This window comes from Mirounga angustirostris, unplaced genomic scaffold (genome assembly GCF_029215605.1).
Source record: "Mirounga angustirostris isolate CCGP_5_RB_7025 unplaced genomic scaffold, mMirAng1.0.hap1 SCAF_2, whole genome shotgun sequence".
Classification (NCBI taxonomy): Eukaryota; Metazoa; Chordata; class Mammalia; order Carnivora; family Phocidae; genus Mirounga; species Mirounga angustirostris.
In genome coordinates this window covers 165,430,330-165,574,508 of record NW_026991710.1, presented here as the reverse complement: position 1 = coordinate 165,574,508, position 144,179 = coordinate 165,430,330, and the positions used below count along the sequence as shown (strand labels likewise).

Here is a 144,179-nt window from a genome sequence, read left to right as displayed (position 1 = left end):
AAAAGGGTAACGTGACATGGAAGTTTATTAAGTGAAGGTGAGAAGAGAAAAGAAAGAAAAAAAGCTCTCTAGAGTGAGAGGGGTCCTGAATGGGTTGCCACTGAGGGCTTTTATGGTTTCCATAGGAAACTGACCAAGGAACTTGGTAAATATCTGTCTATAACATTTAAGACAAACAAGGTGGACTTATAAATATAATGAAAATATCAAAACACAAACAAGGTGGATTTTTTGTTTTCTTCTCTCTGGTTGATATCTTGTCTATAACATTTCTGCACACCTGGGAGCCTGGTTAAGTAGCCCCCTACCTGTCTCTCGCTACCTACCCTCGTCTGTCCCTTACTCAATATGAGATAATATATGCGAAATCACTTTGTAAATTGCAATACAGTGTGAAGTTTTTGTTTTTAAAACAAAAATGTCCAGGGATAATTTAATTAGAGTGTAAGGTACAAAGTTCCAGTTTCTGGCTTCTCTACACTTCATATTTAGAAGATTGCCACGGAGGTGAGTTGGCACATAAAGACAGCATCAAAGCACAATGCTGGTGCTCACTTCCTTTCACCTACTCATGTAATAATTCAGCGTATATTCATTGGATACATTCTATGTTCCAGTCACTCTACCTGTTTATCTTTAGTGCTTTAATAAATTTAATAGTTAGTCACAATTTTTTATCTAAAAAGGTGAACCTAGGGTCCTGGTCATGCGAACAGGAGAGGTAAGTAACACAGCAAAAGGTTAGGAAAACCTTCCAGGAAGAGATTTTAGAGATTAAAAAAAACAAAAAAAAAAATGGAAATGAATGCAGTTTTCGCCACTTACCTTGAGCAGGTTGTTCAGCCCAGTTCCTTCTTTGTGGTCAAAAAGAAGTCAATAATATCTGCCCTCAGTATTGTTATGAAGAGTCATGTAGATATTAATGGAGAATAACGAGGTATACAAGTCACTTAGTGTTTGTTTTCTTCTTTCCCCTTGTTTTCGCAAATCTCTTCATCAGACACAAAACTAACCAAGCACATGTGTTACTGTCAAACAGAAACTCAGTCTCCTTGCATGATGAAAGCACATGGCAAAACTGGTACCCAGAAGAAACTACAGGAGCTCAGACACTGCTTCTTTCAAATAGCTTTCATTATCTTCTGTCTTTGTTACAGAAAACAAACATTCTGTAAGAAGTTTATATGATATGGTCCTGTCCACATGCAATTTGGGAATCCTTGTCAGTAATTTTTTTAGATCCTGTTGTCCACATCATTCACTGGAAATATTTATACAAAGAAGGGAATGAGCAGGGTGACAGCAGTAAAAGGCTTTCCAGTCACATATGGATTTACCTTTGGCAAAGAGCATCAGCAAATAACAACCTTAAGGCTTGTGTCACATTTCTGGGAAACAGAAACTGACATTGTTTCCCTGTGGATGGTCTTGTCCTCTAAGCAATTTTGAAACACCTTAATCTCTCAAATGCATCTGAATGCTTTTAGGCAACACTCAAGAAGAACTGCTCAATGTCACGTAGAACCATTCAGGGTTTTTGATGCCAGAGTTTGTGGTTGATTTGAGAGTAATAGAGTTGAGAGTTTAAAATCATGGGCTTTCCTCTGGAAAGAGGAAAAATGTGTGTCAAATAGCCCTGGGTTCAAGTTGTCTCATCATAGCTGAAGGATTTGCAAAATAAATTAGTTTCCTATTGCCACTGTAACAAATTGCCAAGATTTAGGAGCTTTAAACAACACAAATTTTTTATCTTAAAGTTCAAGAGGTCAGAAGTCTAAAATGGGCATGCAGTGATATATTCCTTCTGAAGGATGCAGAGAACAATCTGTTTCTTCGCCTGTTCCAGCTTCTAGAGGCTGTCTACCTTCCTTGGCTCATGGCCCCTTCCTCCAACTTCTTCTAAACTAGCAGCACAGCATCTTTCTCTTTCTTATAAAGACCCTTATGATTACATGAGCCAACGTGGATAATCTCTACATCTCAAGATCTTTGAGATTTACATCTCAAGATCTCAACCAAAATAATCTCTACATTTAAAGATCTTTAACTTATTTACACCTGCAAAATTCTTTTCACCATAGAAGTCCTTTTTGCAATACAAGGTTTCTTTTTGTCTATATTCTTAGGTCCAGGGATTAGAACATGAACATTTTAAGGGGCCGTTATTCACCTACAACTGGTAGTAAGTTGTCAATGCTTCAGTTCTCTTATTTCTAACATGAGGATTGCAATAGTTCCTATTATGAAGCATTGTTATGGAATTAAACAGGATTACATGCATGTTATTTAATATTACTATGAAAAAACAATTAAGTGATCCAGGAGCTAATTTAGACACAGCAATGAGGGAGATTAATCTGATCGCTGCTCTTGGTGGAGCTAGACTTTAAATGAATACTTGGAAAAATAAACATATGCTTACAAACTGTAGTAAGTGCTACTAAGGAATAGTGAAGGTTATGTTGGCAAAGAGAACTGATCTGAGTCTAAAAGAACCAGAGAACAGAGAAGACCACTCTGAGCAAGTAGCTTTTAGTTGAGATTTTATGAACAAATAGGAATTACCTAGCTGAAGTAAAATGTAGAAAAGAACATTCTGGAAAGAAAAATGTGTGCAAAGCCCCATGGCAGGAATGAGTATGGTGCATTCAAGGAACTGGAAGGCATAAAAGCATAGGGGAGAGTGACAGATCATGATGCTGCAGAAGTCGTCAGGAACCAGAGCAGGTCGTGCTCAAAAAGGCTATGTTGATTTGGGGCTTCAGTAACAGCAAGAGTGGTCTGACCAGATTGCTTATTAGAAACTGTTGCTCTGGGTGCTTTGTAGCGAATGAAGGGCAAGAGGGGAAGCAGCAATGCTAGGAAGGAGGTCTGGCTTTGGTCCAGGTGAGAGAAGACAGGGTGTCATAGACTGGGCTTCCAAGGAAGCATACCCCAAGAGGGAGATCAGCAGGCAGGTGACTTATTATGGAGTGTTCTTGAGATCAATGCCTTCAGATGGGGGAAAAAAAAACAGGTTTGGCCAAGGGGAGGTCTCAGCTGACCCTAAAGGATTCTCCAAAGTGTGCATGACCCCTTAGAGTTGGGGCAAGGACAGTGGGCCTTTACACCCTCATGCTGATCAGTCACTAGATGCAGTTGCACCAAGAGGAGAGTGACCTTCTTCAGTTGTGGCAGTCCCCGAAAGTGGCTGACAGCTGAGTCTCTGGGGAAATCCTAAAGGGAGTTAAAGGTTGTGCATTGGGGCATCCACCACATGGAAGCTTGTCTAAACAGTAACCGTTCAAATGGAGAGAAAGTGGATTGATTTGAGAAATATTTTGTAGATAAAATTTATATATATATATACATACATATATGTATATATGTGTATATATATACATATATGTATGTATATATATATGTGTATAGAGAGAGAGAGGGTGAGGGAGACAGAGAAAGATCTAGGTAGGAGAAAAAAGAGAGGGAGAAATCAAAGATTATTTGAGATTAATCAAATAATCCAAGATTATTAAATCAAAGATTAATTGAACATTTGTACCATATTTACATATATCATATGTATCTGTACCATATTTACATATATTTGTATTGATCGGTTAGTTAAGTAAATGAGGAATTAAAATTTGGGATTAATCAGTGAGTAGGGGATAGAAAGCATGAGCCTATAAGAATCACCTCAAGAAAGAGCATAGGATGAGAAGGTTGGTGAAGCCTTGAGTAATGATAATGACAACATGAAGGTGGATTGTGTAATGTTGGGGCTCTGTGTTTGGCACTTAATAAAAATTCAGTAAAAATCTTTGCTGACTTAATAATAACAGTTTTTAACAGTGAGGAAAATGCGTATATTTTTAATAGCCACAAATGTGTGCCAGTAAGCCCATAGTCATTGGCAGCAGATCACAGGGTCCTTCCATGGAGAAGCTGGAGCCAGCAGCCACGGCCACAGCTGGGGAGTTGAACATCAGCTCACCTAGAAATGCCTTTCAAAGAAACATCCTTCAGGAAGAGATCATGCTGGGCTCCTGTCGGTCTTCCATTCCTCACATCGGAGCCTTCAGCGATCCTTTTGACTTGGCCTTCACAATAGGCCTGCAATCTGATCAGCTCTCACCACCTGCATTGATGATCTGCCTAGTGGGGACCTTCATCATCTGTTACCTGGATTACTTTTTTCTCCTCACGCAACTGCTTGTCTCCTTAAAATGTATTCCCTACTAAGAAATAGTTTGAATTGTAAGTACAATCCTGTCATTTTTCTGCTCCAAATTCTCCAAGGCCACCCATGTCCTATAGAGTAAAAGCTCAATCCATGAAAAAGCCTCAGAGTTGTATTCAGTCTGTCCCCGTCCTATTCCCACTGCCGTCTCCTACTGACCTCACCTCCTTCCCCTCTTCTCTGGCCACTCTGCTCCAGCCACACTGATCACCTGGCTGTTCTCCTTATGCTCCACACACATTATTATCTTCCAGCCTCTGAACTTGCTGTCCCCTTTGCCTACAACACCTTTCCTCTAGATACCTCCGCAGCTAACTCCTTCACCTCCTCCAAGTCGTTGTACAGTGTCACATTTACAGAAGCCGCCCCTGAATATCCCAGGCAAATTTCAACCCTCCCCGCCCTCTCCTGTACAACTTGGCTTTATTTTTATCCATAATAGGTATTACTTTCTGACATCATCCTGATTATAAATGTACATTTTTTATTATCTATCTCCCGGTAAAATGTAAACTCCGTTAAGGTAATGTAGGGATTCTTTTTTTGTCTGGTTTGGTTTGTTTGGTTTAGTTTCATTTACTCTTGTATTTCCAGTGCCTAAAAATGTTCTAGCTAATAGTAGACCTTTAATAAATATTGATTGAATTAATGAGTGAGTGAGTGAATGAATGAATGAATACATAAGAAGAGTCCCTAACTTAATTTTCTAGCAAGGTATCTTCACTCTCTCCCCTTTTGCACGTTCTAGACCTGATTTGACTGATTAGAGGAAATTTTGAAGACCAGCCCTGCTTCTCTAAGAGAAGTCTCCGGGGCCCTCTGAAGTGCACATCTATCATTTGGTTGAATGTAAGTGCTCCACACCAATGGGGCACTGCTGGCTGAATGCTATGGAAGGTGAGAAGAACAAAGTTAAATTCTTCCAAAGAAGGTACTGCTCTGACTATGTCTGGGTGGTGCCAAAATAAATATTAAAAATTAAAAGAAAATGTCAACTCACTCTTTTGAGTACTATGTCCAAAAAGCGCCTGATTGACTTCCTCCCCCCTTTTTTTAATTGGTATTGTTGGTATATACACAAGCCTAAGGAGATGTTGTCTATTGCTATTATTGTTTTTATTAAATTACAATTTGGGTGGCACCTGGCTGGTTCAGTCGGTGGAACGTGCGACTCTTGATCTCGGGGTTGTGAGTTCAAGCCCCACATTGGGTGTAGAGATGACTTAAAAATAAAATCTTTAAAAAATTAAAATTAAAAAAAGTCTTTGAATAAATAAATAATAAATTACAATTTTATTCAGTGATTACAGATTGGCTCTTGGACACCGTCTCTGGGCGTTCACAGCTTCAGGCTGTGTCCTGTCAGAGTTTTGTTGGTCAAGTCCAGATAGACGTCCTTGATTCTTTGGCTTTCTTTCAGGAGCTGTGCAGTGGCCCTGGATGGGGATGTCCAAAGGACCCGGGTGTGGGCTGCCAAATGTTTGGAATACACTTTAATGACTTCTCCGAGAATTAAAACTTCCCTGTTGTTAGCAGAAGCCTTTGTTTCGGGAGTTGTTTGGAAAGATTTTGAGAGTCTAAGCCACTTTGTTTGTGTCTTACCTTTGCCCTTTCCTGGTTTCAGCTATTTTTAAAAGATGGGCCCAAGCCTGTATAATCCTATTGCCACAGATGTGGTAAAAAGAAATCCCCACATCCCGGCTCCATCACTGAGCGCAGCTCTTAACATTTTGCACAAGAACAGGATATTGGCAACTCAACTGTTAAACCTGTCTGTGATTATTCTTCCTTGAGATCACTCTGATGTCACCAGTGTAATTTGAGCCTGGAGCTTTTGTTCACACTTTAAATAGCAGTCCCGGAATGATTTTGCTACAGACTCTCTGGAGAGCCCAGGAGCAGAATTCCCAAAGATCCCCACATCGATGAAATCAAAGCCAACCCACCAAGCCATCATCATGTCCACCTCTCTGCGCGTTAGCCCGTCCATCCACGGCTATCACTTCGACACAGCTTCGCGTAAGAAAGCCGTGGCCAACATCTTTGAAAACATAGACCAAGAATCTCTACAGAGACTTTTCAAAAACTCTGGGGACAAGAAAGCAGAGGAGCGAGCTAAGATCATTTCTGCCATTGATCAAGATTTGGAGGAGAAAACACGAGCCCTGATGGCCCTGAAGAAGAGGACGAAAGACAAGCTTTTCCAATTTCTGAAACTGAGGAAATACTCCATCAAAGTTCACTGAGGACAAGAGGATGGATAAGGACATTATCCAAGAATGGACATTTAAAGACCAAGGGAGTTTGTGAGACCAACACATGCAGCAGTTTGCGGCTGCCTCATAAGCTTCTCTTCCATCAGAACGGAGCAGGCTGGAAAGGAACAGAACAAACTGGTTACAAAGACTCCAACCAATTTCACGCCTGTGCTGTTACAGAGGAGAATAAAATGCTTTCAGCAAGGATTTGCAAACTCTCCCTGAGGGGAAAGGACTGCTGCAGTGTCAGAGAAGAGTCTGAATGGATGTAACGCGGTCCGGATGTAATGCAGAGACCCAAGATAACAGAGAGCTGGGGAAGAATTGCGGCCAGAGTCTTTCTCAGGCCCTAGGACTTAAATTCAACCTGAACTTTGTTTCCTTAGCCGAACTGGGTAGGGAGAGGGAGGAGGGAGAGGGGGAAACAGGGAGAGAGAATACTATACTCCCGATGTTTACTGAATTTTTTTATTTGAATGTTTCAAAATGTTGTCAAGCTTCAATGTGGTCTCTTGGTATAGATTCTTACAGATCAGTAATTGATTATTTATTTGCATTTTTTACAGTGCCTGAAAAAGTGCACCACGAGAGTGTTAGTTAAAAATTATGCAATACCTTCAGCAGCTCAGTAAAACCCTTCTAGTTTGTAAAAGGTTTTTATACATTTCAAACTGGTTGCACAAAAGCTAAAATAATGGGATCCTTCATAAATCCAAAGTATTGTGAAAAAAATTTATGATTTTTTTAATCTTCTAACTAATGCTAAAATATAATCTAATTAGATTCCTTACAGTTATTACAGTAAGCATTAGGAAGTGAGTATGATATACTAAATAGTTTATGAAGATGCTATGGTTTTTATAATTTATTATACATGACAAATGATATGCAACCTTAATAAATTATTATGAACTTAGCTGCTCTTGGTCTGTGATGATTGGTCTCAAAGGAAAAAGTAAGGTGGTAAATATTTATTATTATAAACTTTTATAAACTATTATAAACATTTCTAAGGATTTTACTCTAAGAGTAAAATGTGCCTTTAGAGTAGCTTTACATTAATTGCCAAACTTCTTCAAAACAAATTCTTACATCAAATATCTAGCAAGTTTCTCTGTCTCAACTTTATAAGATACAGGCATAGAAATTCATTGATTGATTTATCGACAGTAGTGTTTATGTGTCCACAGAGGGTGAGCTTTAAAAAGCTTTTTTTTCTCCATATTTTTGAAATTTTTCCTCTGTGGCTACAGGAGCTATGTACAATTGTACATGTATTTCTCCCAAAACAATATATCTTGGGGTTAGAGTCCAAATTATGATCAAGATTCTGTGGGTTAGCAATATTTATTCCGTATAAACCAATAAGGGAATAACATTACAGTCACTTTGCTTATTTTCTCATAAAATTATAATAAAATCTTTCTAAGAAGGCATATATAAATGGCTGCCGCCCTTCTCTAGCAGACAGAAATAAAATTTCCCAGAAGTTAGGCATTTTGGAACATGTACAGAGGTTTTTGAAACTTGCTGATCATAGTAAAACAAAACAAGGGAATGATCCAATATCTACTGGGAGAGTTACAAGTCAGGATTTTAAATAATACATTTTTAAAAAGGAAGTCTCCAAACCTACATTTCAAATGTTTATTGATAAGTTTACTGAAGATAGTATAAAATCACTCCATTAAGAAGGAAGTTTTTTACATGAGAACATCCACAAAAGCCACAAATTAATATGCAGAAGTGTGTGCCTGTGTGTGTACATTTTTCTGGGAGAAGTGTTTAGAATTTCTATCAGATTTGCAAAGACATCCATGACACCAATATAAATTAAGAACTAAAGAGGAAGTTGTTTTTTTTTTAAAGATTTTATTTATTTATTTGAGAGAGAGAATGGGAGAGAGAGAGCACGAGAGGGGGGGATCAGAGGGAGAAGCAGACTCCCTGCCGACCAGGGAGCCTGATGCGGGACTTGATCCTGGGACTCCAGGATCATGACCTGAGCTGAAGGCAGTCGCTTAACCAACTGAGCTACCCAGGCGCCCCTAAAGAGGAAGTTTTCGACAGGTGGAAGGCTCGTTATGGTATCTGGGGATTACCAAAGCAGAGGTTGTGAAGGGGTCTTCAGCTCCATGACCTCATTTCCCCAAGCTTGCCAACTAATCTTGCCTAATGATCTCACCTAAAGTCTCCTTTGCCCATGTTAAGAATAAGCTTCCTACCTATGATCTGGCCTATTAGTGACACATTTTCTCTATCTAGAATCGCCCAAAGACATTGACAAACTGCTTGGAAAGGAAACTTGGGAACTTATTCTTCCAGGATAGCTATCATATTCCTATGAAAATGTTTAACTTATTTTCTTTTTAAAGACTTTAAACGTATCTTGGATGCTGAACATAGTCAAAAGGTTGAATTTATTACACTGATGCATAACTATATGCTCTCCCCTGTTGTTTTCAATAGAGTACAATGTTTGTCTTTGACACTTTGCAAATTAGCATGTATTGACTTAGTTTTCTTGCAGTATATTATCATGATTTTCTGATTGCAAGACTATAACATGGGAAACGAATTAGAAGGCAATTGGGATATGGTCCACAACAGTGGGGAGAAGAATTCCAGTAGATTTTGCAGAAACATGCTATCTTTCCCCTTCAGGGACAACAAAAGTTGGAATCAATGTGATTTACACAAAAGGGTGATTTTTAGTTCCATAATGCTTTCATCATTTAATGTGGGGTGAAAATAAACATCATTAGAACAAGTACGACTAGTTCAGTTCAGAAATTCTTCTATGGCACAGGGATGGCCAAATATATCTCAAGGCGTCTCATTGTAATAGAAGATATAAAACCAAAAACACAAAGGTGAAATGGGTCGTTAACATTTGTATTATTAGGATCATAATAATAACAACTGCATTTCATTGAGACAGTTTTCTAAGTGTTTTTTTTTTTTTTTTTTTAAGATTTTATTTATTTGCGAGAGAGAGAATGAGAGACAGAGAGCATGAGAGGGAGGAGGGTCAGAGGGAGAAGCAGACTCCCTGCTGAGCAGGGAGCCTGATGTGGGACTCGATCCCGTGGGATCATGACCTGAGCCGAGGGCAGTCGCTTAACCAACTGAGCCACCCAGGCGCCCTTCTAAGTGTTTTTTATGCATTAAATCACTTAGTACTGTGACATGAGAGCATGTGTAAATAGTGTAATGACACAGAAGCCCAGAGGGATGAAGTAACATGCTCAAGAACACATAGCTAATGAGGCCAGGAATCTAATCTGGGGATTCTGGCTCCAAAGCCTCATTCCTTGCCACTAGGTTAGACTGCTTCTCTAGGACAAACTTAGCTTCTCTTTTTCCCTATAAGATGATAATTACTTATATGCTAGTAAGTCAGAAAGACAGGAAGATGCGGCCTCTGAGAAATCACCTTTATCTGCTCTGTGCCTCTTTGTCTGTTTATTTGGCACTTTCTCTATATGGAAAAGCTTCATAGTTTAGTCATTTTAATTGTGTCAGAGGGTTCTTAGATGTAGCCTTTTAAGTCTGCACTTAAAATAACACATGGGTTAACACTTGGAACAAAAGATCACACCTAATGTCTCTTCCCGTTGTCAGTCAACATTTTGGGTCTCTATTTGCTTGTTGGGGGAAGTCAGAAACTATGGATTCATGAGTTTCTTCACTCAGATTAGAGCTCCTCTGTTCATCACTGTGGCCCACGGCAAAGGCTGTTTGCTTTTGGACACTCGAACAGATGGGGTTTACTGAGAAAGGGGGTGCCTGCTATCCCCCCCCCATTGTTAGAGTGTAGTCAGAGGATGCAGTTGATGTTCCCTCAGAAAGCTTCAACTAAAAAACGAATAATGAAGCCATGGTCTAGGTATTACGTGGTCTTTCAGGGTACCTCAACTACCCTTCTAAATTCCACATAGCGGTTTCCCAAGATGGCATATTGCTTGGATAACTCCCTTTCTTACACATAAAGAGTTGTAAAGTAAAATCAGAATTTGTATCTTATATACTCATTCAACAAAAATGTAGTAAGCACCCACGTGTGGGCCCTCATGGTCAGAATGGATCCTTGTTCTCCTTATCAGAGGAGCTGGAAAATGTTTTAAAATAAATATAATAGAGTGGGATGTATGATAGGAGTTTAAACAGGATGCTATGAGGCACATGTGTGTGTGTGGGGGGGTGGCGTCTGTCTGTGTGTATCTGTATGAGTTTTTGTGTGTTTGGGGAGTAGCAGAAGGAGAGGAAATCTAACCCAACCTGGGGAGATCCTGGAAGAGTCCATGGAGAATTTTCAAAGTAGGATTTAGTCAGGAGAGTGGACAGAGAAAATTTTATTTCATCATCTGGGTATAATGTTTGCAAAGGCAAGAAGGCAGGAAAGAGTGTGAATTGTCTAAGAATCTCTAAGCAGTTCCATATGGCTAGGGGCCTAAGCATTTGGGGGCAATAATTAGGAAGGCAACTAGGTTTTAAATGACAAGCTTGCGTATAAATTTTATTCTGAAGGTAATAGAGAATCAGTTAGGACTTTAAATAGAGGAGTGACACTTACCACCTAACTACAATGTATCACACCCTAGGAATAGATATGATTAATATTTTGAAAAATAATGCATTCCTTTCCATCTGGCTGCACCCATCAGCTCAAAGGTAAGCAAAGATGGGTGCTTACAAGTACATCCAGGAGCCATGGAGGAAAAAGCAATCTGATGTCATGTCATATATCAGACTCGTGTGTCATGTGGTAGCCGCAAATGCCCAGTTCCTGAGGGTGTGACCTATGGCAAGCCTGCCCATCATGGTGTTTACCACCTAGAATTTTCCTCAAGCCTTCAGTCTGTTGCAGAGGAGCGAGCTGGATGCCACTGTAGGGCTCTGAGAGTCCTGAATTCTTACTGCGTTGATCAAGATTCCAGGTACAAATTCATTGAGGTTAACCTCATTGATCGATTCCATAAAGCTATCAGAAGAAATTCTGACACCCAGTGGATCACCACACCAGTCCACCAGCACAGGGAGACTCGAGGGTTAACACCTTCAGGTGGCAAGAGCCATGGCCCTGGAAAGGATCACAAGGTCCACCACACTATTGGTGCTTCTCACTGTGGGGCATGGAGAAGACACATCACTCCCTGGTTCCATCATTACCGCTAATATAAGTAATGTTTGCAAAATCCTTACCTAATAAACAATTTAGGATAAAAGAAAAAAAAGAAAAAGAATGCACTCACTGTCTAGCAGCTGAACACATGGTTAGACTCTACAGTGATTCTTCCAGAACTCTGTTGCCTCACCGTTGGTCTACTGAGGTGAAAAGCCACATAGGACATTTGCAGATCAGTAATCAATGCTTAGCCGTGTGGAAACCAAGGATGAAATGGAAGGGGTAATGAGGAAAAGGGTTGTGAGGCCAGACTGGGGGAGACCCCAACTAGTATATCCCCTATTACATTTTTTAGAAATTATAACCATGTTTGACCTTATAATGAGTCTTATTATTTAACAAATATTATAAAGAAATGGCTATTAAGCTCTCTTTTCACTTAAATAACTTTTCTACAAAGTTTCCAGATATTTTAAGTGATTGTTACAAACACACAGATGTGTTCTATTTTAATGTATGAACCCAAGATTAGCGAAACTGTCTTACAGAATTTTGGAAATAAACATCCTATTCCAATATGGGTTAGCAGTGATTCAAAGAAAGTCAGGAATACTTTTGTTGAGTAGTCAGAAGAGTTTTGTTGTAGGCACCTTTTTCCTCCCTCCCCTTACACACGCTGGCTCCCTGTGTGCACGCGTGCACACACACAAACACACATGCACGCACATACACACACATGCACACTGACATATACACATACACATTTACACATCACACACATACACACATGTACACACACGCACGCACACACATGCATGCGCATGCACATACACACACACATACATACCCCATTTACAGCCCTAAGAGAGCATAGCAGTTTGTGCTCTTGAGCTTCTATGTCCTCATCTGTGGGCAGCAGCGGCCTGGCGTTGAGCAAATAGCACCAGCTTGAGGCAGGAGTTCTGGGGTTGTTCCCAACTGTGCCTTGAGCAAATTTCTTTCCTATCTCCAGATTTCATCTGTAAGAGGAAAAAAACTTAGATCCGGCTGGCCCACGTCTGTGACCTCTTCTAGATCTCACACTCGACATAAATGGGAGCTAATAGCTCTACCACCATACACAGTAGGACTTCATACTGGACCAGTCAGTATTCCACAAGGGGCAGGAATTTCTCTTAAATAAAACAAAACAAAAGTGTAATTAAAGAGTTTTGATCATTAATCATGGATGCTGAAGGCAGAATGTGAGGAAGACAACTTTCTGCAGATCCATCTATGCTTTTGAACAGCCTACCTCTCTCCCGGTTGGGGGGTGCCATGCTGGGGCCAGCTGGTAAGAGTTTGACACTCCAACATCCGTGTGTTTGTGTGTGTGCACAGCCACTGAGACAATCTCTACTGTATGTAAGAACCATAAGCTACAATTTCAAGTTCAAGACAGCATTTTAAAAATATAGATTCTTGGTCCCCACCTCTCTGGGCCTGGTAATAGATGTTCTTATGAAGTTCCACAGTTAATTGTGAAGAACATCAGATGTGCGGGGATCCCCGCTTCTTATGTTACAGTCAGGTCTTCTGTTGATGGCACTTTTTTTTTTTAAGATTTTATTTATTTGACAGAGAGAGAGAGAGAACACAAGCAGGGATGTGGCAGGCAGAGAGAGAGGGAGAAGCAGGCTCCCTGCTGAGCAGGGAGCCTGATGCGGGGCTCTATCCCAGGACCCTGGGATCATGACCTGAGCCGAAGGTAGCCTCTTAACCGACTGAGCCACCCAGGTGCCAATGGTACTTTTTAATAGAAGACTTAAAAAGGATTTGATTTTTGGCATTAGTTAGAGTTTTTCTTACTATATTAATTCTGTCCTTAATTGAAAAATCATGACCAAGTAAGGACATATGTTGAGGATAGTATAATTTCTCTTGAATTTTAATAATTGCATTGTATATAGATAACTTTTCTGTGATTTCTTTCCTTAGATTTCAGTCTGATATTTGTCCACTTTGATACTTCTAGGTTTTACCAGGAGAAAATCTTCTGCTTCCTATCACTACCTTCTTTTCTTATTCTCCTGTAATTTGTCCATGTTTATTATTTATGCCCAGGTTTTATCATCTGAAAGATTTTGGAGAATCCTACTGATCCCAGAGAGCCATGGGAGCCACAGTAAATAGAAGTGCTGTTTAAGAGCACCTTTCCCGACTGATAAATGTGGAATACCTCCACAGTGCAGTTGTTGGCAAACCTACTGTTCTCAGAATCTCCTGGGGAACATTTTAAAATCCAGGCCCCTGGATTTAATGATTTAGAATTTCTGGTGCTGGTCACCTGCTATTTCTGTTCTTAAAACACTCCCCAGGTGATTTTGCTGCAAAGTCAGATTGAGAACCACTGATCTAGATTAAAGTCACCAACTGTGTTCAGTATGAGCACGTGGCTCATTTTAAATCATCCGTGTCTCCCCAGGCACATCGCAAGCTTCAGTACATTTTTGACTAAACAAACTGTTGACCCAAGATGTGACTAGCACCTTATCCTGTAATTTGTTATTTCTATTACCTCTCATCTAATCAAATACCATTATTTTCCCTATGCTCATAAATTCTAAGAAATCCCCTGATCACCGTTAGCTCAAATTCCATAAGGCACATAATCTTAGCAAGAAAAATACATTCTTCAAATGAATAGAAGGCCTTTCTCCCCCTAACTATATTTACCACTTGCCTGCTACTCTGGAGAATTCATTTCTCAGTCTAGACAAGTTATTCTTTTAAAGTTAGTCTTAAAAAATATTTAGCACTCATCACTAACAATCACTTATAACTTAGCATACTAGCACTTAATAAAAGACCTTCTTCCTAACAGCAAGGATCCTCTGCTGAGATAATGTGGTTTTAATTTTAAGGGATGGGTAGGCAGAAGAACAGGAAGATTGAAACCCAGGATAAGGGAACATCTGAAATTAGTAAAGGAGAAAACGACCAGAGGTGGTGGTGCACTAAGAGAAACAGCTGCTCCCAACTTTTCTTGGTTTTGGCTGTCAGAGGGCTAGATTGTTCGATGTGCAGGGCAATAGACAATAGAAAGATAAACAGAGCCACACGCGGGGGAAACCAAGAGCTGGATTAGAAAATCCTGCCTCTGTCATTTACTAGTTAGGTATAAATTTTGAGTAAATTATCTACTCTTTCTCAGCCTTACTTTATCATCTGTAAAACAAGGATAATACCTCCTTCCTGTATCAGTTCGCTTGGGCTGCCTTACAAAGTACCACAGACTGGGTAGCTTAAACAACAGAAATTTTCTTCCCCTCACATTTCTCCAGGCTGCAAGTTCAAGTTCAAGGCAGCAGCAGGGTGGGTTTCTTCTGAGATTTCTCTCCTTGCCTCGTAGATGGCAGATTTTCTCTGTGTCTTCACATGATCTTCCCTCTCTGTGACCTATTCTTCTCTTTTTATAAGAGGAGAAGTCATAATGGATCCGGGCCCACCCTAAAGGGCTTTCTTTCCTTCACTTAACCACCTCTTTGAAGGCCAAGTCTCCAAACACAGTCACATTCTAAGGTACTGGGTGTTAGAATTTTAACATATGAATATAGAGGGGACACAATTCAACTCATAACACCTCCATACTTATTTCTCTTGATTGCTGTAAACACAAAATAAGAGAATGTATGTTAAAATGGTCAGAAGTACCTACAATGGTAACCTTGGGGACAGGGATGGTGCTTTGCTCATGGCTGAATATTACAAAGCATCTACCACAGAGCCTAACATGAGGTAGATACTTAAAAAATGCTTGTTGAATCAACGGACACACTTCACATAAACACAAAATGTTTGTTTGATGTATCAACTTATTAGCCTATGAAATGAACATGCAATCATCTTAATCTTTTTTGTCCCCTTAGCATCTCCAAGGAGAACCGTCAACAGAGGCCCGTTCGTGTTAATTAACTGAACCATGGCATGAGCCATAGTTCATGTTAAGGGTGATGCCAGGAAGGCGTTCTGCCCTGGTGCATTTCTGCCACTAGCACGTTGTTTGCTTTTCACTATACATGAATGGCTTCAAAATGTTCAGTGGAAGTGAACAAGCTCTCTGAACATCTGCGAACTGAGTTTGCTGATCACGTCTGGCTCTGTTGTTCCTGACATAATTTTTGTCTCTCTAGCTATGGGTCTAAGACTAAAAAGTTCATTCTCCTTCTAGCTTCAGAGTCCTGGTATAACCAGTCACTGCCATAACTTTGGGTTAGTGTGAATTAGGGAGGGGATGATACTAGGAAGGTTAAAAAGCCCCACGTGATAAAAAGGCTGAACACAGACTATGCTGGGCACAAAAGTAATTCTATATACCTTACCCTACATAGCAAGGATTTCAGAATGAATAGAACAGATTTAGAGAGTTCCATAATCTGTGCATGAGTAGTGTGGGAACCTTTGTGGAATAAAGCCTGCAACATATTTTTAGGAACCAAATGCCATGACTATTGTCTAATTTCAACTGGAAATTGAATAAATATATATAATGAATTATATTGAATAATTTGAATTGAAATTAAATAAATACATATAATAAAGTATATATATAAAATACCAATAAGTAATTGGTAATAATAACTATTACCAATTATAAATAATATGTATTATACCAATAACATATATATTATAATTATAATACCAATAATTAAGATCATATTAATGTGACAATGAATAATCATTTAACAAATAAATTGACTAAAGTAAGTCAGCCAAGTAAATTGGGATAATATGTAGCAAAATAACAACCAGGGTATCTGGTTTTTAACTTTAAATTGATCATAGTCATATCGAGTAGGCTTGAACTAGTATTATCTTTTTATTCTACACACATTTGGGTGTTGAAGATATTGGAACCTTCACCTTCCTTATGGGATCAAAAAGGAATGTGATTCTTCCACGAGTACTTAGCCTGGCAAATGGATTCCTCATCATCCTTGAAAGATGTCAAGACTGGGATCTCGTTTCTCACTGATTAGCTTTCACACCTATTTCAGTGAACTTTTATTCTTTTATAGCTTTTTCTTATTTTAAAACTGATGTAAGAAACCAAATCTTTTTTTCTCCTTGTATTTAAAAGTTCAATGTTGCTGATATATGGGCTTGTAAAAATTCTAGACAAATGTGTCCTTGGGCAAGGCAGGGACATGCTGGATGCATCACTGCTCAGAACTCTGCTCCTCAGCCAGGAAAGATTAGAGACTTGATATCGTGGCAACCAAGGGTGAGAGACTTACAAAGACTCTCTCACCCTAATTAAATTCGCAATCCACAATATAGGCGAGGACCACCAATTCATCCGTTCGTAAGAGAAATTTAACTGCCAAGCAGGAGGATAAATTATTCATGAAAGCAAAAGGAGAAACAGTGGCCTGAAGACAATTTCACTCTGGCTTTGGTAAGGTTTGAAGAACTAGCCTCACAGCGAGATGTCTTACCTCCTGATCCCGGCAACGTTGAGCTTCTGCTGCCTAACGAACCCTCCCAATAATTAGTAACTTAAAATGACAAGCGCTCTCTGGGGCAGCCTGGGGGTCCTTCTGGCCTGTCCTCAGCTGTCCTCTGTTGGGTTCTCTCATCCATCTGTGGCAGCTGGCAGGCCACCCATTGGCTGGATGTTGTAGGATGGCCTCCCTCACGTCTGGTGACTGGCAGGATGTTGACCAGAGCATCTTGATTATCCTCCACTAGTTTTTGCAATCTCTCATATCAGCACTTAGGTGATCTCACCATGGAAAGAGCTAGATATGCATTTGCCAAATTCTCCCTCGCCATCTCCCTTATTTGTACACACAGAGCTCACTGTTCACCTTCTTCATAGCACTCTCCTTTCCAGAAGAGGGGTGCAGTATAAGAAACTACACTTGACTTTATTCATAAGAGTCACACACCAGGCCTGCTTCCCTGAGATTAAAGCCCAGATTACTTCACAAAACTCAGTCACTTATTCAAAAATATTTTTTTACTTACTCCCATGGTTGGTTAATTTGGTTCACAAAACTTAGTCATTCATTTAGAAATATTTTCTCACTGACTCCCAGGGCTAGCTAATCTCTTCCATAGGTGTGAATTTTACCAATGTCATACTCAAGAGAATATTCATTGTTTTCTGTAACCCCTTGGAGGGTCAGGAAGGGCCACGACTTCACCATTATCTCCATGTACCCATCCCAATGCCAAAGCAGTTGACAGGTGTGAGCCAAATTCTGAAAAATCCTCACTGCCCTAAGCACACTCTTTCATTCCCTATGAAATACGTAAGTACACATCACTGAACATCTGAGCTGGTCCTCCTCATTAAGGACCACACTGTTTGGAACGGGTGTAAAATTAACTGCTAAAAATGCCTGTTCTGTTCTCTGGGATAGTGGACATTGAGAGACATTAGCCTGAGGGAGACAGACTGACTGGGGAGAAGAATTAATGGAAGCACATGGCTCCTGCAGGCAGGAAATGCTTTGATAGGCCTTTTCCTCTTTTTGTTACCAGGAGAGCCTTGACAATAGACCCCACCTTAGAGCGGCTGCTTTCTCCCCTTGTGATGATCACAGCACATTTTCATCGTCAGACTTGTAGTCTGCGCCAGGGAGTCTCAGGAAGGGACATGCACAATGTTGGGGATCTGCCCTTGAGCCTCTGAGCTGTGTGATGGGTGGGGACGTCACCCCTAAGACACATCACGAATTCCTTTGGCACACGCCTCAGGAAGGCCATCTGCTTCTGTTGTTCCTCTGACCTTTTGTTAGAACCCACCTGAAATTGGAAAGAAATTACCAGAATAAAACTAAACCTAAGACAGTTTTAGACCCTGTTGCTTGCTAAGGCAAGATCTGCAAGGGTAGACCCCATCACACAGCTCAGAGGCTCAAGGGCAGATCCCCCCTCCTCCCTCTGTGTGCGCTCTCTCTCAAATAAATATTTTTTAAAAATGCAGTATATACTATACTCTTATTAAGATGGCTACTATTAAAAAACAAGCAAACAAATGGAAAATAATAAGTTGTTGATGAAGATATAGAGAAACTGGAAGCCTTGTGCATTTCTGGTGGGAATGGTGCAGCCACTGTGGAAACCAGTATGGCAGTTCCTCAGAAAATTAAGCGTAGAATTACCATGTGATCCAGCAATTCCACTTGTGGGTTTAAACCCCAAAAGAACTGAAAGCAAGGATTTTAACAAGTATTTGTAGGTCCCTGTTCAGAATAGTATTATCCACAATAGCCCAAAGGTAGAAACCACCCAAATGCCTGTCAGTGGAAGAATGGATAAACAAAATGTGGTCTACACATACGGTGAAAGATTGTGGAGCTTTAAAAAGTAAGGGAGGGGCGCCTGGGTGGCTCAGTCAGTTAAGCGACTGCCTTCGGCTCAGGTCATGATCCTGGAGTCCTGGGATCGAGTCCCACATCGGGCTCCCTGCTCAGCGGGGAGTCTGCTTCTCCCCCTGACCCTCCTCCCTCTCATGCTCTCTGTCTCTCATTCTCTCTGCCTCAAATAAATAAATAAAATCTTAAAAAAAAAAAAAAAAGTAAGGGAATTCTGACCCATGCTACAACAGGAATGGATACTGAAGACATTATACTAAGTGAAATAAGCCAGTCACAAAAGCACAAGTACTGTCTGATTCCACACACATGAGATACTTAGAGCACTCAAGTTCAAGTTCAGGGACTGAGCCTCGGGTGAGGGAGTAAGAGGCAGTTATTCTTTAATGGGTACAGAGTTTCAGTTCGGGAAGATGAAACAGTTTTGAAGATCGATGGTGGTGATGGTTGCCCAAAAATGTGACTGTACTTTATGCTACTGAATTGTACACTTAAACTGGTTAAAATCATAAATTTTATATTATGTATATTTTACTATAATTAAAAAAAAAAAGAAGTTAAAAAATGTGGGATGGATTTTCGTAACCAAACATAAGAGTATTCCTCTTTCTTGAAATGTTAGCATTATTTAATCTCCTAATTATTTGGGGGGGACTTTCAAAATACTGCTGAGTGTACAGGCTTTGACTGTGACTAGAAGCCTCACTTGCAATATAAAGCTCAGTGTACAGGATGAGTACCCGTTATTCTGACAAATGCCGAAGAAGAGAGAATTTCAAAGAATGGAACAAGTTTATGACAAGACTCTGTGTTTGGAGAAGCATAGCTTGTCCAAGAAAATGAGAACAGGTTGGTGGTGTTGGAGCCCAGAGAGCAGGGGAAAGAATGGCATGTGCTGGAACTGGAGACAGAAACAGGGATGAGTCATTTGGGGGCTAGGTTACAGACTTTGCATTGTGTTAAAATGTAAATAGAGCCACTGAATAATTTCAAGCTGGAGAATGGCAATATTCACAAACCATGTGGGTTTGTATGTATGTATGTATGTATGTATGTATGTATGTATGTATTTATTTATTTATTTATTTGAAAGAGAGAGAGGGAGTGTGGGGTGGGAGGAGCAGAGGGGGAGGGAGAGAGACAATCTCCAGCAGACTTCACAGTGGGCACAGAGCCCAACTCAGGGCTCGGATCTCACGACCCCAAGATCATGACCTGAGCCGAAACCAAGAGTCGGATGCTTAATTGACTGAGCCACCCAGGTCAGTCTGGCAGTATTTTGTGGAAGGGTCCAGTGGGTAGCAGCGGCATGAGAGTGTCACCTTTTTAGGAGGCTACGGTAGCTGTCCAGATTAGTGTACATGAGAGCGGAGATGGAGAAAAGTAGTTGGATTTTGGAGGTATTCTGGGAGGAACTATTAACAGGACTTGGAGATGCATTGGCTTAATCCTCTGTTTTCTTTCTCTAATAAGTAATTTCCCTCAGTGCCACAGTCACCCCGCCTGGATCTTTTTCACAATCCACTAGAGCACTGCTGCTGTTGAGGGAGGTCAGTACCTTCAGCTCTTGCCCCTCAGTGTGACCTTTACACTATAGCTACATTTAGCGTTCTAAATTGCCACTCCAAACACATAACTCTTTCCTGCTCAAAACTTTCAAAGTCTATTAACTGCTTACAGCATCAAGTCCAGCTCCGTCAGCCTGGCATGCAAACCACTTTATGATTCGGTCTCTCTTAATGTATCTACCTCATCCCCTTCATATGGACGCAATCAAAAATTATGTATGTATTTATTCAGCACCCGTGACTGTCCAGATGAATTACCACCAGCAACTTGGTATAGAGGGTTCCTCTCACAATACTTAAACTCATTGTCTTCATGGACTGTCCTCGCCCTAGCCCTACTTCTGTAAATGCCACTCTCCCTTGTCCTGGATTATAACTCATGTCTTAGGAAGCTTTTTGTGAACCTTTAACTCATACTAAGCATGGCTAGCCATTCTCCTCACCACCCTTGGGCACTGGCATGTTCTGCCAGTAATTGCTAGTAACGTTTTTTTTTCTTTTTTTTTTTTTAAGATTTTATTTATTTGCAAGAGAGAGAATGAGAGACAGAGAGCATGAGAGGGAGGAGGGTCGGGGGAGAAGCAGACTCCCCGCCGAGCAGGGAGCCCGATGCGGGACTCGATCCCGGGACTCCAGGATCATGACCTGAGCCGAAGGCAGTCGCTTAACCAACTGAGCCACCCAGGCGCCCATGTTAGTAACGTTTTTAATATGTCAGTAGAAGTGAAAATCTTACTTTCTCTTGAGAAGGTGCTCAGTAAACAGAGTATGTTGTTGATGCTGTAATCAATAATCACGTGCTTTGTCTGGGACAGTAAGATGGATCTAGGGACAGGGATGCTGAGAAGCAGTAGAAAGGAAAAATTCTTAGGCACAAAGAAGGGAAGGTAGAAAATGCCTCGCATTCAGTAAATAAGTATTGAATCATTAAGTAAGTATGTAAACAAACAAATAAGCAAGCAAATAATAAATAAATAAATGTATGTTTGACAGCTCTAACTACAATATTGAGCTATACGTAATTTGGGAATAAGCTAAGACCTCACTCTTAAAAGCTAGAATTTACTAGGTCAGTTCAGTCATTTCTGAAAACGTGGTTCAGGGGACGCAAAGATGAGCAGGTTCTGCTTTAAAATATTAGCCTGGGTAGCTCAGTCAGTTAAGCATCTGACTCTTGATTTTGGGTCAGGTTGTGATATTGGGGTGGGTGGTAGGATTGAGCCCCACCGCGGGCTCCACGCTTAGCGTGGAGTCTGCTTGAGATTCTCTCTCTCCCTCTGCCTCTTCCCGCCCCCCAACCCCCGGCTCATGTGCTCTCTCTCTCTCAAAATCAATGAATAAAATATTTAAAATATTAGCCATGGGTTGGGGGAGGGCAGAAGGAAGACAGGCACATAAACAAATAATGATAACATAGGGCAGTAAGCACAACAAAAGAAAAATACGCACAGTAGCAATTATAACTCAGAAGAGGAAGTGGGTGCTTCTGCCTAGGGAAGTATTAATTAGCTGGAATTTGCTCATGCCCCAGGCTGACTGGAGATTTCTACTCTGACTCCCCTACAACCTTTTCTCACAATGTCCAGCCTGGCTGCTGCTCACACCTGCTCTGTGCTCTAGCCTTGCTGGCCTAAGGCACTATCTTCAGACAGGTCCACATTCGTCCTCCTCTGTGTTCTAACTTCAGCGTGCACTCAATTCACCCGGGCAATCTTGTTAAAGCGCAGGAGATTGAGGTGGGCGGGAAGCCTGGGATTCTGCATTGCGGAGAACTCCCAGGGCCGCCGCTCCGCAAACCCAGCCCGGACCAGCAGGACTGTGGCGGCCCTAAAACACATTTTCCCCCCTGATTCAAATCCGCTCCGTCCTTTGTGGGCTGAGTCAAACGTCTGCCCCACGGAGGGAGTGCCTATACTTAAGCCTGGTACATCAGTGTTTGTTTCCTTTGAAGTGCCTGGTGGTATCTCTCTCCAAACCTTTTCCCTGTTTTCCCTTATTGTTAACTCCTTGAGTAAAAGACTCAGTCTAACTCATCCAGACTTGACCTAATTCATCCAAACTCCAGGATGGTGTCTGTCACAGAATTGAGCATAGCTGAATTTGAATTGAACTCAAAATATGATTGCATAGGGGATAAATGCGTGTGTGTGTTTGTGTGTATACCCTACTCCATTTAAGTAGAGCAGGTCAGAATAGAGAAACCAGATCAATTTACTATTGTGTCACCAGGAATTACAATAAAACGGATTATAGTTATCAGGGTGGGAGAATCCAGCTAGAATATAAGCTTAATGAAGGCAAGACACTTTTTTTTCTTGTAAGTCACTGGGTCCTCAGAGCCCAGGCCTGTGTCTCCCGCATAGTAAATCAACAATAAATATTTGCTGAATGCTAAATGAAGAGAGAAAGTACTGAATTTCAATTCTGTAAAAACAATAGTATTAACCCCTAAAAAATGAAGTGATTAAAGCTATGTTAAGATCTTCTTCTTCTTTTTTTTTTTTTTTGGTAATAAAGTAAAAACAAGCAAATGAACAATATCCTGGGCATTTCCACTTAAGAAAAGAAGGGACAAAAATAATCAGAAAACCTTCCCCTATAATGAATGTATACATGTTAAATGTTTTTTTCACTAAGTGTATCTTCATACATAGCAGCAAAACAAAATCTAAGGCATTTTTCCGCGCGAATTGTCTTTTTCCCTAAAACACCAGATTATTTTAGATCAACAGAAGGCTTTGTTTTTTTACTATTAAATATCAAAGGAGACCCATTTAATTGCAAACATAAAAGCTTTTTCCTTGCCTCTCCCTTCAATTTTGCTGATGAGGAAGATTTTGCAGCCTTACTTGGTACCAAAATAGCTCTGTTTTGCTGACCATTATCATCTTCACAGGGCGGAGCAATGATAATGAACTCGGAACACAGGAAGTTTACCATTTCACAGTATTAAAATAGAATTTCTTATTGCAAAGGTACCTCTCCCACAAAGGAAAAGCAACTGGAATTTTTGTTTTCTGGAATTTGTTGACCCTACTAGGCTCTACTAGTATATTAAGGTATTCGTACAATTCATACTTGGGAAATATTGCCTCCCTCTATAGTTTTATTTGAATGATCGCTTAAAAAACAATTCGACACATTCCATTGCCTTTTAAGCATTTTAATCACTGTGGCCTAGCGGAAGCCAGTGTCACAAACGATAAACTTTTTAGGACTCCAAGTTTTTCTCTGAAGTATTAAGTAGTAGCAATTATTTTTAAGTGGTGATTTCAGGGTAGGGGCCTGAGTCAGGAATAACACTGCCGAGGACCCACTGTAAGGTTGGCTCAGTAGAAATGGAATCTCTGGATCCACTGAGCGATCCTGGCAGGTATCTCCTGTCAGTCTCACTTTACAAATAAGAGAACCCAGCAGGAAAGCAGATAAGTAACTTGCCCCAGGTCTCCTGTAGTGAGCACAGGAGGTGAAAGTCTGACTCGTCTTCCTGACTCCAGAGCCCACATACTTTCCTCCACACCAGATGCCTTTAGAAAGTTACCATCAATTTTATTAAAATATTATGTCTCTGTGTAAAAAGTATAACATGCAAGGATGTCAGTATCTCAGAGGGTAAAACTTAGCTTTGTTCATTCCTTCAGTAAACATTTACTGGGTTTCCACATTGTAATTGGCCATGTGCTAAGTGCTAAAAATAGAGATAAACTACAGCAACGTCAGCAGAGACAGACAATTCAAAGACTAATGCGATTTGAAATTGCCAACATATGACTGCCTTTGAGTTACAAAAATTGTCAGTTTCATATGATTTATGCTAAAACCTGTTACCCAATAAAGAGAATAGCACACTTCATTTCAATTATTCTAACTTAATATTTTAGAAAGGAAAACATTTCCACGTTATTTCTCAACATTTCGATTATACTGGGTATGTAAACGAATGGTTTCTTTGGGTTAAATGCAGGACAGGATTCCCCTGAGAGCACTGCACTCAGAGCAGAACTGGACCAGGAATGAGCCTGCGCTCTGCATTTCTATCCTGGGGCTGTCACTCCCCCCTTCTGTGACACAGGGCAAGTCGTTTAACCGCTCAGCGGCATTTTCCTTATTTGATAATGGAGAGAATTTCACCTATTTCAGAGGCTCGTTCTTGAACAAATGAGCTGAGGAGAACTTGTTCAATCATTTCCAGTCTTGCTCTAATCCCTTTATCCTGATTTCCATCTGAAGACATTGGAATGGAAACAATCAGCATTTCAGTTTCCAAAGACTTCCATTTTCATCCTCTGTTATAATTAAAAATCCTTCTGAATGAATTTGTTCTGTAATCTTACCATTGCTCCAGAAAAAAAATAAAGGCAGATGGTCACCATACAAAATGTTTTTCAGGGACCATCTCTTTGGCCGACTGTTCCAGTCAGTCTCGAACTGACTCACCAGTTTCAAATCCCAGGGCTTCCCTGAGAAATGGACTTGCATTAGGGAGGTTCTCTCCGCAGCGCCAAACTGACATGACAGAGGCAAACCGACCTGCTGAAGACTGACATCCTTCGCAAGTAAGTCCGGTACTGCACGCAAGGCGTCTCCAGAACGAGCAGGAAATGATTCAAAACCAGGCTTTGCCAGAACAAGTGTGGCCGTTTCCTCTGTGCATAAGATAATGGAGAGCTTGCATCACAAACCTTCTCTGAATAGCCTTTTCCGTGATTCAGCAGGTTCCAAATATAGTGAGATAAGGGATATGGTTTGCCTGCCCTGCTTTTGTCATCTTACCTGAGGACAAGCAGTACCTAGGAGTGTTTTTGTTTTGTTTTCTTTTGTTTGTTTTAAAGATTTTTATTTATTTATTTGGGAGAGAGAGACAGAGAGCACGAGAAGGGGGGAGGATCAGAGAGAGAAGCAGACTCCTTGCTGAGGGGGGAGCCTGTTTGGGGACTCGATCCCGGGACTCCAGGATCATGACCTGAGCTGAAGGCAGTCGCTTAACTGACTGAGCCACCCAGGCATCCCACCTAGGAGTATTAATACTCCACCATCCTACACCTCCCCCACTGTGTTTAAGTGAGAGGGATCAAATTCAATGTCAGTGCCGTGTATGTAGTTCCTACATACTAATATGTATGTAGCCAGATACTGTGCTAGGCATGGGTATGAAGTTAGGTTTTCGGGAACAAATAGGAGTCACAAATATAAATGAATGCATCATTTCAGAATATGGGAATGGGTCTGAAGTACATACAGACTGCTATGAGGGACAGTATCAGGGAAAACCTCATTTACATTGGGCCTTACCGAGAAAGGGACTTCTAAGTGAGAGCTAAAGGATGTCTCAGGCAGGTGAAGGATGGAAGGAAGAGACAGAGGGCCCTGGGTGTGCTAAAGGTCTAGATATCGATGTAGGAAAAGACGTTAGGGTTCAAAGCCGATGGCTAAGAAAGAATTCTTGAGACGTCTTTGGTGCACAAAGGTGGTTTTATGAAACCCCGGGGACAGGACCCCGAGCGGCATCAAGGTCACGAGGAGTGGCCCGTTATATACTTCCAAGTTGGGAGGGCTTAGGGATAGCATAAGTCTCCAAGGAATTTTGGAAGCAAGGTTTCCAGGACCTTGAGGGGGCTAGCTGTTGTTGGGAAAAGGTCATTTATTACTGTCTAATAAAATCTGAGTCATGAGACCCTTGGGATGTATATCGGTGGGTCATATGCTTGGGGGATGATTGCCAACATGTGTCTTGAGGGGGTAGAGATAAAGGAAGTTTCCAAAGGAATTTTTATATGCTGAAGTAGACTTACAGGATCCTGCGGGTTGGGCTAATGCTCTTAGCAAAGTGTCAACACCGAGGCAGTTGAGTCCCTAGAGGAATGTCAGTCTGCCTGTTTCAAGGACTTGTCAATGGGCTGTAGGCAGTAAGGAAATTTAATAATTTTCCTTCTGCCTTTGTTTCCCACATCAGGTATACAAAGGCCCTGATACAAGAGAGCTGGTTTGGCAGCTTGGTGGAGAAGACAAGCCTGGTGTCTGGGGTAGAGCTCATGCAGTTTGGACTTTACTCTGAGAGCAGTGCGAAGCCAGTGAAGTATTTCACAGAGGATGACAAAATGGGCTCATGTATTTCCCTGTTGTTGCCATGTGCAAAGTGGATAGGCTAAGGGGCAAGGGGGGAAGTGGAGAAGGTAAGGGAATCATAGTGGCAAGGAGCATTAAGGGAAGCCTTAAGCAATGATTCAGAAAAGATAAAAATGATGGAAGAAGTGGCTAGAAGTGCGGAACAGGAAAAGAATCTGTCAAAGAGAGGAGCTGTGCACAAAGTCCTTGGGATAGAGCAGAAGAGGTCAGCAGGGCATGAAGATAAATAGGCAGCCTTGGTAATGACTTACAGCAGTAGTAGGAGAGGGGTAGTGGGGAGGTGACTTGCAGACTGTTTGTACCCCTCAGACTTTCTTTTAAGACCTAGAAGAGCCCCCTCATTCTCTTCCTTACACCCACTGCTATCCTGATCCAGTAGACGTGAAGCTGGCTCATGCACCCTAAACACTACCGTCCAGTTCTCTCTGGCCCTGACCCCAACTGGTCCCCATGGACACTCTGATGTTCTCTGTCACCCACAAGTGCATCGTCTTTGACAGTGGCACCATTGGAGGGAGTAGCCAAGTGTGAAGAGTAGGGACTCCCCATTGTTCCCCACAGATGAATGACCATGCCTCCTCAGCCTCTCGTGGAGAGAGCTGCTGTTACTGAGGAACACTTGGCCCTTTGAGTGTGATTAGTGGGACAGAGATGACTGTATTCTGTAAAGGTCTTCCAATGACCAAATTTGGCCTCTGAGCACTGGACAGAAACATTTCATATGAGTCATGCCGGTTTGCCTCATTTTCTGTCATTAGTTGTTATAGAAACCACACAGCACAAACCCAAGAGTTTCAGAATTCCTGCAGTTAGCCTCCAACTTCCCCATAGGTTTATACCGCAAACAAGCTTGCTTACTTTGTTAATCTTTAGCTACTTCCTGCCCTGTTCAAATTAGAAGTTAAAGAATCTGGCACCGCCTAGAGCCCCTGCTGCTCTTTTCACATGAATCGAAATAATAGACTTGCCCTTACATTCTGCCCTGAGGATGGTATAGATATGTAGAAGAATTCCAAATTACTTCCTGGGTTATCTCTTTGTTAGATCAAAGCTGCTTCCTTGCTAACATGGAAACGATACACATGTGAAAGGAATTTAAGAATTCTTCACACTGTCTTTTTTGGGTTCATCCCAATCTCTTGGCAAAATCTCTGGTCAAATCTTAATAGCCACTGGGTTTACTTTGGGAAATATGCCCTTTAGAGAGATGCTTGAGAGATTTTTGCTACTTGAACTTCTTTGATGATATCTACAAATCTCTGAAAACTCAGACACAAGAAAGTTGTGTGTTCATGGTGCCTCCTGATTATTCAAAGATCAGTGGTATGCTTTGTGGCTTCTTCAGCAAGGAATTTTAATCAGATAGAGCTAGATTCATAAAATATTGATAGTAACTTCTAAATTTTTTTTTTTTTTTTTTTTTTTTTTTAGGATTTTATTTATTTGCGAGAGAGACAATGAGAGACAGAGAGCATGAGAGGGAGGAGGGTCAGAGGGCGAAGCAGACTCCCTGCCAAGCAGGGAGCCCGATGCGGGACTCGATCCCGGGACTCCAGGATCATGACCTGAGCCGAAGGCAGTCGCTTAACCAACTGAGCCACCCAGGCGCCCCATGATAGTAACTTCTATACAAGTTGTTATAAAGATCAAGCAAGTTAAATGGGCAAATTACTTAGAACAGTTCCTAATACAGAGTAGAAACCTAACATTGTGAATTACCTTCCCTTTTGCTTTAGGCTAGCTGCCTTATGGTCATTTTGTTGCTTAATAGCACTCCCAGCTGCCTATGGGGAAGATGTGTAGTGAATTAGTAGGTAGAGAAAAGGAATAATTTAAAAAAAAAAGGTTTATAATTGGGACAACTTGAATACCATTCAGGTGTTCCATCTAACTTGAGCTATACAATTTAACTTGGGCAAGTGACTTAACTTCTATGAGCTGTGACCATAAAATGGAAAAGTCGGAGTAAATAATCCTGATGCTAGGCATTTTGACCAATAAAAAGAAAGAAACATGTATGACTATTAGCCCTGATGAATTTATATTTAGCTGTAAAAAATTGCACAAAAGAAAGAACAATACAAGGTGGAGAAGAAATAAACATGGAGTAGGGTGACAGATACATTTGGTAGAGTGGATAGAATTCAAATTATAATTCAATTTCCCCTTGTCACCCATGCATGCTAATGAGTCACATTAACAATAATAAATTCATCTTGACTGACTTGTGCCCTCTCACATTGGAGGGACTCGGTTCCCTGCAAAATCTCATCCAAATATTTCTGTGAATCAACAGAGAATGTTTCACCTGTACTCCCTGAAGTTTCTCAGGTCCACAGTTTCGTACTTTTTAAAAAAGGTTTGTTTATTTATTTCAGGGATTGAGAGAGCACAATCAGGAGGGGCAGAGATAGAGGGAGAGAGAATCTCAAGCAGACTCTGCACTGAGCATGGAGTCCAATGCCAGGCTCGATCCCACAACCAGGAGATCACGACCTGAGCCAAAACCAAAAGTCAGATGATTAATTGACTGTGCCACCCAGGCACCCCCATAGTTTCCTACTTCTTGGTGTTGATTCCCTGTGAGGTCACTTAGGGGAAGTCACTCATCACTTTTAGTGGGGCATTGTTGCACTTCCCACAGCCGTGCCAAACACAGCATGGACATGGACCCAAGAAGGCCTGCTGGCACTGAGCGACACTTTCACCTAGAGAGGTGGACATTTTGAAGGATCAGGAGATTCCTTTTCCCCCCAAGGATATGAACATGCCTCTACCTTATGCCATTTAACAATGTACCATTTGAGCATTGAAGTAAACTCTTTGGGCTCTTGTGTGCTGTGGTTCCTCAAGAAAAGAGCTTTTACTGCTTCTGCCTGTATCCCTTGCTTCATAGAGCTCAGTATCCGTCTATGGGGCTAGAAGGGGGCAAATATTGTCTCAGACCCATGTCCTATCTCTTCCTTTCTTCCAGCCCCAACTATTTATGAAAATTCACCTCTGAAGGCCCTGTCCATCATTAGCAAATATGTTCAGACAGGTCAGAATATATACTTAACTTCAAGCTACCACCTTCCACTAAGGAAAGATAGAACTTACCTAAGTGTAAAGGAAATTCTAGCTGATGGACAGTAAGAAAATACGATGATAGGTTTAAAAATTTATGACTGAAGTCCCGGGAGAGAATAAGAAATAGGGTCAAATTAGCAAAGACATCAAGTGCTAGGCTGGGAAGTTTATACTGAATGTGACAGGTTATATAGAGAGTCATTGCAGAGACGAAGACAGAAATAGTTAAAACTCCGTGATACATCACATTAATAAAAGAAAGGACAGGGCGCCTGGGTGGCTCAGTTGGTTAAGCGACTGCCTTCAGCTCAGGTCATGATCCTGGAGTCCCTGGATTGAGTCCCGCATCGGGCTCCCTGCTCGGCAGGGAGTCTCCTTCTCCCTCTGACCCTCCCCCCTCTCATGTGTTCTCTCTCATTCTCTCTCTCTCAAATAAATAAATAAAATCTTTAAAAAAAAAAAAAAGAAAGGACAAGAACTATATGATCCTCTCAATTGATGCAGAAAAAGCACTTCACAAAATACAGCATTCTTTCTTGATTAAAACTCTCCACAGCGTAGGGATAGAGGGAAGATACCTCAATATCATAAAAGCCATCCAGAAAAGCCCACAGAAATCTCATTCTCAATGGGGAAAACCTGAGAGCTTTTCCCCTAAGGTCAAGAACATGAAGGGATGCCCACTCACACCACTGTTGTACTGTTGTTCAACATAGTACTAGAAGTCCTAGCCTCAGCAATCAGACAACAAAAAGAAATAAAAGGATTTCAAATTGGCAAGGAAAAAGCCAAACTCTCACTCTTCACAAATGACATGATACTTTATATAGAAAACCCAAAAAACTCCACCCCCAAATTGCTAGAACTCATACAGCAATTCAGCAATGTGGCAGGATAGAAAATCAATGCACAGAAATCAGTTGCATTTCTATACACTAACAAAGAGAGAGAAGAAAGAGAAATTAAGGAACCGATCCCATTTACAATTGCACCAAAAACCATTAGATACCTAGGAATAAACCTAACCAAAGAGGTAAAGGATCTGTACTCTACAAACTACAGAACACTTATGAAAGAAATTGAGGAAGACACAAAGAAATGGAAAAACATCCCATGCTCATGGATTAGAAGAATAAATATTGTTAAAATATGTATGCTACCCAGAACAATCTACACATTCAATGCAATCCCTATCAAAATACTATAAACATTTTCCACAGAGCTGGAACAAATAATCCTAACATTTGTATGGAACCAGAGAAGGCCCCGAATAGCCAGAGGAATGTTGAAAAAGAAACCAAAGCTGGTGGCATCACAATGCCAGACTTCAAGCTCTATTACAAAGCTGTCATCATCAAGACAGTATGGTACCAGCATAAAAACAGACACATAGATCAATGGAACAGAATAGAGAGCCCAGAAATGGACCCTCAACTCTATGGTCAACTGATCTTTGACAAAGCAGGAAAGAATTTCCAATGGAAAAAAGACAGTCTCTTCAACAAATGGTGTTGGGAAAATTGGACAGCCACATGCAGAAGAATGAAACGACCATTTCCTTACAGCACACACAAAAATAGACTCCAAATGGTTGAAAGACCTCAGTGTGAGACAGGAGTCCATCAAAATCCTAAAGGAGAACACAGGCAGCAACCTCTTCGACCTTGGCTGCAACAACTTCTTGCTAGACACATCTCCAAAGGCAAGGGAAACAAAAGTAAAAATGAACTATTGGGACTTCATTGAGATAAAAAAACTTCTGCACAGCAAAGGAAACAGTCAACAAAACCAAAAGACAACCGACAGAATGGGAGAAGATATTTGCAAATGACATATCAGATAAAGGGCTAGTATCCAAAATCTATAAAGAACTCATCAAACTCAACACCCAAAGAACAAATAATCCAACCAAGAAATGGGCAGAAGACATAAACAGACATGTTTCCAAAGAAGACATCCAAATGGCCAACAGACACAAGAAAAAGTGCTCAACAGCACTCAGCATCAGGGAAATCCAAATCAAAACCTCAATGAGATACCACCACACACCAGTCAGAATGGCTAAAATTAATAAGTCAGGAAATGACAGATGGTGACAAGGATGCAGAGAAAGGGGAACCCTCCTATACTGTTGGTGGGAATGCAAGCTGGTGCAGCCAGCCACTCTGGAAAACAGTATGGAGGTTCCTCAACAAGTTTAAAATAGAGCTACCCTATGACCCAGCAATTGCACTACTAGGTGTTTACCCCAAAGATACAAATGTACTGATCCAAAGGGGCACCTGCGCCCCAATGTTTATAGCAGCAATATCCACAATAGCCAAACTGTGGAAAGAGCCGAGATGTCCATCAACAGATGAATGGATAAAGAGGGGCTTGTGCTATTACAATGGATGCAATAACAGATAAGAGCCATTCTTGGTAGAAGTCATCAGAGAGGGAGAAAAACCGTGAGAGACTCTTAACTCTAGGAAACAAACTGAGGGTTGCTGGAGGGGAGGTAGGTAGGGGGATGGGGTAATTGGGTGTTGGGCATTAAGGAGGGCATGTGATGGGATGAGCACTGGGTGTTATACACAACTGATGAATTATTGACCTCTACATCTGAAACGAATAAGGTACTGTATGTTGGCTAATTGAATATAAATTAAAAAAAAAGAAATAGTTGAAACTCAAGGCAATTTCTGTATTCTGGTTTTTTTAAAGTTTAATGACTTAGAATTAAACCCAAATCTACTGAGCGCTATTGTGCACCTTTGTGCAAATAATGTAGCTTTCGAAGCATAAGGTTATTCTTCTGTGATATTGGGTTAATTCTACCTTTGTTTAAGGTGGCTGTGAGGAGTAAATCAGATGATATATGTAAACTCAACTGGTATAGAGCCTAGTGTATATTAGGAGCCCAATACGTATGTTCTTTTTCTTTCTCTTTAGTAGAAGATTAAGGTGAAATTATTTTCACCTTAAAAAAGCCCTAAGAGACATTTTAAAAAACTAAATTTAAGAACACTTATATATTTTAACTATTCACCCAATCAATGAGAACAATTTTACTCTCAGAACTCAAGAGTTAAAGGGGGAAAATGGTAAAAGTAGTCTTCTGAGCTAAAGTTTTTGGTTTTTTTTTCCTTTCATCCTCTGATAAATTATACCTAATTCCAGATTACATGTATTACTAAAATGCAGCAAATTAAAATATTAACAATTATCTTCTCTTTTAACGCATATGAAATTATTAGAAAATAAGTTTATCACATTTGCTTCCTCTGAGCTATTACTAAATTATTTAATTCAATGTGTTTTCTGATGTTTTCCTCTAATTTATACATAGAAACCATAGATTAAAAAATAACAAACACTATTGACATATAATTCACATATCATAAAATTTTCACTGATTTGTAAATTTACTGTATATTCCCAGAGTTGCAAAACCAATACCACAGTGAATTTCAGGACACTCTTGTTACTTCTCAAAAAAACTCTTATACCCTTTCCCAGTTACCCCCTTCCCACCTCATTGCCCTCCCCTAGCCCTTAGCAACCTCTTTCTGTGTCTGTAGATTGCCCTCTCCTGGACTGTCATAGGGACGGGAATATATAATTTGTGGTCTTTTGCGTCTGGCTTGTTTCAGTTAGCATAATGTTTTCGAAGTTCATACAGGCACACCTTGTTTTACTGTGCTCTGCTTTATTGTACTTCTCAGATATTTCATTTTTTTTTGTTTTGTTTTGTTTACAAATAAAAGGTTGTGGCAGTCCTGCATCCAGCAAATCTATCGATGCCGTTTTTCCAACAGCATTTTTCCAGTTCGTGTCTGTGTCACATTTTGGTAATTCTTGCCATATTTCAAATTTTTTCATTATTATTATACTTGATGTGGTGATCTGTGACCAGTGATTATGACTCACTGAAGCTCAGATGATGGTTGGTAACATTTCTTGGCAATAAGGTATTTTTTTTTCTTTTTTTTAAGATTTTATTTATTTATTTGAGAGAGAATGAGAGAGAGCACATGAGAGGGGAGGGTCAGAGGGAGAAACAGACTCCCTGCCGAGCAGGGAGCCTGATGCGGGACTCGATCCAGGGACTCCAGGATCATGACCTGAGCCGAAGGCAGTCGCTTAACCAACTGAGCCACCCAGGCGCCCAATAAGGTATTTTTTAATTGAGGTACATACATTATTTTATTAGACATAATGCTTTGCACACCTAATAGTCTGCAGTAAAATGTAAATATAACTTGTATATGCACTGGAAACCAAAATCTTCATTAGATTTGCTTTATTGTGGTACTTGCCTTCTTGTGGTGGTCTAGAACCGAACCTGCGATATCTCTGAGGATATGCTTCTACTTTATTCACTTTTATTGCCAACAATATTCCACACACCACATTTTATTTATCCATTCATCATGTAATGGACGTTTGGGTCATTTCCAATTTTTGGTTATTATGCTGCTGTAGGATTGTAGAATTTTAAACCTAAAAAAGGATTATATGGCTTATCTAGCCCATTCCTTCGCAAATTACAGATATGCTAACGAAGCACCAGAAAAAGTAGGTGTTTAGGCCATGTCTCACGGATGCTTTTCAGGATCAAAACTTCAACTGGAACTCAGGTCTTCTAATTATTTTATGACTGCCATTCCTACTCCATCAATAGTTTGCAAAGTTTTAGAAAGAGAGCCTCGTGCTGTTACAATGGATACAATAACAGATAAGAGCCATTCTTGGTACCCTCAGCACTATACAATTTAGTGAAATGGTGATTGTATCTGATTTTCTTCATCTCTGAAACACTTATCTTAGCACAGCGCACATAATGAGTATATAATAGGAAATTATGTAATTGGTGCATCGAAAGAGCTAAACGCAAGGGGTATAAACATACCAGCAAATTTGTATTTGACTTTTTTATTTTCCCTTTAAGCCTGTTCACACTGGTAGTTTTTTTCCATACTCCTAGAGGAAAGCTTGGATAGGCCCCAAGAAATTAAAAGTCCTGGAGTTGCTTTATGTCACAAAACAGACTCAATTCAGTACTTAGAATGCCAACGCTCTGCAAGAGTGGAAGGTTCCATCTCTATCGGGAGTAGTTTTCTCTCCCACCTGCAACAGGCCAGCAGCCTGCAGGCACTGGAGAGAGAGGGTATGAGGCAGCTGGGGAGCTCTTGCAGGGCTGTAATGAGATGGCCCTCTGCTCTCTGTGGCTGGCAAGGGTTTACCTCCATTTTTCTTGTACAGTTGCCTTTGTAGGTTCTTTAGAGACTCTCACTCCTGCATCCCTGGGTGATTACACTTCTCTTGACATGGATGATTCACACTTTTCTGGCTTGTCACTCTCTCCTTCCTTAGTCTCTAGGAAGACAGCAACACTTCAGCCTCTCTATGCTGAAGCAGGATCGCCCCTCCTGGTGGCCCTACTGGAAAATTCCAGATATTCTTTTTTTATGGATAGTCCACATCCGGCTCACCAGAAATACTCCTGTACCCTTTGCCCTAACGGTCAAACCCAATATAGCTTTTCTTCAGCTCATCTATCAGCAGCAGGCAGCCGGTTCCTATTTCACCTTTTATATTTCTCAGACCATTCAATTCTCTCTCTCTCTCTCCACTGTTATATCCTGCTGGTCACATATATTTAGTGTTCTGCCTAGTTTCCTTGAAATTGCTCTCTTGACTGAAGGTGGTAGGAGAATTTTTCTCCCACCTGGGGTGTTTCTGTGTCTGAGGGGAGAACTCGAGTCACAGCTCTCTCTAAGAAAATGCTCCTGAATATTATTCCTTCCTCAAGCTTTTTACTGTAATTGCAGGCAAGTGGTTCAAGAGTCATGAATCTGCTTTAAAAACAATAGTAACAACAACAACAGCAACAAAATCCATAAAATCTCAGAGATTTTTCATCTAGGTCTGTTACCTCACCTTGGAATATCATATCTGTTATTTCTTGGGGCCTTAAATGTAATTTCCAATTTAACATCTGGTTACACATTTAAATTGTCCAGAAGCTAGGGTAATGTAATAAAAGGAACACTGGTCCAGGGTGATATTAGCTACCATGTATGGAACTCTACTTTACACCAGACACCATGTTAAATAATTTGAAAACATTATCTCATCAACTTCTTGTAGCAAGTCATTGATAATAGCAATTATGATCTTCATTTAATAAAGCAGGGAATTAGATCTTCAGAGTTTATCATTTAGAATGGTATGCTGAATATATCATATAGCTGGATGTTTTTAACGGGAAGAAACAGAACTTCTCACCACCACCACCACCAAATGGCTTAAACCACAGAAACAAGGACTATCTTATATTGTAGTTAATTCAGAGGTAGGGCAACTTCAGTGTTGGTTAACTTAATGGCTCAAAGATGTGCCAAGAATCTGGGTTCTTTCCATATTTCTGTTCTGGAGCCTCAGTATTTAATCCTATCTTGGGCTCATTCCTTTCATGATCATAGGATGGTTGCTCCATTTTAGATATCACATCCAGACAAGACCAAGCTTAGCAGAAAAAGAGCTGTTTCTCCCCTTTAGAAAAAACTTTTCCTAAATACCCAACCAGGAAACTAAGCAAAATGGCATTCTGCAGTGAGGAAGAAAGAAGATGTACTATAGATGTGAGGTGGGCAAACTTAGACGCAAGAACTTAAGTAACTTGCCTTAGATCAGGGGGTGGGATTTGAACCCAGGTTTGTTTTGCTCCAAAGTGTATGCTCTCATGCTGTGTTATACAGTATGGTGTGCAGCCAGAGGGACAATGACTTGGGTTATAGCCCTTGTAGTTATGTAACTTTAAGAGATTGTTAACTTCTCAGATCCTCAGTTCTCTTACCTATAAAATCAGAGAGTTGTGTTCCAGTGATGGTCTATTTGCTTTTTAATTACAGTGGGACTGGCAGTACTTTCTGCCGTAAAAAAAGAAAAAAAAAAAAAAAGAGTACATAACTTTAGTTCTTTAACAAGACTTGTCATTATCCTGCCAGTAAAAACATCCATGTTTCAATTGTTAATATTTTATTTGTACTCTCTGTAATGAATTACTACACGATGTTGCCAAATAGCTGCTTGAAACTTTCAAATATTTATCTGTAGAGACAGCGGATTTGTGGTGGATGTGATGGATCTCCAAAGTGGAAATATTTATCAATCAGTCAATATAAACATATATAGCGAAAAGAGAAAGTGGGTCCATGCAGGCTAACACTGCACTATTATCACCCAGGCCAGTTGCCAAACTTGAGCTGTGATTCTTGAAAAATATTCCAAGGAGGGCCCTGTGTGTAGCCAGTGACCTGCAGATAATCTGGGTCTACTACCTTTTAGTCGAATTGCTGCTAATGCCCTGTTTATGCTTACTGGTTTGGCTTGAAATTTTAGTGCATAGAGATGTTTGCCCAATGATGGGTGAGGACATAATTGAAACAGCTTCTTATTTCCAAGCTTTCACCCAAGCTCCTGACTTGTATATTAATTTGAAGAGTTCAGAGAGTAACTCTTAAATCCATAAATCAGGTAAAGAACCCTCAACTATTCAAACAAAAGCTCCTAAATGTAACTAGAAGTATATAACACTGACTTACCACTCATATCTCCTACATTTTCTTTTTTTTTAAATTTTATTCTTATGTTAATCCCCATACATTACATCATTAGTTTTAGATGAAGTGTTCCATGATTCATTGTTTGTGCACAACACCCAGTGCTCCATGCAGAATGTGCCCTCCTCAACACCCACCACCAGGCTAACCCATCCTCCCACCCCCCTCCCCTCTAGAACCCTCAGTTTGTTTTTCAGAGTCTATCGTCTCTCATGGTTCGTCTGCCCCTCCGATTTCCCCCGCTTCATTCTTCCCCTCCCGCTACCTTCTTCTTCTTCTTCTTTTTTTTTTTCTTAACATATATTGCATTATTTGTTTCAGAGGTACAGATCTGAGATTCAACAGTCTTGCACAATTCACAGCGCTTACCGGAGCACATACCCTCCCCAGTGTCTATCACCCAGTCACCCCATCCCTCCCACCCCACCCCCACTCCAACAACACTCAGTTTGTTTCCTGTGATTAAGAATTCCTCATATCAGTGAGATCATATGATACATGTCTTTCTCTGTTTGACTTATTTCACTCAACATAATACCCTCCAGTTCCATCCACGTCGTTGCAAATGGCAAGATCTCATTCCTTTTGATGGCTGCATAATATTCCATTGTATATATATACCACCTCTTCTTTATCCATTCATCTGTCGATGGACATCTTGGCTCTTTCCACAGTTTGGCTATTGTGGATATTGCTGCTATAAACATCGGGGTGCATGTACCCCTTCGGATCCCTACTTTTGTATCTTTGGGGTAAATACCCAGTAGTGCAATTGCTGGATCATAGGGTAGCTCTATTTTCAACTTTTTGCGGAACCTCCATACAGTTTTCCAGAGTGGCTGCACCAGCTTGCATTCCCACCAACAGTGTAGGAGGGTTCCCTTTCTCTGCATCCCTGCCAACATCTGTCGTTTCCTGACTTGTTAATTTTAGCCATTCTGACTGGTGTGAGGTGGTATTTCATTGAGGTTTTGATTTGGATTTCCCTGATGCTGAGCGATATTGAGCACTTTTTCATGTGTCTGTTGGCCATTTGGATGTCTTCTTTGGAAAAATGTCTGTTCATGTCTTCTGCCCATTTCTTGATTGGATTCTTTGTTCTTTGGGTGTTGAATTTGATGAGTTCTTTATAGATTTTGGATACTAGCCCTTTATCTGATATGTCATTTGCAAATATCTTCTCCCATTCTGTCGGTTGTCTTTTGGTTTTGTTGACTGTTTCGTTTGCTTTGCAAAAGCTTTTTATCTTGATGAAGTCCCAATAGTTCATTTTTGCCCTTGCTTCCCTTGCCTTTGGCGATGTTTCTAGGAAGAAGTTGCTGCGGCTGAGGTCAAAGAGGTTGCTGCCTGTGTTCTCCTTTAGGATTTTGATGGACTCCTGTCTCACATTGAGGTCTTTCAACCATTTGGAGTCTATTTTTGTGTGTGGTGTAAGGAAATGGTCCAGTTTCATTCTTCTGCATGTGGCTATCCAATTTTCCCAACACCATTTGTTGAAGAGACTGTCTTTGTTCCATTGGACATTCTTTCCTGCTTTGTCGAAGATTACTTGACCATAGAGTTGAGGGTCCATTTCTGGGCTCTCTATTCTGTTCCATTGATCTATGTGTCTGTTTTTGTGCCAGTACCATACTGTCTTGATGATGACAGCTTTGTAATAGAGCTGGAAGTCCAGAATTGTGATGCCGCTGGCTTTGCTTTTCTTTTTCAACATTCCTTTGGCTATTCGGGGTCTTTTCTGGTTCCATACAAATTTTAGGATTATTTGTTCCATTTCTTTGAAAAAAGTGGATGATATTTTGATGGGGATTGCATTGAATGTGTAGATTGCTCTAGGTAGCATTGACATCTTCACAATATTTGTTCTTCCAATCCATGAACATGGAAAGTTTTCCATTTCTTTGTGCCTTCCTCAATTTCTTTCATAAGTATTTTATAGTTTTCTGAGTACAGATCCTTTGTCTCTTTGGTTAGATTTATTCCTAGGTATCTTATGGTTTTGGGGGCAATTGTAAATGGGATCGACTGCTTAATTTCTCTTTCTTCTGTCTTGTTGTTGGTGTGTAGGAATGCCACTGACTTCTGTGCATTGATTTTATATCCTGCCACTTGACTGAATTCCTGTATGAGTTCTAGCAGTTTTGGGGTGGAGTCTTTTGGGTTTTCCACATAAAGTATCATATCATCTGCAAAGAGTGAGAGTTTGACTTCTTCTTTGCCAATTTGGATGCCTTTGATTTCTTTTTGTTGTCTGATTGCTGTGGCTAGGACTTCCAATACTATGTTGAATAGCAGTGGTGATAGTGGACATCCCTGCCGCGTTCCTGACCTTAGGGGGAAAGCTCTCAGTTTTTCCCCATTGAGAATGATATTCGCTGTAGGTTTTTCATAGATGGCTTTTATGATATTGAGGTATGTACCCTCTATGCCTATACTCTGAAGAGTTTTGATCAAGAAAGGATGCTGTACTTTGTCAAAAGCTTTTTCTGCATCTATTGAGAGGATCACATGATTCTTGTTCTTTCTTTTGTTAATGTACTGTATCACATTGATTGATTTGCGGATGTTGAACCAACCTTGCAGCCCAGGGATAAATCCCACTTGGTCATGGTGAATAATCTTTTTAATGTACTGTTGGATCCTATTGGCTAGTATTTTGGTGAGAATTTTTGCATCCATGTTCATCAGGGATATTGGTCTGTAATTCTCCTTTTTGATGGGGTCTTTGTCTGGTTTTGGGATCAAGGTAATGCTGGCCTCATAAAATGAGTTTGGAAGTTTTCCTTCCGTTTCTATTTTTTGGAACAGTTTCAGAAGAATAGGTATTAATTCTTCTTGAAATGTTTGGTAGAATTCCCCTGGGAAGCCATCTGGCCCTGGGCTTTTGTTTTTTGGGAGATTTTTGATGACTGCTTCAATTTCCTTAGTGGTTATAGGTCTGTTCAGGTTTTCTATTTCATCCTGGTTCAGTTTTGGTAGTTGATACATCTCTAGGAATGCATCCATCTCTTCCAGGTTATCTAATTTGTTGGCATAGAGTTGCTCATAATATGTTCTTATAATTGTTTGTATTTCTTTGGTGTTGGTTGTGATCTCTCCTCTTTCATTCATGATTTTGTTGATTTGGGTCATTTCTCTTCTCTTTTTGATAAGTCTGGCCAGGGGTTTATCAATCTTGTTAATTCTTTCAAAGAACCAGCTCCTAGTTTCGTTGATCTGTTCTACTGTTCTTTTAGTTTCTATTTCATTGATTTCTGCTCTGATCTTTATGATTTCTCTTCTCCTGCTGGGTTTAGGCTTTATTTGCTGTTCTTTCTCCAGCTCCTTTAGGTGTAGGGTGAGGTTGTGTACTTGAGACCTTTCTTGTTTCTTGAGAAAGGCTTGTATTGCTATATACTTTCCTCTTAGGACTGCCTTTGCTGCATCCCAAAGGTTTTGAACAGTTGTGTTTTCATTTTCATTGGTTTCCATGAATTTTTTTAATTCTTCTTTAATTTCCTGGTTGACCCATTCATTCTTCAGTAGGATGCTCTTAGCCTCCATGTATTTGAGTTCTTTCCGACTTTCCTCTTGTGATTGAGTTCTAGTTTCAAAGCATTGTGGTCTGAAAATAGGCAGGGAATGATCCCAATCTTTTGGTACCAGTTGAGACCTGATTTATGACCTAGGATGTGATCTATTCTGGAGAATGTTCCATGGGCACTAGAGAAGAATGTGTATTCCGTTGCTTTGGGGTGGAATGTTCTGCATATGTCTGTGAAGTCCATTTGGTCCAGTGTGTCATTTAAAGTCTTTATTTCCTTGTTGATCTTTTGCTTAGACGATCTGTCCATTTCAGTGAGGGGGATGTTAAAGTCCCCCACTATTATTGTATTGTTGTCGATGTGTTTCTTTGATTTTGTTATTAATTGCCTTATATAATTGGCTGCTCCCATGTTAGGGGCATAGATACTTACAATTGTTAGATCTTCTTGTTGGATAGATCCTTTAAGTAAGATATAGTGTCCTTCCTCATCTCTTATTACAGTCTTTGGTTTAAAATCTAATTTGTCTGATATAAGGATTGCCACCCCAGCTTTCTTTTGGTGTCCATTAGCATGGTAAATCGTTTTCCACCCCCTCACTTTCAATCTGGGGGTGTCTTTGGGTCTAAAATGAGTCTCTTGCAGACAGCATATCGATGGGTCTTTTTTTTTAATCCAGTCTGTTAGACTGTGTCTTTTGATTGGGGCATTGAGCCCATTTACATTCAGGGTAACTGTTGAAAGATAGGAATTTAGTGCCATTGTATTGCCTGTAAGGTGACTGTTACCGTATATTGTCTGTGTTCCTTTCTGGTCTATGTTGGTTTTAGGTTCTCTCTTTGCTTAGAAGACCCCTTTCAAGATTTCCTGTAGGGCTGGTTTTGTGTTTGCAAATTTCTGTAGTTTTTGTTTGTCCTGGAAGCTTTTTATCTCTCCTTCAATTTTGAATGACAGCCTAGCTGGATAGAGTATTCTTGGCTGCATATTTTTCTCATTTAGTGCTCTGAATATATCCTGCCAGTCCTTTCTGGCCTGCCAGGTCTCTGTGGATAGGTCTGTTGCCAATCTAATGTTTCTACCCTTGTAGGTTACATATCTCTTCTCCCGAGCTGCTTTCAGGATTTTCTCTTTGTCTATGAGACTCGTAAGTTTTACTTTTAGATGTCGGGGTGTTGACCTATTTTTATTGATTTTGAGAGGGGTTCTCTGTGCTTCCTGGATTTTCATGCCTGTTTCTTTCCCCAAATTAGGGAAGTTCTCTGCTATAATTTGCTCCATTATACCTTCTGCCCCTCTCTCTCTTTCTTCTTCTTCTGGGAGCCCAATTATTCTAAGGTTGTTTCGTCTTATGGTATCGCTTTTCTCTCGAATTCTGCCCTCGTGATCCAGTAGTTGTTTATCTCTTTTTCTCAGCTTCTTTATTTTCCATCATTTCATCTTCTATATTACTGATTCTCTCTTCTGCCTCGTTTATTCTAGCACTTAGCACCCCCATTTTTGATTGCACCTCATTAATAGCCTTTTTGATTTCTACTTGGTTGGATTTTAGCTCTTTTACTTCTCCAGAAAGGGTTTCTCTAATAACTTCCATATTTTTTTCAAGCCCAGCTAGTATCTTTAAAGTGATGATTCTGAACTCTAGATCTGACATCGTACTAATGTCCGTATTGAGTAGGTCCCTGGCAGTCGGTACTACCTCTTGTTCTTTTTGTTGAGGTGATTTTTTCCGTCTTGTCATTTTGTGCAGAGGAGAATAGATTAATGAGAGAACAAAATGCTAGCAGAGTAACCACGTCCCCAGAAAATATACTCTAAACAAATCAGAAAAGACCTGAAGCAGTGGGATAAGGAGGGAAAGAGAGGAAAAAGAAAAAGAAAAAAAAAGAAAAAGAAAAAGATAAAGATAAAAACAAAAACAAACAAAACAAAACAACAACAACAACAACAAAAACCAGAATGTGATCAAATATGATCAGGCTGGTATATAGATCAGTGCCACACACTAGATTTGGGGTGTATTTTGGTCTTTTAGAAGAAAGTGCCTCCCAAAATTTTAAAGAAAGAAAAACTTATATATGTACAAAAATAAGGGTTGATATGATGAAGGGATGGAATATGACTATAAAAAAGGAAATTATAAAAAAATTTATAAAAGGAATTGATAAGAAGTTGTTTGAAAAAAGAAAGAAGAGGATTTAAAAAAAGAAAAAAGAAAAAGAGAAAAAAAAAGGGAGAGGATGTGATCAGGCAGGGGAATAGAAAACACCATATACTAGAGATTTAGGGTATATTTTAATCTGTTAGAAGTAACTATCTCAAAATTTTAAAGAGAGAACAACTTATACATATAAGCCAAAAATATGGGTAAATACTATGAAGGGATAGAATATGACTCTAAAAATGAAAAATAATTTTTTTTTAAAAGGGATTGATAAGATGTTGGTTGAAAAAGGGAAAAAGAAAAATTCAAAAAGAAATAAAAAGACAAAAAGACAGTTAAAAAAAATTAACTTTAAAAGACTAAAGAATCATGGTAAAAAAGCCTTGAATTCTATGTGCAGTAGTCCCCTAGCGCTGGAGTTCTGCCGTTCTCATTGATCGGTAAACTTGGTCTTGGCTGGCTGTTCTCGCTGATCTTCTGGGGAGGGGCCTGTTGCCGTGGTTTCCAAATGTCTCTGCCGGAGGCGGAATTGCCCCACCCTCGCCCCCTCCCGGCTAAGTAATCTGCTCGGGTTTGCTCTCCGGGGCTTTTGTTCCCTGCGAGCTTTCCGTACAGCTTTGGAGGCGGAGAGTGAAAATGGCGGCCTCCCAATCTCCGCCCCGGAGGAGCCGAGAACTCGGGGCCCCGCTCCTCAGTGAGCCCCCAGAGAAAAGCCGTCAGTCACTCCCGTCTCCCCGGTCTCCGGCCGCACTCCGTGCTCACCCGGCCTGTCACCCAGCATTTCTATCTCTGGCACCTGACCCCGGGTGGAGTCTCCAAACCCAGCAGATCCCTGCGGTGTGCTCCCATGCGGCTCCTCCCGGGGGAGGAAGGTGAGTCTCCCCGGATCTGCCGCTTGTTGGGTCCCTGCTGGAGGAGCAGGGGCCCGACTGGGCCGCGGATCACGGTTTATGGCCACCCCGAGCTGAGAGCCCGCGCCTGGGCTCCGCCTCTGCAGCCGGCTTCCCTGCTCCGTTACCTGGGAGCTCTGCCACACTCAGGCACCCCCGGTCTTTCTGTGACCCCGAGGGTCCTGAGACCACACTGTCCCGGAGGGTTCCACCCCCCGCTTAGCCACCCGAGTGACGTCCCTCAGCGGAGCAGACTTTTAAAAGTTCCGATTTTGTGCTCCGCGGCTCTATCACTTGCCAGAAGTGGCCGATGGAGGCCCCTCCCCCGCCGTCTATTCTCCCGAATATCGCCTCGGATTCCCTTCTCCGCACGTCCTACCTTCCAGAAAGTGGTCGCTTTTCTGATGAGAGAGTTGTTGCTCTTCTTTTCTTCGATCTCCTGTTGAGTTTGTAGGTGTTCAGATTGGTTTGATCCCTATCCAGCTGAATTCCTGAGAGGAGACGAAATCCAGGTCTCCTACTCCTCCGCCATCTTGCTCCGCCCCCCCTCTGGACTGTTCTTAAATACAAGATAAAGCTCCTTGTTTTGGTAATATTCCAAATGCAGTTTTATATAAAGTGTCTTCTTTTGACTTCCCGGAATAATGGAATAGAGTCATGGTATCTGTAATTTACAGTTGTGAATATTTTTGAAAAACTAATCCAAGTGGAGGGTAGATTTATTGACTATTTGGAGCCTAATTGTATTTATATAATCATCGTGCACTGGAGAAAGAAATAAATCAGAAAAACGAGAAAAATAGTGTTCTGGTTGGCCCAAATGCTCGGAATCCTCCCTCATTACCAGTAAAGAAAGTGTTGGAAGGCAGCCTCTCTTCTCATCCCAGTCTGAAGAAACTTGCTCTATTTATTATGCACATATTTCTTTTTTTAAGAGAGGTGATTATTTGTTTAAAATGACACCCTACTAGGATGAATTCTGCTTGGACTGACTGAGGGAGTACAGAGTAAATCCATACAATGTTATCAAGGACTTAAAGCAAGATTTATGAAAAGTAATTTACCCACAGATAACCAAGAGTTGACTGCATTGGAAACATTATATTGAGAGACCTCCAAATTTCTACAAAAATGACTGAATGACATTGGCAGATGGGCATGGGTATCATTCCACTGGATGAAATCTCAACTTCTTTTAGAAAGGAAAATGTGGAGAATTTAAGGATCCATCAAAACTATATTGATTCTCAGGAAAATGGAAGCAAGCACAAATTTTAATATGACCTAAACCATGATCCTCAATATGAATCCTATACTTCTTTAATACACAAACACTCTTTGCCCATAAATACATTCTTAAAGCTATCTGTTCAATGAAGTATTTACTGAACTCTATTATGCACCAAAACACTGTGTGAAAACTGGGGATAGATACAATTGTTGGTTAAGACAAAGTCCATCCTCTCTTGTGGACCACTTACCTTTCGGGAGAGACCAACAAAAAACAAATAAATAGACCAAAAATAATGAAGCAACTATAAATTAGGATCTATGAAGCTAATAAACAAGGTACTAATGCTAAGAGTGAGTGTCTTTCTGAAGATTTGGCCTTTCTGAGAGCTAAATGATTGGAGGAAGCTGAGATCCAGAGGAATTGTTTAGGTAAGTAAAAGGATAGTTTTAGAGATAAATCCTAAGCTTACTTCATGCAATTCTAAAAACTCTTGTAAGAAATACTAGTGTACAGGGACATCTGGGTGGCTCAGTCAGTTAAGCTTCTGCCTTCGGCTCAGGTCATGATCCCAGGGTCCTGGGATGGAGCCCCACGTTGGGCTCCCTGCTCGGTGGGAAGCCTGCTTCTCCCTCTCCTTCTGCTACTCCCCCTGCTTGTGCACTCTCTCTCTCTCGATCTAACAAATAAATAAAATTTTAAAAAAAGAAGTACTACTGTACACTACCAGGGTAGTAATACTTAAACTTTAGCATGTGTCTGAATCACCTCCTACAAGGCTTGTTAAAATGCAGATTCCTGGGCTCTATGTTCAGGGGTTCTGATTTAGTAGGTCTTAAATAAAGTCTGTAAATGTGCATTTTTAACAAGTTCCCAGATACTGCTGTTGCTTATTGACTTTTGGAGCATGCTCTGATTAGCGCTGCTATAGGCCTAATCCTTTTTGTGAATGCATTGCGTAGAGGTAGAGGTTAACAAAATTAAGGTATTTTACACTTGTATTACTATAGCTTACAAGTCTTTTGCATATACATTATTTGATCAGTATAATTACCATATTAAGCAGAAAAGGCAGGGGTTTTATCTCTGTGTTATTCATTTAGTCATTCATTCACTCAACACGTGTGTTCTGAGAGTCTGCTAGGTGGTGAGCACTGTACAAAGTGTGCTGGCATTATGGTGGTGGGCTAAATGGACATGGAGCTCAGAGTTCAGAAGCAGACATGAAGCCAATTATCTCATAATGTATATTTCTAACAATCATGTTATATAGATGACAAGTAACAGGAAGAAAATGTACTAAGAGAGAGTAAACTCTTTTCAGAAGGAAATTTTTATATGACGAGGTCCAGAATTGGCTCTGTGAAACCTCCCAGGTTATGCAGTTAGGAGTGAGAATGACATGGCGATCTCCACATCCCAGCACTATTTCCTTTCTACAGAGGCTGCCTCTCAAGATGCACAAGGTCAGGAAGTCACAAAGTCAGGAAAAGGATAAGCACTCAGATCAGGAAGTGCCACTGTCTGGGACTGAATCTAAGGAAGATCCACACCCCCTGGATGGGACTTACTATGTCCAAGTAGGTTTACGGTCTCCTACCTCATCAGGAAGCAGTCATTCAAAATGCTATCAAAAGAGGGAAGACACCAGACATTTTTTTGAGACTCTACCACATAATAGGCATATTTTGTAACATATTGGTGCTTATTGTTCCCTTCATACATTTCTCAGGTTCCCAGAGGTTAAATAATTTAGTCAAGATCATACATCTCAACAGGAATGGAGTGAAAATCCATCTCTATCTGACGATAAAGTCAGTGTGATTGGTAGCTTGGAGTTAAGTAGGTCCAGAGCTCTAAAGAAAAAAAAAAAAAAACCACAAAAAACCCCCACAAAAAGCAATGACTCCCAAGGGACCTGGCTTTGAGGTAAAGTCTTGTATCTGACACACACATTCGGTGGAGATCAGTCTGAGCATTCATTTCAGGGATTTTCAGGTATATGTAAATGGAATCACAGGGAGGTGCTTGAAACAGATACTGGTATCAGTAACTAAAGAATGTGATCAAGTCTGGGGTTTGGCCTTGAGATATATATATATATATATATATATATATATATATATATATATATATATTTTTTTTTTTTTTTTTTTTTTAAACTAGTTTGCCAGGTCATTCTAAAGCCCACTATTCTGTTCCACCAATGTAGCTGTTTTCAAGCATGACGGCAGAGCAGGAAAGTAGGTCAATATGGCTAGGAAAAGTACAGAAATAGGAAATTAGGACATATTTTAATATTTTCATGAGTAAATAAAATTATTATTATCTCATGCCACCCAACTCATTTGTTCAAACATTCCATGCTTATCAAACTTAATATTTCTAAGAATCCTGATACTGAGAAAGACTGCCCTAGCTAACATATCTCAATTCTCTTGTCATCCTGACAGATCTGCCTCTATAAATTGATTTTTTAATGTATTTTATTCCTGGAACTTTATCTCTTACTGCCTTATTGCCCTTGAATGTACAGGCACACCTCAGAGATATTGCAGGTTTGGTTCCGGACCACCACAATAAAGCAAATATTGCAATAAGGCTAATCAAATTAATTTTTTATTCCCCTGTGCATATAAAAGTTACATTTACACCGCACTGTAGTCTGTTGACTAAGAAAAAATGTACATACTACAAATGCTAACCATCATCTGAGCTTTCAGGGAGTCATAATCACTGGTCACAGATCACCATAACAAATATAATACCAATGAAAGAGTTTGAAACATTGCAAGAGTTACCAAAATGTGACGCAGAGGCCCAAAGTGAGCAAATTCTGTTGGGAAAAATGGTGGCCAGTTTGACATGCTTGATGCAGGGTTGCCACAAACCTCTCATTTGGAAAAATAAATGCAACACCTGTGAAGCACAATACAGCAAAGTGCAATAAAATGAGGTATGCCTGTATATGGTTGAGGATTGGATACAGGACTGTCATCACCATGATATGAAGCATAGTGAATATATAGGTTTGATTAAAATGTCAGTGAACCTGGGGCACCTGGGTGGCTCAGTCCTTAGGCGTCTGCCTTCGGCTCAGGTCATGATTCCAGGTCCATCGGGCTCCCTGCTTGGCGGGAAGCCTGCTTCTCCTTCTCCCACTCCCCCTGCTTGTATTCCCTCTCTTGCTGTGCCTCTCTCTGTCAAATAAATAAATAAAATCTTTTAAAAATAAATAAATAAAATGTCAGTGAACCCCTACTTGTATACTCCTAGTGCTATGCAATAAGAACAGGATGCTAAGTATAAAGCAAATTATCGGATAATAGTTAAGAGTTTTTGAAAAATAGAATACCTGATTGTAAAAATGAGAGAATCTCATGGTAGAATTAAAACATAAAGTCTAGGAAATTTTCTCAGAAATTAGAATAAAAGATGCAGTAAAAAACATGACAGGAAAAAATAGAAAATCAATCCAGGATTGCCATTATCTGACTAAAAAAGTTCTCATGAAGGGGATGGAGAAAACAGATGGGAGGAAATTTATGAAAGGGATAATTCAAGAACATTTTCTAGAACTGAAGAACATGACTTTCTAAATTTAAATGATTCCAGGCGCCTGGGTGGCTCAGTTGGTTAAGTGTCCGACTCTTGGTTTCGGCTCAGGTCATGATCCCAGGGTTGTAGGATCTAGCCCTGCATTGGGCTCTGCGCTGGGCATGGAGCCTGCTTAAGATTCTTGCTCCCTCTCCCTCTACCCCACTCTCTGCTCTCTCTCTCCTTCTCTAAAAAATAAATAAATAAATGCATAAATAAATTTAAATGATTCACCAAGTGTCAAACACAGTGTATTAAAACAGCAAACAAAAAGTTTTCACATTATTATGAGAAGTTACTGAGGATAGATATCTTACAAGATTTCAGAACAATAAAAATAGATTAAAAACAAATACCATCAATCAGAAGAATAGTGAACTACTCAGAAGCTAGGAAACAGCAACAGCAACCTAAACATTTAGGAGATAATGTTCAACCCAGAATTCGACACCTCGTCCAAGCCGTCAATCGAGTGCTGATGCTAGAAAGGCAGTTCCATCCAGGAAAGGTGTCAAAGTATACACAATTGTCCCATGAACACACAGGTTTGAACTGTGTGGGATTTTTTACAGTACAGTACAGTAAACATATTTCTATTTCTTATGATTTTCTTAATTTTCTTAATAACATTTTCATTTCTCTAGTTTATGCAAGAATCCAATATATAACACATGTAATATACAAAATATGTGTTAATGAACTGTGTATGTTATCAGTAAGGTTATCAGTCAACAGTAGGCTACTAGTAGTTAAGTTTTGGGGAGTCAAAAGTAATAACAAAGATTTTCAACTGCAAGGGGGTTTGGTACCCCTTACTCCTGTGTTGTTCAAGAGTCAACTACATGTGTTTAGATTACTTTGATTAAAAGTGAAAATTAATTATTTTTTATTCAAGTACAATTAACCTACAGTGTTTCATTAGTTTTAGGTGTGCAATATAATGATTCAGTAATTTTGTACATTACTCAGTGATCATCATGATAATTGTACTCTTAATCCCCTTTATTTCACCCATCCCCCTACCTACCTCCCCTCTGGCAACCACCTGTTTGTTCTCTGTACTTAAGAGATTTCTATTTTTTTGTTTGTCTCTTTTTTTCTTTGTCTTGTTAAAATCCACAAATGAGTGAAATCATATGTTATTTGTCTTTTTCTGACTGGCTTATTTCACTCAGCACCATATCCTCTAGGTGTTGTTGTTGCAAATGGCAAGACCTCATTCTTTTTTAAGGCTGAGTAATATTCCACTATATATATATCCATTATCCATTCATCTATGGATATGTACTTGGATTGCTTCCATATCAACATTATAAATAATGTTTCAATAAATAGGGGTGCATATATCTTTTCAAATTAGTGTTTTCATTTTCTTTGGGTAAATACCCAGGAATGGAATGACTGGGTCATATAGTATTTATATTTTTAATTTTTTGTGGAACTGTTTTCCACAGTGCCTGCACCAATTTACATTACTACCAACAGTGCACAAGTGTTCCTTTTTCTTCATATCTTCACCAACACTTCTTATTTCTTGTGTTTTTGATTTTGAAAATAAACTATTTTTTTTAAAGATTTTTATTTATTTATTTGACAGAGAGAGAGAGAGAGACAGCTAGAGAGGGAACACAAGCAGGGGGAGTGGGAGAGGGAGAAGAAGGCTCCTGGCTGAGCAGGGAGCCCGATGCGTGGCTCAATCCAAGGACCCTGGGATCATGACCTAAGACGAAGGAAGACGCTTAACAACTGAGCCACCAGGCGCCCCGAAAATAAATTATTTTTTAAACAAGAGTTTTCAACTTGAATTTCAGAATCTTGTTTCTAAGATTTAGTTCCATTTATAATCAGCTGTTACTAAAATTATCTGCACTTTAGTTTACCCACATAAACAACTATTTCTAAGGTACTTTCCAGTCATACTTATCATGATTATGCTAAAACCTCATGATATAAGGTGGGAAGAGGTGACAAGAATGATAAGTTCATCTTGTTTAATGAAATCTAAAATCTAGACACATCATGAACATGGCAGTTGATGGTAATGATGGTTATTATCCCTGTCCCCACCTTTTCCTACCTTCCCATCCACCATCAATTCCATATCTTCCCCCAGTCCCAAGTTCCTTGGTGCCATGTCAGAGGTAGTACAAGGCAGGATGAATCCTTGGTGAGCTCAAAGTGGCAATTCTTTAGTTCTTGAGCTGAACACAGAAACTAAAATTACATCCTGATTTAAAGTGCACCTAGTGAACTATTTTGGGTGAAGAAATCCAGTTGAGAAGACTATTCATGTTTGAAACGTGAACAATAGAGTTAATAATTTGCTGATAATTTGTAAAATATAGGCAAGATTTATAGCCACTAGAATGTTCAAAAAAATCTTCAGAAAGAAAAGGTATTTCTCTTGGCTTCTTACAGCTGAATTACTTGTACCTTCTATATGGAGTCCTTCAAAAATATTTCTAAGCATGAAAAATAAGCAACAAAGTAGAAAACACATTTCGATGAAGCAGGCTGGGTTGAACAAATTGTAAGAGAGGAACCCTAAGGAATAGTAATGATTCATAGACAGACAATTCAGAACTATTTAAATGTCTAGGACTGGAATAGAGCTGGAACTGAATAAGAATATTGGTCTTAAGACACCAATTTTCTTTTAACTAGGGAGAAAGTGGCAGCATAACAGATAATAAAAACTTTCTAAGACAAATCCAAGAGCATCCAAATTTTTAAAATCAAAGAAAATTGAGCAATAGCTTACAGAGACTAGTCACTTAAAGGGACAATTTACATTATAAGCACTTAAGGAAATGAGACCCAGAGGGATGAATTCACTTGCCCAAGGTCACACTTAAGTTGCCCAAGGTCACATAGTTAATGAACGGCAAAGCCAGAATTAAAGCCCAGCTCTTCTGATGCTCATTGATCTTGATTATTGAACAAAAACATCGTGCTGGGGACATTTGTACAGGGCTGAAGATACCAGAGAAGCTAATAGGGGCTGGGAGCCCCTGGGTGGCCCTAGCCCCTGCGGGGGAGCAGTAGATGGATGAGATATAGATGTTTTGGGAGAGAAATAATACAATCAGGAAGCTTTTTTTATGCAAGCAAATCTGGAAAATTGATTAAATATGTATTAAAAGAAAAGGACTTGAATTTGTAAGTCTACAATAATTTGTTGAGATTTATTTTCTTCTTGTTAATAAATACATAATTTATGCTAATTTTTTAAAAAAGAGGTCGTCTAAATTTTATAGAGTTCAGGTCCTGCAGAACTTCGATCTAATCCTGCATCTGGGCCCTCAATGAATGTTATTATTGTTTTTGTGATCACATAATTATTACCTAAATCTACCTGAAAAAAATTAAAATTAAAATGATTAATATTGCAAAATGTTGTTTTGCTCTTTTGCAACGGGATGAATAATAAATACTTTAGGTTTTGTAGGTCACACAATCTTTGCCACAACTACTCAACTGCATCACTGTGCTATGAAAGCAGCCATAGACAATAATAAATGAATTAGTATGGCTGTGTTCTAATTCTAAAAACCTTTTTAAAAAAACAGGTAGAGGGCCAGCATAAGCCCATAGGCTGTAGCGTGCCAACCTTTCATCTAAAGTTACTTTAAATTGACCTTCCCAACCTCAGAACCATGGACATTCTGGCTAGATAATTCTTTGTTGTGGAAGTTTGTCCCGAGCATCTGTTTAGCTGCATTCCTGACCTCTATCCACTAAATGACAGTGGAGCTCCCACCCTTTCCCCATGGCTGGACAATCAAAAATGTCTCAGACATTGTCAAATGCTCCCCGGGAGACAAAATCACCCCTGACTGAGAACCACTGCTTTAAATTAATGGTGGCCAAAATGTGTGTGTTTGGGGTTAGTGGGGTGGGGTGGAGGTGTTCATATCTGAATCACAGGTGTGGCTTCCCTCAGCACATCCTCTTATCCATCCCCTCCCCTTGAAGATTCTGGAACACCTGGGAGTGATAGTGGGCAGCAACAAGAAAGTCCTGCTGGTGATTCAGAAACACAACCGTGCCACCTTCATCCATATATAACTTCAGTTTTATTTTACAAACGTGAGACGCATAGCAACTATTGAATGCTTATATCGCGTAAACTGAGACTCCCCTGTTTATGACTGAGCATTTGACTGCTCGCTTGTGTATTTACATAATCTGTCACTTCTACAAATCTAAGCAATATCCGAGGTAAATTTCCTATTGATAAATATTTTATATGGTCTCACATTTTAATTCAAGATGTTAGAATAATAAAATTTGCAGAGGAGGACACATGGAATGCTTCAGATTCTATAATTATTGATCTTTTGCAAAATTCAATTCGATGTTCTCTATAATTTGGCACCTTTAAAGAAACGCAAGGAAACAAAGAGAACTGTCAGCATTGTCCACTAGATTGGAAGACTGTAAACCATGGACAGGGAGAAAGTACTCGCTGGGATCACTTCTAGGCTCTGTGAATATGGGAAGAGTAAAAGGGCAAACAAATGCTATGGTGGTCTGACCAACTTCATTTTGTTTCTACTTATGAGGGCAAGAGGTATGTCTGCATTTCATCTCCGACAGGTGGCAGGAGAGCGTTGGGCAGTACGTGTTGCGGATGATTTTGCCGCAGTGCGCACGGCGCCTGGCACCAAGAGGCCAATCTACCCCTACTCGCCAAATTAGGTTTAGCTTCCAAAAACCCTGCTGTTCAGGGGCGTTTTTCCACGGAGAAACTAAAAGCTTTGTTCCTCGCGCTCTAAAAAATGCCCTTTCATAATAAATCTTTATACATTTGATTGCAGAACTCAGGGCTCTCAATTCCCTAAGTAAGTCAATTAGAGATAATTCAATATTTGATTATAAGATTTACAGTTCTGCTCTTTACAGTTTCCCAGGTGAGTGCCCTAGAACTGAGCCCAAGTGAACTGCGCCATTAATTTTGATCCTGGTGTAAAACTGGTCCTAACAGCATGGGGTGCTAAAGTACACACCAGAGAACAAGAGCCAGGGAAAGAACCACCTCTCCCTTAAATCTGTGTCCTTGTGCTTCGCAGCTGTGCTTCACCTACTTGTTTTCATTACTAGAGGAACCATGCCTTCCACAATTTTAAAGGCTGCACAGCATTTGTCTCTAAGCTGGGTCTACCTCCATCAGATAAATAAACTATTTTTGAGCTGACTGCAATTATAATGAAGAGAGGATGCGAGATCTGTCTCCTCAGCATGCCTCCAGAAGAATCCTTGCTTCTCTCTGCAACACTCCTGAGATAATTCCAATATACATTATCTAGGGCTCAACAGCCTAGCCAAACAGAAGGGTAAAGACATCTGTGCCAGTTCCTGCGTGGTACTGTTGAGACATCTGGGAAACTCTTAAGGGGCTTATTTGTTTTTCCGGAGAACTTTATTCCTTGACATGTATGGTTACAGCTTTTGCTAACACTCAGCACCAGAATCCTTATGACTCATTGCCCTTCAAGGGGCATGACTTCAGATAAGTAAAAAGTGAACTCGTTGGATGAGTGCTACATGAAGAAAATCTCCTTGTTTTGTGCCTGAAGACCTGGTAAGAGAGATTAAGTTATTTTTAGCTGTGAAAATTATCCCCGGTTCCACAACCTGCCTCTTTATAGCCATCAACAAGAGAGAAAAAACCCTCATAATTGGAGCCAGTTGCTAACACAAGCAAAGGCATTTCTTACTGGGCAGACATTTTAAGGAAAAAAAAAATGCTAAAAAGGAGCCTCATAGAGAAATCTAGTCTTTAAATAAAGAAATTTATTCTCTCTGGGTAATAGGATTGCTGGTTAGACTCCTTGTAAGCCAACCACAGAGAAACACATGGTTGGCATTACAGGCCTTGTTCAATGATTCTCATTTGCAAGGTACCTACGAAAAGCCTCTAAGAGACCAAGTGCCTCTGAACTTATTTTACAGTTTTTTCCTAACCCATGTACATAGCAAATCAAGAACAAATTTGACCATCTATACCTAAGTTCATCTGTATAAGAAACACACAACCTATACGCAACTTGGCATATATGTATTTGGATTTATACATTTGTGTATACATATATATTTGTGTATTGGCAACTGAATGTGTAATGAATGTGTAACGGCAGCATTGTGTTTGGCCACTGAAATTTTCATCCAGTAAAATATATTACATTAATTATTGCTTGGTTTAGTAACTATATTGACTGCATTTGGGGCACAGCTCCATTGCTACATAATGCCCTTCTTTAACAATTTCGGAAAGAGGCTTCCTGTAATTAAAGAACTGAAGAAGAGAGAGCGAGAAAGAAAAAAAAGGAAGGAAAAAAGGAAGGAAGGAAAAGAGAAAGAGGGAAGGGAAGGGAAAGGAAGGGAAGGACATAGGACACAGGAGTACAAGCTCTAAACCCAACCTCACTATGGACTCTAATAGTTTCCCCATATGTAAAACGAGGCTAATGATGCCATTTTGCCATATCTATCAGAGCAGAGGATGAGATGAGGTGAGAGGAAGGGCTTTTAAAACCGTGAAACACTCTCAAACTCCAAGTGTGAGCATAGGGCACTGTGAAGAGTAGTGTACTTGTGTAAAACCAAGTCAGAAAAGGTAGGTAGGATGAAGCTTGCTCTGATATAAACCTTATTCTCAACCAATCCTCATCAATTCTTGCCTAGCTTCTTATACCACTTAAATCAATCTTTCACAACATCTACAGTGATCTCTCTAAAATAGTCACCTAACTGTCCTTATCCTCACCTACAGTGCATCACTTTTAACATCAACCAGCAGGCATTTTTAACACGGCTCATGAGCCTTCTCATGGTCTGACCCATACCCCATTTAGCAGCTTTACCTTCCTCTACCACCTCCCTTGAACTTTGGTCTCCAGCAATACCAAACAACTTTTAGTTCCCTGAACACACTGTGCCATTGCCATCTCTGTGCGGTTGCAGAATTTTCCTTCCCGCAATGCCCTTCCTCCCTAAATCTTCCTGGGAAACAGGCAGTTGTCCTGTACTTAACCCCACCGATTCTTCCTCTGTGAAGCTCCCTTGTTCTAGACAAGCAGGACCATTACTCCTGCACAGTGCACCACTCTCTTTGGTATATACTTACTTTTTCCATTCTTATTTGTTCACCTGTGTCCTTTATGGCTAGACTCCAGTAGTCTTGAAACCATAGAACACATCTACTTTGACCTTGATGCCAAGTGCCTAGCATAGGGCTTGACACATAGAAGATACTCAATTCATTGAGAGAATGGATGAAGGAAGGAAGGAAGCTCATGCCTAAGCTTTAGAATATCCATTTGCTCCAGATCTCTTTTACATTATGGCTGCATATTGTACATTATTTTCCATATGCACCTTATCCCTTTATAGGACATAACCTGTGCTTTGCACTCATCATAACCTCCGATTATTCTTTTGCATCTCTTTTCCCAAAACCACTAGGGCACTGCGTTTTTGTTACTTTCCCCCAGAAAATAACTTCTGGAGCCCTAATCCTTTCCTGTTCTTTCACAATCTCCAATTTTCTTCATAGGTTAGCCAGGCCAGTGTACTTAGCAAAGATTCCTATGGCTTGATAGAGGAATGCGAGATTCCCAGAACTCAAGAGAGAAAGAGGACAAGTGGGGAGGGTGGGAGGAGAAGGAAGAATGTCCCATACAAACAAATGACATAGAGAATGAAAACCAAGACCTAGAATGATGTCTACATCCATGTGCTGAAGACAGGATAAAAGTAGTTTAACTCAACATGATAGCAATAATGCTGTCTACCCCCTAATTAAGATAGTTATTATGTAAGCCTAAGCCCTTTAAACAGTATCTTCAATCTAGTGAAGTTCTATTTGTTCCTCTAAATACAGACATTTAAAAAATACTGCTTAAGAAAAGAAACAAAACAAAACTAGCCATCACAACCACCAGCCCCCACCCTCAACAAATAAAACCATTTCTTTGGATCAGTTAAACCAACACACTAATCAGAAAGATCGAGTAATGTCTTCATGTATTTATAGACCTAACCTAGTCACCAAAACTGAGTCACCTCAAGACCATATGAGTAATACACTTGTGTAGAAAATTCACAAAAATAATTTGACCTCAAAGTTTAAGTACCTCCTCCTGGTTTCTAAAACACTGCATTTCCCATATATTCAATTTATACTGTTTCTTTTTAGTAAGAGACCTAAAAGTTAGAGATCTATGGCTTATATGCATTCAATATCCGTATCCCAAATATTTATCAAACACTTAATAAAGCTATCATATTTCATAGACCCAGTAAACTATTTAACCTGGAGACGACCTTAGAAACCATCAGATCCAAACTTGTGATCCTACAGACCGAAAAATGGAAGGAGAAATAGTTAATTATCTGAAGTCGTGCAATGGGAAAAATGGGATTAAATTCAATCTCTTGAATCCTAGGCCAGGATACTTTCACTTACATCTTAGGGCACAGAACAAAACACATGATATGCTAAGCCACATGCACAGTCTACACATATACATACAAAGAAATATAAATATTTACTGCAAAATAAAATTAATTCAGTTGTTGCTTCTAGTATAATAATGAAAGAGCAAAACTTCAGTAGAATATTATTACTAGCTACCATCTCAACATGCTACTTGATAACTCAGTATATTTCATCTTAATATTTGTTTTTATTTTGTATGATTTTGAATTTTAAAAAGGCAAAAATGATTACAAGTGTCAGTTGCTGCCTCATTAGGGGTTCCGGAACGGGGCTTCTCAAACCGAGGGCACGTTCCTATGACTGCGTTGGAAAGGGCTCCCTCTTGTGTTATTTCGAAGTTATAGATTCTTCTGCCTTACAAACTGCCCTCCTTTCCTAAAGAATTTCTTCTGTTCCTCCCCAGAGAGAGGACACTGGAGTCTAGAACATAAGGTAGCTCTCCTCTCACGCACCTCTTTGCGTGTTGTGTGTACCGAGGATGAATTAAAGCCTAAGTATGAATGGCAAGTCTTCATATTTATTCCTGACTTGGTGGGCTGCATTCAAAATAGTAATCCATTACCTCCCAATCCAGAGTACACAAAACAACTGTAATTTAGGGGAAAAAAGGGGAGGGGAGGGGAAGAGAGAGAGTGAGAGAAAATAAAATCTATTATGATTGCATTTTAGTTTCCTGGTTATCAACACTTACTATGTTTCCTTTTAATGTGACATACCCTTATATTCTCCTTCACTTTCCATGAGATGACTCTTCCGTAGCTTACCCCTCCATGGCAGGCAGCCTTCAAGAGCAGTGCTTATACACAAACTCATTCATATTAAATGAGTATGTTATTTAATTGGTTTTTCAGGAGCAGTACCAGACCAAGCTCGCTCTGTTCCTTAGTGTACTATTATCAATTAATTAGTTAAAATAGTTAATGCAATAACTCAGTCAATAAATCCTTTTGGAGCCTCTCATTTCCACTAAAAATGGTTGGTAGTGTGGGGAATATAAGAGAGGAGAAACTATTCCCGCTCTCAAGGAACTTAACCAATTACTAGAAGGTAAAAGATGCGACCACAAGTGAAATAAGACAACTTTCATCAAGTGACACACAGAATGTCATAGTTTCAGAGGATGAAAACCATTTCTTAGACTATGGAGCTCAGGGAAGCCTTTATACAGAATGTGGTATGTCCCCCGGGCCTGGAATAATGAATACACTTCCAATAGTGAGGTATGAGGAAGACTCCTATGGACAAGAAAAAGTTGAACTGAAGATGGAATCAATTCTGGAGTTGCTGGAATAAGAGTATGCGTGGAGATGCCACTGATAGGCATGGGGTAGGCTAGAGGATTTGCAAAGAGGCTACAACAATGCAACACAAGGTCTTACCAACCTTAGCATCCTGAGTGTGTGGCAGTCGTGACCTTGGTTTTATTTTCAGCCTCTTACCCTCCGCTGCACTAAACGGGGCTACAAAAATGAACTAACAGTGAAAAGGACAGTGAGTCACAAACACATTCCACATTGATATTTTGAATAGACATCCTAATGGCTTATCTATTGATCTATCTGCTCTTAATTCTGCTTGGCTGTTACTTTTTTTAAGCAACATTTCCAAATTACTTACAAATATCAGTTATCTGCATTAAGGAAACAGAACTGTGGAACAGATAATCCAATTGTTGTTTCTTTTAGTCTTTGGCATACATTACAATGAGAATTTGAAAGAGAATTCATTATTCCCAATCCATTTTTCTCAGACCTGTGTTTAAGCTAATGGGCTCTCCCTTATAAATACATCAGACTATCTGGTACTGAAGTTTTCTTGAACCGTCTGCAGAGGGAATGATCCACTATTGCTAATGGACATCACTTCCTTATTGTCACATTCATCTAATTACATTACTTTACATTAACAAAATGGAACATTTCTATATGAGCTCTAGGACAAGAAATGTCACGCCCTAATCCATGGCCTGGTTCCATCTGAATCCTACTGGGATGTAATTCTAATTTAACATCTGAGTTCACTCCATCCTTGAGATGGTGTCCTTTGGCAATGCCTTCATATTTAGTTTCTCGTTCTACTAGATTGTATTTTAGTTTCTTGGTTATCAATATCGAATATGTTTCTTTTTCATTGGACATACCTTTATATCCTCCTTCACCTTCCATGTCTCCTCCATGCCTCGTCCCTCCATGGCAGGGAACCTTCAAGAGTAGTCCTTATAAATAAAAGCTGGAGGGTGGTTTGGGGTTAATGTCTCTGATAAGCAAAAGGGGACAATTTTAATGAAAGGAGCCAAGCTTATTGGTTTACCTTAAGGCAATAGGCGAAGTTCTTCCACATAATACAATAGAGTCATCTACCAATGATCATCACCTGACAGCATCAAAAGCAACCTGTCTCCTCTCTGAAAACTGACAAAAATTGCTGCATGACAAGGACTCCAGTGGTCTGTAAACAACGGACATTTTGCACCACAGGCACCCTCTAATGGCTGACACTGCACAATGCCTGATGGTGGAGAATTGCCTGGGTCCGTGGGCAAGTTGTAGCAAGACTAACAGACCTATAACGACTACGGAAATTGAAGCAGTCATCAAAAATCTCCCAACAAACAAAAGCCCAGGGCCAGATGGCTTCCCAGGGGAATTCTACCAAACATTTCAAGAAGAATTAATACCTATTCTTCTGAAACTGTTCCAAAAAATAGAAATGGAAGGAAAACTTCCAAACTCATTTTATGAGGCCAGCATTACCTTGATCCCAAAACCAGACAAAGACCCCATCAAAAGGGAGAATTACAAACCAATATCCTTGATGAACATGTATGCAAAAATTCTCACCAAAATACTAGCCAATAGGATCCAACAGTACATTAAAAGGATTATACACCACGACCAAGTGGGATTTATCCCTGGGCTGCACTGTTGGTTCAACATCCACAAATCAATCAATGTGATACAATACATTAATAAAAGAAAGAACAAGAACCATATGATCTTCTCAATAGATGCAGAAGCATTTGACAAAGTACAGTATCCTTTCTTGATCAAAACTCTTCGGAGTATAGGGGTAGAGGGTACATACCTCAATATCATAAAAGCCATCTATGAAAAACCCACAGTGAATATCATTCTCAATGGGGAAAAACTGAGAGCTTTCCCCCTAAGGTCAGGAACACCACAGGGATGTCCACTATCACCACTGCTATACAACATAGTATTAGGGGGCGCCTGGGTGGCTCAGTCGTTAAGCGTCTGCCTTTGGCTCAGGTCATGATCTCAGGGTCCTGGGATCGAGCCGCACATTGGGCTCGCTCAGCAGGAAGCCTGCTTCCACCTCTCCCACTCACCCTGCTTGTGTTCCTGCTCTTGCTATCTCTCTCTCTGTCAAATAAATAAATAAAATCTTAAAAACAACAACGATAACAAGATAGTATTAGAAGCACTAGCCACAGCAATCAGACAACAAAAAGAAATAAAATGCATCCAAATCAGCAAAGAAGAAGTCAAATTCTCACTCTTTGCAGATGATATGATACCTTATGTGGAAAACCCAAAAGATGCCACCCCAAAACTGCTAGAACTCATACAGTAATTCAGTCAAGTGGCAGGATATAAAATCAATGCACAGAAATCGGTGGCATTCCTATACACCAACAACAAAACAGAAGAAAGAGAAATTAAGGAGTCGAGCCCATTTACAATTGCACCCAAAACCATAAGATACTTAGGAATAAATCTAACCAAAAAGGCAAAGAATCTGTACTCAGAAAACTATAAAGTACTCAGGAAATTGAGGAAGACACAAAGAAATGGAAAAACATTCCATGCTCATGGATTGGAAAAACAACTATTTCAAAGATGTCAATGCTACCTAGAGCAATCTACACATTTAATGCAATCCCCATCAAAATACCATCCACTTTTTTCAAAGAAATGGAACAAATAATCCTAAAATTCGTATGGAACCAGAAAAGACCCCCCATAGCCAGAGGAATGTTGAAAAAGAAAAGCAAAGCTGGCGGCATCACAATTCCGGACTTCCAGCTCTATTACAAAGCTGTCATCATCAAGACAGTATGGTACTGGCACAAAAACAGGCACATAGATCAATGGAACAGAATAGAGAGCCCAGAAATGGACCCTCAACTCTATGGCCAACTCATCTTTGACAAAGCAGGGAAGAATGTCCAATGGAACAAAGACAGTCTCTTCAACAAATGGTGTTGGGAAAATTGGATAGCCACATGCAGAAGAATGAAACTGGACCATTTCCTTACACCACACACAAAAATAGACTCCAAATGGTTGAAAGACCTCAATGTGAGACAGGAGTCCATCAAAATCCTAAAGGAGAACACAGGCAGCAACCTCTTTGACCTCAGCCGCAGCAACTTCTTCCTAGAAACATCGCCAAAGGCAAGGGAAGCAAGGGCAAAAATGAACTATTGGGACTTCAAGATAAAAAGCTTTTGCAAAGCAAAGGAAACAGTCAACAAAACCAAAAGACAACCGACAGAATGGGAGAAGATATTTGCAAATGACATATCAGATAAAGGGCTAGTATCCAAAATCTATAAAGAACTCATCAAACTCAACACCCAAAGAACAAAGAATCCAATCAAGAAATGGGCAGAAGACATGAACAGACATTTTTCCAAAGAAGACATCCAAATGGCCAACAGACACATGAAAAAGTGCTCAATATCGCTCGGCATCAGGGAAATCCAAATCAAAACCTCAATGAGATACCACCTCACACCAGTCAGAATGGCTAAAATGAACAAGTCAGGAAACGACAGATGTTGGCGGGGATGCGGAGAAAGGGGAACCCTCCTACACTGTTGGTGGGAATGCAAGCTGGTGCAGCCACTCTGGAAAACGGTATGGAGGTTCCTCAAAAAGTTGAAAATAGAGCTACCATATGATCCAGCAATTGCACTACTGGGTATTTACCCCAAAGATACGAATGTAGTGATCCGAAGGGGTACGTGCACCCTGATGTTTATAGCAGCAATGTCCACAATAGCCAAACTATGGAAAGAGCCAAGATGTCCATTGACAGATGAATGGATAAAGAAGATGTGGTGTATATATATATATATATACAATGGAATATTATGCAGCCAACAAAAGGAATGAAATCTTGCCATTTGCAATGACGTGGATGGAACTGGAGGGTATTATGCTGAGCAAAATAAGTCAATCAGAGAAAGACATGTATCATATGACCTCACTAATATGAGGAATTCTTAATCTCAGGAAACAAACTGAAGGTTGCTGGAGTGGTGGGGGGTGGGAGGAATGGGGTGGCAGGGTGATAGACATTGGGGAGGGTATTTCTGTGGTGAGCGCTGTGAATTGTGTAAGACTGTTGAATCACAGACTTGTACCTCTGAAACAAATAATACATTATATGTTAAAAAAAAAAAAAGAAGAAGAAGAAGAGGATAGCAGGAGGGGAAAAATGAAAGGGGGGAAATCGGAGGGGGAGACGAACCATGAGAGACTATGGACTCTGAGAAACAAACTGAGGGTTCTAGAGGGGAGGGGGTGGGGGGATGTGTTGGCCTGGTGATGGGTATTAAGGAGGGTACCTATTGAATGGATCACTGGGTGTTATATGCAAACAGTGAATCATGGAACACTACATAAAAACTAATGATGTAATGTATGGTGATTAACATAACATAAAAAAAATAATAATAAAAAAATAAAAGACTCTACCCTTGAGAAGCAATTTGGGTTCAGTTTAAATGGTGAGAAGGAGAGGAGGAAGTGGTACCAGTTCCCATAGAGTTATCGCAGAATTATCATTCCCATTACCATGACCACAATAACCAGTTATCAGATCTGAAAGGTGCTAAATATTCCCATTACCATGACCACAATAACCAGTTATCAGATCTGAAAGGTGCTAAATAATTGGTCAGACAGAGCAAACACAGGCATACACATACATACGTGGCTTAATTTCAGATATTCTCACAAAAAAATTAAACCTTAGAGGTATGAAAATAAATGGTTTTATATTTGAAAAGATGTGGGATATCATTGCATTCTGTACTAATTCTTAGCATAAACAAAGAATAAACAAAATGTGATTTTTTTTTTTTTTAAAGCATGACTTTTTGAACAGATCATATGCAAGCAAGCTACGGGACTGATCCCTTCAGATTTAACTTTAACACAAGAATCATGGATCTGTTTGTGGAAACATTCAATGGATTCATCCATTTTCCCAAAGGCCTCTCTCATCTTTTGATGTTCATATCATTCCCTTCTGATTAATCCATCCATTTTCTCGGTCTTCAAGTAGAATAACTCTCCCAGATCCATATTCATTGGTGCCTGTGTTGGTGATTGCAGCAAATCGAAAACCATTCTCCTTAACGACATGTAATCCTGCCTTTGAAAAATGTGTAGTTTTACTCTGCAATTTTACTGGACAGGGACAGTTGATTAGGTTCTAATTTCATAAGTGACCAGTTTATTAATGTATATTTTAATACACAACAGCTTTTCTTCCCCAGTGAATGAATGCACAGAATTCATTCCCAGATAATTAATTCAGGGAAATAGAGGACCCTCCACCTCATCTAGATAGTGATTTGAAATGGAGATCTGGACTCCTTACTTTTCCTTTATAGCACTGCCTTCCTCTATGTCAGGAGAGATCTCCCCAGTCCCATCAGACACTGGGAATTTGGGGATAACATTCTGGTCATTATACTGAAATTACAAATGACACGTTGGAGACTCACAGCTCAGGAAGCACTGCTTGAGATTGGATTGAGTTCAGCATTGGTCTCATTATCATTTGCCTTGGGTTGTTTATTGGCATAATGACAGTCATGTATTTATGCTAAAAGCATGAATAACAGAGTAGCTTCTTATAGCTATCATAATTATCATCTTTCCTAGGAAAAAAAAGGGGGGGGCAATTGAGGAAGTAGAGGGGCCATCTCTGTTAAGATAATACATGCCTTAAGCACCGAAAACATTATCTGAAATCCAGATTTAATGAATGCTGGTTGTTTCCATTTTTTGGGGGGGATGAGGGGGTTTACATTTTCATCATAACTAATGTTGGCACAAATTGTGAGCTAAACAAAGTTTTCATCTTCTGAACTACCTTTTCATTCCCTCGTGAAAAAGAATGGAAACTCTTATACCACCTGGTCCTGTGTGGCTTAGACTCAGAGATATGGAACAGTCAATAAAACACAAAAGAGTTCAAGTCTTTTGCTTTGTTTTCTTGAAAAGCCCTAAGAGGATCCAAATACACAGTTTAAGACAACCTTATAACCATCCTCTCTTCCTTCCTGTTCTCTTCCATTATATTTCTGCCACTGCTAAGATGCACCTCTCTTAAAAGGCCCTGAACAGAATGATTCTCTACTCCAGCCCTTATAACTTTGCTCGCCCCTCTGGATCATTTCTAAGTTATTTAATTCAATTGGTATGTCCTAAATCCTCCTCCTTTTCCTGTAGTATCTCCAGTGCTCTTTCAACCCTGTTGCCAATTTTTGCATTGCAAACTCTCAAGGCCGGTAGAGACCTACAAAGAGGGGAAAGGCCTTCTGGAGACAGGAAAGAAGACGGGGAGGCAAAAATCAAACTCCCTTTGGATGAAATTGGGGTGTTGGGAGGTTGGGGACACTTAAAAGTTAACCATCTCCGTCTCATGTAAACATACATCAAATATGCAAAAGTAATCCGTCGTTAGTGGCTGAAAACAATGTTGGTCACTTGCTGCCTTTATTTATGCTACAGGTATACAGGTACAGGAGAAGCTCTTCCAGAGGCCATGCATTAACGGAGAACCTGCAAATATGAACATTTAGAAAATTTCCCTCTCTTGAGTTAGCTCAGTGTCCCTGTGCATGAAAAACTGTAGCTCTTAACACTCCACACCATGATTCCTCAAACTGTGGAAATGTGTGAGTGCGAGTGTGCATATACATGTGTGGGTGTTTGTGTAAAAAGACACACTAAATCACTACTCATACAATGTCAAGGGTGGAAGGATCAGTAGAGATTCTTTCATTTACACCCATGCCCATACATTGTTTTAAAATTCAGAAATCGGAGGCCCAGGAAGATTGTGATTTGCCCACAGAAAATGAGAATTTCCTGAGTTTGGATTCCTTAGCTCCTAAGGCACAAAGCTGATATGCAGGTGTGTCCTCACTAGGAGCACTGGAAGACGCTGGCGAGGTGGTAGCCTGGGCCCTGAGAGGCAATGGGCCGCAGGGACATCCTGTTTGCACATCTCTGGGCCCACATCCCTTCAGCTTAGACTTCCAGGAGAATGGCCAGGGCCCACTGCCTGCCCCTCTAACAAAAATGGAAGGCGACATGAACAAGTAACCCTTACCTCCAAAATGGGCTCCCTTTTGTGCAGAAGCGGGGAAGGCAATGCTCTCCTGCTGGTTTCCCTGTCACAAAGGCTCTAGGATTCATGATAGAGCCCACTGACTTTGTTCCTCCTTTAAGAAAAGGAAAACTGGAAACTCAGAAAGTAGGTTGTGTAAAAAGTTGTCATTATCTAATAAATGAAAGCGCAGTCCACAGAAACCTCTAAAATGTTTTTCTTCATCCCTAGAGCAGTTCAGAACCTTTCTCGGTATCCTTTAATTTCATGCCATTTTCCTAAACCAAATATTAAATTTCCCCCTTGAAGTGAGAGCAATAAATCACCAAGGAGAGAATTGGCAGTTCTTACGAAAAAACCTGAGGTAAAAAATAGAAGTGGACACCTTTCTCCTCTTCCCGTTCCGGCCCCACACACAGCTCGGTGGGCCTGGGCAGTCCTGCAGAGGCCGTTGGCTCTCTTCCCCAAATTGGGAGACTGTGCAGTGTTCTGGTGTTCTGGTTATTGTTGTTGATGTTGTGGTGTTTACTTCGTTTGCTTTTCTGTTCTTGTTTTGCCCTCGCAGGAACAGGTGTGGGTGTTTCAGTTTGCTTGTTATTTTATACCTCAGAATCATTTTGATGTAAGTCAGTAGGGACAGCAAACAGATCTATTGTTTGAAACAACCCAGCAGTCGCTTTGATTCTATTGTCCTATCAAGACTTTGTTTTAAACTTTTCAAAAGAGGCCGTTTTATGTCACATGTGGATTTATTGTTGTTTTGCACAATTATATAATAGAGACTCTCCAGTTTTCAAAAATCCTGGTATTTGGTAAATAAGAAAACAATGATGTATCTAGCTGCCTGCCAACCTGTTAACTTTATAGCACATGCCAAATCATTTTTGCATATCCAATTTGGAAATATGTTTATTTCCAAATCAATCCCTTGATGCAATTCTTTAGACAAAGGAGAGAATCTGCTTTTTATTTAAGGACAAGAAACAGCTGTATTTTTAGGGGACACTGTGCAGAAAATTGGAAGAGGCTTTCTCCTGAGCCTCATTTTAGCCTAGCACCGAGAGACTGGATTCAGCTGACATTTTGGGGCTAGACATAAAATATTTATGTGAGTGAAGTGGAACTCTAAAAAAATTGAAGTGGACAGATTTATTTTCCTGGTTTATACTCTTTGTTTCACAAGCACTATTTTTTTTTTATTCTTATAAATATATTCTTATAAATATATTCTTATAAATATATCTTATAAATATATTCTTATAAATATATAAAAATGAACAACACCCAGTGCTCCATGCAGAATGTGCCCTCCTCAATACCCACCACCAGGCTAACCCATCCTCCCACCCCCCTCCCCTCTAGAACCCTCAGTTTGTTTTTCAGAGTCTATCGTCTCTCATGGTTCGTCTACCCCTCCGATTTCCCCCGCTTCATTCTTCCCCTCCCACTACCTTCTTCTTCTTCTTCTTTTTTTTTTTTCTTAACATATATTGCATTATTTGTTTCAGAGGTACAGATCTGAGATTCAACAGTCTTGCACAATTCACAGCGTCACAAGCACTAATTTTTAGTAGCTCCAACTCCAGTTGGGTTTTGGCCACCAGGATGAGGGCCTCGTTTCGACGGCTCAGCTGTCCCATCCCAGGCCTCTGCTTCCCGGGGAGAGTACTCCATGAGATAGCACAGATTCAGAGCCCTTTCTCCTGGTGTTTCAGGAATCCTTAGCTATAGCCATACACAACTCCCACCACCCTGACAAAAAGCTAAGGAGCTGAAAGCATGTGTCTGGTATTTTGTGAGGTGGCAATGGCTGGACTTGGCCCTGTGCCCACCATGGGTTGTGTCAGTCTGTGAGGTCACCTTCACTGAGTGCCCTGGCGCTACGGGAAGGCAAAGTCAGCGAAGACCTATGGAATGTGTTAAAGACTGGCCAACACTCACTGTAAACAAAACCAAAATTTATTAAAAGTGCCAAATTTATGAAAAATTCCCCAACATGGAATTGGCCTGGGTGGGCCTGAGGATGGGCCATTTTTTCAAGTTCCCTAAGCAATGCTCCTGAGCCTTCAGGGTGGACAACCACTGGCTCAGCATTTCAGTTAGCTCATAGGAAGGAAGCACAGAGCTCTGCCTGTATCCCAGCTATTGGCTGAGCGAAACAGCACTTTACTCTGTCAGTGCTTTCCCCCCATGCTTCTCTGAAGACAGAAAAGAAAGTAACAAAATAAAACAGTCTAAATTAGAATATGAGGGATTTGGATTAAATATAAGAAGGAAGGAGGGTAGGTATTAAAATGCATTACCTCAGGGATTTTGTGCCACATCATTTTCTTAGAATGTCTTGCCGCAAGGATGAATTTCCATCTGTCTTCGATGTGTTTCTAATGGAATGTCTGGATGGTATTGGAGAGTAAAGCTCATTCTTTTAGACAGGGCTGAATTCTGCACTCATTCATTCAAAACAAATCAAGTATTTCCCAACTGTCTTTTAATGTCCTAAGGGAGGCCACTCGGTTGGAAGAATTATTTGGGTGTACATGTTGTGTTGGGTCCTATTTTAAAACCATGAGAGGCTGTTCAGTAGTTTCACTCAGTATATATTCTCTTAAGCCAAACTGCCTGGCTTCAGTTTTTCCACTTATTAGCAGATAGGCATGTTCCTTAATTTCTGTATCAGTTTACCTGTAATGGGGATGATGATGATGATGATGATGATGATGGCAATAGCATCATCCTCATATAGTTATTCTAAGAGCTCAGTGAGCTAATATAAGCAAAGTATGCAAAGTACTTACGCCATGCCTGGAACACAAGTAGACACTTGTGCAAAGACTAGATTTTTTTTCATTAAAACTCGGTTTAGGTTGCTTAGGTCATAGAAAACTCATTACATCCTGATTTATATTTTTAATTGCAAAACTCAAATATAGGCTCTGTTTTGTGTTTCTTAAGCTAGTATAAAGTACAAGTCACCCTTGAATGAACAAAATCTTAAGGGTTTGATGGAAAGAGAAATCATCTAGAGAAATGGTTCTCAAGCCTCGCTGCACAGTAAAATCACTGGGGGGGGCTTTTAAACAATGCTAACCCCCAAGACCCAATCACAAACAAAACAATCAAATACCAGGCTCTTTTTTTTTTTTTTTTAAACCTCTACTTGTCATTCCAAAGTCTAACACAGATTGCAAACCCGTGGTCAGGAAACATCTTCCCTGATATGCAGAAATTTCCTCAACTAACCTTTCTTAATATTTCCATTGACAGAAAACTCATTACTTCTCATAAAATTGCATACTCCTCTATGTTTAAATAACACTGAGCTAACAATTCAGACTGAACAAATTCAGTTTATTTTCAAATTCCTCACCTCCTCAAATTGTTGGCAAAAGGTTTGCTCAATGAAGTGCTAAATGCCAAATATAATGAAATATTTCTGCAGAGTCTCTACCCTTTCAATACTGTCACAGTTAAATGAAACAATATACTTTTTTTTTATTCTTATGTTAATCCCCATACATTACATCATTAGTTTTAGATGAAGTGTTCCATGATTCATTGTTTGTGCACAACACCCAGTGCTCCATGCAGAACGTGCCCTCCTCAATACCCACCACCAGGCTAACCCATCCTCCCACCCCCCTCCCCTCTAGAACCCTCAGTTTGTTTTTCAGAGTCCATCGTCTCTCATGGTTCATCTACCCCTCCGATTTCCCCCGCTTCATTCTTCTCCTCCCGCTACCTTCTTCTTCTTTTTTTTTCTTAACATATATTGCATTATTTGTTTCAGAGGTACAGATCTGAGATTCAACAGTCTTGCACAATTCACAGCGCTTACCAGAGCACATACCCTCCCCAGTGTCTATCACCCAGTCACCCCATCCCTCCCGCCCCACCCCCCACTCCAACAACACTCAGTTTGTTTCCTGCGATTAAGAATTCCTCATATCAGTGAGATCATATGATACATGTCTTTCTCTGTTTGACTTATTTCACTCAACATAATACCCTCCAGTTCCATCCACGTCGTTGCAAATGGCAAGATCTCATTCCTTTTGATGGCTGCATAATATTCCATTCTTTTTAAAACAATTGAATTCATTTGCAATATATAACACAACAATTATCAGTTTAAATGAAAGGACATCATGTGGTATTCTCCCTTTCAAGGTTAAGAACCTACCTTCACATAATCAATTTCACATACTTCTTTTAGAATTCATTTATTCATTTATTACTATTTGTTTAATAAACTATATATAGTCAAGAATGAGTGTCACACACCGGCTATGAATATTAACAAATTACAAAACCAAAGCCTGGGTTCAAATTTTTATATTTTCTCAGTATTTCACACCTTTCTCCTTGTCCTGAACTATTGACAGCATTAGATTATATTAACAATTAAGATGATGTAGAGTTGACCTAACTGTTAAATAAACCTACTGATATAAGAATCCAGAGTTGTAATTCAGGTAAATTAAGGACTTGAGGTGGGGGTTGGGAGCAGGATTTATTATTTCATTTTTTTTTGAAAAAGTGAGTTCTAGCTTATTTAAGATGTGATTTAATTTACCAGAATGTAGTCCACATACAATTTCTGGAGACATTGATCAAGTAAACCAAAACCTGCCAGCAACTGAGAATACCTGTGCTGGGATTACACCTTAAATACTGGTGGGTATTGCATTGTGGCTGGCTGAGAGGATAGAATGAGAGAACAGTACTACCAAAGGTGATAGCCATTTAATTAAATGAGAGCAGCTGATCCTTGTCAGTGTGGTTCAGAGGAGAGACAGAAGTTGGTCATTCTCATGAAGGACATCCACAAGGGCAAACTCAAGGAAATAGCAGATCACAAAGAATACTGTCACTGATGTCTCCTAAAGGTGATTGTTGCAATGTTCTCAGAAAAAAATACTATTAAAATTTTATTTTTCATGGCAGATTATCAGTGGATCAGGGGTTATGAGCACCAATGACACGACAACCCTCATCAATGTATTTAATAACACTGCTACTTCTCCAGAGCCTTTAAAACACAGATTTTGGATCTGATCTTATCCTTTCTAGTTACTATCGCTAAGTATATCTTAGAAAAATTTTTGGATTTTAGCTCTCCCTTGCTCATTGTATTTCCAGATAGACTAGCAAGAGACCAGAGGAGCCAAAATTAATACAACACAACAAAGTGAATATAAGTGCGAGAGCTTTTATAATAATCTTGAGTGGAAAGAAATTATTGATTATGGTTTTAAACATTTCAATGGGCTTTTTTTCCCCGTATTTTTTTCTAAATACTAAAATGAATCTTTACAGGGTACACATTCTCTTTTCATTGCAAACTCAATTCCTCAGGTTCATTTCAATCTAGTGTAGAAAATTCAATCTTCATGATTTTCCCTAATGATATGCAGGCAAACATTAGTAATGCTCATTTAGATTTATATAATGCCATTCTTTGACATAACACATTCTCAGGTTGTCCTCACAGCAACTATGCATTAAAGGAAAAGGTATTATAAAGCAAGACCTTGGTCCTATTTTTCTTTTTCTTTTAATTGATACGACCTTGAGAAAGATCCCTATGCTTTGTCCTAGGTTTCATTATTTGTAGAAAAGGGGATTTGAATAGGTTATGTATTACGTTTCTTCTGGCTCTAACGTTTTTAAATCTCTATTCTAGAGTGCATTAAGATGGTGGCAAAGGCCTTTAGTAATTTGCTCAAGGTCAGGCATTTAGGCAGAAGTAGAGAAGGACTTAGGTCCCCTGAATTGTATTCCAAAGTGTTCCCACTAGGTTTGACTGCTTATTATTAAGAAGGTGGAATTCAGACTTTGGTTTACTTTATTATTATTTTCTCTTACTCTTGGACAAAGGAATCTGTTTAAAGTCACACTATTATATGGGACATTTGACTGGCAACCATATGTTTTAAGTAAACAGTGAACACCAGAGTTTTGCATTTAGTTGTGAAAATCAGGGGAGAAGACTTTCTGCTCTGACCACTGCTACCGACAGCCACCCTCATCCATTCCATTTTAAGGACAGCTATTTCATTCATGCTAAAGGAGCAGGACCTGATTGTTCTTAATTCTCAAAGGGCAGACAGAAAAGTTTGCCGATATGATTAGAATTGAAAGTTTCTCGGTTTCCTTGTTTATTTGTATTTGGACTAAGATTTCTTAAACAATAGCACTTGAAGCTTAAAAGCTAATCCTTTGAAGAACTACTAATAAGAGTATTGTCTCCTCTTCCCCAAGAAGGAACTATGTGGACAGGAACAGATCTTATTCTTCTCATACCCCTTTACTCAGTTTTCCCACAGAGCAGACAGGTGAAAAATTGGCTTCCACTGGACAATGCTCAGTAGGAAGTGGGGCCATGGCATTGGAACAACAATGGAGCCAGTTGCTTGGTTCATTGTGGATGGCTCACACTCTCCTCTTTCTTGTCTCCATGCAGAAATCTCACCAGGGAAGGGTTTCTCCTATAGGCACATTCTATCTTTCTCCCATTCTATTCTAGGAGTTCAGTTGGAGGAGTAATACTTTCTCCAATTCAACATTACTAGGGAGCTCTGTACTTTGAAAACTATTGGGAAATAATTGTTAACTGATACCTTAGTCCATTTCTGTTTGCCTGCTTGACTATTATGTCAACGTGCTTACAAATACAAAAGAGGCAAAAGAAAAGAGGGAGTGCCATTAGCACTTCCAAATCAGCAGAAGCTAGCACAATTAACCACATTCTACAGCTGATGGACTAGAGAGGGCAACAATATTTGCTATAAAATTTTCCTAGAATTGGGGCGCCTGGGGGACTCAGTCAGTTAAGCGTCTGCCTTTGGCTCAGGTCATGATCCCAGGGTCCTGGGATCGAGCCCCACATTGGGCTCCCTGCTCAGTGGGGAGTCTGCTTTTCATTCTCCCTTTGCCCCCCCCACCTCACACATGCACACGCGCGCTCTCTCTCTCTCAAATAAATAAATGAAATGTTAAAAAAAAAGTTTCCTAGATTGATGTAACAATCCTAGATTCAGAAGGCTGTGTAAGGATTTAAATTGCCATACATTTCTAATCTGGTCTAACTAGATATTAAGGCCTTCACACCTTTTCAACTAGTTGGAGAAAATTAGACTCGGAAGCATCAGCCCACCCCCATAATTATCCTGATTTGTTTTGCTCACTTTGTGTAGTAATATAGAGCAAGGTGGAAAACGAGTGCCCCAGCAGGTCAATGTGTATTACTTTACTACTCAGTACACATTTGTAGATCATAAACATGGTTCATTAGTTTCTCAAAGACAAGAAAGTTTTCTTGCAGCAGACATTTCTGAAAGCAATAAAAATTACATGATCATTCTTGAAGAACACATAACGCGTACAGTCATAATAAATTTTCCATGCACACGTGCACTGTAACAAATAGAGTAGCAATCTCACGTTAAAAGGAACTCTTGAACCACTTAAAGCCAGATGTCAATGCTTTCTTTAATTGTGATAAATTCTGTTCTCTCACCTGAGAAGGTGACATTTCATGGCCAATAAGTCTGGGAAATCACCTGGAACATGAACAGATTTCCTGTTTTGTAAGCTATTTCCTGTAATGACCAGAAAGTTATGGAATAAAAGCTAGCTGACAATACAGTTGTTCTGAGCTTTGTGAATCACGTCAGGAAACCTGTACTTTTGTTTGAAAACCCAGTCGAGAGCTCAGGTTCCCCTCAACACGGACCCATCTCAATGAACTGGTAAATCAGAGTGAGCTTCTAAGTCACTGGAATTGCTGTAACATAAGGAGGCCTGAGGTCAGAGGATAAGCATGTGCTGATGACAATTGGTATTTATATGCTGCCCTCTCCTCTCGTAGCCTCACTACCAGTATAACCACACGTACAGACACTCTGAGTCATCAAAGGAACACGAACAGAGCTGAAACAGAGGGCTTTACAAGAGACTCTCACCTCTTCTACGGTTCCCCAGCAAGGCTCTGCCCTCCCATGTCACCTCCTCTGTTGATTTTCCCCTTCAAGGCTATTCTTGGTATTTATCTTAATAAGACACCACAAAGATGTCCATGAGAGAAGGGAAGGGCCCCAACTGTATAATCTATCTCAGGCAATGCAACAGACAATTGCGTGAAACTTCCAAATGTTAAAAGACAGCTTTGAAACCTGTGTCATCATCAATTGCATTTTTAGATTTAAGTTACTTTGTAAAAACTGACAGAAGCACCAGCCTTATCAGTCCCAGATGCCTGGGTGAGGCTGCTCTGGGACTACATGAATGATAAGCTGATGACTGTTTAAAAAATAATAATAAAGAAGGAAAGAAAAAAAAGAAAAAGGGACGCCTGGGTGGCTCAGTCAGTTAAGCGTCTGCCTTTGGCTCAGGTCATGATCCCAGGGTCCTGGGATGAGCCCCAGCTCAGTGGGGAGCCTGCTCCTCCCTCTCCCTCTGTCTGCCTCTTCCCCTGCTTGTGCTCTCTCTCTGTCAAAGAAATAAATAAATAAAATCTCTCTCTCTAAAAAAAAGAGTTATTCTGTTCTCTTTCTGTCTTTTGGACCTTTTTTTTTTTATTAGAAAGAGAGAGAAAAAGTGCAAGCAATGGGGGGTGGGCAGAGGGAGAGAGAAAATCTCAAGCAGGCCCCTCACTCAGCAGGGAGCATGGCTCGATCTCACAACCTGTGAGATCATGACCTGAGCTGAAATCAAGAGTCTGGTGCTTAACCAACTGAGCCACCTACGTCCCTTCTGTCTTTTGGACTTTAAGGGAAAATTGAGAATACATAAATCTCTTCACCTGGCCCATGATCCTGTCTACAAACTTGTGAACTGACTAGAACCCCCAAATGTGTAGTTGAAATCCAGATCACTTAAAACACATACACACACATCACAATAAAAAAAAAAAAAAAAAAGCAAATTCTGGATTGAAAAGAGGGGAGATGCTTTTATTCTCCATTAAGTATGCCAACCAAGACCTCACACTTGGTATCCATGATGAGATGTAGTGAGATGAACACTACACTAGGAATCTGAAATTAAATTACCTCTGGTTCTACTATTTGCTGTGTAACCAGCATGAGTTCCTTAGTACCCCTACCCCCTGCTTTATAGCATGAGATAATACTTAATTTACTTTCCTCAGAAGGTTGTTGTCAAAACTCAAATCAAGCAATGGATTAAAAAGTGCAATATATTGAACACATAGAATGCTACTATTAGTTTTCTTAAATTATTCTGCTTCGAATAGTTTTACTTTCTTTATCCACGATATTTTATTTGTTTCTCCTAGCCCCAAGAGATGGAATAGGGAATATATTTATTAGTATCCCTTAGCCCTGAAGTTTAGAAAACTAGGTTGATAACCATACTTAATTAAATCAAGTTTAAGGGGAAAAAAGAAAAAATTAGCCTCTAGTTGTTACACTTTGACTGTTCCTTTTTCCCTCCTGCCAAAAAAAAAAAAAAAAAAAAAAAAAACCTCTTTATGTATATTCATTTGTTATTCATTTAATTAGTCCAAAAAATTTCAAACCAGGCCTGTAGTTGAATTTAGAAAATTGGGTATGACTTGGTCTAGAGTAGATGACGGGCATGCAAATAAGTATAGTTATATAATAAAAGAATGCCAAAATATCACAGAAGTGGTGGGGGAGAACCCCAACTTCCTCTGACAGTAGAGAGTGAATCTTTAAGGGAAGATAAGTAACAGACATTTAGCTAAATCTTGAAACATAGGTAGGCTTTTCCCATGTGGGCAACAGTATTACATTTATATTCATCACTATTGAAACTATAAAATCTTCCCTTTCAGTAGTAAACTAAAGGGTGAAATTATATGAATAAATATGGTGATTATCATTCACAGTAGGCCAGGTTTTTTCAAAAGCAAATTAAGCACTGTCCCCACTCAAACAACTGAACACTGTAGGCAAGTCTTGCTAAACAGTCTGTTTGGATAGAAATGATCCCACTGGTATTAAGTACCAACACAGTCCAGTGAAAAAAGTGGCTAGGATACAGATGTTCTGAAAGAGCCTAGAGGAAGAGGGAAAGGGGAGGGAAGATAACCAGCAGGGAGCAAAGGGGAGTGGGGAGTGGTGGGCAATGAGAGAGTGCAAAGCTGAATTCTGACCTTCTGACCCCATTCTTCTCAATTCTTTTAGCCACTACACCACCTTGCTCTGTACCATCACCTCTTTCTAAGAGGGGTCTACAAAATAAGGTTAATTAATCAGGTTCAAGAATGAAATGTTCTCCTATCATGAGTGATTAATATTCAAAATGAAAGCACATGGTAAGTTGAAATCATATAGCCTTGTGAGCTCTGGGGAGAGACATGGATAAACCTTCTATTCCCCTGACGCCATTACTTGTTTATCAGGTGACACTGACAAGTTCTGAAAGATGGGAAGAACTCTTTCCTGTACTACCTTCTGAAAGAGCTCAAAGAGATGCATTAGAAAGGGTTTTTGTTCTTTATTGCACCTTGCCAATTTTCTGTAGCACTGAACTCAGCAATAAGGTGTCAGATCTGCTCCAAGTTAGTAAATCTTCCCTAGGAAGCTTTGGGATTTTCTTCAGGGAAACAGTTTCATGCTCCCTGAAACAGTCCAACATGTAAAAAGGATTCTCAGGAAAAGACATTTTCCAAACCTGATTCAAAACAGACACTTGGGAAATTGGAGGGGGAGATGAACCATGAGAGACGATGGACTCTGAAAAACTGAGTGTTCTAGAGGGGAGGGAGGTGGGAGGATGGGTTAGCCTGGTGATGGGTATTAAAGGGGGCATGTGCTGCATGGAGCACTGGGTGTTATACGCAAACAATGAATCATGGAACACTACATCAAAAACTAATGATGTAATGTATGGTGATTAACATAACAATAAAAAAACCCAGACACTTGGAGCCAAGGGGAAGGGTACCATGTGCTGACATGAGTGGGGAGGGGCCTCCAACAGAGACTAAACCTGCCTGTGACAGATGTTCTCTGCCCCATTTTCCCTCTCTCCAACCCTCACTTCTAATGGTCTGTGTCCAATTCTCTTCAAGTCTTTGAAGGCACTTAGAACATCTCAGACTTGGGAAAAAGTAATCCTTTACTCTTTCTTATTCCTGAGGTCATAATAATAGCAATTCTCAACCAGGCTTATAAATTTCTAAGAAATGCAGGCCTTGGGGCCTCCAGAGAACTTTTGAACCAGTATATCTGTGTATAGAACCAAGTGTATATGTTTTTAATATTCCCTAGATGACTCTGATGTGTTCTGCTTGATAATTTTTAAAATTTATTATTATTAACGATAATAATAATAATAACCGATCTAACCACTATACTCCTACTACTCCTACATCTAAAATCTCTTTGAAAGAAAAGGGACATAGAGATAATTTAAAAGATCATTAAGATGACCCCAAACCTTAGCAACTTTATAGGGTTGGGGCTATTCAAGGTACAGCCACACTTTGCTTAACCAAGCAAAGGTTAAATATTTTAAATTTCCCAAGAAAGAACATTTTATGATAGCTAATGTGCCTAGAATGTTGTGAATTTAACTCAAGCTATTTGTTGGAGGCTGTTGACAATCATAATTAGAAAAAAAAAGTAATTGGCCACAGAGGGCATCTCTTGGTCCACAGCTTAATTATTTTTTGCTTTAAAATTTGTAGAGCATCACATTTTCAGTGTGTTTGTATTGCTCTTCTAAACTTGCAATCTTTTTATTTTAAAGGTCTGTGTTTTTTTTTTTTAAGATTTTATTTATTTATTTGAGAGAGAGAATGAGAGAGAGAGAGCACATGAGAGGGGGGAGGGCCAGAGGGAGAAGCAGACTCCTTGCTGAGCAGGGAGCCCGATGCGGGACTCGATCCCGGGACTCCAGGATCATGACCTGAGCCGAAGGCAGTCGCTTAACCAACTGAGCCACCCAGGCGCCCGAAGGTCTGTGTTTTTATGCAAAGTGAGTGCATTGGAGATTGCCTTGTACCAAAGAGACTTCCTTTCAAAGACTTAAATCAAATGAATTTAAATATAATATTTTATTTTATAGATGAGAAATATGGCAATTAGTGCACTTTCTGAATTTTCTTTCTCAGAGATAGCTGGTTGCCACTAAAATCTGGTCTCCTATTTTTCTTGGACATTATGGTTGACAAGCTAGACTAAATTTTCCAGACTCCCTTGCTTTTGGGCCTGGTTATATGACTATGATCTTGCCATTGGAATAGCAGTGGTGTCTCCATTCTTGGTCGCTGACCATCTCTGGTCATTGGCCATTGACCACTGTCTTCCTGTAACAGTGACCAGCTTCTGCTGAGTAGACAGCAACAATGACAGAGGGACATGGTGACTTGAAACATGTCCCTGATAGACTGTAAGGAACCCAGGTCCCCATTGACCTAGACAGGTCTCATTAAGACTTGTGCAGGAGAGAGAAATAAACTGGTATGATTTTTCCTTTAAGCTATTCAATTTTTGTGTCTCTCTTTTTAATGTGTTAGTACCATTATAGCAACTTTGAAAAACCCCTCAAACCTTTCAGCTCCTATAACCAGGTGTTGAATGTCTTAAGAAATTCTCTGTAACAACGATTTGGAAAAAGGCCTGGCACACAAGACAAAAATAAAATTATTGAAAGAATATGTGTAAAAAATGATTGAAATTAACTTGCTTAAGGTCACATAGTCAATTGCTATGGAACTAAGCAGAAGCCTTATGTTTTCAATTGTTTTTAAGACATTCTCAAGTCAAATCTCACTTTCTTATCAAGAGAAATAAAAACATTGATTTTAGCCTTGTTCATACAGTTTTGTCCCCCTATATGCTACTAAGAAATTTTGCTTGCAATATTCTTCCTATTGTCATTAATTAGTATCAACTAGCTAGTACTATCAGAGAATTGCTCTAGTGATGTTTTCATAGCAGACACAACATCTTGGTTTGCCAAACATATTACAATTTCAAGGAAAAGCAAACAAGCTACCCCAATTATGCTTTGCCATTTGTCTGACACTTTCATTATTCTTGATGCAATTCCAATTGCATGTTGTCTTGTTGTAAAAGCCATTTGTCAAATTAACTTAGGAGGACTGGTGGAAAACGGGAAAAAAAAATCTCTTCATCTACTTCTAACACCTAGAGAATCAGCAGAGGGATATAATTTTGTCATCTTTCAAAGTAAATCAGATTCTGGGCTTGTTGTTTCTGAAGTAATCCAATATAAAATGGAAGAGTTGCATCCATCCATGACCATTTAGAAACATGCTCAATTCATGGAAAATCAATTCCAACTTATAGTCATGTGGCTTTTTATGATGCCCCATTAGGATTTCTTTAATTTTTGTAAATCTAGTGACTTATTCATTTTGATGCTATCAAAAGGAAAACACCTTCAGTTTAATAAAGTTCTTATCCAGGCGAGTGATTTGGGCTCTGGTCATAGTTCCTATAGATATTAGGAAATCCATACTTCCTGCTTACACATAGCAAAAAGAAGAGAATGGGGCAAAAAGCTTCAAGATCTTTTAAAAATGTACCTTTTCCATATTCTGAAACACCTCTATCACCATTTATTGTAATTTTGATTCCCGTCATTCATATATCAATGAAACTATAGAAATGGGTCTATGAAATAATAACTGCCAGGGGGGAATTAAAAAAAAAACTCTGTTAGAACAGATTATCAAATCAAGGATTAAAACTTGAAGGGTTTAAGGTTTTTTAACTAGTTTAGTTTGCCACTGCTGAAAGGATCCTACTGAAGCTAACGGGTCTGAGAAGAAGATAGTGGGAACTGGACAATTTGTTTGTTTGTTTGTTTATTTTTCTATATTTAAAAAAATTAACATATAATGTATTATTGGTTTCAGAGGTAGAGGTCAGTGATTCATCAGTCTTATGTAACACCCAGTGCTCATTACATCATGTGCCCTCCTTAATGTCCATCACCCCAGTTACCCCATTTAAAAGGAAGCTGAAAGCTTGAGTAAAACCAGGAGCAATTAATGTTGAAGAGAAAAATTGCAAACATAGAGGGGAAGAAATATGCTCAGTACACAAGCCAAAGTGGAAAGAAATTATTACTTTTGGGGAAAAAAAATTAAGGGCATTTTTTTGGTGCCAATTTCAGTTGCAGGAAAAATATGACAATCTTGATAAGCAATTGGATATACAATTGGATGTTTACATATTGCCATGGACATACGTGAGTTTTTCAAGAAAATACCAGTTATAGTTCACTAATCAGTTCAAGAATTCTAGTAACATTACTCAGAGGTTTAGTTAATCTTTTTCATACAGTTATTTTTTTAGAGCCCTATTGAAAATTATTTCACATATAGTGAAATTCACCTATTGAAAATGTAGTCCGTGCATTTAATATATTCACAGGGTTGCGCAACCATCGCCACAATCTATGTTTAGGACATTTTCAACAAGCTGAAAAGAAGCCCCATATACATAGCAATCATTCCCTGATTCCCACCCCCACTTCCCCCCAGCCCTAAGCACCCACTAACCTACTTTCTGTCACTATGGATTTCGTTATTCTGGACATTTCACACATAAATAAAATCATACATGTGGCCTTTGTGGCTGGCTCTTATCACTCAGCATGATGTTTTCAAGGTTCACCCACGTCATTGCATGCATTAGTGGTTCATCATTTTTTAAATTTCTGAATAATATTCCATTGTTTGGGCATACCATAATTTGTTTATCCATTCATCAGTTAATGAACAATTATTTGGGTTGTTTCCACCTTTGGGCCATTGTAAATAATTCTGCTAGGAACATTTGTGTACAAGTTTTGCACAGGCATATGTTTTGACTTTTCTTGAGTATGCAAATAGGAGTAGAATTTCTGGGTCACAGGGTAATTCCATGTTTGACATTTTGAGAAACTACCAACTATTTTCTCAAGTAGCTGCATCATTTCACATTCCCACCAGCAATGCTTTCTCTTCATCTTCACCAGCACTTGATATTACTTTTAAATTGTATCCATGTTAGTGGGTATGAAGTGGTAACTGTGGTTTTTTTGATTTGCATTTCCCTGAAGGTTAATGATGAACATTTTGTCATGTGTTCATTAGACACATAAATATTCTTTGGGAGAGTATCTTTTCAAATCCTTTGTCCATTTTAAAATCGGTTTGTCTTTTTATTGTTGAATTGTAAGACTTCTTTATATATTGTGGATACAAAGACTTTATCAGGTATATGATTTGCAAATATTTTTTTCCCATTCCATGGATTCCTTTCCTTTTCTTTTTTTTCCCAAAGATTTTATTTATTTATTTGAGAGAGAGAATGAGATAGAGAGAGCATGAGAGTGGGGAGGGTCAGGGGGAGAAGCAGACTCCCCGCTGAGCAGGGAGCCCGAAGTGGGACTCGATCCCAGGACTCCAGGATCATGACCTGAGCTGAAGGCAGTTGCTTAACCAACTGAGCCACCCAGGCGCCCTCCTTTCCTTTTCTTGATGGTATCCTTTGACACACAAAAGTTTTAAGTAAAAGTATGAAGTAAAAGTTTTGTCATTTGTGCTTTTGGTTTTATATCTAATAAACCATTTCCTAATCTAGAGCCACAAAATTTACTCCTATATTATCTACTAGGAGTCTTATCGTTTTAGCTCTTACATTTAGGCATATGATCTTTTTTTTTTTTTAATTTAAATCTATTTTTTTTTTTGAGAGGGAGGTGGGGGAGTTGATGAGGGAGAAGAAGAGAGAATCTTAAGCAGGCTCCACACCCAGCATGGAGCCGGATGCGGAACTTGATCTCACAACTCTGAGATCATGACCTGAGCCAAAATCAAGAGTTGGACCCTCAACCAACTGAGCCACCAGGCACTGCAGTCTATGATCCATTTTGAGTTAATTTTTGTGTATGGTGTGAGATAGAAATACAGCTTCATTTTTTTGCATGTGGATATACAGTTTTCCCAGTACATTTGTTGAAAATAATATTTTCTCCAATGAATTGTCTTGAAACCCTTGTTAAAATCAATCAACCATAAATAAAAGGGTTTATTTGTAAACTCTCAATTCTATTCCATCAACCTATTTTCGAGTCTGTACCATACTCTCTTGACAACTGTAGCTTTGTAGTGAGATAAAAACTGAATCCTCCCACTTTGACCTTCTTCAAGATTTTTTCCTTTGAAACAAATAGCAAATTGAAATAGTTTATTTCTTCCAATGTGGATGCCCATTATTTTTTCTTCTTGCCTAATTTTTATGACTACAACCACTTGTACAATATTGGAAAGAAGTAGCAATAGCAGGTATTCTCATCTTATCACTGATCATATGAGGAAAGCATTCAGCCTTTCTCTAGTATGTATTATGCTAGCTGTGGGTTTTTCATAGTGTGTATCAGGTTGAAGGAGTTCTTTCTATTCCTAGTTTGTTGAGTGTTTTTATCACCAAAGGCCACTGAATTACCTCAAATGACTTTTTTCCCCCATCTATTGAGGTGATTATGTGTTTTAATTCTTTATTCTATTAATATGGTGTATTAAATTTATTGTTTTGGGATGTTTAACCAACCTTGCATTACTGGGATAAATCTTAATTGGTCATAGTGTATAATCCTTTTTATATGTTGATGTGTTTGGTTTGCTATTCTTTTCTTTCCTTTTTTTTTTTTTTTTTTGTGCTTTCTTTTTGATTATATTAAAGATGACCAAAAATGGTACTTAATGCTACCAGGCAATTAGGACTTTAAGAAAAACCAGATTTGTGACTAAAAGGAAACATTTTCTTGGAAACTTTCATTGTTACGGCTTAAATTTCCTTTTAAAAAAATAACTTTCCGTAAGTTAAAATTAGCATTTTCACAAATACTAGCAGAGTCACTACATGAAATATTAAGAGTAAAACAAAAAACATGAATAACGAAGAAGTTCAATGCTTTATTATTAAACTATCTTCCTGCAAGGCTGTTGCTTCATTGTATAAAAATAGCACCAACAAGTGCAGTATATTGCAAAATTAAGGTAGTGTTGTTCTTTATCTGACACATTACAACTAACAAACCTTTCTCTACTGCCAGTTATTTCCAATGGAAAGATTATTTAAGCATTTTGACCCCCATCCAGGGATAGATGTAAGCTTAAGGCTTAAGGTAACAATGTCATCCTTGAATTACATAATTTTTATAGCTAGTTTTTAACCAAAGATAATTTCAGGATTCTGAATATTATAACTGGAGCATAAAAATCAGAGGGTGTTGCAAAACAGATGCATGTTGTGTTTTTCTGCAATCATTATGAAGTTAAGGGGTATTTTCTTCCATTAGCATTGTTACAAGTAGTTTCTTTCTCCACTGGTATTGCTAATAGTTGCTATTTTAAATCCTCTGTGTACCACTAATCTGAAACAACTATGCTAGATTAAGTTGTTTCATACTGGTTTATTTAGGGGTTCCATTTTCACTCAATAGATTTTATGTATTTCTCATATGCTTCTTCACTCATTAATTCATCCAGTTCTGAAGGATTACTGAGTGCTATCTTGATCAGCCAACCATCTTCATAACAAGATTTGTTGACAAGTCCTGGATTTTCTGCAAGAGCTTCATTAATTTCAGTTACTTCTGATAGGGAATAGAGTTCACCAGCAGCTTTCACACTTTCCAAAGCACCAAACTCATCTTGTTTGTTCAGTTTTGTCCCAACTTCAGGCTGACTACAGTAAACAACATCTCCCAAAGCTTCCTGTCCAAAATTGCTGATTCCCACTGTTCCAATACCATTTTCTGTTATTATCCACTCATGTTTGTCTGTGCATTTCGGCACGGAGAGCAGAGCGGAGCCCGAGCGCAGTGACCGAACCGCGCCCGCCCTCAGCCCCCGGGGCCGCTGCAAGCAGGGCGCAGCGGGCGCGGAGGCGACGCGCAGACTTCAGGGCGCACGCTCCGCCCCGCCCCGCCCCGCCCCGCCCCTCACCGCACCGCACCCTACCGCACCGCTTAGCACCGCTCGGCTCCGCCCCGCCCCGCTGCGCAGCGCCCAGTTGCATCTGTATTCAAAAAGGATGTTTGTCTGTGATTTTCTTTTTGTTGTGTTGTTACCTTTGTCTGGTTTCGGTACTGGGAAAATACTGGCCTCAACATGGATTAGGTAGTGTTACTTCCTTTTCTACTTTTTTTGGAAACATTTGTAAAAGACTGGTCATCATTTGTCTTTAAATGTTTGATACAATTTACCAGTGAAGCCATCTAGGCCTGCCTTTTCTTTGTTGGAAGTTTTAAAATTACTATTTCAATTTTGTTGCCTGTTGTAGGTCTTCTTAGATGATCTTTTCTTCTTGAGTAAATTCTGTTAGTTTCTGTCTTTCTAGAAATTTGTCCATTTCATTGAAGTTATCTAATACAATGGCATATGACTATTCATAGTATTCTCCTATTACAACTTTTATTACTGTACAATCAGTAGTGGTGTCTCTTTTTCATCCCTGATTGCAATAATTTGAGTTTTCTTTCTCCCTCCTTCCCTCCCTGTCTCTCTCTCTCCGTGACTCTAGCTAAAGGTGTATCAATTTTGTTTGATCCTTTCAAAAAAACAACTTTTGATCTCATTGCTTTTTCTCTATCTTTTATTTTATTTCTTTCTACTGTAATCTTATTATTCCTTTCTTTCTGCTTGCTTCGAGTCAGTTTGCTCTTTTTTCTGTACTTCATAACCTGGGAAATGAGGTTATTAATTTGAGATTTCTTTTTTTTTTTACATATGAGTTTATAGCTATAAATTTCCCTCGAAGCACTGTGTTATCTGCTTCCTGTAAATTTTGGTATGTTGTGTTTTCATTTTCATTCCTCAAATTATTTTGTAACTTCCCTATGTTTTTTTCATTAACCCATTGGGTTATTTAAAAGAGCGTTATTTAATTTCCACATAGTTGTGAATTTCCAAAATTTTCTTCTGTTGTTGATGTCTAATTTAATTCCACTGTGGTTGGAGAACACATTTTGTATAATTTCAGTCCTTTTAAATTTACTCAGGTTGGTCTTATGACCTAGCATATGGTCTTGCCTTGAAAAGAATATATGTTCTGCTACTGTTGTGTAGAGTCTTCCAGAGAGGTCTTTTAGTTCCCATTGATTTACAGTGTTATTGCAGTTGTTATTCAAAGAGGATCTTTTCTCCTGGTTGTTCTTTCCATTATTGCATGTAGGTGTTGAAGTCTCTGATATCGTATTTTAATGTCTATTTCTTTCTTCAATTCTATTAGATTTTTCTTCATGTATTTTGGAGCTCTGTGCTGAAATACATTTCTGCTTAGTATCATCTCCTTCATATATTGACCTGGACAATATCAAATATTCTTCTTTGCCTATAGTAACAATTTTTATCTTAGAATCTATTTTCTTATATTAGTATCTCACTCCAGTTCTTTTTTGGCTACCTTTTGCATAAATTATATTTTTCTAACTTGTTTCTTTTAACTTGTGTCTTTTAATATAAAGCATGTTTTTTTAGATTGCCTATATTTGGATCTTATTTTTTCCCATTCTGCCAATTTCAGACATTTGATTGGTGAACATGTTTTCATTTAATGTAATTACTGATAAGGGAGGATTTATGTCTGTCATTTGCTATATGTTTTCTATATGTTTTATGTCTTCTTTATTCCTTAATCCCTGGTTTCTTTTTTGTTAAGTTGATATTTTATAGTGTACCTTTTTTCATTCCTTTGTTTTACTTTTATTGTATTTTTAGGTATTTTCTTAGTGAGTGATCGCCCTGGGGATTACACTAAGCACTCTAACTTAAAACAATCCAGTTAGTATTAATATTAATTTAATTTTAGTAGTATATAATACTTTGCTCCAATGTTTCAGTCCCTCCCCACTCCTTTGTACAATTATTGTCATCCAAATTACATTTTTACGTTATAAGCCTATAAACAATTTTAAAATTATTGCTTTATGCAGTTGCCTTTTAAAATAGATTGGATAGGGGCGCCTGGGTGGCTCAGTCGTTAAGTGTCTGCCTTCAGCTCAGGTCATGGTCCCAGGGTTCTGGGATCAAGCCCCACATTGGGCTCTCTGCTCAGTGGGAAGCCTGCTTCTCCCTCTCCCACTCCCCCTGCTTGTGTTCCCTCTCTCGCTGTGTCTCTCTCTGTCAAATAAATAAATTCTTAAAAAAAAAATAGATTGGACAAGTAAAGTGTTACAAGTAAAATATGTTTATATTGTTGCTCATAATCCCTATATATTACTTCCCTTGGTGCTCTTTATATTTTTGTGTGGATTTGAGTTACCATTCAGTGTGTTTTCATTTCACTCTGAAGGACTTCCTTTACTATTTTTTTCTTTTTGTGGGATAGGCCTGGAAGTTATAAATTCTCTGTTTTTATTTTTCTGAAAATGTGGTAATTTTTCACTCAGTTTTGAAGAATTTAGCTACCTATAGAAATCTTGATTGATGGTGGTTTTCTTTCAATACTTTGACGATGTCATCCCACTGTCTTCTGGTCACCATGGTTTCTTTTTTTTTTTTTTTTAAGATTTTATTTATTTATTTGAAAGAGAGAGAGAGTATGAGCAGGGAGAGGGGCAGAGGGAGAGAGAGAAACAGACTCCCTGCTGAGTGGAGAGCCTGATGTAGGGCTTAATCCCAGGACCCTGATCTCATGACCTGAGCTGAAGTCAGATGCTTAACTGACTGAGCCACCCAGGCGCCCCTCACCATGGTTTCTAAAAAAAAAAAAAAAAAAAAAAAATCATTCTAGTCCTTGTAAAGATCCCTTGTCTGTGGTGTCATTTTTTTTTCTTGCTCTTTTCAACATTTTCTCTTTGTCTTTGATTTCATGATATGTCTATGATATGTTTAGGTATGGATCTCTCTGATTTACTTTACTTGGAGTTTGCTGAGCTTCTTGAATGTGTTGATTATTTTTTTTATCAATCTGAGAAGTTTTTGGTCATTATTTATTCAAATATCTTTCTGCCTCTTTCTCTATCCCTTTTCTGGGGCTCCAATTACACATATATTGATACACTTAATAGTTTCCAACAAGTCTCTGACACTGTTTATTTTTATTTATTCTTTTTTCTTCCAGCTCCTCTGTCTAGATAATATCTATTGGCTTCTTTAAGCTCACTAATCCTTCTGCAAGCTCAAATCTGTTCTTAAGCTCCTCCAGTGATTATTTATTTCAGTTATTGTACTTTTTAATTCCAGAGTTTTTATTTTTAAAAAAAATAATTTGTCCCTATACCGATGTTCTTTATTTGGTCAGACATCATTGTCATACTTTTTTTTTTGTTTTCTTTTAACTCTTTAGACATAATTTCCTTCAGTTATTTGAGCACATTGTATTTATAATTGCTGATTTAAAGACTTTGTTTACTAAGTCCACAATCTGGGTACTTTCAAGGACATTCTCTTTTTTGTTTGTTTGGTTGGTTTGGTTTGATTCTTTTCCTGTGTATGTGATATATTTTCTTGTTTCCTTGCATTCCTCATGATTTTTGTTGAAAACTAGACATTTAGGTAATATGTTATTTCAATTCTAGTATCGGATTCCTCTGTCCCCAAGGTTTGCTGTTGCTGGTGTGGTGTTGTTGCTGTTGTTTTCTTATTGGTGCTTATTTGTTTAGTAACTTTCCTGGACTAATTATAGATTCTGTGTTCTCTGCAACGTGTGGCCCCTGAGTTGAGTCTTCTGCTAGCTTTTGTTTTTTTTCTTAAGTTCTTGTTTTTATTTTTAAATCTGGCTTCTTAGGGATCATGCTTGGGATCAATATAATTTAAAGGTCAGGCAATAACTGGTCAGAGTTTCTTAAATGCCTTTCTTTTATATTTATACCCTTTGCCAAATGGATCTATATGAGAATGCAAACCTTCAAACTACAGTTTACAAGGCAGATTTAGCTTTCACTTCCTGTTTATTCAAACCCTCCAAGTCAGTCAGAGGGAGTGCCCAGTGACTTCTTTCCTAGATTTTTCCTGGGCTTTCTCACAGCTGTTTAGTCTCCAAGAAATATGTGGAAACTTTTCAAAATTCCTTATGATTTTCTAGTTCTGTTGGATTTTCTTTTTAAATTTCCAGCCAGCCTCTTGTTGGCCTCAACTGAAATCACAGCTTCAGGCAGCTGAGATGTTGCTGGGACTTGCCTTTGTTTTGGTAAGAACCTGGGGGTAGACTTCCTCTTTCCCACTTTCACTGAGCTGAGCTCTGGATCAAATCACATAGCCACCATGCTCTGAGAATAGAGATTTCCCAGGGAGCTGCAAGTTTGGATAAAATATTGGCAATATTGTGGGGATGGTGTTTTTAAAGAAGCTCTAAGTAGGTCATATCTCTCCATTGTCTGCTTTTGGCTATCACACCACTAATAACAATAGCCCCAAGTTAAACCTTCACAGACTTGCCTGCCCTAACATAACTGAAATTTAGTAGTTTCTCTTTGATAAATGATTTTCAGGTTGTTCTGTGGTGTTAGTGAATTGACAAGTGTATTGTTAAATGATTAGTTTTAGTTGTTTTGCCTGTATTTTTGTTGTTTTAGAGGGAGAGTAAGGTCACCAAGGTTTTCACTCTGTTATTCCAGAAATTGATGTCCTCATATAACTTATAAATATGATTTGGCATGTTATTTAATTAACCTATCATATGTCTTAAATTTACAGCAGATATATGTAGTCTACCACACACACTCACAGCTAGATGCAGGGCCGGTATCTCAGGTCATGGCAACCACATTCTATGCCAGAAAACTGACACTTCCAGTGACGAGTGTCTAAAACCTGTAACTTCAAAATCTGATACATTCACCCTTTATAAGAAATAATAAGAAGAAGAAATCTCTCAGTGATAAGACAGAGGCAGAGGGAAAGTAAAAGGTGAGTTTCATGAATATTTGGTAATTGGATCACCTATCCTCACCTTTCCTCCTAGAAAGTCCCATTTAACTATTGCTGTGTAACAAACTACATCCAACATAATGACATAAAACAACAACAATTTTCTTAATGTTAAAACTTCAGGCAGGGATCAGCTAGGATATACCATACGGCATAGGGTAGCTGGTGGCTTGTCTGGTACGGTGGTTCGGCAATGGCATTATTCAATGCTCAGTGCCTTTGTCGAGTGACTAGAAGGCTGGGCTCTGTTCAATCACTGTCTTTCTATCCATCAAGTCTCAAGGTTTCTCCATATGGTCTCTCCTGCAGGGTAGTCAGACTTCTTAACTTCATAGATCAGAGGTCTCCAGAGGGCAAGACTAATGCTTTTAAAAGCTATGCCCAGAATGAGTTTAGTATCACTTTCACTGACTTTATTAGTCAAAGCAGTCACAGACCAGCCCATGATGAAGGAGAGATAAAATGGAACTCACCTCTTTTTTTTTTTTTTAGTTTTTTTTAATTATGTTATGTTAATCACCATACATTACATCATTAGTTTTTGACGTAGTGTTCCATGATTCATTGTTTGTGCATAACACCCAGTGCTCCATGCAGAACGTGCCCTCTTTGATACCCATCACCAGGCTAACCCATCCTCCCACCTCCCTCCCCTCTAGAACCCTCAGTTTGTTTTTCAGAGTCCATAGTCTCTCATGTGGAACTCACCTCTTGAAGGGAAGAATTTGATGCCATCTTTAATCTGCCACATAGCCCGTCTCTGTTTGAAAATGAGATACAAAGAAGTTAGCAAATCCCTGGGCTTGAGAATGAATGCATCTCTGGGAATTTCTCATTTAAAGGGCTTCTGAGACATTCTTAATAAACCGGAGAATTTGGTTTCTGCAGTCAGACATTTTCTAGATTCATTGAGTGTGACAATGGCATTCCCTTTGGAGAATTACTAAAGCGTCAGCAACAGTAGGATGAAGCCTGCCCTTTTCAAAGATATAAGGGGACATAGCCACACAGCATTTGAAGAGATTTCCAAAGATGATGTATCTTTTTAAGAATCCATCAGGTACACTCTTTGTTGTACCCATAACAGCAAGTGCGTCATCCCTGACATACAGTATTGGTGTAAGTGTTATTTTTCCTCCGCTGATGGACCACTTAACAGTACAATCTCCCCAGCTCAGCTCCTAGGATAACAAAGCCTTTAGGAGGAGGGTGACTTCACTTCCTTAATGCTCCTTTGCTGGATTTTCTTAATGTTCCATCTCTTTTCACACCCATCTGTACTGGACCTGGGACGCTTGTCTTGATTAACTCACAAGTTTTGTCCATTACTTAACTCTCCACTCTTTCCTTTTCTAATCCTGGGGTATATTACCATGAATATATTCACGTATTTCTAATCTTAAAATGGAAAAGGGCTCTAATACTCCACTTCCACTGAACATCTCAAATGTAGTACATACTTTGAAATAAAAATAGAGGTCTATTTATTGATTGTCTTGTAGGGGGAAACAGATATCCACCTGACAGTATCCACTTTTTGATTCTTAATACAAAAGATCATGTCCCTTCTTGGACAGTAGCATTAATTTCCCAAAGGCTAGTTTTCTGTGTGGCAGGAGGGAGGTAGATCTCAGAAACACAAGAAGCAAATTCATCCCCACCCAGCACTGAACCTTCCATGCTTCAAAAGTGACTAATCTTTTCAAGGAGATGATACTGGTAGCACTTGTAGTAGACTGGAAGCAAAAATATCACAAGTATAACATTAAATAGTAGATAGTGTTTAATATTGAACTTTTACTATGTTGAAGGCATTGTACTCTGTACTGAGTACGTAATAGAAGGCAAAATAAATATGCTTCCTAAAATCATGGAGTTGAAAATGTAATAAGAAGAAAAACAATGGCACACTAGAGACACTGATAAGAGGTCGGTGTGACTGAGGTAGAGAGAGCAGAGGGGCAAGTGCAATAAGGCCAGGTTCAAGAGGAAAGTATATGCCAAGTCATGCACAGCCTGTAGGCCATGGTAGGTATTTTGTTGTTATCATAAGTAAATTGGATATGCACATAAGAATGGCATAATTATAATTACATTTGAGGGCAAAAAAAAAATCATTCTATCTGAAATGTAGAAGATGGATTTAATTGGTGCCAGATGGCTCTTGAGAAGACCAATTACAGATAATATTATTTTTCAAAGACCTGTAATGGGTTAAAATCCATAGTAGTTGATGATTGCTTGAATGTATGGAGTATGATACGGAGATAGAGATGTTAAAAACTGCTACAAGAAATTTAATGTTGACTCAATTCACTTAAAATTACTTGATGCTAGATCAGATATAGTGGAGGTACAGAGAAAAGGAGAAAAAGTGTTAAGAGACTGCACAGTTTCTATCTTGAGCAAGAAAATAAATGGTGACCCCATTCTCTGAGACTGAGAACTCTGAATGGAATTTGACTTGAAAGGAAAGATCTCCTTTGGGTATGTTCTTTGTGACATTTGAATGGAGACGCTAGGTGAATAGTTGGACATATGTGGAAATAAAAAGAGCGGTTTTGACCTGAGATGTAAACGTAAGAGTCATTAGGTTATAAATGGTAACAGAAGCCATGGCCATAGTCAGGATGGCCTGAAAAATACATAGTGTGAACGTGAACAAATAAAATGGAAACCTTCATTATTAAGTATTTTGGCATGAGCTTATGAAAGGATAGAGAAGGACCGCAGATAGTTAGAAAGCATGAGCTGTCAGAGGCAAAGGAGACAAAATGTTTCAAGAAAAATGTGGGCAATAGAGTGGCCAATAGTCTCTGCTCATAAGTCAAGACAAAGAAGACTGATTGCAACATGACTGTAGCTAACACTGCTGTATGATATATAGGGAAGTTGTTCAGAGAATAAATCCTAAGAGTTCTCATCACAAGGAGAAATTTTTTCTTTATTTTTTCTTCTTTGTTTTCTTTTTATCATTCCTATATGAGAAGACGGATGTTAGCTGAACCTATTGTGATAATCACTTCACAATATATGTAAATCAAACCATTATACTGTGTGCCTTCAAGTTTTATGATGATGGGTATCAATTATTTCTCAATAAAACTGGAAAAACAAATTCATGAGGGAAAGCAAATAAACCCAATTCATGTTGAAGAGTTCTTACATTGCAGATTTTCTTTCTTTATTTTTTTGAAGATTTTATTTATTTATTTAGAGAGAGAGAAAAAAAGAGTGTGTGAGCAGGGGGAAGGGTAGAGGGAGAGAGAGAATATCAAATAGACTCTGAGCTGAGTGCAGTGCCTGATGCAGGGCTTGATCTCCAGACCTTGAGATTATGACATGAGCCAAAAATCAAGAATCAGCTATTAACCGACTGAGCCACCCAGCAGCCCCGGACATTGCAGATTTTCTATTGAAGTTGCTGGTTATGACTTTATAATAAGATTAATAAATCATGGTTTGTGAATTTACCCAGTATAATTTGCACACTTGGGTGCAAAGTAGAGAAAAAATATTGTTGGGTTCATCTTGAGCAGGGGTTTTGCCAGATAGGAATGACAAAACTCACAAGAAGGCAAGAGAATTGATGGTATTGGCAAAAATGTTATTACAACTTTGAGCTGTGGAACCTAAACTAAGTAAATGTTGAAGTTATATTACAAAGCAGTAGTAATCTAAACAGTATGGCACTGGCATAAAAACAGACACATAGATGAATAGAACAGACTAGAAAACCCAGAAATGAGCACACAACTGTACGGTCAATTAATCTTTGGCAAAGGAGGAATGAGTATCCAATGGGAAAAGGATGGTCTCTTCAACAAATGGTGCTGGTAAAAATGGTCAGCTACATGCAAAAGAATGAAACTGGACCACTGTCTTATACCATACACAAAAATAAACTCAAAAGGGATTAAAGACCTAAATGTAAGACCTGAAGCCATAAAAAATCCTAGAAGGAAAGCACAAGCAGTAATGTCTCTGACATTGGCCATAATGTTTTTCTGGATAGGTCTCCTGAGGCAAGGGAAACAAAAGGAAAAATAAACTATTGGGACTACACCAAAATAAAAAAGCTTCTGAACAGTGAAGAAAATAATCAACAAAACTAAAAGGCAACCTACAGAATGGGAGAAGATATTTGCAAATGACATACCTGATAAAGGGTTAGTATCCAAAATATATAAAGGACTTATAAAACCCAACAGCTAAAAAATGAATAATCCAATTAAAAATAGGCAGAAGACATGAACAGATATTTCTTTAAAGAACATCCAGATGGCCAACAAACAAAAAAAAAATGCTCAACATCACTCATCATCAGGGAAATGCAAATCAAAACTACTATGAGATATCACCTCACACCTGTCAGGATGGCTAAAATCAAAAACATGAGAAACAACAGGTATTGGGGAGGATGTGGAGAAAAAGGAACACTCCTACACTGTTGGTGGGAATGTACACTGGGATAGCCACTGTGGAAAACAGTATGGAGTTTCCTCAAAAAGTTAAAAATAGAACTACCTTACAATCCAGCAATCACATTTCTGGGTAAATTTACCCAAAAATCACAAAAACACTAATTCAAAGGGATACATGTACCCCTATGTTTATAACAGCATTATATACAATAGCCAAAATATAGAAGCAGCCAAATGTCCACTAATAGAGGAATGGATAAAGAAGATGTTTTTTATATATATACACACACAGACACACACAACGAAATATTATTCAGTCATAAAAAGAATGGAATCTTGCCATTTGCAATGACATGGATGGAGCTAGAGAGTATAATGCTAAGCAAAGTCAGTCAGAGAAAGACAAATACCATAGGACTTCACTCATATGTTAAATTTGAGAAACAAAACCAATAAGTAAAGGGGGAAAAAAGAAAGAGAGAGACAAACCAAGAAACAAACTCTTAACTACAGAGAACTGATAGTTAATAGAGGGGAGTTGGACAGGGGGATGAGTTAAATAGGTGATAGGGATTGAGGAGTGTGCTTGTCATGATGAGCACCAAGTGGTGCATGGAGTTGTTGAATCACTATATTGTACACCAGAAACTAACATAACACTGCATGTTAAATCTACTGGAATTAAAGTTAAAAAAAATAAAATAACGGAAAAAGAAAGATGGGAGTGATGAAATAGAGAGTTTAGAATTTAAAAAGAGTAATAAACTGGATTCCCTGATGACTTTTACAAAAAAAGAATAGCTTAGTAAGAGAAAAGATTTTGATCAAAGAGCACAAACCTTGATTCAGTGATTTGTAAAGATTGTGCTTGTCTATTTCCTGTTTGACTACTTACAAATTTTGGGATGGAGGGCAGATGAATTGTATGGAACCCTGGGGAAGGTCCACGTGTGTGGGGATTTGGTGTTTGGGGTTTATGAGACCTGGTTTCTTTCATATACTGTAATCCTCATAAAGGAAATAAGAAAGGAGAGAAGATCACCTCATGATCCTTACCCATAAGTAAAAACATCAGAATCATGAGGGCCCTTTACCAAACTCCGCAAATCCCACACATACCAGATTACACCCCCCCGCCACCAAGCTTCAAGTATAAATGGCTTACTTCCAGAACTTCTTGCTCCAAATTCCCCACTGAGAGTCACTGTTTTAATTGAATTACTGTTGCTGAGAATGGTATGTTTTATCCCTCAGTGATGTTGAGGAGGAAAGAAAAGGTTAAGAACTCCGACACTACACCAAACTGCTAAAGATTGAAGAAACTCAGAAGTGCATCTTTTAAGACACATTCTCCCGCCCTTGTAACTCTATATCCTCCACACATAATATAATGCTTTGCATATAATAAATGCTCAACACACAGGTGTTGAATTACATTCTAGATTATATGGAATTATAATCCAATTATAATTGGCTTAACTGCCAGCTCTGTTGTATAATCTGAATGTAATTACATTATACAACAGAGCTGACAATTAAAATCTCTTTCCTTTCCAGCTTCCACACTTTGTTTTTCTAATGTTAAAATAAAAAAAAAAAAAACACATAATGGACATGACGGACATGGAAAAACATAATTCTGAGTCCTTCTAGCAACACTTCACTTTTCTTCTACCCCCTGCCATTTCTCTCTCCTTCAGCAACTCTGAGTCATTATCCTGGCCTCTAGACATCCCAGTTAGGACCAGTTGTCCAAATCAAACTTTCAAGAGCTTGGCTTCAGCCTCCGGGTTACATCTTTCTCCCCTTTCTTGCTTCTAGAAAAATTCTGATTCCCTCAAGCATCTGTTTTTTTTTCCCAGCAGTGGTGAAACTCTGATTAACCTAAATTATACTAGGTTGGAATTCCTAATAGCTTTTATAAAACTCTTTTGGAGATATTTTCATTTTTAAAAAAAGGAAGTATAGAAAGAAGGAATGAAGGAAAGAAAGAATGAAGGGAGGGAGAGAGGGAGGGAGGAAGGAAGGGGAAAAATGAGGGAGGAAGGAAATGAAATAACAGTATCAGCCTCAAATCTTATAGAACCAATAGAGATGGAGTATTTGAAATATTGGAAAGGGTAAACTGAAGATTAGATCTCATAATGAGATCCACATCTGCAACAAATATGGTTGAAGTAACAGTCTCAAGGACATGCAGAGGCAAAACTACATCCCGATTTCCCCAGCTTTCCTTTGCTTTGTCACATAACTAGACTGGGGATTGCTAAGTGGACTGGCCATGCTTTATTCATCCTATCACCATCCCTATCACAGTACCCAGGACATAGTAGTTAATAAGTAAATGCTTAACCAAAAAAAAAGTGAAGTTTATCAATCCCAGAGGGGTTTAATATGGGAAGTTTCCAAAATTTAGACTGTGTATGTACCTCAAACTTTACAGGAAGTTTCCAGCTTCAAATAATAAGCTTCAAAGTTTTTATAAATAAAATTTATGGAGCTTAGGTATATCCTGTGAGGAATATACTATTATTTTCTCCATTCTATTTTTAGGGAAAGTGGGGCATAGAGTGATTAAGTAACTTGCCCCAAGTTCACAGACAGCAAATGGTGAGACAAAGATTTGAATCTTGGGGTTGACTTCTGAAGAGTTTATGTCTTTTTGTTTTTTTTTTTAAGATTTTTATTTATTTCTGTGAGAGAGAGGTAGCGACAGAGATAGTGGGAGAGTATGTGAGCAGGGAGGAGAGGGAGAAGCAGGCTCCCCACTGAGCAGGGAGCTCAATGCAGAACTCGATCCCAGGACCCTGGGATCATGACCTGAGCCGAAGGCAGGCGCTTAACCGACTGAGCCACCCAGGTACCCTGAAGAGCTTATGTTCTTAATCAGTACACTATATGCCTCACTTTAAAATATGTTCTGTGGACTTCAGGCGCCCCTGGGTGGCTCAGTCATTAAGCGTCTGCCTTCAGCTCAGGTCATGGTCCCAGGGTCCAGGAATTGAGCCCCACACCGGGCTCTCTGCTAAGGGGGAAGCCTGCTTCTCCCTCTCCTACTCCCCCTGCTTGTGTTCCCTCTCTCGCTGTGTCTCTCTCTGTCAAATAAATAAAATCTTATAAAATCTTATAAAATAAAATAAAATAAAATATGTTCTGTGGACTTCAGTCCACACATGGCTAAGTATATCTGGCTAAGTACCTTGTTTGATATAACAAGTATCATACATATATTTGTATGACATACATACATATGTATATATAACATATATTTGAAACAAAACTTTAGCCCAATTCCTCAATTATTGGTAGAAATGGGAAGAAGCATGGTGGAGATCATCAGCTAAAACAAACCAGTGCTGAATGAGCATTAGGATTTCTTCATCATCATCACTGACATTTAAATGTGGCAAGATTTGGCCAAAACTACATATGTTGTCTTATTGAATCCTTGCAGCAAAACTCTGATATAAACATTTTTATAATATTCTTATTCTACAGATAAAAAACCTGAGACAGAGATTACCTAACTTGTCCAAGGTCACACTGCTGGTAACTGGCAGATCCAACCTCAAGAAGTCTGATACCAAAGTATGTATTCTTAACTAATAAAGTACACCATTTCCCTGGAAAAACCCCTAGATAATTTTAATAGCCCTTACAAAATACATAAATGTACCAGAGTGTTCTGAGGAGAGTTCTGATTTCCATGTCAGAATGTGCCAGCCTAAATCACCTGAATAAAGACTTGCTTTTTTGCCATTAATGCTTAAGTGCAGAAGGATTTAGGCTTATCATAAGTTGATATGTTTTCATCAGTGAAAAATTCATCACAGTAGAATCCTCAGGTCCATGAAATAAGGAGAGGAGCATGGTACTAGCAGTAATGCTGTAAACATATGTCAATACTCCACAGCATTCAGTGAAGTAATGATCCCTAAGAAGACAAGCGATACTGAAGAGGGAAAGGTGGTGAGCAGAAGACTTAACTCATGACCCCATAATCCTAGCTCTGTGCCTGTACATGTATGGAAAAAAAGGGGGGGGGTAGGGAAAAGATACACTGTGATTGATGATTAAGGGAGAAAGACTATCTTAAACATCCTCAAGCCGGGCATTTTCTCTATCTGCCTTCTTTCCATGCCCAGGAGAATCATTTTGATGTTCCCCATCTTCAAACCCAATGAATCACACAGACAAGGTAAATAATCGAATATTCTGTTGGCAGCCAGCAAAGGACGATCTGTTGGGAGGCTGAATTTCCCAAGATCCTGTGTAGAATAAATCTCATGGAAATGTTTCATTGATCATATTAAGTGCCAGTCGAAAATAATAAGGTATTTCATTGGTAGTAGCTGCCTGTGACCATCCAAACTGACGCTTTTTAATTTGTTTCTTCTAAAGAGGCTCCAGAGTCTCATAAAGGGAGCATCAAAAATTCTGCAGAGGCTCTAGAGTTTGATCTCAACTTGTAGCGATACATGTAATTACTGAATGTGGGGGAGAGCAACATATAAATATTAAAAAGAAAAAGGATGATGAAGGCTGCAAGAATTTTATGAAGTTATTATAATAGTTCTATCTGGTTGCCCATATTCCAGTATTCGAGTAGAACTAAAGAGATTCTCGGGATCCTGAAGATTTTACCAGCTTTTCTTTAGACAACTTAACATTTTGATGAAGCCTCCTGTGCGATGGTATCAGTCATAACTATTTATGATTCCTGCAGTACAGCAGTGAAAGAGGCACAGTTCTAGCTGCTACACGCTAGATCATCTGACTATAAATGTGCTGTGTTACTGTAAGAAGTCGCTGCGGAGACTACCTCTTCACCAAACCCATTCACTCTACTTCCTGCTCCAGCAGCAAGCCTTCCTTCCTCAGCTTGTCCTCAACTTCTGTGTGGCCCAGTGACTGAACGACTTCTAACCAAAGCTGTATTTAGTTTATGTGTGGTGGTTTCCTTTTCTGCTGCTATTACTGAAATTTGATTCAAAGGTTTTTTTAATCAGAAAATGAGTTATTACTTTTATCAAAATATGTGTGTGTATATATATATATATATATGTTCATTATCAAAATTTTATCTATGAAAAAATGTTAAGAAGAATGTAAAAAAAAAAATCCTGGGAAATAACTACTGCCAATACATGAGAACATATTTCCAGACATCTCTCTGTGCAGAGAGAGAGACAGACAGACAAAGAGAGGCTCTTTTATACTTGCCACCTCTGATTTCTCCATCACAGTGTCACCCCCACAGTGCCAACTAGGAGGCTCAAACACTGTTCTAAGGAAGGGACCCTGATCGATTTGGCAATGTTTCCAAATCTTTCAGCTTTTGTTGTTGGTGGTGGTGATGGTGGTGGTATTTACCTTTTAATGTGTGCTGTTTCCTCTTTCTTCTTTTATCAATTTCCTATTATAGTAGAGGAAGATTTAGCATTTTTATTCCATCTTTCTCTCAATCTTGCTCCTCTTATCCTAACATTTATACCACAATTTCCAGCTAAATCTCAATTCAGTTTTTAACTTACGACCCTAAAATGTTATTTACTACTAACTCAACCAATGCATTATGATTATGCTTTGTTTCTTATATTTTTATTACCTTTTGGGGAGTGAATAATTCTCCAACATTTTCCACTATTTATCATGTATCATATATAATAGACTATATATATAACATATTACAAGATTTCTTCCAACACATCTCTAATGTTCTCTCAAAATTATTTCTATGTGATAAAATGTGTCAGATAACCTAGCTATTTTTTTCTTTAGCCAGCTTGACTCCACACACTCCTCCCCCCCATATACACACTACACCACAGTAACCTGTTAATCAAGCAAGGATGTTTACTAAATCTGCTGTAAGAACACCACCATAAGGAAGAACACTACATTGGCAGTGTCACAATGATATTTTAGGCAAGAAAACTTAGGGGAGAATATTTCTAGGGCTTTGGAATTTCAGCTCAAATGGTTTAAGATTGGGAATTTACTGAGATTAGGTGATGTTAGTGAAAAAATAGGTCAGAACAGGGAGACAATGTTTTTGGAGTGAGTCTTGACATTTGAGTTCTCAAAACAGAAAAAAAAGAAAAGAAACAAGGGAGGAAGGAAGGAAAGAAAGAAAGAAGGAAGGAAGGAGGGAAAGAGAGAAAGAGAAAAGATAAGAAAGAAATGAAACTTCTATGCATTTTTTCCTCAGGAATTTGCTAGAGGATGTGCTCCACCAGAATTATGTAAAAGGAAGCCCCAGGAAACATTAGGATCCAATACCAGACAATAACAAAAAGAAGCCCCAGAATGTCCACCACACTGCAAGCTCAGAGACCTGTCAACTAGACAGGAGAAAGAGGAAGGAGGGCTCTAGGACGGCAGTCTAAAGAAATAAAGGAAAAAGGGGAGAAAGACAAAAAGAAAGGAGAGAAGGAAGAGAGTAAGGGACAGAGGATGGGAGAGGGGAGGGAGGGAGGAAATATTGAGGCAATCTATGTCCATCCAGCTTAATTACCAAGACTAAGAATGGAGACCCCTATCTGTCCAAATAACTTTGTCCAGGAAGATAATGCAAAACAAAACAAAGCAAACCCTAATAAATAATGTCACTGTTTACTTCTGGAAATTCCTGGAAACCAATTTGTCTATGCAAATACTTTTTTTCATCTGGGCAAATAGCTCTTCAATCAAAAAAAAAAAAATAGAGAAAGAGAGAACCACTAATTTATCAAACATTTATCATTCTGGTGGAGCACATCCTCTAGCAAACTCCTGAGGAAAAAAATACAGAGAAGTTTATTTCCCTTCTTATCTTTTCTCCTTCCCTCCCTCTTTTCTTTCTTTCCTTCCTTGTTTCTTTTCTTTTCTGTTTTTTTTTTTTTGAACTTAAATGCCAAAAAAATGTGTATTATTCCATGTTTATGTTTGATTGTTATGTGGGCTAGATATACAATTCTAGAGTGAAACTATATCCTTCAGAATTTTCAAGTCAGTGTTCTATTGTCCTCTAGTTTCCAGTATTGCTTTTGAAAATTCCAATGCCCTTTGGCTTATCTCTTCATAATGATGAGCTCTAGATAGGCCTCTTTTCAATCAGTAATCTGTAATCTGAGCAATTAGTTAATCTTGTAGACCCTGATCTTTCAGTTCTTGGAAATATTCCTTAATTAATTCTTTATAATTTTCTCCATTTTCCCTGTTCATTATTTTTGGAACACTCACTTACCTGATGTGTATTTTTTATGAATTATCCCTAATTCTTACCCTTTCTTCTCTTATTTTCCATTTCTTGCCTCTTGATTGTTTTCTCAGAGGTTTTGTTGTTGTTGTTGTTTGTTTTTTAACAAATGCTTCCTAGCTTCCAAATAATGGTTGGCATCACTATTATTCTGTTATAGATTAATAATCTTTGTAGATTATTTTCTCTTTCTCTTTGTAGATTAATAATCTTATTACTTTATTGAAATTTTAGTAGAAGTTCAAGGAAAGGAGATATAATAGGTTTTCTTTTCTTTTTTTTTTAAAGATTTTATTTATTTATTTAACAGAGAGAGACAGCGAGAGCAGGAACACAAGCAGGGGGAGTGGGAGAGGGAGAAGCGGGCTTCCTGCTGAGCAGGGAACCCGATGTGGGACTCGATCCCAGGACCCTGGGATCATGACCTGAGCCGAAGGCAGACGCTTAACAACTGAGCCACCCAGGCGCCCAGGAGATATAATAGGTTTTCAATTTGACATGCATAACCAGAAGTCTAGTTAGTACAAAATTTTATATGTTTTTGTTTTTTCTCTATTTTTTTAAAAGTTTAGTTTATGAAGTAATAAGGTCAAAATTTGCCTATTTTATTGATTTTTAAAATAAGTAAATTTGAGTCTCTCTCCATTTTATTTTTTTATTTTTCTAATACATAATTTATATTAATTACTGAATTTCAGCCCCTTGCTTTCCCTAGAAATATAAAAATAAATTAATCCAACATTTAGAATAGATTCACTAGTTTTCCATTTATTCTTGTTTATTAGTGACATATTTAGGACCTTAACAGCTCAGCTGAGCATAGTGCTAGTAATTCACCATAAATCTGTATATATAGTATCCTCATTATAACTATTTTGTAAAGAGTTTGCAATTGAAGAGTGTTCCTCTCTGACCAGAGATTTAATTAGGACAGTGTTTTTAATTTTCAACTCTGGAAAATTTTCTTTCTTTCTTTTGACATTTCATGTTAACTAATGTTTTGATGATATTGTGTTGCAAAAATGGGTTTTGCATAATTTCTGCTTCTTAAAATTTAATGAGGTCTTTTTCTTGATCTCATAAGTCAGTGAATAATATTGGTTAGTTGACCCAATTTCTTGCCACTTCCCTTACCAATTCCAGCTGTGCGGGTCCAGAAGACGCTTTTCCAGAATGGTAGTCTGTTATGTTTCCTGCTAAGGGTTTTCCTTTCCTGAAACAAAGAAAATCTATCTCCTCCCCAACTCCTTTTTATTTATTTATTTATTTCTTTATTTATTTATTTATTTATTTATTTTTGCTTCGAATGTAGATGATACGCTGATAGCAAGAGCAACCATATTACAACCTGAAAGAAAGGCTAAGAAAATCACAGAAGAAATCTATTGTGAAATCTTGAGATTTGAACCAGCATCAGTTACTTTTTTCATCTAGACTTCTTGTTATGTGAGAAAAAAGAAAAAACAAAAGACAAAAACAACAAGAAAACCTTTGAGCCTGTATAGGCATATTTTAAGTTACTCGAAATAATTGTATACTAACGTATGATGAGTCTTGATAAAGTGTTCCATTGGCACTTTTTTTAAAGAGTTATTATCTGAAGTATTCAAAATGTTAACAGAATATTTTTTTCATCCTTTTGGTTTTAATCTTCAACTCAATTTTACTTTGGTTTATGTGTTAACTAGATAGTACAAGTACCTGGTAGAAAATTCAAAAGGAACAGAGCAGACACCATGAAAAGTAGACCTCTTTCTCACTGTGTCTCCAGCCATGCATTGCACTGTAACAGTTTCTAATTAATATAGAAATACTCCTAACTGCATAAGAAAATGCATTATACATATAATTTTTACAGAAATGTTATCAAAATACACACATTGTTCTTTACCTTGCCTGTCACTTTATCTTCTTTCCAGATGATATCTATTTCATTGTTTTTAATAGCTACATACTCTTCTATTATATACGTCCATTACATTTCAACCAAAGCCCTATTAAGAGTATGTATGCTTTGTAGCTAGCATATAACTGGAGCTTGATTTTTGACTGTAGAGAGCAAACTAGACTTATAGTTTGAGTTTTGTTTTTGGCTCAAAGTAACAGGAATCTCTGGCTTTAAACATATGAACTTCCTTATCTCACGTATTTGGGAACTTAGGTGGGATAATCAGGGCTCAATTATGTCATCAAGGACCCATGACCTTTCAATCTCCACACTATTCCATCTAGCAGTGATTTTATCCTAAATCTTATTCTCCTTATAGTTTTAAGATGACCTGTAGCAAGACTATAATTTCTTCCCTTCAGTGGGATAGGCCCAACTTAAACCATGTGCTCATGGGTGAACTAATAACAGCCTAGAGGGCAATTCTGTGCACCTGTTGGTTTAAATTATTCAGGATTATCCTCAGGCATGGGAGGATAATGTGAATATTTTTAAAATAACTGGGTTCTGTTAGGAAAGAGAGAGTAATAAGTATTAGAAATGCAACCAGATGTCTATTATATTTTTTAAATTTAAAATACTTTGGCTTTAAACAGAGAAGTATGGGGGCACCTGGGTGGCTCATTCAGTTAAGCATTGGACTCTTGATTTTGGCTCAGGTCATGATCTCACGGTTGTGAGATCAACACCCATGTTGGGCTCTGCACTGAACGTGGAGCCTGCTTGAAATTCTCTCTCTCCCTCTGCCTCTCTCTCTTTCTCTTTCTCTCAAAAAAAAAAAAAAAGAAAGAAAGAAAAAGAAAAAAGAAAGAAAGAAAGAATAGAAAACTGTATTAGTTCACATGGTTGACCTTAAAAAAACAAAAGAGCCAGCTGTTTTACCAGCAAAATGAGTTTATTCAGGAGTAACAGAGAATTGCAACTGGGGACAAGCCAACTATGACAAACCATAGGCAGGTCTGGAGAACAGAGGAGAGGATCTTGCTTTTATGGAGGAAAGGGTAAAGCTGGGAGGGAATGTTTCAAAGAGTTCGGGTGGTGGCTTCTCATTGGCTGAGTGTGGCAATTTCTCATTGGCTGGGCTGGCTGTAGATCCATTTTTAATGAGGTTTTCTTTATTTTCACAACACTAATTCTCATTCATTTCGTTTCTATCTCACTTTTTTGTTTTTATGCTTCTTATTCTTAGTGCTCTACCATTTAATTAATGAACTATATTGTCATTTTTTTCTATAAATTTGAAAGACATATCTTTTTACTATTTTTCTTACTAGTTTCTTTCAAATAAAACATTAATCTATATGGTTCTAATTATCAATAGCAATAATCAAAGAATATCTGACACTTCATTATATAAATGTCATATAAAGAATCTGTATTATATAAAGAAATTAGCAGGCTTTTACTTTTTCTCATGCTACTAACTTTCTAATTTTTTCCAACAAAGTGGGACTTTAGTCACTATTATTGATTATCTATATTGCATATGTTATATGTGAAGAACTATTATTTTTATATTTGCTTTTGTTATTGCTAAACAATTTTAAAAAATGATTTATGATTAATGCTATGTTGAACTAGTTTTGGTTCCTTTTATGTCACGGACTTTCCATTCATAAGTTTTTGTTTGCCTGATCACGTGTTCAGTAAAAGTCTATCTGAAACTTGTTTTTCTAGAAGAGTAGCTGGTTCAGCAAAACAACTTAACATCAGTTTGGTTCATTTTTTTTCTCTCCCTAGCAGAAGCTTGTACAATAGGTATATTTGCCCGGGATCTTGAATCATTAGTCAAAGGTTCGAAGAAGCAAGGACTGTGAGAAACACTTTGTGTTTCCAGAGGCCAGAGAACCAGAGAACTGAGAGTAATGCCCATGGCTAGAAGCAGCTGTGGGACAAGCTGATGGGCCCCATGTTGCACCCCCAACCTGTTTCCTGCCTGCTTCATAATCCCAGCTTGTCAGCATTCCCGGTGATTCTGTGAGTGACCTGATATCTTACTAATTTTATATTTTGCTTAAATCATTCCTAGTTGGTGTCTGATGTTTAAAACCAAAGCTTCCTAAACTGCTCGGCACTGATGGGGCTAAGCTTCCAACCCTGTGCTGTTTTTCCGTTTGCTTTGGCCTCTTGGTGAACCACAATTTTCACATGCTGCTCTTCTGCACTGGAAAATGAATATCTAACACTTTCCCCAGTGGTCTGATAGCCAGTCCTCAACCCCGGCCCTAGGCTCTTTAAATCAAGAGGTTTTAGAGGGATTTTTTTCCCAAGGATTGCTCTGCATGTTTCCTATGAACATTTATTTTTATGCAGAGAGGTTGCTGGAAGCCAACCTTCATTGAACTACCTCAATTTCTCCCCATCAACACTCTAGTGTAGAAATTTCTCAGAGATTCTGACATCTCAGCAGAATCCTTCACTGGTTACCAACACTCACGTCAGTTTTTTTCCCCTCTATATTTTTATTCCATTGACTGTTTTATTGATGATCCAGATTGTGGACACTTCATCTTACTGTATCATCAGATTTTACTTCTCAGTCATTTAGTTGTTACATGAAGTAATGAGTAAAATAACGGTATGTTCCAGTTACATCAATACCAAGCTTATAGAGGCTTGTACGTCGTTTTAGACTGGGACACCTTCTGACGATGAACTCAAACTGCCTTTGTACTTGTTGATGAAAAAAAGTATAAAGGGGTGATGTACATGTTGAAATAAAACCTGAACCCTGGTTTTAATCGTTAGATTTCAAGATGATACACATTATAATCCTTGAAAATCTGAACCACCGCTTTCTGTAGTTTGATGATTCTAACCAATGAATGTATTGTGACTTGCACAATGCTTTCCTCTTTGCTCGGAATTTTATCTCACTTGCCTTCACTCTGCCCCCAGGAAATCTCTCAACCCCAAGATTCACCCTGCTCCCCATATTCTACCCTAAGAACTTTTTAGCCTGGCCAATAAGCAATGAAACTCATACCCTCATTCTCCTCAACAAAATGTCACTTTAGACTGTCTGTGTGGTATTTTCCCTTGCTGCAATCTCCTGGGACTCTGCTGATTCATATCATCACAGGTTTCTTTATGGATCGAGAAGGCTTTCCATTCTCCCCACACAGATACACAATATTTGGGAGTTAGAAAATAATCTCTCTGTTACTTCGGATCATTTTCATTAATTCAAGATTTAAATTCTCATTTTAATATAAACTCAGTGCTTCCTTTTAGTATTAATTTTCTCAGTTTGCTTAAGCCCCTGACTGACTCATAACCAGGCACCACATGCTCTCAAAATTATTCTCTTTGATTCCTTACTGAACTTATTTCTGTCATCACTAACAAACACGAAGCTCTGTATTTTTATGGCAAATTTTTTTGCTAATAAATTTCAAGAGTTTCACTTGTATGTCAACCTAGGAAAGAAAGACAGGAAGCAAAACCAAGCAGGATAAAAATAAAGGAGGAAAACTGAAAGTCAATATTTCTGTAATCCTAGATGCAAATCCTTTCTTAAATTTTAACAAATTGGCTTCATAGCTTGGTAATTCAGGTAGCATATATATGAGAGTACCAAAAAAATTCCTCTCAAAGATTTTCTCCACAGATCCTGTTAATTAAACAAAATGTATAAATGATTCAGTTTTGTATTTTTAAAAAAATATGTTCTTAGCCAATGCTTTTCTTATGTTCTTTATTCCATAGTTCATCATTCTCCTAAGCAATTTACATAATTCCTCAGAATGTGTTTTAGGGAATTTTTTAGTGTCTAGTGTCTTATTTATAATAACAGACAATTTGTAAGATAAATAATTTGTAAGATGCCCCCTGTTTACCTAACAAGGCCAGACACAGATCCTCCAAATTCCTATTCTCGGCCTTCTAAAGGGTTACCTGAACTACTTGTTCCCACTGATCAGTCAGAACAAAATGCTTGTGAACCATTTTGATTAAATGCTCTTCTTCTCCTAAGCCCCTGAAATTTGGCTCCCACTCAGCCTGACCCAGCATACAACCCCTCCTGAAGGTCCCTCCCAGAAAATAGGCTGGCCTAGGATAAAACATCTGCTGATCTAGGATCCTCATCATGCCACTCTCCTCCCATTATTTTTAGCTTTGTTTACTCTTCTCTCTAAAATTCTTGGGGCACCCAGGTGGCTAAGTTGGTTGAGCATCCAACTCCTGGTTTTGGCTCAGGTCATGATCTCGGGGTCATGATTTCAGGGTCGCGAGATGGTGCCCGGAGTCCGGCTCCATGCTTAGCAGGGAGTCTGCTTGAGATTCTCTCCCCTGCTTGCTCTCTCTCTAAAATAAATAAATAAACCTTTAAAAGAAAATTCTTTTGCCTAGTCCTTGAGGTGCTAGTTGATATTATGCCTCAGGGTTCTTCCTATTGCAATAATCCCTTTCCCCTGTAGCAGTGTCTCCCCCAACACTTTCCCTCTTGGAACATTCTTTCTGAATGAAGTCTCTCCTTAGTAAGTCCGTATTTTTTTTTTTTAATTTGACAACATGTACTGTGAAACTCCTCTATAACAAGAACTAAAATTTAATGGAACCAGCTCTGTTCCCCTGACCCCTCTTTTCTAACAGAGCAGTGGGCGTGGCTAGGAAGGAAGTGAGGCTAGAAATGTAGGGCCAGGTGGAGAAAAGGTGAAAACTCTAGTTTACAAACCAAGAGGTAGAGATTGGGTCTGAACATTTCCAGATTTTCCCCTTCCCCTTATCAATGAAGTGTGTACCAGCTGACCTAGAGATTCCTCAAATTCTTATAATCCTGGGAATTGATCTCCGTTAAGTCCCAGGGACCCAGAACTGACTCCAGCAATATTTAGAGTGGAGCAGACAAGAGCCACGGGATGGCGCCAAACACTACCTGGAAAAGGACAGATTGGCGAATAGGGATGGCTCCTGGTACTGCAGCTTTTTAGCTATAACTGCCTCAGACATTTCATTAACTTCCCAATGATGCTAATCCTCATTTTAATTGTTGGACTTCACTAATCATGTTATGGCCTTTATAAATTATATTTATGAGGTACCTTTTTAATGGAAAATTCAAATAAACATAAATAGGATATCTATTCTCAAAGTGTTTAATATTAGTTGGAGATCAAGATACGAACCCATGAAAAATAGCTGTGGAGTAACAGGGTAAAATCATGTATTTAGGGCTCCCTAATTGAAATTTGGCTCACAAAGCTGAAGGGGAAAAGAAGTTATTTAAAAGTGGGATACAATGCCTTTTTTTTTTCTCCCTGCTAGAAGTTGAGACTAATACTCCTTTGGGAGCTCCTCTCCTAGGAAAATCATTTGGATATTTTTAGTCATGCAAATGTGATGCAGAGAGTACAGCGATGCATGCCTGAGAAGCTGTGGCTCACGGAGCTGAATTGCTGGGAAGAATAACAATATAAAGGGTTGCCTTGGTTGTGGCGAAGGCTGTACGTTTAGATGAGTTGTTTCGTGAAAACAACTTTTCTCGAACATTTTAACAGATCTGCTCTGAGAAATATATTTTACATTCTACGTGTGATCCAGTACTAAACACGCAGCTTTTTCACAAAATAATTTCAATTATTGCACAGATATCTTTGAGAATTTCTATTGCTATTTTGTGTTTTGTTTTAATGCCTATAGTAACTATTATATTGACTTAAAGCATACCACTGGGTGGTGAAGGACCAACCCAAAACAGACTACTCGCCAAAGGATTGTTTTGGCAAAAAATTTGCCAAAGGGTTACTTGCAGAGGATTATTTTGAGTTTAAAGCAGTTAAGAAACTTCAAACACAGGAGGAGCTCTCTGTCCTTCCCCTTTCTGCCTAAAAGCAGGGCATAATTTTTTTTTTTTTTTTGGTAAAGGAAATTTACATTTGTAAAGGAAATTTCCATACAACTCATCATCTGAGACTGCATAACAAACCTCACCAATCAACTCTTATTTACCTTATTTACCATACATTTCATGTAATTTTCCCACAATTTACCCCATTCCAGAAGCCCAGACACCTCTTTTCTTTTGTCTAGTCTCTTCTCCATACATTATCACCCTTTCTTAAAATGATATATAAATCCCAGGATTAACTACTTCTTTAGGGTTTTCAATTATTTTCTGTGAAGACTCCTGTGTGCATAAGAAATAAACTTTTCCGGGTGCCTGGGTAGCTCAGTTGGTTAAACAACTGCCTTCAGCTCAGGTCACGATCCCGGAATCCTGGGATCGAGTCCCACATCAGGCTCCCGGCTCAGCGGGGAGCCTGCTTCTCCCTCTGGCCCTCTCCCCTCTCATGCTGTTTCTCTCTCTTTCAAATAAATAAATAAAATCTTAAAAAAAAAAAAAAGAAACTTTTCCTTCTATTAATCTGTCTTTTGTCAGTTTAATGCACAGGCCTCAGTTACTCAACCTAAGAGGGTAGGGGAAAAAATTGTTTTCTTTCCCTACAGTTGTAATCTATAATCTTAAAACAACCGCTTTAGAAGAAATGTTTCATTTCCAAGTATAGATTTAGAGTACAACTTATTTCTCATCCTTGTTTGGAGATGCATTTTTGTTCAAGGAGTTCCTCATGGGAGATCTAGAAATGACTCAGAGATTGCAGGAAGGACATGCAGGCAAAATCTTCACCCTGCACTTCTTGTCCCACCATAGAGTACCCATTTTATGACATTCAACTTGGAATGTGCTCCTGGTGTTATTAGAAATAATCCAGAGCACACTAATGGTTGACTGGCTTCTTCTGATTAACTTGTCCATGTAGGTGTAAAGGAAATCTTGTTAATGTGCGAGTCACTGTAGAAGGCATCAATCCCAGAAGAGAAACAATGACCAGGAGAGAAACATTGACTTGAAAGAATGTGGAAAAGTGGTGGGGGCTTCTGGAGAGTGAGAGTAAACTGAGCACACATACACAGAGACTGGGGGCTACAATCTAAGAGTCCACAAGAATGAGTCTGAACCTGTGCTTGCAGAGAGTAGCCATTTCCAAAAGCATTTTTAGTTTTCTTGGTGACACTTTCTTATTTACCTGAAATTTCCACGAAGTCTTGTAAGAACTTACAAACTGATCTTACTTCTGTGAGGAGAAGTTATTGTAAGGGTCTCTTGCATGCCTGGGATGGGGCAGAGTAGCCTGGAGCAGTGTCTTATCCCCTAAGACCAGAGGGACTGTAACAGTCGTGGATATTAACCAAGGCTGATGGAACCTGCTAGAGCAGTCATCTAATGCAGGTCAGGCCCCTGCCTACAAGCCAATGCCACGGTGGCTTGATAAGAAGCCAACAAGAGCATACCCAAGGCCCTGTTCCTCAGCACAAAAGGAACTCTGGGATGTAACTTGGGCAGTGGGTTTCTGTGCTGAAAGCAGGGCACTTGAATTACTGTAATTTATATAATAAAATTTAATGTTACTGTGTAAGCTGGTGAAAAAGCCTAAGTTCTATGTTTGTTTGTCTGTTTATTTTTTTCTTGGTGCCAAGTAAATAATGCAGCCATCAGTTGCTCTTAGAGTATAGAGGAGCATAACGGGACCAGCTTACTTCTCAGAATTTGGAATCCGACTACATACAGTAGGTGCCCTTTGATAGGGCAACATGGAGAAGAAATGCTTCACCAACGGACTGGTGTTGGCCATAATATCAGAGGCAGGGTCTTATGATGACAAATGTGGTTGCTCAAGTTTACCAGTGCAGGCTGCATGCACTTGAGAACATCTACTACCATCACTATCATCATTAGCTCCGGCTCAGTGCTGCAGGTCAAAAATAGAAACACAAACAGTGTAAACTCTCCCTGTGTTTTAATTCCAGGTACTGAGCTTTGAAAGTAGAATCCAAGTCCCTAATAGATAAGTTTCCAATTTAAGCATTTGCGGTTTCAATTCGCAATAGGTTACTAATGGAGCAAGGGGGGAAAAAATCAAGGCTTTCTCATTTTTACCAAAACTCCTAAATACAAAGTGAAGGGGAAAATACCAAAAGATGTACTGAAGATATTTCAAACTCTTTCCTAGGAATGTGATCCAGATCATTTAGACTAATTTCCCCACTGAGAACAACTAAATTTATAATTATTTAAGATGTGACACATACAAAGGATTGTCAGGATAAAATCAAAGAGAAAGAAGGAATCTGGAGAAGAGGACAGAAGCCATTTTTTTCTGTGGGAGCATTTGTCTACCCAGGAACATTTGAATTTTCTACTAGAAAGTCTTATAACCCATGGAGAAGACAACCAAAGCTCAGAAATACCTTAGTTAGGGAGTCCAAGAGGTGACCTTTACATATTAAGTTGGGTCTGCAAAGACCCATCCTCTCAAATTTAGAATGAGCTAAAAATAAACCTACTTCTGCTGACAAACTCTCTGGGGTTTCTGGAAAAGTTGCCTTTATCCTAATTAAGGGACAGAGAGGGAATCCTGTCCTAGATAAGCTGTAAACCAAAGCTGACCCTTATTCAGATTTGAAACCAAATTCATATCACCTGAGTGACCAAACACAAACAAACAAAACCAAACATATACACACAAAAAAAACCCTTTAGATCTTGAATTTAATTTAAAGTGATTAGAACTAATAGTTCCCTGAGGGACCCTATGTAGAAATGGACTTTTATCCTTTATCTTAGGCCTTAAAGAACTCTCAGAAGTATTTTCTCAGACAATGTAACTGAGCACATAAGGAAAAAAGAAACCATGAGCAAGAAGCATCAAAAACAAATATACAAACAATCTGCAAACATTTCTTATGGTAGAAATATCAAACATAAATAAAACATGGATTATAAAAAGGTTATACTATGGGGGGGAAAAAAAAAAAAGAACGTGCAGTATCTTCCCAGAAAAGGAAGCTATAAAAAGAAATCAGCATATTAGAAAAAATGCCAAATTGAAATTCTGGAAATGAAGATTAGATTACAATTTGAAATACAACAACTCAATAGATGGATTTATAAGCAAATATAACATAATGAAGAACAAATAGTGTCATGGAAAGTAAGCCAGAGGAAATTGTACAAAAACCAGAATAGAGAAATGAAAAGATGGATCCATAGAAGTTAAGAGATATGAAAGATAAAATGAGAAAACAAAATATATATTTAATTTCAATCCCTTCATAAAGGAGAGAAAAGGGAGAGGCAGCATGTGAAGATGATGACAGAGAAATTTTCAGACATGATAAAAGACATTCAAAAATCCCAATGAATCTCCAGCAAGTAATTTTTAAAATTTTACATCTAAAGACATTATAACAAATGTACAGAACTCTAAAGACAAAAATAACATCTTAAGCACAGCCAAAGAAATGAGAGATCATCTTCAAAGGCACAACAAAGGTAGATTTATCATTGACTTCTCAACAGCAACAATGAAAGTCAAGAGATAATGAAATGATATCTTTAATTTGCTAAAAGAAAAATAAAGTTGACTCTTGAACAACATGGGTTTGAACGTGCAGATGTATGTGATTTTTTTTATAGATAGAGTACTGTAGATGTATTTTCTCTTATGATTTTCTTAATAACATTTTCTCTTATCTCACTTTATTATAAGAATACAGTATATAGGCGCGCCTGGGTGGCTCAGTCGGTTAAGTATCTGCCTTCGGCTCAGGTCATGATCCCAGGGTCCTGGGATTGAGCCCCATGTCTGGCTCCTGGCTCAGCGGGGAGCCTGCTTCTCCCTCTCCCTCTGCCTCTCCCCCTGCTTATGCTCTCTCTCTTTCTGTATCTCTGTGTCTCGAATGAATAAATAAAATCTTAAAAAAAAAAAGGAATACAGTATATAATACATATAACATACAAAATATGTGTTAGTCAACTGTTTATGTTATTGGTAAGGCTTCAGGTCAACAGTAATCTATTAGTAGTTAAATTTGGGGAAGTCAAAAGTTACACGTGGATTTTTGACTGTGCAGGGGTCAGTGTCCTTAACTCCCACATCATTCCAGGGTTGACTATACTGCCAATTGGAAAATCTATGCCCAGAGAATCAACCAATTGAAAGGTTATTTTATTTTCAAATATTATTAACTTTTTTGAGTTTGATTGTGGAAAATGGAAAGGAGGTTTAAATAACTAATATCAGGCATAGAAAGTAGATGCAATAGACCAGAGGTCAGCAAACTATGGCCCGCTGGCTTGCTGCCAAATTTTGTAATTAAAGACTTATTAGAACACAACCGTGCCCATTCATTTATATGTTGCGTATGTTGCTTTCATAAGACAGTGGCAGAACTGGTTAAAAGAGCTGTGACAGAGACCATACGGCTCTCAAGCCTAGTATTTCTAATCTTGCCCTTTAAGAAAAATAAGCAAATTTGGGGTGCCTGGGTGGCTCAGTCCTTAAGCATCTGCCTTCAGCTCAGGTCATGGTCCCAGAGTCCTGGGATCGAGCCCCACATCGGGCTCTCTGCTGCGCGGGAAGCCTGCTTCTCCCTCTCCCACTCCCCCTTCTTGTGTTCTCTCTCGCTGTGTCTCTCTCTGTCAAATAAATAAAATCTTAAAAAAAAAAAAAGAAAAGAAAACGAAGCAAATTAAATACATTACAATGAATCTCACAAAGAAAATGTGCAGAAATAGCAAGAGCCAAAACAATGCATAAAAACTCACTCCTTGATGGAAATTTCAAACTATGCATGTATTATATAAAGCTGCATATATAGGTGGTAAAACTATAAAGAAAATAAATAAAATAGTTATCACAAAAGTCAAAAGAGTCATTTTTGCTGGCGTGAGGAAGTTCATTATGATCAGGGAAGAACTCAAGGGTTATGTGTGTGAGAAAAATGTTGTGATAATAGTGATGTTAAATTTCTTGGGTGACAATTATAGGTAAGTTTGCGTTATGATTTTTTATTAAACTGGACACATGTCTTCTGGATTGTTATGGACTAATTTTGTTCCCCCAAAATTCATATGTTGAAGCCCTAACACCTAGGAGAGTACACTTGGAGATAGGGCCTTTAAAGAAGTAATTAAGGTTACATTAAGTCATAAGGATGAGACCCTAATCCCAAAGGACTGGGGTCTCTTCTAAGAGGCCATGTGAGAATACAGCAACAAGTTGACCATCTGCAAGCCAAGGAGAGAGGTCTTAGGAGAAACTAACCCTGTCCAGGGACTTCCAGCCTCTAGAACTGTGAAAAAAATTAATTTCTGCTGTTTAAACCACCCAGTCTGTGCTATTTTGTTATGGCACCCCTAGGAGACTAATACATGCACTTTCTTGTTTATAGGTTAAATTTTACAATTTTAAAAATGCAGATTTTTCTACAAAGTTTACAGGCATTTCACACACAAATTTTAGAGTGTCATTTTCTAAACACTATTTTTCTAAATAGAGAAATATTTACCAATAAGCATTGGGAACCCTTGTTTGCTTGGCCCTGGGAGGTGTCCTAGCAATTTGTTCACATGGTCACATGTTTTTGTAAAACTTACAAACCTAATGTAACTGTAATGTAGTAAGATTGACCTACTTCACACCTTCCCTTGTGTCAGTTGGGTTGCTTTGATGTGTCTGTGACATTTTGGTGATCTGGCTAATCACAGTTGAATTTAGTTTGGGTTTACGGGACATATTTTTTTGGTTCCCAGTCACTTCTATGTACAGTCAAGTGATTTTTAGTCATCTGTGGGCATAGTTTGTATCATGATAAGGATGTTGGTATCATAATATGGAAATGCCCACCATAGGAGTTACATAGATAGTGAAAGAGAAGAAAAGTCTGAGATAAATGAACTACAAGCTACTGTGTGGGATTTTTTTTTTCTTAATCATTTCCTGTACAAAATATAAGCAGAGGATTCTGTTTCACAGCATCTAGTAAAAAGAGTTGTCTCACGTCAAAAATATATTCATAAGCAGCACGCACAATGGTAAAATTGTATTTTTTTCTTTTTGACGGAAATTTTGCAAAATAGAACTTATCTGAATTCCTGTTTGTAGGGCTTAATCGATGGCAGTACTACAAACAGCATCCACATTTGTAACAGCTCATGTATTGAAGCAACTTGAGAAAACATTCGCAAATTTCAGAACAACCCTAATAGTTTATGGCATTACCAACACCAAGGAAGCAGACTTTTCTAAGCTACCGATAACAAATATGTTTTGACTAATGATGCTAGAGGAAAAATCAATTAGCCCTTTATAGAGAATGATATTTTTAAAAAATTTTTATCATATGAAAAGGTAATCAAATAATATGCAGCAAAAATGCAGAAAAAGTCATTATAGAGGTGTGTTAAACTGGATTGTAACATTACACAAATTTGTAATTTGTGGTGATTTCTTCTCATTCTAAATAAATACTCATTTTTGACCTAAGTTTTTCATTCAGAGTGTTGTTTTAAAGAGCATCCTTCTAAATGATATAAGCATTAGCCCCCCCCCCCCCAAATCTGGGTCTACTCTAATCTAAACCATCAGTCTGCTGCTTTTTCCTTTCTTCACTGATGGATGGTTCCATATTCTCTGTGCTAAGATACAATTTTTCTGTAGCTCTATTTTGTCTTTACCCGGTAACCCTATTTATGAAATTACTGTTACACATTGATTGGCTTCACATTAGTTGGCATTATCCTTTCTGTGGAAAGAGCTGTTTTCCACACATTTAATCTCAAGGATGTGACCTTCAATTATGTCTCCCATGGCAAAGCAGGTCTAAGCTATCAGTAATACCAACCTCCTAAGTCTTTGACTTCACACTCTTGTGTTTTAATGGCTTTGGTGCCTTCCTATTCCATAACAAAAGAATCCTCTATGTCCTCGTCTGTTTTTACTGCTATTTTAGTTTCCTTGCTACCTCCAACTAATCATCTAAATGAAATAATTTTTCAGTTTTTATTTCTGTCTCTTTTCATCATCTTCTTTACAAATATGTTATTTCCCATATCGAAGTTACTTAAAGGCCTTAATCCCAAGATTCCAGTTAAAAGCTTAGAGGTGGAAACAGGTAAAAAAGTAATCTCAATTTAGACCTGTCAGTCAAACACAATTTAATCTACTTTTCTTTGCATGCTTGAAATAATTTCTTGGAAGATAAAGGTATTCTACCCGCTACTAGATTTTCTTACTTGAAAATAATGGGAAGTCTTCAAGATCACCCAGTAATGAAGTTAATCTACCATATACAGACACGCAATCAAACTGTCAAAAACTTGGCATCTTCATTCCTTTCTGGTTTTCTAAGCACTTTGTGCCCAGTGCTGAGTTAGGTAGATAGTAAAGAGATAATAACGTGATCTTTTTAGCAGGTAATGGTCTAACTAGGGAAAGTGGTATGGACGCATGAAGTAACTAAGGTGAAAGTCAGTATCGAAGTAAGCAGAAAGAAGACAGCTACCTATGAACTGAGACCTTAGAAATAATTTCAGAGTAACAAATAGGATTGGAAAGGATTTTACAAATAAACTTGAGTAAATAAAATAATAATATGATATACCTGGAGATCAAACTGAAGAGTACTGACAACTTACTCATCTTTCCAGGTCCAATTCAAAAAGCACTTATACCCAGAAGCCTCCTGAAGCTCCCTAGTCAGAAGAAATAGCTCCATTTCCTATGTTTTCTTCCTTCCTTCCTTCCTTTCTCCCTTCCTTCCTTCTTTCTCTCTTTCTCTCTCTCTCTTTCTTTCTTTTGTTTTTAGCTCTTTTTGTTTCTCTTGAAACACTTGCCAAACATAAACATATATGTCTATTATAAAATAAGGCAGTTTTCTTCAAATTGACTATGAACTCCAAAATGGCACAGATTGATCTTCATCTCTGGACTCCATACATAGTCTTGCAGTAATAAAGTAAATAGTGAGTACATCGATATTGTGTAGTAAACAGACTCTTTTAATTACATGTGACTGAAACCTAATATAAAAAATTTAATCTGAACTTGAATGTATTTGTCCATGTAACTGAGAAGTCCAAGAGTGGGTCTGGCTTTATATATGTCTTGATCATTATGCGCAAACAATAACATTTGTGTTCTTTCTCCTCAACACTGAAAGGAATATGGCCAATTGCTTTATAGCTCATAATCCCTCTAGAAGACTAGTTTGTCTCTCACAGGTCCATAGCCATCTCATGGAGGGATTCTGATTGGCTCAGCTTGGTCAAGTGACCACTCTTAATAGCTTCATGGGAATGAACAAGATAGTGACTGATCATGCCTGGCCCCTTGTTCCCACTGTGGCAAAGGATGGGATGGAAAGGATGGCTCCTAGGACTGAAAAACCCTGCCTGGGTAAGGGCAGCAGGTGGACCAAAATATATATATTTTTAAAGATTTTATTTATTTCACAGAGAGAAACAGCGAGAGAGGGAACACAAGCAGGGGGAGTGGGAGAGGGAGACAGGCTTCCCGCCGAGCAGGGAGCCCAATGCGGGGCTCAAGGGTGGACCAAAATAAAAGATGTCTGCTATATAAAGTTATAGTAGGCTAATTGATTTCAGCTACAAATGAAGAGCTGATATTTGTATGGTAGATAACAAACATGCAATAGTCTCTTAATACTGGGAAAGACCTGTTGAAAATAAAATGGTGAAACAATTACAATGGCTGTAATGAGCACTATGGATTAGCCAGTGAAGACAGAGATATCAGAATGCTAATCCAAGCATAAGGATCTGAGAGGCTAGACTGTCCAGCAGTCAATGGAGATGGAGAGATGTCCATTTAGAAAGTGTGAAAGAAAGATAAGTAAGATTAAGTGACTAAATATATAAGTGATAAGAAGGGAAATAAGCCATGCTGATTTCAAATTTTTACGTTTGACAGATATTTGGGAAGAGGGTAGAGGAATATGTTTTGTTTCTAATAAAATACCTTAATTAGATGAATGTGCAGATATCTCAAAGTATATGTGCTTTGAGCTGCTTGCAAGACAGAATTTCAGCTTGAGTAAAAGGTGAGAGGACAGAATAGAGGAGACATTGTCAGTATTAATTCGATAGTTGAAGCCAGGGTATTGAATGAAGGCACTTTCTGAAGGAAGCGCAGGAGTATGAAAATTGAAAATTGTGGTTGGATTTCACCTGAGGGAGAAAAGTGTCACTGGGGTAGAAGAGGAAGATGCCCAGTTGCCAGGGCTCAAGGAGGAAGCGAGAGAGTAAAAGTTTAGATTACTTGGCTCTAAAGGAGAAGAAAATTAAGAAGATAGTTGTGACAGCAAAATCAGGCTTGAATGTCATCAGTGAGAGGCAGTGGCTACAAAAGAAGAAAACAAATATCATAAGAAGAATACTTAATGGAAGGAAAGATTGAGAATCAGAGCCAAATAAGGAAGAATTATCTTCTTTTGATATTGCAGGGGAAGATGACAGAGATATACTGATTCTGCAAAGAGGGTAAAAGATGTTCTTTCTTACCATCTGTTAGTCCTGTCACTGTTGGTGGTGGACATTAACTTAAGGTGGTTGGGAATTTGGAGAAATTAGGGGGAAATCACAAAATTTTTAGATGAAACATACTGTTTGAGTCTTCTGAAATTCTGAAGCTCTGCTCCTACATTCCCTGAATGAAGGTAAACGGCCCTTTAAAAGCTGATTTTGAACAATGAGGAAACACTCACACTGAAGGCTTTGTACAATGTCCAAAGCCAGTCTCTCTCGGTCCATGGATTATCCATATACCCAATAATCCCTGTGAAGACTATAGGGAGGAAGGTGCTATTTTATCAGCACCTAGGTAACGATCAATTATAATTAACTGGTTAAAGAGCCAGGGCTTCCCAAGTTTGAATCCCAGATCTACCTCAGGACAACAGTTCCGTGACTTTGGAGAAGTTTCTGAACCTCCTCTGCTTCAGATTCTCAAGATGTATAGTATTGTTACCATAACAATAGTAATCTGTGTAATATGGTTGACGTTAAAAATAAACGTTACTATATATAAATTGCTTATGAGTACCGGGCACATAGTAAACATAAATGTTAGTTATTATATTTACAAGTCTCTTAATTGAGTTTTAAAGAAAGAAAATCTTAGATACTTATCCTGACGAGTAACTGTAGATGGAATAAGGTGTCAATGAATTGGGCTTTAAATTTTTTTCAATACATTGTGGGTATTCTTAAAATTCCTATCAAATATATGTATTTCTGTTCTGTTTGATCTTTGTGTCTCTCCTTTTGGCTATAACACATTGCTTCAATAATTGTAGCTTTAAAGTAAGTCAGGGAGTGTGAGTCCTATAACATCATTCTCTTTAAAAATTGTTTTAGTTATTCTAAACATGGGCTTTCTGTGGGTTTTCCATGTGAATTTTAGATGCAGCTTTTTAATTTCTACAAAACGAAAGCCTGCTTGAACTTTGGAATTGTATTGAGTCTATAAATAAGTTAGGAGGGAATTGACATATTAGCAATATTCAGTCTTCTAACCTATTAGCACAGTATAGCTCTGCATTAATTTAGTTTTTTTTATTTCTCTCATCAGTGCTGTGTAGTTTTTAATCTCCCAAATCTAGCACATATTTTGTTACATTTATCCTTAACTACCTCATATTTTGGTACAATTGTAAATGACAGTATTAAAATTTCAATTTCTAATTGTTTATTGCTAATATATAGAAATACAATTGATTTTTGTATATTGTCTTTGTATCTTAAATTCTTACTAAATCCAATTATTAGTTATAACAGTTTTATTGAAGATTCTTTGCCCTTGTAATTTTGTACGGAGATAATTCTGCCATCTGTGAATAAAGACATTTTTACTTCTCCAACTATATATGCCTTTCTTTTCTTTCTTTTTTTGCTTTATTACATAGGCTAGGTCCTCTATTACAAGTTGAAAAAGGATAGTGAGAATGAATATTCTCACCTCATTTCTGATCTCAAGTAAACATCCAGTCTTTGATCATTAAGCATGGAAGATACTTGTAAACTTTTCATGATGCTCTGGTTTTTGTTTGTTTTTGTTTTGTTTTTTAGATTTTATTTACTTATTTATTTGATACACAGAGAGAAAGCACAAGCAGGGAGAGCTGCAGGCAGAGGGAGACTCCCACTGAGCAAGTGGAGTGGGAGCCTCAGAGTCACCTGCTGAGCAGGGAGACTGATGCAGGGCTCGATCCCAGACCCTGGGATCATGACCTGAGCCAAAGGAAGACACTTAACTGACTGGAGCCACCCAGGTGCCCCTTCATGATGCTCTTTATAAGGTTGAGGATATATTGTTAAAATCACATATGTAATTTAAAATTTTCTTGTAGCCACATCAAAAAAAAAAAAAACAGAAATGAGCAAAATTATTTTTTTTAAATATATTTTATATAAGATAAAAACAGAGAGGGAGGCAAACCATAGGAGACTCTTAACTCTAGGAAACAAACTGAGGGTTGCTGGAGGGGAGGTGGGTGGGGGGATGGGATAACTGGGTGATGGGCATAAAGGAGAGTATGTGATATGATGAGCACTGGGTGTTATACGCAACCAATAAATCACTAAATTCTACCCCCAAAACTAACAATACACTATTATTAACTAAATTGAATTTAAATAAAAAATTTAAAAAATACATTTTATTTAATCCACATAGTATCGGTTCAGCATCCAATCAACATGAGCATAATCATATATTTTGTATTCATCTTTTTTTCACACTAAGTCTTTGAAATCTGGTGATTACTTTATACTTGCCACGCAACTTTGGACAAGCACAGTTCAAGCGGACAATAGACACACATGGTCATTGGTCACCATATTGTATAGTGTAGGCCTATAGTCTTCTTGAAGGTCTTTGTCTCATTTTGGTACCAGGGTAATGTTGGCCTTGTAGATAAATTGAAAAATGCTCCCTCCTCGTCTATTTTTCTGGAAGAACTTCTGTAGAATTGGTATTATTTCATCCATAAATGTTTTATAAAATTTGCCCGTTAAGCCACCCAGGCCTGTAATTTCTTTCTTTTTTTTTTTTTAAGATTTTATTTATTTGACAGAGAGAGACACAGCGAGAGAGGGAACACAAGCAGGGGGAGTGGGAGAGGGAGAAGCAGGCTTCCCGCTGAGCAGGGAGCCTGATGCGGGGCTCGATCCCAGGACCCTGAGATCATGACCTGAGCCGAAGGCAGATGCTTAACGACTGAGCCACCCAGGCACCCCCAGGCCTGTAATTTCTTTGTTGGAAGGTATTTAACTATGAATTCAATCTCTTTAATAAATATAGGACTTTCCAGTTATCTATTTCTCCTCTAGTGAGCTTCGTTAGGAATTCAAGGAATTTTTTCATTTCATATGTCAACAAATTTGTTGGCAGTATTTGTTGATCACATTCCCATATATTTTTTAAATATCTGTAGAATTTATAGTAATGTCCCTTTTTTTATTTCTTATATTGGTGATTTGTGTCTTCTCCCCTTTTCTTTTGATCTATCTAGTTAATGCTTGATCAATTGTTTTTTTATTTGTTTCATTTTTTCTTTTTTAAAGATTTATTTATTTATTTGAAAGAGAGTGAGAGCTTGAGGAGGGGTGGTAATGTGGGAGGGACAGAGGAAAAGGGAGAGAGAGAATCTTAAGCAGACTCCACACTGAGCACAGAGCCTGACGTGGGGCTTGATGTCATGACCCTGAGATCACTACCTGAGCTGAAACTAAGAGTCCAACTGCACCACCCAGGCACCTCTAATGCTTAATCAATTGAATTGCTCTTTTCAGAGTATCAGCTTTTGGTTGATTGATTCCCTCCATTGTTTTTCTGTTTTCAATTTTAATAATTTTTGCCCCATGATTTCCTTTCTCCTGTTTGCTTTGTCTTTAATTCTCTACTCCCTTCCCACACCCTCCCTGTTTCTTACAGTAGGAGATTTGATCATTGATTTGAACTGTTTCTTCTCTTCTAAAAAAAAACCTTTAAAGCTATAAATTTCCCCCTAAGCACTGCTTTAGCTGTATTCCACAAATTTTGATATGGATAATACTGTGTTTTCATTTTTATACCATTCAAAATATTTTCCAGTATTGTTTGTGAGTTCCTCTCTGACACATGTGATAATTAGTAATGTGTACTTTTATTTTCAAATAGTGGTGTTTTCCAGATATCTTTCTGCTATTGATTTCTATCTGTTGTGTCAGAGAGCATACTTTGTATGATTTCAGTTATTATGAATTTATTAAGGATATTAACTGCCTTAGTGAATATTCCACATGCACTTGAAAAGAATGTGTATTTTGATGCTGTTGAGTCCATGGACTTGTTTATCAATGTCATTTAGCTCATGTTGGTTTATATGGTCTTCTCTATTTATACTTACGGATTTTTTTTTTGTCTACTCATTACATCAGCTATTGAGAAAAATGTTGAATTCTCTATAATTGTGAATTTGTCTATTCTTTCCTTTCAATTCTATCAGTTTTTGTTTCATATATTTTGAAGCTTTTTTGTTAGGTTGCTACCACTTAAAACTGGCATGTCATCCTGGTGAATTGACCTCTTTATCAGTATAAAATGTTGGTCAAAATGTTGTAAAATTCATAAACTTTTAGGTAGTTTGTATAATAAAATCAATTATATACTGACCACAAAGGTGATTTATTTCAGGGATTATTTATTTCTCATGCATGATTTAGTGGATGAGTTTATTGATTACAAAAGCAGAACATTTTTTAAAAGCTGCTGGAATTTTAGAGCACTTATATATTTAAAATATATGAAACTAAATTTTAACAGGCATAAGTATAAAATTCAAACTTAGAATTCAGATGTGGGAAATGGACGAGTTATGTTCTCGTTATACTCCTCGGTGGCCTATAGAACCTTGTACTTATCTGCCAATTCTCTGTTTGCTGATTTCTCTCTTATTATACATAATCTGGGGCAAACAATGAGGCTGAATCTCTGGTGTCCAGCCCAATAGCTGATCCATAGAAGGCACTTAATAAGGTGTACCTGCATCAGGCTTTCTTCACTTTGCAAAAGATTTTCATTTTCAATACTGAGCTATCTTAAGATATCTCTTTGAGTTTTATGCTACAGAGTAACAGCATCCTGGTTTGTCCATGTTTCAGCATTGTCTACCTCCCCAAAACCCCTCAGTTCTGGGATCATTGGTCACCCTATAGCTTCTCAGGTTACATCTGAATGTTAAAAATGGAAATAAAATGATATGACGCAAGAAATATTTGTTAAGTTATAAGACTGATGCTGGTTAAAATTATGTAAATGATAATAATTGAGTCATGAGGTTCATTAACACGTTTGTTTTTTTTTAAATTTTATTATGTTATGTTAGTCACCATACAATACATCATTGGTTTTTGACATGGTGATCCACGATCCATTGTTTTCATATAACATCCAGTGCTCCATGCAGTACGTACCGTCCTTAATACCCATCACCAGGCTAACCAATCCCCCCTCCCCCCTCCCCTCTAAAACCCTGTTTGTTTCTCAGAGTCCATAGTCTCTCATGGTTCATCTCTCCCTCCAATTCCCCCTCCCCATTTTTCCCTTCCTTCTCCTAATGTCCTCCATGCTATTCCTTAGGTTCCACAAATAAGTGAAACGATATGATAATTGACATTCTCTGCTTGACTTCTTTCACTTAGCATAATCTCCTCCAGTCCCATCCATGTTGATGTAAAAGTTGGGTATTCATCCTTTCTGATGGCTGAGTAATATTCCATTGTATATATGGACCACATCTTCTTTATCCATTCATCTGTTGAAGGGCATCTTGGCTCTTTCCACAGTTTGGCTATTGTGGACATTGCTGCTTATGAACATTGGGGTGCATAAGGCCCTTCTTTTCACTACATCTTTGTCTTTGGGGTAAATACCCAGGAGTGCAATTGCTGGGTCATAGGGTAGCTCTATTTTTAAATTTTTGAGGAACCTCCACACTGTTTTCCAAAGTGGCTGTACCAACTTGCATTCCCACCAACAGTGTAAGAGGGTTCCCCTTTCTCCACAACCTCTCCAACATTTGTTGTTTCTTTCCCTGTCCATTTTTGCCATTCTAACTGGTGTAAGGTGGTATCTCAATGTGGGTTTGATTTGGATTTCCCTGATGGCTAATGATGATGAACATTTTTCCATGTGTCTGTTAGCCATTTGTATGTCTTCTTCAGAGAAGCATTAACACATTTTTTTAACTGGGACGTAGAGGTCTTCAAAAATTACAATTTGAATAAATGATGATTATAAATTTCATTTTTATTTTCCTGTGGAAACTTGTCTTTCCTTTGTGAAAATAATGTTTTTTATGACTTGTTTTGGTTGACTTTTGATTCACAGGAGGTAGAAAAAGCAAAATTGAATTTTAAAATGCTGTTTTTCCTTGGCTTTACACCCAACCAGGTGAAAAGTGGAACACAAAGTTAAGAAGCCAGTTGGGTGTCTGATTAATGTCATACAGCACATATTTGACAGAGTTGCTTCCATTATGTGTTAACCACTTCCAAGAGAAAATAGCCTTAATTTTGTTGGAGCAAACTGATAGAATAAGCTGTTTTCTTTGACAGTGATTATTCATGACCTTACTTTCCCTTCTATAAACCTCAATTTCAGTACTTTCCTTTGTTTTTCAGCAAAGTGTTTTTTTTTTTAAATATTGTAACAGGAATTATGCAAATATAAATCACATCAGATCAGAATTTTTCCTTAACAGCAAGAACAATGTTCTTGCTAGCAAGATAAGTGTTAATGTCTTTAATTATCCTTTACTACATAGCAGCCTGAGAACAAAGTATCAGGCTGCAAATAGAAGCAATCAACTAGACCAGATATGTTGAGGACTAGATTATTAATTCAATTCATGGAGGACAAAGCAGTTAATTACCTTATAAGACCAACTTTCTCGGTCCCTTATGATTTGAGATGTATTTGAGATATGTAAGCTGATATAATCATCATCTGTATCTTTCACACAACTGCTAGATTCCAACAAAGGTATGGCTCGGGCATAATTGAGAAACAATTCCAAGATGGAGAAGTCAGAAGTTGCTGCTGTTGAGAGAGACACTAAGAACACAAATGAAGGATGACTGAATTTTCACAGCCATTTGTTTTTTTCTCCTTCTTCTCATTTTTAAACCAAAAGATAGATGATAAATAATAATGCTCAGTTTCAAAATGTTTAAGGAGTTAATTGAAATATGCTTATTAGGTGCTAATTTCTTCATGAGCATGTCAGTTTAAGAGGGTTTAGAAATCGGGCGCCTGGGTGGCTCAGTTGGTTAAGCCACTGCCTTTGGCTCAGGTCATGATCCTGGAGTCCCAGGATCGAGTCCCGCATTGGGCTCCCTGCTCAGCAGGGAGTCTGCTTCTCCCTCTGACCCTCCCCCCTCTCATGTGCTCTCTCTCATTCTCTCTCTCAAATAAATAAATAAAATCTTTAAAAAAAAAAGAGGGTTTAGAAATCAAAGGAAAATCAGGTATTAAGAAAGCTCTATGTTCAGGCATCTTGCCCAGCTTTCCACTGTAATAGGTATTGTATTCTCTTTTTTCAGGTACAAATGAAGAGATTTTACAGACTCTTCAAAAATAGCCAAAGATATTTCCTTTTTCCTAAAATTACCGACAGCAATAGTTAATATATATTGAGTGCTTGGTATATGCAAGATTAAACAGGCCTATGAGGGACTTACTATTATTAAACCAAATTTTTAAATTAAAAAAAAAATGTCTTAGAGACTGTACAAAGACCCAAAACTAGTAAATGGAAGAACCAGTTGGAGGCTCAGGGTGCCTGAACAAAGCCAGTGTGCTCTACCAAGCCCTCTCCACAAGGAAGGACTTCATGTGCATGTATGGAAAACTGTGTGTCTACATTTTATGCTCACACAGATCCCAAAATTGGGATATTCGTTCAATCTATGAGCAGAATTCTGGGTTTATTTTTAAGTCTTAACATTATCCCTAAATATTTAGTATTAAATTGTTTTGTCTTATGTATGAGATAAATTTATACCAAATTTCCAGCTTAGAAAACAGACACAGGAAATACACAAGTTATATTTTCCTTGTACTCCTCTATGTCCCATAGCATTCATCACACATAATTAACCAGCCTTTCACAAAACATGTGTAGGCAGTTTACTATGAAATGAAGGACGTTAAGATAGTGACCATCAAAAACCAAATGGCTATAGACAACCGTTTGCCATTGATACCTAATACATCCTAACCTATAGATCATGAGCTGTGCTCCTTATTTTGTATCCAATCTCACTAGCTACTGCACTGATTCTTCACAGAACTTACTGCCTTACATGCACTGTTGCTTCTTCTGGATTTATTTATAGGCACATAACATCCCTGCAGTCATTTCAGTTAAGTAGTATCTATAAAAAATAAGTTGTGTTGAATTGCTCCAGTAAACCTCAGCTATCTTGTGATAGAACTTTTGGCTTCATAGGTTGGTCAAATTAATGACTTAAGAAAATTATTTGAGTATGTGTTACTTTTGAAGGTACTCTCTTCTCTAAATCTTATCTAGGATGATCTGAGGAGGCTTAAGGTAGGATCACACACCTGCAGACAAGACTTGAGGTCTAGTCTATAAAGAATATAATCTGTGCCTCAATGTTTTCATTTCTTTAACTCTTACTGTAAATGATGTGGGTAGTTACTTATTTATTTAATGCTTGGCCAAATCTGAATTAAGATCAACGTCCAAACAAACAGAAGTATCATAGGAGAGACAAAAGTAAAGCATTCATTCTAATGGAAAGAAGAAAGTCAGACACAGAATTATAAATGATAAAGGAAAGGTATAATGTAGGCCTGCACTCTTCAACATGGTAGCCAGTGGCTGTAGGTGGCTATTGAGTACCTGAAATATGGAGAATTTTAATTAAGATGTGCTATAATATAAAATACATGCTAGATTTTGAAGACTTGATGTAAGGAAAAAAATCTAAAATATCTCATAATCAGTTTCTCAATAATTTTTGTATTGATTTTATGGTGAAATGATATTTGGGACAATTTTATTGAATGTTTTGAATATTTTTTTTAGTGTGACTACTAGAAAAGAGAAAAGAGATCTATTTTTCAACCACAATGACCAAAGGAATCTTAACAGAGGAAAGGCTGGAGAAGGAGACTATAAGATGCTAGGAATGTATATAGAAAGGGAAACTCCACTTCTGAGGACCCTACACTGTCTTGGAAAAACATACCTAAGCAAGTGGTCATTATTATGTGACCCATCCCTGTTTAGAATCGGTATGTGGAGCTGTGCAAATAGACTGGTGGAGGAATAAATGATGATGGACAGAGAGTCCTGATAACAACAATGATAGGAGATTTTTGATGGGGAATATGCCCAACTCTGCGTAATGCACTTTACATACTGTAACAGAGTATCTTATCTGTTCATAAAATGCCATTTTCTCTCCAGTTTGGTGTGGTTTCCAAGGTGATAATGTATACTTCCTTACCCCAGTAACTTTGGGTTTGGCCATGTGACTTGCTTCAACCAATCTAACATGTACCAGTTCTGAGTGGGGGTTTCAAAATGCATTACCTAGTTCTGCTTGTGCTTTTATAGTACTATCACCCACATGAGATGAACAGACTCCTTCAGCCTGGATCCAGAATGAGAGACACAGAAAACGAATTTGAACCCAAGCCAATCCAGCCTGGTTGAACCAGAGCCCACACACAAAACATGAATAGGAAAGAAATATGTGTTTCTATAAGCCAGTGGGATTTGAAGGTTATTTGTAATGCAGCATTATTTCAGCAGAACCTAGCTAACACATATGCATAATATTGTTATCTTCACAACAATTCTATAAGGAAGATACTACTAGCTACCACACAGAGATTAAATGCCAAAGTCACACAACTAATAAATGTTGGGAACCGGATTTCTGGAATTCAAGAGATTTTGACTTCAAACTTAGGTTATATTGATACTTGAGGAAAATTACTCTTATTTTATACATAATGAATATGAGAATTTTAGTATTATACTATAGAATCCTTTTTTAGAATTTGCATATATGCTTTGTACTGCTGGTTATGAATTCTCCTCAAAGTGTATGTTTCTTAAAACTTGGATCTTTGCCTTATGCCTCTTTGTATTCATCACAATATTGAACTTAGCACTTGGTATATGTACACTGATATGTTTATGTATACTTATAGGAAAAATTTGTACACTGACAGATTGATGTATTGACATTTTTCATGTATTCACTGCTCATATAACATGACAGAGGCTATTATCACCAAGCAAATTAGTCTTTGTGTCTATTCTTAAGGGGTCAATAAAAGTAAGAATAACTTTTAGTCCTGAGACCCACTCTCCCTCATGGGTAGGCCTAAGCTTTTGGCTGATGGCTTGTGATTTTGTGTAAGGAAGAGTAACAGACAAACAAAGGCACAGCAATAGAAAACTACACTTTTAAAGACACACAGATTCAGAATCCATTTATCTATAAATTCTAAGTAAATACAGTAAATAATGTGATGAAAAATGAGACTTTCTATATCTGATACCATGCTTCTTTACAAATTTTGTTTCTAAAACATCAAAATCTCTTATATGAAGAATTATTTTTTTAAAAGATTTTATTCATTTATTTGAGAGAGAGAGAGAATCCACAAGAGCAGGTAGGGTCAGAGGGAGAAACAGACTCCCCACTGAACAGGGAACCTGATGTGGGACTCAATCCTGGGACTCCAGGATCATGACCCGAGCTGAAGGCAGTCACTTAACCAACGAGCCACCCAGGCACCCATATGAAGAATTATTTTAAATGTAGTACATTTTTTTCTCTTAAAATTACAGAATTCCCCATTAAAATTTTTGCCAAAATTGAAGTGACAGGTAAACAATCTATATTCCAAAGGAAAACTATTTTCAGATAATTTTTCCCTTTATTTTTTAAATTGTGAAAACTGTGTATTTATCTTTACTATTATTCTCCAGTTACTGTCTAGTGTCCTTTCATTTTAGCCTGAAGGACTCTCTTTAACATTTCTACTAGCTACAAACTCCCACAGGTTTTCTTTATCTGGGGATGGCTTTATTCCTCCTCCCCGCTCCACCCCCCCCCTTTTTTTTTTTTCTTTGAAGGATAGTTTTGCTGGATATAGAATGCTTGATTAAGACCTTCTTTTTTCTTTTAGCACCTTAACTATATCATGTCTGGCCTTTATGATGAGAAATTGGTTGGTAATCTTATTGAGTAGATCATATTTTTATTGATACACTTCAGACAGATTGTCCTATTAAAAATGTATTAGGATAAAGGAGACAAAAATGAGTTACTGATTAAAAAATCAGTCTTTCATTGGATAGAATTTCTAGGCTAAAAGGAACATTAAAGGTCCTTTTTCTAATCATTTTGGCTAACAGTATGTGAATATTTTATTCAAGGACTTTAGTGATATAATAGAAATTTTTAAGATTTAGAACGCAAAATCAGAATCAGTTGCATGCCATGAAGATTGTGTACTATCAGGATTTGATTACTGCTGCTTTGTAGGCTAAGCCTAATTTATTTAAGGTCAGCTAATAAGAGTCTACAAGGCCAGAAAAGACCCCTGGTCTTTCTTACTTACCCTGAGCCATAGCAGATATCAATGAGCAACCATGGCATTTTCCTACAGAGGTCATATTCAGCTTTAGAATATTTCTCAAAACATATTCTTTACCCTCCTATATTATTCCTAAGAGTTTATCTTTAGAGTGAAGAGTGAAAGTCTCTGTGACCATCTGAGATCTTCTCTCTATTACTGCTAGCCTCATATACATTTACTCTACTGGTTACTCAAGAGATCAGATTGTGATGTTGGGTTCTGAATCCACCTGATTAGTCCCAAACCCCCTTCCTTCCTCATTGTATACCTTCATTTACCAAACAACAGGAACTAATTCAAAACAGCACAGAAGTCAAGAGAAGAGTTATTATAGATTTTCTCACTATTTACTCCTTTTATTAATCAGTGTCTGCTTACCCTAAGAATGTAAGGGAAATCAAAGAAACAGGGAGGCAATATGCAGATAGTTAAAATATGTGATTTGACATCATATGCTCTTTCCTATTTGTTTCTTTTGTTTTTATTTCAGGTGTGGGATTTAGTGTAACACCTTTGGTTATAAAAAAAAAAAAAGATAAGACATTTTCATGTCTTCAGGCATCTGTTTGAACTTCAGGAGATGCCATGGGGGACTGACAGCTCCATATTTCTAACTTTAGGCAAATGTAGAGAGAGACAGACCTGAGGCGAGAAATAGGTAAACAAGGGATGTAGAAAAACAGGTGCTGAATTTGTTTCCAACCTAGCCAGCATCAAATGTAAAGAACAAAGATTACTGACCTGAATGAAGATGTTGGTACCTTCAGTATCTATGATAACAAGGCAGAAAAGAAGGACAGCATAGAGGGTATGATGAGAAAAGGGTGGAAGGAGAGGAATTACACAGAAAATATTTTTCTTGAATTTCTATCCCACTTTTTTGTTGGTGGGATGAGAAAGGAAGGACATATGACTAAACACGGTATTCAATATGTTTCCCTAAGATCCCAAACTTTTCTAGAACAACCTTCTATAGGGCATATTTTCTATCATATCAATAAGATATTTTAGAATTAGTCTGAAGCAATCCATTCGGTTTTTTTGTTTGTTTGTTTTTTGTTTTGTTTTGTTTTTAAGATAAGGACACTAAGGTTACTGAATTGAAAGATTTGCCTCAGGTCATGAGACTGCTCACAGGCTCCGCTGGAACTGACTCCCAGGTAGTCCTTCTCAACTGGGACTCATCTGAACCACAGAGAGGATAAAAAACTGTGTGTGACTATTTACTCAGTTCTCTCAAGGATAGTACATAACTAGTATCATTATAGAGTAATAAGAAAGAAGTTAATTCATAACATTCAATGGATGGCTTAGGACATTTAGGACTTAATTCTCTTGAGGAACCCTGGTTGAAAAAGACTGTTAAAGGGCACTATCACCATCTGGCTTCTCCCAGTCACAAACTATTTGAGAGCTGATTCACAACTTGTTTGGGGGCTGATCCATAACATGGAAACCACAGTTTGTTTATAAGAGTTACAAAATTAAAGTATAAACTTTACAGGTTAGGGCTGCTAGAAGATTCCAGACTATAAACACAGGCTGTTTTATCTGTGACCTTGAGTTATGATTAATTTTAGATAAGCGGTGGATAATACATCTAAGGAAAATCACCTTTGCTCCACCTTGAAACAGAAACATAAATTTTGCTTGTGTTCTAGTTTTTGTAATAATAGCTTTGCCATAAAATGTCTCCTAAAAACCTGGACACCGGAAAGACTGGCTAATAAAGCATTTTGTGTGATTATTAGAAAAGGCGAAAATGCCACAAAACTGAACAATTACTTGCAAATAATTGTCAGAAACTTTTTTTCCTAAAGGAATTGACTCTTTTCCTAGTTAGGGCATCCAGAACCAAAGGTGTAGGGAAACAGCCATCTCTCCCTGTCGGGACCTGCTGATGACACTCAAGGAACAATCAAAGGTAAACACAATCAGGAACAAGAAGCAGAATTCAGCAGTGGACAGGGCTGAGAAGAAATTCAGGTTCATCACTCTTGTGACAAAGGATCACTTATTTTTCTCTTAGTTTGTCCATGGATAATTAAGAATTTGCAAGGGGAAGAAATAGTAACACTCACTGAAGTGAATCCATCTTTATGTATGATTCCCTTTTAATGGAGGAGACCATCTTAATTATTTGGATGCCCTCACCAAAGCAAATTTTTAATTTAATCTCTGTAATAACCACTTATTTTAATTTAAATGGCATGGCATGTCAAACGGGAGATCAGGTCCTTTTTGAAAATATGCTAGTGTGGGGTTTGATGGAGTCTGAGGCCAGTTTAGCATTAAGAATGCTGAGTCACGAGGCAGAGGTGGTATGAGTTGTCTGAAATGAGAAAGTGAAATCAGGATTGAGGATGAGGGGTCCAGAATCGGTCACTGTAGCATAAAAAGTATTTGGAACTGAGGCTATGTGAGCTCCTAAAATTCCTAATCTGCCTGAAAGCAGAGCCTCCCAAAAGGACTCAGTCATCATGAATTATCTCCTTGAGAACAACTCTAATCTTATCTTCTGCAAGATGTGAAGTGGGCACTGCACCCCAATTAATATTGTCACAGACTATTCTATCTCCCATCTATTCCCCTAAGGGTCTATTTATCTATCTTTCCAAAAAGTCATTTTTTTTTCTATATGTGCCCTTCTCCCCCTTCTAAAAAAAAGTCATTTCACCTTCCAGAAGTGTCTGTATGCGCCTCCCCATCTCCTGTTAAGATGGTATAAAAGCCCCAAATTTTAACTGTCTCCTTAACTGTCTCCACATTTTTCTATAAATTCCCATGTACATGTATGTGAATAAAACTCTTTTCTCTTGCTAATATGGCTTTTGTCAGTTTAACTTGAAATGCCCCCATCAGATAACTTCAGAGGGTATCGAAAAAAAATTTCCCCCGATCAAGGGCACAAAATCAGATCATAATTCTGCATAATGTGGTGGTGGTCACTCCCTTGTCAGCTTCTACAATAAAGATGGAGAAAACCATCACTGTGGTCCCCTTGTCAGTTGACTTTACAGTAAGGGGTGATCTTGTAGCATTGTCCTGACCAGAGAGATGAAAGGATACATTTTCTGGAATTTTTGGTTTTTGTTTTCCCGATCAAAGTGGCCAAGGCACCTGGGCATCCCCACCCTGTCTCCTCTTTCTCCCTGGAAAGTGGATGCAATGTTTGGAGAAGCAACGGCCATCTATTATCTATGAAGGGACACACATGATGACAAAAGGGGAATTTGTAAAGATGAAACAAGAAACTAAGAAGAGAGTTTGAGTCTAGGACCCTGATGACATCACTAAACAGGTAACCAACACTATCAACTGTCTGCTTCAGGACTTTATGTTAGGAGAGAAAAATTCATCTCCATATGTTTAAGCCACTAGGGTAGCATATACTGTTAAGTTCAGGCAATGGAAATCCTAACCAACGAAGAGTTAAGACACAAACTGGACCCCAGGGACCAGAATCAGGAGAGATAGGGCAAGTCTGGGGACCTTCAGTAGTTCATTGCTCTTGCTGGTTTCTTCTGTCCCTCCAGTATTTTACCAACTCTGCATCTTTGCTCTCCTTTAGGAGCCTGATATAAGAGAAGGGAATTGCGTAAGCAAATTGCAGTGGCTGAGTCTCTCCAGATTCTTCTGACTGCGGCTATTGACTGGGCAGAGAAAAACATCCTCCTGACCAGTCCTCTCCTTACCTGCTTCAGAAGAGCCTTTGAAATCCTGTAACAGCATGTGAGTAAGTGAAGTGGATAATTACACTGCTTGCTTTTACATGGAGCCAAGAGGACCATTTATACCTCTTATCGGCCCTTAAGAGTGGCTCTTCTGCTGAATACTGGAAGCCTAGAAGGAAAGGAAATTATATGGAAATACATATAAAATATTTCCTCAGGACGACTCTGCAAAGTGTGCGGTAGATAGAAAATAAGCAACCTATATAAAAATACACTTATGCTATTATTCCCACCCTGGCAAGGAGCAGCTCAGGGGAGAGACTGGCTCCCCACTAGGTATGCAGGTGTACTTCGGGTGACCCTTTGTAAGACACTGAAGATTCCTGAATTGTCAACATAATAAAGTGAAATAAAAATTAGAAGTGCTATAGGGGAGGAAAACATTTCCCTTCTTCACTTCTAGGTTCTTTGGCTGGTCTGATAATTAAATTGACATAAGACAGACTAACGGGAGAAAACCAAATTTAATTTTGCACGTTTGGGAGCCCATAAAAATATGAGATTCAAAGAAGTGACTAAAGCAGGCAGCTTTTATACCTTTTAGACAAGGAAACAATAAATCTGTGAAGCATCGGCAAATGGGGTTTGGGCTTGGGGTAGCAAATTAGTGAAGAAGTAACAGGTTTTGTCTGTATAGCCTTCTTGTCCTTAAATTCCTTATCTCTGGTGGTACCTCCTGGTCACAGGAAAGGTACCTTTCACATGGGAGATTTATTTCCTTCTCTCAGAGGGACAAACGAGGTCAGAGCGCCCTTCTTGAACTGGCTGTTTCTTAAGTAACATTAATTCAAAATAATCAATATGCCAAAGTGGCATATTTGGGGTGGTATATTCTGCTCCCCTTCAGTGCACATAATTTTTCACACTCAAATAAAAGAAACACAAAGCCCTTCTTTCTTTAAGTCATAAATCTGTGACTGGAACATACCCTTCTTCTCTCCTCCACCAAAATCTAGGTTCCTCTGTGACTGAAATGCAATATTTGGTTAACTTTCTTTTTTTTTTTCTTTTTTCTTCCCTTCCTTCCTCCCTTCCTTTTCTTTTTCTTTCTTTCCTTCTTTCTTTCCTTCCTTCCTTCCTTCCTTCCTTCCTTCCTTCCTTCCTTCCTTCCTTCCTTCCTTCCTTCTTTCCTTCCTTCCTTCCTTCCTTCCTTCCTTCCTTCCTTCTTTCCTTCCTTCCTTCCTTCCCTCCCTCCCTCCCTCCCTCCCTCCCTCCCTCTTTCTTTCTTTCTTTCTTTCTTTCTTTCTTTCTTTCTTTCTTTCTTTCTTTCTTTCTTTCTTTCTTTCTTTCTTTCTTTCTTCTTTTCATTGAAGTACAGTTGACATACAACATTATATTGGTTTTAGGTGTACAGTGTAGTGATTTGACAAGTCTGTACCTTATGCTGACCATGAGTGCAGCGACGATCTGTCACCATGCATGAATACAATATCACTGACTATATTCCCTAGGCTGTGCTTTTTATCTTCTTGTGGGTAACTTTTTTTTGTATTCATGATTGCCTTCTCTGGGTATCCTCTCTTAGGATCCAAAGATCCTTGGAGATCTTAATTAAATTAATATTTATGGAATGCCTACAGTGAACTAGATTAAGGTACTGTATTAATAGCCTTATTAAACTATTGTTAAAAAAAAACATGACAATAGGCCTAAAATAGGCTTATTCTTTCTTTTTTTTTTTTTAAGATTTTATTTATTTACTTGAGAGAGTGAGCAAGAGAGAGAGAAAGCATAGTGGGGGGGGGGCGGTGGGTTAGGACAGGGAGAAGCAGACTCCCTGCTGAACAGGGAGCCCAATGCTGGGCTTGATGCCAGGGCCCTGAGATTATGACCTGAGCCGAAAGCAGCCACTGAACCAACTGAGCCACCAAGGTGCCCCAAAATAGGTTAATTCTAAGCCCCATGTCACCAAACCCAGACTTTAACAATTACAGTTTTGCCTCTCTCAGAAATGGAATCTTAAACCAGTTAAGCAGGAATCACCTGATGAGCACTAATTGGGTTATCTGCCAGGTAGACCCCTGACATTCCCTAAAGGAAGGTAACCTTGCTGTAACCAACCCACTTTTTTGTCCAGTGTAACTCATGTGTTCCTGCTCCTTTCATTTTGTACAGCTCCTTGGAGCTTCTAGCTGTTAGATTGGATGTTGCCCAATTCACATCTATTTGTTTTCAAATAAACTTCAAAATTTTAATATGCTTGGGTTTATCTTTTAACTCTATATACGGGGCATGGTGTAGTGGAAAGATGTTGCAGGGGTAGTGTATTGGGTGGGAAGTGTGGGCTGGGGAGGGTGTGAGGCAGGGTATCTGGGTGGAGGAGTGGGTAGAGTGTGTGGGGCAGGGGGTAGAGGACACGGAAGGCAGCAGAAGACACTACATCTAGCACCACTGGAACGAGTAGGTGGGATCCCAGTTCCTGGGGAAAGAGACATTGATGGAATAGCAAGGAACCTAAAAGAGAGAAAGTGCGAAAGGTGAGAATGGGTCAAAAACATACACAAATGTTGGCACTTCCAATTTTACATATTACCCAGGGGAAGGCTTTGTTGAGTTCCATGACTGGAATCCAAAACCCTCTCTCCAAACACTTCCAGCATCTTCCTTCCTCCCTCCCTTCCCTTCCCTTTTCTTTCTTTCTTTCTTTCTTTCTTTCTTTCTTTCTTTCTTTCTTTCTTTCTTTCTTTCTTTCTTTCTTTCTTTCTTTTCTTCCTTCCTTCCTTCCTTCCTTTTCCTTTCTTTCTTTCTTTCTTTCTTTCTTTCTTTCTTTCTTTCTTTCTTTCTTCCTTCCTTCCTTCCTTCCTTCCTTCCTTCCTTTCTTTCTTTTCTTTCTTTCTTCCTCCCTTCCTCCCTCCCTCCCTTCCTTCCTTCATCCCTTCCTTCCTCTTCCTTTCTTTCTTTCTTTCTTTCTTTCTTTCTTTCTTTCTTTCTTTCTTTCTTTCTTTCTTTCTTTCTTTCTTTCTTCTCTTTCTTTCTTTCTTCTTTCTTTCTTTCTTTCTTTCTTTCTTTCTTTCTTTCTTTCTTTCTTTTCTTTCTTCTTTCCCCTTCCTTCCTTCCTTCCTCCCTCCCTCCCTCCCTTCCTTCCTTCTTTCTGATTTTGTTTATTTATTTGAGGGGGAAGGGGTAGAGGGGAAGGGACAGAGGGGGAGGGAGAAGGACAAGCAGCCCCAATGCAGGGCTTGATCTCAAGACCCTGAGATCACGACCTGAGCTGAAACCATGAGTCGGAAGCTTAACCAACTGAACCACTCAGGTGCCCAAACACCTCCAACATTTTTAAAAGAAAGAAAGAAACAAAAACACAGTAACATGCCTGGGAGCTCATCACATCAGCGTGGCAGCAATTAACCTAGCCACACTCCCAAAGGGCCATGCTGTTGAAGATATTTAGCTAAGGAAACCAATCACTGTAGAATAGTTTCTGCTCAATGAGAAATAGTCATCGTGAGCAAGATCAGTGCTTATGGTGAAAAGGCTTGAAAAATATCTTTACCTAAATTTTACTCCATGATGACTTCACATTTTCCCCACCCCTAAAAAGTTTACAGAAGTAATTTCACTAACACTCTACCAAGGAAACTAAAATTATAATAGGCAAATGGCTTTAGAAGAAAAATAAGAGCACAGAGGATTTGAATGAATGGCCCAAGTATCTTCCTTTCTGCCTAATAAAATTCTTAATATCAAACCATAAGAAACGCAAATGGAAGAACTGAAGGGGTTATAGGTCATAGCTGGGGCTAACTGATACTGCTAATTCATAAAACCTTTCATGACCTGAATCGAGCTTGTGGAGCCTTTTGTTTGGACCACCACAGCTGTGTTTTGAAATGAATTAACACTGGAAAGGGTAGGTCTTAGTAGGTGTTTCTCCAGTACTACAAATCTAATCAGGAAAATATTTAACCCTTTCTCATCGGTAGGGTAGAAAAAATAATTTTTCCTCTACCTTTCTGAATTCTTGGCAGAGACACAGGTAATAAAAGAAAGATTAATCTTATTACAGGTAATAAAAGACAGATTAATAAGAGAAAAACAAACAGAAGTTTATTAACATTTATACCCCATGTGCATGAGAGGGTAACCAGGGAAAATGAGTGACTCTCACTGGTAACCTAAGCCACCACCTTAAATACCATCATCAACTAAAGGCAAAAGGGGGAGGGGTGGAGGACCAGTTCTGGGAGGTTATCAGGAAAAGCATAGTAAACAATGGTAAGGGTAGTTATGCAGATTTCAATTGCTACTTTCTCCACTGATAAAATTCTCTGGAGATTTAGTCATCCTTCTCTTCCTGATAATAGAGAGGGAGACACCTTACGCACAGAGATTCCTTTCACAAATACAAATTACTCTTACGGAAGGGTAACTTCTCTTGCCTTCAGAGCTTCTCCTGTGTCTGCTGTTTCTCAAAGTCATCCTTAAGCCAAAGAGGTACGTTTTGGACGGGCAAATGCTGCCCCCCTTCAGCCCCAGGATAAAATATTAAGCTATGTTTTGATGTCATGGAAGCAATAATAATTGCAAAGCATGGATGGAATATTTGGACTCCTTCATTTTTGGCAGGGTATGGTAGCACACTTTTAGGAATCTGGTAAGGACAGTAGTAGGAAGAATGGAACCTTGGATATTTTTCAACATTCCTGTTTTTTCTTCGCTGTTCCCTGATTCTTCAAGAGATTTGTGCTCTACATTATATGTTAATACATAGGAAAAAATCATGTAGAACAAATGTAATAACTTGAAATATAAGAATGATTTACACAGAAGTACATCTCTAGGAAACCATTTTCTCAGGAGCTTTCCCCAAAGTTTCTGGGAATTTATGAAATGATTCTGCTGATGAACCTTATTTTTAGCTATACCCTATGGCAGTCTCCTTGCAAAAGAAAGGGGAATTCTGTTTATGCTACAGAAATTGAAGTTCTGCACAGCAGTCAATAGAAAATAATGGTTATCAGTTACACAGCTGGAACTGCTGACTTGATCAGATTTTATAACCCTCTTCTCTGGGGGGTCTTTTTAATAAATCTATGGAAGTAGTGTCATGTGTTTTATGGAAATGCTCCAATGTTTTATTCTATACATAGAAACAAGTAACTAAAGGCTGTTTGACCACCTTACAGTAACTCACATTCCTAAATACATAAAAATTAATGAAAAACAGACACAGAATGTTAGATCTTTTATTAGGTCTGGAAGGAGTTGTTATCATTGGTTTCTGGGACTTAAAAGGCACTTTGATTTCCTTTTTTTTTTAGTTTGTATTGTTCATCTCTCTACTTAGAGGGAAATTAGTGCTTTGGAATGCTTTGGAATGTCCAAAAAAATGCTTTGGACAAGGCCCAACAGTCTTCTCGCCTCCTCTCTGATTTGTCTTCTCCTTGACCATTCCTTGTACTGGAAAGGATCTGACTTCTAATCTGATTTTATCTGTAAATCTCATCTAATTTTCTCTCTGTAAATTGAAGGTAATAAAAGCATCTACTTACAGGTAAGGCTGCCCTAAGGATGAAATGAGATACTACATGGAAAGAATTCAGAGCAGTGCTTCCCACATTGCAAGTTCTTAAAAATGTTGACGAGTCATCAGTCCAAGCCCTGCTGATTCTGTCACCATTTCTGATCAATTTTGAGAATGATCTTAGCAAAAACAACAATTATCAAAGTGTACATTCCTCATTTCCTCATTGTGAAATCCTGAGAAGAGGAGACTTTGCTATTCTTTTTTATTTCTTTTTATTAAATGTTCAGGTTTCTCTTGGAGTGCTTCTTTAATTTTGCATATACGAGAATTGCCTGGGGACAGGGAGGGTGGTGAAAATGCAGATTATCAAAACCTGTCCCCATTCTTAAGCAATTTTTATTCAGTAGACTTGGGTGGGGGCCCAGGAATTTGTGTTATTAACAACCTCCTCCAACCCCCATTCTCAATCAGGTGATCCACAGAACTCTCTTAAGGAAGCACAGCCTCAGAATCTATAGTTCACCTTTGAACAACCCGGCTTTCAACCGAGTGGGTCCACTTATATGCAGATTTTTTACAATACAGGACTGTAAATATATTTTCTTTCTTATCATTTTCTTAATAACATTCTTTCCTCTAGCTTACTTTATTGTAAGAATACAGTATGTAAGACAAAGAACATACAAAATACGTGTTAATCAGCTGTTTATGTTATTGGTAAGGCTTCTGATCAACAGTAGGCTAATAGTTAAGTTTTGGGGGAGTCAAAAGTTACATGCAGGGTGCCTGGGTGGCTCAGTCGGTTGAGCGTCTGCCTTCAGCTCAGGTCGTGATCCTGGAGTGCCAGGATCGAGTCCCGCATCAGGCTCCCTGCTCGGCGGGGAGTCTGCTTCTCCCTCTGCCCCTCCCCCCTCTCATGCTCTCTCTCTCTCTCTCATTCTCTTTCAAATAAATAAAAAATCTTTAAAAAAAAAAAAGTTACATGCAGATTTTTGACTGCACAGGGTTTGATGCCCATAACCTCCGCATTGTTCAAGGGTCACCTGTCCTTTAGGGCCTGACAATAGGATCGTTGAGTTTATTGAACTGCTACTAAATTTGATTTTCTCAGTTCATTGATGTGTTGAGAACTCTTTGTACTTTCCAAGCTCTTTAAAGAGATTTTAAAAACCTCTACCTTTGCTTGGGTAGTTCTCAGCTCTGCCTAGCTTTCCTGGAAGATTCCCAGTGGAATACTCAAACCATCATTTCAGAATCCATGGGTCGTCTTCCAAAGTGCTCAGAAAGAGTTAACAGCTTTCCAGGATCTTCCAGTCAGAGCCTTGCCACCTGCTGGGTTTGGGTGCTGGCATGACTCAGTCCTGTAGAAAGCACCTGCATGCTGGAACTTGACACTTGGCTCCCACTGCAGGTGTAGACAGGATTGCCGAGTTTCTAGCCATATTTTCACATTAAAAGCATAGAAATGACTCAGAAAATATTCCTTCCACATGCTCTCCTTTGTCTATGTTAAAGTTTTAGCCTCTTTCTATGATAACAGGTTAAAAAAAAACATGCTTAGGTCTCTTGAGTCTTCTGTTTCTGTAGTGTTGGGGAAAATAGTAACTATAATGTATTACCAGTTTTCTTGGTCATAGAGACCATCTGCTACATCTTGAGTTTCTGGTGGAGTCTCTACATTTTTTTTCATAGTAGATATAAAATTGCCTTTTCTCCTCATTCAACTAAAAGTAGAATCAATTAAAAAATCTTTCTTGGAGATATGCTGCCTGATCACAAAATCTAAAACGTGGCATATTACCCTCCTTTCCATATGCATTCAACTCCCCTAAACGTTAAAGGCACTTGGACACTTGCACGACAGGAGAACAACACCGTATGTATTTAAACTACATGACAAAAATGAGAGAAATAGCTGCTGTGGTCTTCTCAAAGTTTTATTTTTTGTGCATTTTTTATTTATTCATGTCACCATAAAGATTTCTAAATATAGAAGCATCCTCCTATGTGTCATCCTCCCCATGGTAAATCTAATTAAACTGCCATCAAAGTCTGTGTTCACTCTTTTATGCCAAGGTTACCACTGCAGATGCTACATGTTAACAGTATCTTTCTTTGCCCACTGCCAGGCATTTGGGGAGGAACCGGCAACAGTAATCATTTAGAAATAGATTTTCATAACTATTATTTCCTTATTTTTTTTATAATCAGTATTTGCTGATTTTGAAAATATCCCTGTCAGCAAAGATAATGAATAAACACTTGAAAAAAGTAATATATTTAGTGGTGCCTCGGTGACTCAGTTGGTTAAGGGTCTGCCTCTTGATTTCAGCTCAGGTCATGATCTCAGGGTCATGAAATCGAGCCCCATGTTGGGCTCTGCACTGGGTGTGGAGCCTGCTTGGGATTTTCTCTTTCCCTCTCTCTTTGCCCCCTCCCCTGCTGAAAAAAAAAATTAAAAAATATATTCAGGAAATTTTCTTGTATATAATAGAGTTTGATGGACAGTTAAAATCAACATTTGCATATTTCTCTGGCTTTGGATCAAGTGCCCAGCTTGCGTTCTAAAGCTGTCCATATCTGGACACCTACCTAACTTTCCAGTCTGTTTGCCTGATGCTAATACACTGCACTGTTGCTGACTTCTGAATACGGCAAGTACGCTGTAACCCTCATGTTTTTCTTCATGCTAATTTTCAGTTTTAACTTTTTTAAGTCTAAATCCCACTTATCTTTAGGACTCAGTTTGAAATAAAATTTATCTTAGACCTCAGCAGCCCAAAGTGATTTCTCCTTCACCTTGATTCAACTGACAAGCCCATATAACCCTTATCATAGATCGTCTTGCTTTGTTACTCATCATCTGCTCATCAAAAGCATTTTCTGCGCCACCAACCTGAGGAAGAAGAAAGGTACTCAGTAATTTTGTGCATATACTTTCTCCATGGCAAGGGCTCACTGTCTGCTCCTCAGCCTCTGGACATGTTACTGGAGAGGGGGCAGCATGCTCTTAACTCTCACAGGGGCCAAGCAGACTGGGTTGGGAGTTTCAGAAGCAGGGTTCCTTATCTGGTCATTCTTTGTAACTTTTCTTTTCTTTTTTTTTTTTTTGCCTTCACTGTTACCTCTCCATTACTGTCATACTGGAGCTCTATTTACATTTGCTGCTCTGGGCAAGCAGTCTGTCTGTCCCCATTCTCCACCTACACACCATGCCGCAGACTCTCCTTACTGCTCTGGCACGGCTCCTGGCCCGGCTGGTAGTTCCGTACCTTTGGGGATGCAGGGCACACTGGGTTCTGTGGCTCACCTGGGGTCTCTACTAGGTTTGTCCATGTCCCTGCTCCTCCTTTTCCAGGTAGTAAGGCACTGCCGGGGTCCCGCCCCACTCCTTTCCTTGAGTAACCTGGGTGCCTGCTGCGCTACACTGGGCATGCGGGTTTCTTCCTCTGCCATCGTTGCCCTTCCCTTCTCTTTGCTTTCTTATCTATCCTTATTCCACTACCAGATTTCCTTCCACCTGGACTTGTAGATCCATGCATACGTCTGTGGCCCCAGAGATGGACACTCACCCTTTGGTAGGAAGAGGTGTATGGACGAACATCTATCTCAGTAACTAGAGTCCCCACTTTGCTCTCTGTAAGTCCCTGTGCCCGGTGGACTCTAAATAAATATGAGTTGAGGTCAGTCATTTCAAAGCTCTCTCAAAACCCTCACAGCAATTAGAGCTCCTATTTATTCAGCTTCTATTAGGCTGCCAGGTTCTTTACTTGAATTATCTCATTAAATACTTAGAGCATTACCATGGGGCAGAGATTCCTTTTTTCTATTTTATATGTGAGGAAACAGACTCAGAAATTAATTAACTTGCCCCAGGCCACTCAGTAAGAGTCAGAGAAGAGATTCAAACTCAAGTCTTCTGACTCTGTGGTATGTGCTCCATTTCTGTTCAGACAGGCTATTCCCCGATGAGGAGTAAAATTCCCAGGGAGGTTTAAATTTGTAATTCTCAGTTTATAAGGTCACGGGTTTAGCTCCAGAGGGTAAAGTCTCAATATTGGACAGAAGCTACCCAGCTATCTGCACACTTGGACCAATAATGTTAAAATTTACAAGAAGTGCTTTATTGTTGATTAGCACATTTAATTATTGTAGAATTATCTGTTTTTGGAAACCTTAAACCACACTGAGATATTTTCTTCTCGCAGTCCCAGAGCTGTGTTTTCATCCATGGATTTGGCTTTTGACCCAAATACACAGAGTATACCATCCCCTCTAACAGTTTAAATTGAAATATAACTCTCTTAGGTAGGTAATTTGTCAGCTGAAGGTTAATGATAGCAAAAATGCTAATGATCAAATGGCAATTAACTGTATCATATTTTTAAACCAAACTCCCTTAAGAAGTATTACTATATAATTCCAATCTAAGAAACCTTCATCATCTACTAAATCAAAGTCAGGGAGACCTTCTTTCTTAGCAGCAATATGTTTGTCTTCTATCTTTTCTCAGTTTGATTTCACACAAGCTTCATAAATCATTTAGCAGCTGCAATTGTTGTCAAAATGTTTTCATTTCGAATGTAAATATTTGTAACTATTGTTTTATTTTCCAAAACAAAGAAAGAGAACTGTATTGAAAACAGCAACTAGAACTGCCAATGCTTTGAACTCAGCCAGAGACGAGCCTCCACTGTGGGACCAGGATCCCCCAGAGGCCCTTTCCCATGTTCTTGCTTCTGCCAGGTCAAAAGCTCGAGTACCAAATTGAGTTCAAGGATTCCTCAACCTAACTGAATTGGATGAACTCAGTCCAGACCCGGCTTTGCCCTGGATAGGTGGTCTTCCTGCCAGATGAGCACATGGGCATTTTTTTCAAGGCATTTCATAGCGTTTCAAAGACCTTGAGAATTGTTATCATTCCAATTTGTATAAGAGAATTTGGTTCATATGGGAAGACAATTAAATCAAACAGGGTCATACTAGACCCTCCTTTCCACTGTCCTCCCAATCCCTCTCTTCCCATTGGGACACTTGGCTGAAGATGTGCCCTATGAGCCAGGCAGGCTGTGGCAGTTGTTGACTCTCAGCAGCCAGGCACTCTTTTCTTCCTCCTAGGAATCAATGCCCTAAGAAGGATTCATTCATCAGATTTGTCTACAAAGTTTGTTTTCAAAAAAGAATCCAACATGACTTATGATGGAAGTGTACAAACTGCAATGATCACAAAATAATGAAAACTTACAGATGGGGAGGAGAAAACTAGACACATGTAGTTCATATAATAGAGATACTGCAGGTGAGCATCAGAGTTTCTGAGCTTCCAGAAGCTCAGAAGGAGAATCACTATGTCGTGCCCAGCATTCATATTGTCACTTTCTAACAGTAAAAGCAACAAGTTTTGGGGCGCCTGGGTGGCTCAGTCGGTTAAGCGTCTGCCTTTGGCTCAGGTCATGATCCCAGAGTCCTGGGATCGAGCCCCGCATCGGACTCCCTGTTTGGCGGGAAGCCTGCTTCTCCTTCTCCCTCTCCCACTCCTCCTGCTTGTGTTCCCTCTCTTGCTGTGTCTTTCTCTGTCAAATAAATCAATAAAATCTTAAAAAAAAAAAGCAACAAATTTTTTAAAATAAATTTTGAAGCTGAGGAAAGCATAATTCTCCAGACTTGTCAAAGCTATTTTTCCTTTTTTTTTTTTTTTTGCATATTCCATTTCAGTCTTTATTCTTGTGGAAATAGCCTTATATTGCTCCATTCATAGTATTTGTAAAATTTCATGTTTTCCTTCTCCCCTCTTCAACACCCATGTAACTATATGTCAGATGAATTTTGACAGAAACTAGATGACCAGCAATTCAAAAGCAAGCCCCCAGGAGTACCTGGGGTGTATGTTCAGGCTGTCGCTGGAGCAGAAACAGAGGCAGAGGCAGGGCTTGGCTCTCTGCTTGGAGCAATGGTTGCCAACCTTGAAGGGTCAGTAAGCCCTGTGAAGCTTAGGAAAGCTAGGGAAATTCTCCTTAGAAAATATGCAACCACACAATTACAGATTTCTTTTCATGTAATTTTAGGAAGTTGTAGAGCCTAGATTGAAGATCTCTGATACAGAATTAACTGCAGTGGAGCCTGCAAACAGAAATGAGCTCTTCTCAAGGCAAAGCTGGAAAATAATAGGCAAGGCCAGAGATAGCCCTTGGAATAGCAAGTAAGGGGGACTGTCTCAGAACCAATGCTTTGGGTGTCAGATGTAATGGCTACAGGCAATCTTGAACTGTGGGTCTTAACGCTTTGATTTTAGGACCCCTTTTAGGTGCTTTAAA

The 144,179-nt window shown here is 38.7% G+C and overlaps 1 protein-coding gene, 1 long non-coding RNA gene and 1 pseudogene across 3 annotated transcripts; all 3 read left to right on the top strand.

The window, feature by feature from the left end:
• The first annotated feature begins 6,082 nt into the window (after positions 1 to 6,082).
• TCIM (transcriptional and immune response regulator) lies at positions 6,083 to 7,396 on the top strand. The gene has a single exon (XM_045879297.2). It carries the CDS (start codon positions 6,148 to 6,150, stop codon positions 6,466 to 6,468), a length of 321 nt encoding a protein of 106 aa, XP_045735253.1. The 5' UTR covers positions 6,083 to 6,147; the 3' UTR covers positions 6,469 to 7,396.
• A 3,768-nt stretch (positions 7,397 to 11,164) lies between these two features.
• Positions 11,165 to 12,145, top strand: LOC123847414 (large ribosomal subunit protein eL15-like; annotated as a pseudogene).
• A 21,614-nt stretch (positions 12,146 to 33,759) lies between these two features.
• Positions 33,760 to 99,376, top strand: LOC129045963 (uncharacterized). 2 transcript variants are annotated; one of them, XR_010409679.1, is made up of 3 exons: positions 33,760 to 33,893; positions 96,438 to 96,527; positions 97,085 to 99,376. It is a non-coding gene; the product is annotated as an uncharacterized LOC129045963 (long non-coding RNA). The 2 variants fall into 2 exon arrangements; XR_008506490.2 differs by lacking the exon at positions 33,760 to 33,893 and adding an exon at positions 86,928 to 87,775.
• The last annotated feature ends 44,803 nt before the right edge of the window (positions 99,377 to 144,179 follow it).

Bases quoted from the DNA above. Each gene is read 5' to 3' on its own strand.
- TCIM (XM_045879297.2), top strand. From the start codon at position 6,148: ATGAAATCAAAGCCAACCCACCAAGCCATCATCATGTCCACCTCTCTG.